Consider the following 144,179-nt stretch of genomic DNA (forward strand, 5'->3'; position numbering starts at 1 on the left):
CAGACTAGAGGCTGGCATGGTGCACAATGAGTAGCTGTGTGGGTAAATAGTTTATTTGTGTAATTGTTCCGAATGAAATCCATCATGGGCACATTTGGGCATTCAAATATGTTTTCTATTATTATTATTAATTTGCTTTTTTTCTTGATGAAACTAGAGCTGCAGATTCTTATCAGCCCCACGATTGTCTCCCTGTGTTCAGTATTTGTCAATAAACACGTGTGTAAAGTTGTGATGTCATACACTGTCAGCCACGGCCCACCTCATTTGTTTTCAACTTCAGTGTGTGTGTGTGGCTCTGAGCTCCCAGCGGCCTCACACAAACAACCTCCCACTAACTTTTTTGTTTCATGTTTATTCCGTTGAAGGGTACCAAATAAACTATCCCTGCAAGTCTACTGTCACGTCCAGTCATCCAGTCTTTGTATAATTTCTTTTCTGTGTTCATGTTGACTGATCTGACGGAGGGGGAATCCCAGGTCCTATTTAAATGCATTTGCATATTTAAATAGGGGAGTGGAAAGGGAGGAGCGTGGTGCATCAAATGTGTGCTCAATTCCACGTTCATTGGGATGTACAAATAGAATGTGCTTGGATCCTTGTGTATGCACACTTTGATACAGCTGGATATTTTTGTGCTTACACCAGTTTCTGGGTTTCGGTGTACACCAGGTTTCAGGAGGAAATCCACGCACATCTTTGTACATGAGGCCTCTGGTCTTTTGATCTCTTTTGTGTAGTCAGAGGCAGCTCAGTTTTCAAAAAGTATCAGTTTCAGCCTCCAAAAACACGGATTTCATTTGGGCAAAACGGCAATACAATATGAAACCTGTCCAAAAAAGTATTCACAGCGCTTCACTTTTCCCACATTTTGTTATGTTACAATTTATTCCAAAATGGATGAAATTAATCTTTTCTCTTCAAAATTCCTCATATAATGACACATGAAAAAAGTTATGTTGAAATTTTTGCAAATATATTAAAAATAAAAACTAATAATAATATAGCCTTTTATTGTTATTGTAAATATACATAGAACGAAATTTGTCCTCTGCATTGAACTAAATGACAGACACGATCCAACCACTATAAGCAGTGAGCAGCCACAGTCTGGCGCACGCGTACCAACTCCAGATGTAGAGTCTGTACCTTGGTCAGGGGTAGAGAAAGGAGCAGACCCTAAATAAACAGATTTTTGTGGAAGGAAACCCACAAGGCACTGCGCTGCGGTGGTTTGAATCATATTTGTCTAATAGATTACAATTTGTTCATGTAAATGGGGAATCTTCTTCACAGACTAAAGTTAATTATGGAGTTCCACAAGGTTCTGTGCTAGGACCAATTTTATTCACTTTATACATGCTTCCCTTAGGCAGTATTATTAGACGGTATTGCTTAAATTTTCATTGTTACGCAGCTGATACCCAGCTTTATCTATCCATGAAGCCAGAGGACACACACCAATTAGCTAAACTGCAGGATTGTCTTACAGACATAAAGACATGGATGACCTCTAATTCCTGCTTTTAAACTCAGATAAACTGAAGTTATTGTACTTGGCCCCCCAAATCTTTAGAAACATGGTGTCTAACCAGATCCTTACTCTGGATGGCATTACCCTGACCTCTAGTAATACTGTGAGAAATCTTGGAGTCATTTTTGATCAGGATATGTCATTCAAAGCGCATATTAAACAAATATGTAGGACTGCTTTTTTGCATTTACGCAATATCTCTAAAATCAGAAAGGTCTTGTCTCAGAGGGATGCTGAAAACTAATTCATGCATTTATTTCCTCTAGGCGGGACTATTGTAATCCATTATTATCAGGTTGTCCTAAAAGTTCCCTAAAAAGCCTTCAGTTAATTCAAAATGCTGCAGCTAGAGTACTGACGGAGACTAGAAGGAGAGAGCATATCTCACCCATATTGGCCTCTCTTCATTGGCTTCCTGTTAATTGTAGAATAGAATTTAAAATTCTTCTTCTTACTTATAAGGTTTTGAATAATCAGGTCCCATCTTATCTTAGGGACCTCGTAGTACCATATCACCCCACTAGAGCGCTTCGCTCTCAGACTGCAGGCTTACTTGTAGTTCCTAGGGTTTGTAAGAGTAGAATGGGAGGCAGAGCCTTCAGCTTTCAGGCTCCTCTCCTGTGGAACCAGCTCCCACTTCAGATCAGGGAGACAGACACCCTCTCTACTTTTAAGATTAGGCTTAAAATTTCCTTTTTGCTAAAGCTATAGTTAGGGCTGGATCAGGTGACCCTGAACCATCCCTTAGTTATGCTGCTATAGACGTAGACTGCTGGGGGTTCCCATGATGCACTGTTTCTTTCTCTTTTTGCTCTGTATGCACCACTCTGCATTTAATCATTAGTGATTGATCTCTGCTCCCCTCCACAGCATGTCTTTTTCCTGGTTCTCTCCCTCAGCCCCAACCAGTCCCAGCAGAAGACTGCCCCTCCCTGAGCCTGGTTCTGCTGGAGGTTTCTTCCTGTTAAAAGGGAGTTTTTCCTTCCCACTGTAGCCAAGTGCTTGCTCACAGGGGGTCGTTTTGACCATTGGGGTTTTACATAATTATTGTATGGCCTTGCCTTACAATATAAAGCGCCTTGGGGCAACTGTTGTGATTTGGCGCTATATAAAAAAACTGATTGATTGATTGATTGACATGTCCATAAGTATTCACAGCCTTTGCTAAGCACTTTGTTGATGCACCTTTGGCAGCAATTCCAACCTCAAGTCTTCTTGAATATGATGCCACAAGCTTCGCACCCTTGTTTCAACAACAAAGACCTACAACATGAGACAAAAGTCCTTGTCGACAAAGCTGTCACCATGCTGATCCTGCTGTATGGATTTAAAACCCTCCAGCAATTCCACCAACGCTGCCTGAGGTGTATCCTCATCATCAGGTGGGAAGACTACCATACCAACATCAGCATCCTGGCTGAAGCCACTCTCCGGAGTGTAGAGTGTGTCATCATGAAGAACCAGCTTCAGTGGGTGGGTCATGTTGGTGGGGTGGATGACAGCCAATTCCAAGCAGATCTTCCAGTCCCAAGCTGAGTGAGCAAAATGTCCAGAGGAGGGCAGAAGAAATGCTACAAGTACCTTCTGAAGCACACACCTCTAGAGCTGCTCCTCAACTGGAAGACCTGGGAAGAACACACGAGAGGGTCTGAACCAGCTGTGGAGCAATGATCCATGCGGGAGTGGAAAGCTTAAAAAAATGCCAACAACACAAAGGAGAAAAAAGGAGAGAGAGAGAGAGAGAGAGAGAGATATGAAGAGAGAGAGAGAGAGAGAGATCCTGACAGGCAGAAGCTTCCCGCAGCAGCTGTGAGCACAGTCTGTCAGAAACAGTCCACCTCAAGACTGGACCTTTTTAGTCATGTCCACATCCGCCATCCTGTCCGGGAACCAGTCATGAGACCGTCTTCCTCACTACGAGGGATTACCACAATGACGAGAAAAGCAGATGGGGAGTGTCCTCATGGGAACATGCTGCAGAGTTCTGCAGAACTGTAGGCTTGAGAGACGTCTCCAGCTGTGAACTCTGACCACAGACTTAAGATAAGATAAACTTCACTGATCCCACAGTGGGAGAAATCACTTGTTGCTGCAGCAACAGTCAAAAAAGAAAAATATTTACATTAAAGAAAGGTGACTAAAGTAAACTGCAATGTTTGCTGGCATAAATAGTGATGTGAACAAATTATGTGAAAAATAGAATATAAGCGACTATACATACGTATAGTAAAGTAAGTCCCTTCGGCTGCTCCCTTGTTTGCACTTGGGGTCGCCACAGCAAATCCAAGGTGGATCTGCATGTTGAATTGGCACAGGTTTTACCTGCCGGATGCCCTTCCTGACGCAACTCCACATTACATGGAGAAATGTGGCAGGGGTGGAATTTGAACCCGGAACCTTCTGAACTGAAACCAAGCGCATTAACCACTTGGCCACCACCCCTGCTTATACGTACGTATAGATATGGTAACGTGACGGTGTAAATAAAATAAGCGCTTACTGACTGTAATTTTATTTTCTCCCTTTAAAAGACAGCCATCAGGCGTCCATCACTGCAGAGTGCACCGTATGTCCACCCCCGCTCGCTCTGCTAGATAAGAGTTTAATTGGCTCATAGAGAGATGGGGCGGGGCTACCAGCTAATCAGAGCAAAAGCCACACAAACAAGAGAATGCTGGAAGTATCGATGGTGATTATTACCCGAAAAAATGAAAACAGGCCTCGGTTTTAGATTTTTTTTTTCCAAAACGTCCACCTGCTGCTTCAGGGCCGATTGATGAAGTTTGCACCCTGAGTGGAGGCGATAAACCTGGCGCTGTCTGCATTTCTGGTAAGTGGGCTAGCCTACGACAGCTAGTTTTTATTTGTTCTCTAAACTAATGGGCCTTTCACACTGAATACGTCAGACACGTCAAAAAACGGTCTAAAAAGCATTATTTTCAATGAGACGCGTTGCTTTTTAGATGCTGACGGGAGCGCGCATTGCCGCTTGTCGGCAGGCTGACGTAGACAAAGTTCAAGCCAATCCAACTTTCTGAGCCATGACGTACCTTTGCGTTGTCCAATACGAACGACGCGTCGGGCCAAAACATGGAAGACTAGTGGCAGAAACAGAAACCACTGATCTGTACAAATGGATCGGTGTAGAAATAAACCACTGATCTGTACAAAACAAACGTGTCACAGGACTGCTCATTTATGGAGCAGTTTTATGAAGAAAAATCCTTGGAAATGTTTTTTTGTTGTTGTTTGTTACCTCAGAATTTCTGATTACTGTTAAAAAAGTTTAAAACACTTGTAATTAAAATAGCTAAATAAATCAATAAATGGTTCTTTAGAAACCTTTCATCTGTAAATTAAAACCACCTGTTATTTCAGATTAGATAATTTCTTGTTTAACATAAGGAACCTCGGACTTTATTTTTAGACAAAATAACATGGAAATTTGTACATTTTTTTAAAGTCTGGTAGATTATTTATATCTCATTTCAACCAGAAAAACAGACACTGTAAATAAATACAAATGTTTATTATAAATGCAACAGGAAATAATTTAACAATGACTGCAGTGATTGTAAAGAAGGATTTCTGTGACATAAACCTCTTGAATTTTTTTTAATGCTCATTTCAACTTGTAATTTTGACAAAATATGTAATTGCCTTTAATGTTGTTATCAGGACAGAGTCATTTCTAAAATATGAATTTGAGCACAATAAGTGGAGAGCTTCTACTTGTGCAAATGTCTTTTGACTTTGATTCGTGGACATTTTTAATGATCCGTTCATTTATTGTTAAAATATAAAATGAAACAGCTTTTTAAAAAATAATAGAGTTTTGCCGGTAATCTACAGATGTCTCTTGAGCTCGAGTCCCATTGGCTGTTGGATAGTGTAGTTTTAAAATGACTGGAATTGGTAAGTGGCATACTCTCCAGTAGTTGCATGGTTGTCTTAGTTAGTTGGTTGTCTTCATACTGTACTTTTGTGCCACTGATTTGGCCTACAATGTTTTTGTCATGGGTTGAAAAGGTTTCTGCAAAGTAAAGCATCTCCCATATTTTCATTGTTGTATGTGAATTTTCTGGGAGCGAGCTTCTGTCCTTCAGCCTAGCTGCTGTTTTAATGGAACTTAACGTATACTAATACTAGCTTGTTTATACTGGGTAGGCTTCCTTACGGACCACAAAGCCTACAGGTTCCAGTCCCCCGTCTGGACCTAATGATGGACTGTCAACTTCAACAGAGATTGTGGTAGGAGGCGTGAGGCTCTGCAGCCGGTGCATGCTCATGTAGACCGGTGTGTTCTGTTTGTTTTTGCGTCTAAACTGTCCACAAACAACGTGGGGCCATGTGGATTATATGAAGGCTGAATCTTGCAGCTGCTGAATTTGACAGTACAGGCTCATATCCGATACTAAATAAAGGGAGGAAAAATGAACTCTTGCAATATACTTAGTTGGGAGGCAATAATCTGCTCCTTATTATTGTTAAGAGAACTTTTCTTAATAACAAGGAGTCACAGTCACTTTTTTTTTGAGTGACTGTGACTTAAAGTTGTCTTATTTACTGTTAAACAATGCACAGTAGCTTCCATATGATACTTTTGGCTGGATTTAAACATTGTTTATTCCTGGTTCATGACCTGATTAAATTTCTTTGTTAAATTAGGTTTTCAGATGCCAAAAAATAAATGTATTTGATCTTTGTATTTTTTAATCACTCTTTTAGATTTACTGTTGTATACTGTATTTTGCAATTGGTGCAAATTACTTACTTACATTCTGACACATTTCTCACATTTATAGTGGCAAATATAGAATATAAATGATCAGATGGAAAGTATAGATCTATTTGTTGTTATGGTGTTAAAAATGTTAATAACCGGGGCGCAATGCACAGGTTTGATGACGGGCAAAAAACAGTCTACCCACTTAAAAAATGTAGACTACACAACTGCCTCAGTCTCCTCAGCAGGTGAAGATGACTTTGGCCCTTCTTGTACAGGACATCTGTGTTGTGTGTCAAGTCTGTTGTTAAGATGAACACCCAGGTATTTGTACTTCTCCAAGCCCTGGATGTTCACAGGCACAATCTGAGGAACCTTCCTTCTGAAGTCAATCACCTCCTCCTTTGCCTTGCTGGTGTTGATGCACAGGCAGTTCCGTTCACACCAGGCCATAAAGTTGGTGATGACCTCCCTGTACTCCAGATCGTTCCCTTCAGACACAAATCCAACGATGGCTGTGTGGTCCGAAAACTTCTGGAGATGACAACTGTCTGTGTTGCATCTGAAGTCTGATGTGTTTTTTTCCCTTCCCACTGTCGCCAAGTGCTTGCTCACAGGGGGTCGTTTTGACCGTTGGGGTTTTTCTGTAGTTGTTGTATGGCTTTTGCCTTACAATATAAAGCGCCTTGGGGCAACTGTTTTGTTGTGATTTGGTGCTATATAAATAAAATTGATTTGATTTGTTCAGTGTGAAGAGGAGAAAGCATTGTACCCTGAGGGGCCCTCATGCTGCAGACTACCACATCAGACACAGTTGCAAAGCCTCGCGTACTGCAGTCTGTTGGTGAGGTAGTCGATGGTCCATGCTGCCAGGTGACTGTCTACTCCAACTTCTTCCAGCTTCCCCTTGAGAAGTAATGGCTGAATTGTGTTGAAGGCACTGGGAAAGTCAAAGAACATGACTTTCACAGTGCTCCCAGTGCCCTCCACATGTGACATTGTCTTCCACAACACGAACTGCAGGGGGTCCATCTCTCTGTTCACCAGGTGTCTGAGGTTGGTCAGAATAATCCTCTCCAAGGTCTTCATCATGTGAGAGGTTAAAGTGGTTAGCCTCATTAGGGTGCGCAGACTTAGGAACTGGACCCACACATGATGTTTTCCACAGGGGTGGAACTTTCTCCAGCCTGAGGCTCAGGTTGTAAATGTACATAAGAACTCCACAGAGTTGATCTGCACAGTTTTGAAATAGTCTGGAGTTGATGCAATCAGGGTCAGGTGCTCTCCTCGTCTTCATCCTCCTCAGCTCCTTCCTCACCTGATCTGTTGTTATGGAGAGGTTGGTGGTGTGGCTGGGGAGGGACTTCAGTTGAGTGACGTATATGGAGTGGGGGCAGCATGGTGTGGGGGAATTACTATTAACATCAGGGGTGCTATTGGGGGGAGTGGTGGGGCTGCGTAGTCAGGTCTAGGCTCTGGTGGACGGGGAGGGAAAAGTGGCACAATCAAATCTGTTTAAAAAAAACACAGATTCAGCACATTTGCCCAGTCCTGGTCTCCAGATACCGAGCCCCCCCCCCCCCCCCCCCCCCCGCGCTATTTTTAAAATGGCCGGATGGTTTCAGACCTCCCCAGCTGTAGCTTTATTAATTCATGTACATCAACACCCTGCTCACTGCTCTCCCGGAGCAGGGTGTTGTTTTCTTTGGTTGGTGTGTGTGTGTGTGGCGGGGGGGGGGGCTTATAACAAAAAGAGCTGCACGAATTTTCCTCTAACTTGAAGAAAATGGCAATATCTTAAGGTGATTTGACTGGAATGATCGGGTCAGAGGTCATCTGTAAACCGTCTGACAAAAATTAAAAAAAATTCTTTCTGCTCCGTTGTCGTATATTGAATCCCACAACTCAAATGGTCTGTGTTGAACAATGAAACTTATTATATATTTCATAGGTTTAGGGACACAACCGTAAGTTGAGTTTTGTCTGTCAGTCCATCTTATTTTTTTTGCCAAAAGTTAACTTCTCAAATGAATAAACAGTCACAAAATTTGAGCAGCTTTTCTTGCCATCTAGTGGGTGATGTAAGCATTTCAGGGCTCCTGGTATATTTCCTATTGGAACACCCAAAATTCAGTTAAAAAAAACATTCATAAAAGTTAGAAATGTAGGATTTTTCTGCCAGGCAGAGATTTGATCTCCCAGTATTAATGTATAAAAATTTAGATTTCGAGAGTTTTACAGTTCTTGAGTTTACAGATTCTGAAGGACTGCTGAGTCTGTTGGAAAGTTTTGTAACTGTTGAAACCTTTGAGTGGACATCAGAAAGAGCATTTTCTGGATGGTTGGATGCTTGTTTTGTCCTGTCCTTGTTCATAGGTTGTCAGTGGACGTCTGGCGCTTTCTCACATCGGTGTCAGAAAAATTGTCACAGCAGAATTCCGTCTGCAGTGGCAGACTGCAGGAGGTGACATTAGGTGTGGTCATTTCATTCAGTGATAACCACATAAAAATGAAGCCCTTTCAGCTGCTCCCTTGTTTCAGAGTCAGGTGGATCTACATGTTGATTTGGCTCATTTGACATCAGATCTCCTTCCTGATGCAACTCCACACGCTACGGAAAATGGGAAGGGTTGGGGTGTGAATCGGGAACCTTCCACACTGGAAACAAGCACGCTTAACTGCTGGACCACCACCCATACAGCCAATGATAATCACATGTACAATAATAATAATTTACTTCATTGAAACATTTTGCACAACATTGTATTAAAACAGGAAACACCTGATTGTAGCTTAAAAAGTTCCTACCCGTTTAAAATCAGGTGACTCTCTGCACTTAAAAGCCTTGTCCACACGTAGCAGGGTATCTCACAAAATGAAGTTATTTTTGTACAATTCGCCCTATCATCCACACGTAAACACAGATGTAGGACCGTAAAAACGATTATTTGTAAAAACTCAGACCAAAGTGAAGATTTGGGAAAACTCCGGTTATGCGTTTGTGTGTGGAAGTGAATTCCGGAGATTTACACTCCCAAACGTCACTGCCATGCGACCCAAACATGTTACGTCAAATGGGCGACCCGTGTTTACATTCAGAAACATGGATGTACTGTATATATTGTATATTGATGTATTGTGTGTGTGTATATATATATATATAGTATTCTAAAACTACGCTTAGAAGTAATTCCGACTTCTTATCGGTCCACACAAACGAGGTTGGCACCATGTTTTTAGTTTTTGCGGAAGTGACGACAAGAGATTGAGGCTCCTGATTGGATAGAATTTTAATCAGTACCGCCACCCAAAGGTTTGGCAGACTAATTACAACACATTTATATGGTTCGATGTGGATGGATTTTTTTTTTTTTAAACGATGTAGTGTGGATGAAGTTTTTTCCCCAAACGGAAAGGGTAAGATATTCGGTTTTACAAATACCCGACAACGTGTGTACATGGCCTTAATCACTTTCTTGCTGTCCATTTTTCCTCCTTCTTAAAGACAATACATCCATTTGCAACTGGAGATATCATTTTCACAGTGGGGGGGTCAGTGGAACTTCTAGTTTGTCCTGCTGTTGACATGTGGCAGGTTTATCAGTGCATTATTTGTTTATCTTCTGTTCGGGTACAAAAGTTCTGCACACCAGCAGTCACTCTCTGTCCACTCATTCCACCAAAGCCTGACCCCCCCTGCCAAAAAAAATGACGCATGAGATGATTTTTGCTCTCGGACAAATTATTAATTAACACCATTCTGGTCAGTTTCGTCTGATCATCACAGATCCATTCCACCGTAGCCACAACTTTAGTACTGCAAATTGACATAATTGCACACTGATGACATCATCACAGGTAGGATGCGGAAGGCATGAGATAAACATTATGAAAATTCATTATTTGTTGCTTTTTATAGGATTTGTGGGGGGGGGGGGGGGGGGGGGTGAAATTTTTTTTTTTTTTTTTTACAGTGGCCATTTAATAAACTTTAATCAAAAATAATTTCAAGCGGGAATTTAACCAACATTCTTGAAAAAAGTGGGTGGGCTGATGTAGAGTCCCTTGATTGAGGAGAGTAATATCAACTTAGAACAGCAGTGGGCAATTATTTTTTTTGCAAAGGGCCAAATAAGAAACAGAAAATATTGTGGAGGGCCGGACCAAAAGGATAAACTCAAGTCTGCACAATAATAATTATATTCCTATACAAAAAACAAAAACAGTAAATAGCATTATTTTGACAAACTGTTAAATGTTCTGATTAGGCAATGAAAAAAAAGAGGTTGCCTGACAAAAATGTAATTTATTCCATCAAATTTTCCAAGACAATAATGAATAAAATGTGAAACATTTCTGTCTCAAAACATTTGTGATCATTTTCAGTCACACAGACCCAAAACACGTTTTGAGTTTACTGTTGAAACTGAAACTTACTGTTGGAACAAGAAGGATCTTATCTTTGTAAAGACGTCACATCAACTGTCAGTGTAAACCAGATATTAAAAACAAGTCACAATGTCATTGTCTATAGTAGAGGAGCTTGAATCTTCGACTGGACTGGGTTGCTTGACGTGAGGACGTTTCGCTTCAAATCGCTGAAGCTTCCTCAGCTAAAATTCTTGCTCTGGTAGTCTGACTTCCGTCTTGACTCTTGTAGAGAAGAATGACTTACTTCTTCGAAACGTCCTCATGTCAAGCAACCCAGTCCAGTCGAAGATTCAAGCTTCTCTACTATGGAAACCACCTGGACAACTGAGAGCCTACACAGAAACAATGTCATTGTCACACAACTGTGCAGAAAAAAAGAGAAGTGTCCCAGTACACGAGTTCGTATCATGTCTTTTCATGACATTTCTATTTTCCATCACTTCCCACATTTCAGTGTTTTTCAGTTATTTTTTCTTATTCAGTGAGAGAAATCTGGTCTCTGTTGATCTTTAACCAGAGTATCAAAGTCAGGCTGAATGTCTGAGGTGGAGATGTGAAGTTGACAGACGATCATCAGTGAGAGACGACCTGGTCCTGAACTTATTAAACTTCATCATAATTCTGCATTCAGCATCCACCTGTCTCCTTTCAGCATGAGTGGACATTTTTGAGGAGCGGTGCACATTGATTGGACTAATCATTCATTTCTGAGAACAAATTAAAGAAAACAAAAACAAAAACACAGGCTTCAAAATAAAAGCAAAGCTGTTTTAGTTCAGTCATAAAGGCCTGGTCACATGACGACAGCAGAACGAAGGAGAAAAAGTCAAAAGTCACAAATCGTCGGGGAAAGGAAAGGTACCAGAGGGCTGACAGCTGTCACCTACGACAGCTGTTACCAATCTTCTGATCTGCAGCGGTATATCAGCAGGACGACGTCTCCACCTCTTTGCCGAGATATCGCTCTACCAAGGAGGTAACGTATCCAGCCTAACGGATTATCTTTTGACCATTAAATACTTTTTGCCTTTACACAGAAAGAGAGAAGAACAGCAGGAGACTGTATTTTGGATAAGTACTCACATTCCTGCACTACAGTGTTTTTCCTGACGAGAGGTGGAGGTGGTGTTTCCACCATACGTGTTGCTGGGTGCAGACGCACCCACATCTGACTGTTTCTGTTCCTCGCCAGCAGTACCGGATCCGACAAGCGGAGGCAGTGGCCACCTGGGAGTTCGGGACTTGGCAGCTCCAGTATTCCCGGGGTTCGGTGGCGGAGGAAATCGTGTGGTTCCGGTTCTGCTTGGACAGACGTCTCCTATCTTCGAGCCTGCCCACATGACACCGTTGTGATTCGGCTTATTGTCTGATATTGTAATTGGTTGTGTTTGTTGTGCGTGTTTCATAACAGTAAAGTGTTGATATTTGACTTCCTCCATTGTCCGTTCATTTGCGCCCCCTGTTGTGGGTCCGTGTTCCTACACTTTCCCAACAGGATATCTCGGCCAACGTCATGGATCCCGAGGGGCGTCAACCGGCTGTTGAACGGCCAATGGAAGAACAGGGCGCACAGGCGTCCGCAGGAGGAATGATCGGTGAGTTGCAGCGAATCCTCACCGCTTTCACGGCTCGGTTGGATTTAATGACCGAGCAGAACGTCCTCCTTAACCGCAGGGTGGAGGCTCTCGCCGCGCAGGTGGAAGCACGCCCTCAGGGCGCCGCTGCGGCTCTCCCTCCTGTCGACCCTGTGCGTAACAGTGACGTTCCACAGGTCGTTCAACGACCCCTCCCACCTTCCCCGGAAGCATACATAAGCCCTCCAGAGCCGTACGGAGGTTGTGTGGAGACATGCGCGGACTTCCTTATGCAGTGTTCGCTCGTCTTCGCACAACGTCCTGTTATGTACGCGACTGATGCCAGCAAGATAGCTTATGTAATAAACCTGCTTCGCGGTGAGGCACGCGCTTGGACTACAGCGCTCTGGGAGCAAAATTCACGGCTCCTTCAGACATATGATGGGTTTGTGAGGGAGTTCAGAACAGTGTTCGATCACCCAAATAGAGGAGAGACCGCTTCAGCCGTGCTGCTGTCAATGAGACAGGGGCGCCGGAGCGCAGCTGCCTATGCAGTCGACTTCTGCATCGCGGCTGCGAGGTCCGGCTGGAATAGCACTGCCCTCCGTGCTGCCTTCGTAAACGGACTGTCGTTGGTCCTAAAGGAGCACCTGGTGGCTAAGGACGAACCGCGGGATTTAGATGGGCTTATCGATCTCGTTATTCAATTAGACAATCGGTTAGAAGAACGCCGTCGGGAACGAGACGAAGGGCGTGGCCGGGCACGCGCCGTCCCTCTCCCTTCCGGTTCCGACCGCGTTCCGCCCTCCCCACGCTCCACGGCCCCTATGCTCCGTGTGGTTACAGCTCCCCCTGCTGATGAAGCTATGGACACGAGCAGGGCCACATTTAGGACACCAGATAGACAGAGGAGGCTGGCTCGCGGAGCGTGTTTTGTTTGTGGCTCAATAGAGCATCAGGTAAGAGACTGCCCCGAGCGGTTAAACACCAACGCCCGCCCCTAGAGACTGGGCTAGGGGTGGGCCCAGACATTCACGTGGGACACACCCATATTGCCACACGACTCCCAGTTACAATCCTTTGAGGATTTAACCCTGAAGGCCCCAGCACTGGTGGACACGGGCTCTGAAGGGAATCTGTTAGACAGCAGATGGGCCAGGGAGATAGGGCTCCCTCTGGTGGCGCTTACCTCACCTGTGCAGGTACGGGCACTAGATGGCTCCCTACTCCCTCCAATCACACATAAGACACCACCAGTAACTCTGGTGGTGTCAGGAAATCACCGGGAGGAGATCGAGTTTTTTGTGACTCCTGCCACCTCCCGTGTGATTCTAGGGTTCCCCTGGATGTTAAAACACAATCCCCGGATCGATTGGCCGTCCGGGGTAGTGGTTCAGTGGAGCGAGACCTACCATCGGGTATGTTTAGGTTCCTTGGTTCCTCCCGGTTCCCAGGCTAAGGAGGAGGTCAGAGTCCCGCCCAATCTAGGGACGGTGCCGGTGGAGTACCATGACCTTGTGGATGTGTTCAGTAAGGATCTGGCGCTCACCCTTCCCCCCCACCGTCCGTACGATTGTGCCATTGATTTGGTTCCAGGCGTTGAGTTCCCGTCCAGCAGGCTGTACAACCTCTCACGACCTGAGCGCGAATCAATGGAGACCTACATCCGGGACTCTTTGGCTGACGGGTTGATCCGGAATTCCACCTCCCCGATGGGTGCAGGTTTCTTTTTTGTGGGAAAAAAGGATGGCGGACTACGTCCATGCATTGATTACAGGGGGCTGAACGAGATCACGGTTCGTAACCGATACCCCTTGCCCTTGTTGGATTCAGTGTTCACGCCCCTGCATGGAGCCCAAATGTTCACCAAGCTCGATCTTAGGAATGCGTATCACCTGGTTCGGATCCGGAAGGGAGACGAGTGGAAGACGGCATTTAACACCCCGTTAGGTCACTTTGAGTACCTGGTCATGCCGTTCGGTCTTACAAACGCCCCCGCGACGTTCCAAGCATTGGTTAATGATGTCTTGCGGGATTTCCTGCACCGATTCGTCTTCGTGTATCTGGACGACATACTCATCTTTTCTCCGGATCCTGAGACCCATGTCCGGCATGTACGTCAGGTCCTGCAGCGGTTGTTGGAGAACCGGCTATTTGTGAAGGGCGAGAAGTGCGAGTTCCACCGCACTTCTTTGTCCTTCCTGGGGTTTATCATCTCCCCTAACTCCGTCGCTCCTGATCCGGCCAAGGTTGCGGCGGTGAGAGACTGGCCCCAACCCACCAGCCGAAGGAAACTGCAACAGTTCCTCGGCTTTGCTAATTTCTACAGGAGGTTCATTAAGGGCTACAGTCAGGTAGTTAGCCCCCTGACAGCCCTGACCTCCCCAAAAGTCCCCTTCACCTGGTCGGATCGTTGCGATGCCGCGTTCAAGGAGTTGAAACGGCGCTTCTCATCTGCACCCGTTCTGCTGCAGCCCGATCCTAGTCGCCAGTTAGTGGTTGAAGTGGACGCCTCGGACTCAGGGATAGGAGCTGTGCTTTCCCAGAGCGGGAAGACCGATAAGGTCCTTCACCCGTGTGCCTATTTTTCCCGCAGGTTGACCCCCGGCCGAACGGAACTATGACGTCGGCATCGAGAACTCCTTGCGGTGAAAGAGGCTCTTGAAGAGTGGAGACATCTGTTGGAGGGAACGTCTGTGCCATTCACGGTTTTCACTGACCACCGGAACCTGGAGTATATCAGGACCGCCAAGCGGCTGAACCCCAGGCAAGCCCGCTGGTCACTGTTCTTCGGCCGTTTTGACTTCCGGATTACCTACCGTACCGGGACCAAAAACCAGAGATCGGATGCCTTGTCCCGGGTACATGAAGAAGAAGTCAAGGCGGAGTTGTCGGATCCACCGGAACCCATCATCCAGGAGTCCACTATCGTGGCCACACTCACCTGGGACGTAGAGAGAACCGTCCGGGAGGCCCTGGCACGAAGCCCGGACCCTGGAACTGGGCCGAAGAACCGACTCTACGTCCCACCAGAAGCTAGGGCTGCAGTCCTGGACTTCTGTCACGGCTCTAAGCTCTCCTGTCATCCAGGGGTGCGAAGAACCGTGGCAGTTGTCCGGCAGCACTTCTGGTGGGCGTCCCTAGAGGCCGACGTCCGGGATTATATCCAGGCCTGCACCACCTGCGCCAGGGGCAAGGCTGATCATCGCAGGGCTTCAGGACTGCTCCAGCCGCTGCCCGTGCCCCATCGCCCCTGGTCCCACATCGGCCTGGATTTTGTCACGGGCCTCCCGCCGTCCCAGGGCAACACCACCATCCTCACGATAGTGGACCGATTCTCCAAGGTGGCCCACTTTGTGGCCCTCCCGAAGCTCCCGACGGCCCAGGAGACAGCGGACCTCCTGGTCCACCACGTCGTCCGGCTGCATGGGATTCCCACAGACATCGTCTCCGATCGCGGTCCCCAGTTCTCCTCGCAAGTCTGGAGGAGCTTCTGCCGGGAACTGGGGGCCACGGTGAGTCTCTCATTCGGGTATCATCCCCAGACCAACGGGCAAGGAGAACGGGCCAATCAGGAGGTGGAGCAGGCCCTGCGTTGCGTGACAGCCGCGCACCCGGCGGCCTGGAGTACCCATCTGGCCTGGATCGAGTATGCCCATAACAGCCAGGTGTCGTCAGCCACCGGCCTCTCCCCTTTCGAGGTGTGTCTGGGGTACCAACCTCCTCTGTTTCCGGTGGTTGAGGGAGAGGTCGGTGTGCCCTCGGTCCAGGCCCACCTACGGAAGTGCCGTCGGGTGTGGCGTGCCGCCCGTTCTGTCTTGCTGAGGGCCCGGATGAGGACGAAGGCCCATGCAGACTGTCGGCGACACAGCTGTCACCTACGACAGCTGTTACCAATCTTCTGATCCACAGCGGTATATCAGCAGGACGACGTCTCCACCTCTTTGCCGAGATATCGCTCTACCAAGGAGGTAACGTATCCAGCCTAACGGATTATCTTTTGACCATTAAATACTTTTTGCCTTTACACAGAAAGAGAGAAGAACAGCAGGAGACTGTATTTTGGATAAGTACTCACATTCCTGCACTACAGTGTTTTTCCTGACGAGAGGTGGAGGTGGTGTTTCCACCATATGTGTTGCTGGGTGCAGACGCACCCACATCTGACTGTTTCTGTTCCTCGCCAGCAGTACCGGATCCGACAAGCGGAGGCAGTGGCCACCTGGGAGTTCGGGACTTGGCGGCTCCAGTATTCCCGGGGTTCGGTGGCGGAGGAAATCATGTGGTTCCGGTTCTGCTTGGACAGACGTCTCCTATCTTCGAGCCTGCCCACATGACACCGTTGTGATTCGGCTTATTGTCTGATATTGTAATTGGTTGTGTTTGTTGTGCGTGTTTAACAACAGTAAAGTGTTGATATTTGACTTCCTCCATTGTCCGTTCATTTGCGCCCCCTGTTGTGGGTCCGTGTTCCTACACTTTCCCAACAGGACTGCTTTTTTGCATTTACGCAATATCTCTAAAATCAGAAAGGTCTTGTCTCAGAGTGATGCTGAAAAACTAATTCATGCATTTATTTCCTCTAGGCTGGACTATTGTAATTCATTATTATCAGGTTGTCCTAAAAGTTCCCTAAAAAGCCTTCAGTTAATTCAAAATGCTGCAGCTAGAGTACTGATGGGGACTAGAAGGAGAGAGCATATCTCACCCATATTGGCCTCTCTTCATTGGCTTCCTGTTAATTCTAGAATAGAATTTAAAATTCTTCTTCTTACTTATAAGGTTTTGAATAATCAGGTCCCATCTTATCTTAGGGACCTCGTAGTACCATATCACCCCAATAGAGCGCTTTGCTCTCAGACTGCAGGCTTACTTGTAGTTCCTAGGGTTTGTAAGAGTAGAATGGGAGGCAGAGCCTTCAGCTTTCAGGCTCCTCTCCGTGGAACCAGCTCCCAATTCAGATCAGGGAGACAGACACCCTCTCTACTTTTAAGATTAGGCTTAAAACTTTCCTTTTTGCTAAAGCTTATAGTTAGGGCTGGATCAGGTGACCCTGAACCATCCCTTAGTTATGCTGCTATAGACGTAGACTGCTGGGGGTTCCCATGATGCACTCTTTCTTTTTCTTTTTGCTCTGTATGCACCACTCTGCATTTAATCATTAGTGATCGATCTCTGCTCCCCTCCACAGCATGTCTTTTTCCTGGTTCTCTCCCTCAGCCCCAACCAGTCCCAGCAGAAGACTGCCCCTCCCTGAGCCTGGTTCTGCTGGAGGTTTCTTCCTGTTAAAAGGGAGTTTTTCCTTCCCACTGTAGCCAAGTGCTTGCTCACAGGGGGTCGTTTTGACCGTTGGGGTTTTACATAATTATTGTATGGCCTTGCCTTACAATATAAAGCGCCTTGGGGCAACTGTTTGTTGTGATTTGGCGCTATATAAAAAAAATTGATTGATTGATTGAAGGTAGATCTCGAGGACCAAACTTGGGCATCCCTGAATTATATCATCTTCGTGGACCAACATGTCCCATAACTGGAAACATTCAGAGACATCTCAGAAACATTACGGATTGTGCAGATTAATGCATTTTATGAAATTTCTCTCTCTAATTAAAAGTAATATTATAGATGTTTAATTGGGGTAGTAAAGTGTAGTTTTAAGAACGATTCAGCAATTTTTGTTTTGTTTCAAACCACAAGGGAACAAATCTGCCAACTACTGTCAGGGAACAGATATGACATGTCATCTTCATCAATGTTGACCATAACTGATTAAAATAAATAAAGAATGTGAGAGATGTGAAAATCAGAGAGAAAAATAATAACACAAATGTAACCACATTGAAGTGGGCGTCACATCAGCATTAGCAGGTTAAATTCAAAACCACCATCTCTCTGAAAGTGACAATCACCTTAATCACACCGCAGGTCAGTGTCCCTGTCCACAGAAGTCAAGCCTTTACACCATTTCATACCCGTCCCGTAGGTGAACAACAGGCCAGGGTTCCTCAGACACAACACGTACCACCACTACCCACTTCTCGGATGGCGTGCCATCACTGAGATCTAACATTCATACTCAGTGTGAAAGGAAAAACTGCTGCTTGCAATACTTTTAGATGTTGAACAGAGGGTCATTTCAAATAAAACTAATCAGGAAAAGTAACATTAACATGAAAATACATTTCCTTCAACTCCAACAGTGCCCAGTCTCACGGTCACTCAGGAGGAGCAGTGGGCCACCGTGCATTGAGGAGCAGGTGCCGGAACCATCAGTGTGCTCTCTGAGCACTGCAGTGCACAAAATCCTCAAATAATGTAGCATCAACAATGTTACCATTTCAAATTCCTGTCTGTCAAAGGTGTCCTTTATAGGTTTTGGATACCAATGAGGCTGCACATCTGTTTCTAACGCAATATAATTACTAAGAGGTGTAATTATTAAAGCTGATTAATGTGAACATCACAGAACCACCAGCTTAATAACTCGTGCATCGTAGGTGACACTAAAAACAATGAGAAAATTGCAGAGAAAAGCAGAGGAACATAAGTAGACATCTTTTTTTATTCAAGAGGAACAATAGCAACATAATCATGAGAATGAAAAAGTAGAGAATGAAGTCAAAGTTTACTTTGTGTAAAAGTTTTAGAGTTGACTGGACAAGACTGGACTACACTGGTCAAACAGACATGAACTCTGTCAGACTACTATCAGAGTGAACGCCACGGAGAGACGACCCCACATTACTGGCTGAGCATGAGACCGGGATCGCCAAGGTCTTTTTCACATTTATACATTGATTTCATCTACACAAGACAATAAAATCTGCCAATGATCAGGCAACAATAGCTGACAGACAGGTCTTCAGCAGATGATGGATAGGATCAATGAAAGTGTGGAAAGGCATGGCGTAAAAATAAACAGCAAAAAGATAAACGTGATTAAGAAAGGTTAGAACCCCACTGATATGTGTATGTATTGCATTAAAGGGAGAAACCCTGGAACAAGTCAACCAGTTCCAGTAATTGGGAAGCAGAATAACAGACGAGGAAAAATGAGAGATGGGAATTCAAACCCAGATAGGTCCAGTATGGCAAAACTGGCTTTCAGCAAACTCTGGCTACTTTCCACCAAAGCGCTCAATCTGCAACTAAATACAAAAATCCTGAAAACAATGGTGTGAAGCTTTCTTCTGCATGGCTCAGAAGCCTGGACCCTGAGATCAGCAGGTGTCAAAAGGCTTGCAAGTTCTGAAATGTTGCTGTGGTGAGGGATGGAAATGCACTGAGCACCAATGAGGTATAAAGAACAAGGGAGGGAATGACGTTAATCAAGACAGGCAACAGTAGTGGATACGACACAGCCTCAGGTACAATGGGTTACCAAAAGAAGCTACTGAGGGAGGAATGGAAAGAAAAATGCAGAGGAACAAATAATAGCCATCCATCTGTTTTCTATACTCGCTTACTCCAATTAAGGGTCACAGGGAGAAAATAATAATAATGAATCAATCAATCAATCAACTTTTTTCTTATATAGCGCCAAATCACAACAAACAGCTGCCCCAAGGTGCTCCACACTGCAAGGCAAGGCCACACAACAACCACGAAAAACCCCAACGGCCAAAACGACCCCCCACGAGCAAGCACCCGGCCCACAGCGGGAAGGAAAAACCCCCCCCCAACAGGAAGAAACCTCCAGCAGAACCAGGCTCAGGGAGGGGCAGTCCTCCGCTGAGACTGGCCGGGGCCGAGGGAAAGAACCAGGAAAAAGAGATCGATCACTAATGATTAAATGCAGAGTGATGCATACGGAGCAAAAAGAGAAAGAAACAGTGCATCATGGGAACCCCCCCACAGTCTACGTCTAAAGCAACATAACCAAGGGATGGTCCAGGGTCACCCGATCCAGCCCTAACTATAAGCCTTAGCGAAAAGGAAAGTTTTAAGCCTAATCTTAAAAGTAGAGAGGGTATCTGTCTCCCTGATCTGAATTGGGAGCTGGTTCCACAGGAGAGGAGCCTGAAAGCTGAAGGCTCTGCCTCCCATTCTACTCTTACAAACCCTAGGAACTACAAGTAAGCCCGCAGTCTGAGCCCGCATATTACCCCTAATGGGGTAATATGGTACTACGAGGTCCCTAAGATAAGATGGGACCTGATTATTCAAAACCTTATAAGTAAGAAGAAGAATTTTAAATTCTATTCTAGCATTAACAGGAAGCCAATGAAGGGAGGCCAACACGGGTGAGATATGCTCTCTCCTGCTAGTCCCCGTCAGTACTCTAGCTGCAGCATTCTGAACCAACTGAAGGCTTTTTAGGGAACTTTTAGGACAACCTGATAATAATGAATTACAATAGTCCAGCCTAGAGGAAATAAATGCCATGAATTAGTTTTTCAGCATCACTCTGAGACAAGACCTTTCTGATTTTAGAGATATTGCGTAAATGCAAAAGGCAGTCCTACATATTTGTTTAATATGCGCTTTGAATGACATATCCTGATCAAAAATAACTCCAAGATTTCTCACAGTATTACTAGAGATCAGGGAAATGCCATCCAGAGTAACGATCTGGTTAGACACCATGCTTCTAAGATTTGTGGGGCCAAGTACAATAACTTCAGTTTTATCTGAGTTTAAAAGCAGGAAATTAGAGGTCATCCATGTCTTTATGTCTGTAAGGACAATCCTGCAGTTTAGCTAATTGGTGTGTATCCTCTGGCTTCATGGATAGATAAAGCTGGGTATCATCTGCGTAACAATGAAAATTTAAGCAATACCGTCTAATAATACTGCCCAAGGGAAGCATGTATAAAGTGAATAAAATTGGTCCTAGCACAGAACCTTGTGGAACTCCATAATTAACTTTAGTCTGTGAAGAAGATTCCCCATTTACATGAACAAACTGTAATCTATTAGACAAATATGATTCAAACCACCGCAGCGCAGTGCCTTTAATACCTATGACATGCTCTAATCTCTGTAATAAAATTTTATGGTCAACAGTATCAAAAGCAGCACTGAGGTCCAACAGAACAAGCACAGAGATAAGTCCACTGTCCGAAGCCATAAGAAGATCATTTGTAACCTTCACTAATGCTGTTTCTGTACTATGATGAATTCTAAAACCTGACTGAAACTCTTCAAATAGACCATTCCTCTGCAGGTGATCAGTTAGCTGTTTACAACTACCCTCTCAAGAATCTTTGAGAGAAAAGGAAGGTTGGAGATTGGCCTATAATTAGCTAAGATAGCTGGGTCAAGTGATGGCTTTTTAAGTAATGGTTTAATTACTGCCACCTTAAAGGCCTGTGGTACATAACCAACTAACAAAGATAGATTGATCATATTTAAGATTGAAGCATTAATAATGGTAGGACTTCCTGAGCAGCCTGGCAGGAATGGGGTCTAATAGGACATGTTGATGGTTTGGATGAAGTAACTAATGAAAATAACTCAGACAGAACAATCGGAGAGAAAGAGTCTAACCAAATACCGGCATCACTGAAAGCAGCCAAAGATAACGATACATCTTTGGGATGGTTATGAGTAATTTTTTCTCTAATAGTCAAAATTTTGTTAGCAAAGAAAGTCATGAAGTCATTACTAGTTAAGTTAATGGAATACTCAGCTCAATAGAGCTCTGACTCTTTGTCAGCCTGGCTACAGTGCTGAAAAGAAACCTGGGGTTGTTCTTATTTTCTTCAATTAGTGAAGAACATTAAACGGAAAGAATTATACCAAAGACTGAAAGGGATCAGGATAGACAAGATTGTAGTGATTACCAGATACAAAAGCTGCTGTGTGCCATTACTCCAAAGAGAATTATTGAGGTGATAACGTATATGGACGAGGCTGCATGCTGTGACGAGAGCAATGCTTTCAATTTGCAGTTTCCCTGTTCTACCTCAAGACTCTGAGCATAAACACTAAGAGCTGTGCGCAAATTATATACATTCTAAAGTATTAGTTGGTACCTTCCACGCTTTGTTTAGAAATGTTATTAAGCACTATTTACATACAGAGTGGATAAATGAGGGTTCTGGATTATCAGAGGTGAGGCAATAACAAATGTTAATGAAATCTCACCCCCGGTTATTGGCCACCTGCTGTAGGTTTAGCGCCAGGTTGTTTCACTCCTGTTTTTTCCCCCACTTGGATTTCTTTCTAATAGAATGCAATGGGCCCCAAAACCCAGGATCTATAGTTGCACCCTAAGCCTTGTTGATATTATATCTGAGGGCTCTCTTCAAGATGGTGACTGTTCCCTTAATTGCTGACAGATACTCACAGATCTTACGGTGTCGGGGATGTATAATGTCCATCTGCCACGAGAGTCTGGCAGGCTGATATTAGATGGTTTACACTCTCAACAGCTGTGTGACAGAATCAGCACTGATCATTTTAGTAGAGAAGCCTGAATCTTCGACTGGACTGGGTTGCTTGACGTGAGGACGTTTCGCTTCAAATCGCAGAAGCTTCAAAGAGCAGATATTGGTCAGTGTGAGTGGGTTTTCTGTAAACCCCTGTCTGGAGCTGCCTGTTCTCTCCAATCTCTTCTCTCCAATCGTAACAGATTGGCCACAATTGTGGCCAATCTGTACATGGAGCGAGTGCAGAAGACAGCCTTGACGTCTTTCATGGGCATCTCTCTGTTGTATGGCTGGGGGGCCTGGCTGCCTTTTTGTTTCTGTCTTTTGTTTTTCCTTCCAGGTGGCTTGCATTTGGGACTGAGTGGCTGTGTTGCTGAGGTTATCAGGACCTCACCCTGATCACCTGCGGCTCGTCAGGACTCACAGCTGTGGTGCATCTATATGGATTGGAACATGGTGGCATTTAAGACTGGAGTATACAGTGTGCATTTGCCAGAGACTCGACCTTGTGACCAGACGGGTGAGATTGTCGTCTCGGGAGCCATCTCATCATCAGTGGATGCAGAGAACGTCCAGGGTTTGATGCACGGTCTGTGAAAGAGGAGGGGGTGAGGTCTCATGCTCGTCAGCACACTTCCTGAGGTACGTTAGATTTTGTGACTAACGTTTATACAGTCAGTAAATGTGGTGTCCCTCACACCTTATTATATTGAGCTGTACGTTAGTCATGTATCGGCTTCCACTGCAGTGGAGTTTTGTGAACTGGATGTTCCATGCCTGCAGGTTGGGAAGCTGATTAGTAATTAAGCCAGGAAGTGTTTGCTGTTATGTACACCTTTGAGTGGTCTCTCTGTGTGTAGAGTGTGGACTCACATAATGGTTCCTTCTTTCACAGACTTGGTTTGTTGCGGCCACCTGGGGGGTGTCGGCGGGGTCCTTGGGTCCGAACGGCTTCTGGCTCCGGACCGTTAGCGCTGCTGGGAGCGCACCGCATCACCACCACGCCAGACCGCACACTCTTTTGTTGTTTTGTATCACATCACTGTTATGTATTAAATTCAGTTAGCCTTTGTACCGTGCACTGCTTATTTCATACTGGGTCCTTCAAACGCTGGTCGGTTCTCCGAGCTGCGTCCGACACATAACACTCTCCCAGTCACTGGTTCAGATATGTCGATGACACATGGGTTAAAATCAAGCAACAGGAGGTCGAGGACTTTACAGAACACATCAACTCGGTGGATTCCAATATCAAGTTCACACGTGAGGATGCCAGAAACAACCATTTAGTGTTATTGGACTGTGATTTTACGATTGGAGAGAACAGGCAGCTCCAGACAGAGGTTTACAGAAAACCCACTCACACTGACCAATATCTGCTCTTTGGCTCAAACCACCCCCTTGAACACAAGCTCGGGGTGATCAGGACTCTTCAACACAGAGCCCTACAGGTGCCCACAACTGCAGAGGGAAGGGCTAAAGAACAACAACTTGTTCGGAAAGCCCTCACAGTATGTGGGTACCCACGATGGTCCCTGAACAAAGTGCAGAAGTCCCAGAAAACAATGAGACCAGATAGACAGGAGACGGAGGCAAGAAGAAGAGTGTCTCTCCCTTATTTAGCAGGAGTAGGGGAAAAACTACAGAGAATCTTCAGACAGCACAAAATCCCAGTTTACTTTAAACCGGTTAACACCTTGAGACAGAAATTAGTTCACCCTAAGGACATGATCCCTAGTTACAAACAGAGCAATGTAGTGTATTCTATCAGATGTCAGGAAAACTGTAATGAACACTACATAGGTGAGACTAAGCAACCTTTACACAAAAGGCTATACCAGCACCGCAGAGAGGGCACCAGTGGACCTCAGTCTGCAGTTCATCTCCACCTGAAAGACACTAACCACACGTTTGAGGACAAGGAAGTTAAAATGTTAGCCAGAGAGAAGAAACGGTTTGAGAGAGGTGTCAAGGAAGCATTCTTTGTAAAACAGTTGAAACCCAGCCTTAACCGGGGAGGGGGTCTCAGACACGCTTTGTCCCGTTTACAATGGGGTACTCAGGTCAAAGCAGTTTCAGTCTTTTGTTCATGGTAATGAGTCATTCATGTCATCAGGAGAGTTGTCAAGGGAGCCATCAGGAGAGTCTTCCGTCGCATCATTAGGAGGGACAGCTGCCCTGTCATTAGGAAGGTGCTAACTAGAGCACAATAGGTGCTAATTAGAGCTATTGTTTAGTCACTAGCCTGTAGCAGTCGGCTTCTTGGTATGAGGGGTCTGGTTAGGTTAAAAACTCCAGCTTTTGTTGGCTTCTGTTTTATTCTTCTCTACAAGAGTCAAGACGGAAGTCAGACTACAGAGCAAGAATTTTAGCTGAGGAAGCTTCTGCAATTTGAAGCGAAACGTCCTCAACGTCAAGCAACCCAGTCCAGTCGAAGATTCAAGCTTCTCTACTATGGAAACCACCTGGACAACTGAGAGCCTACACAGAAACACTGATCATTTTGTGAAATTCCTGCCATTTTATTAAACCATTGTTAGAAGTCCCTGATCTTGTGTGCCAACTACAATTCTTTCTACATCAAAATCAAGTTCTCCATTTTTAAGCCACTGTATTGATCCATCTTTATCTATGTATTCCTTTCGAGTTGTTCTTAGAATTGGTCAGCCCTTTTCTGTTGTTACATCTGTCCCATTCTGAGTTTTTGTTCTCTTTTGCTGTATTTTCCCCTGGTCTATCTTGCTAGTTTTGTTGCAGGTGACAGATTGTTGCCTTCTCTTGCTTCTAAGAGTTCTGCTCCAAAGTTTTCTGCCAGTTGATAACTGCGGCCTGTTGGAATAAGGGAGCATTGTGATGTTGTGCTACCTTTTTCATGACTACTTCTTCAGAACTCTAAGTACTAGCCAATACCTATTATAGATGCTCTGTAGCTCTGGTTGATTTCAGTGAGACCTCCACCACCTTCTCTACAAGGGGGATTTATTCTGTCCATGTACTGATTTCTGTATGCAACTTTGTGAGCATCTTCCTGGTTTTAATATTTAACTTATTATGCTCACCCTGTGGCCAGTCTACTATGCCAAACCCATAGGTCCCCACTTGCACTGCAAACTGGTTTATGGCTGTGAGCTTGTTCTTTGGTGTTAATTTTGACTTGATCTTTTTAAGTGGTTTAGGAAACAAACTGAATTTATTAGACACCCATGCATAACAGAAATTCACTCGTATACAAACAACCAAACTCATAACAGAAAAGTCAAAGGCGAAAAGAAATGTAAGAAAATAAACAAAATACATGGTGCCTAAAGGCGTAGGCAGAAGCACCTACACCCATGTATTCTTTTGTTCTATTGTAGCATTTTCTTCTATTCCCAAGTATTTGTATGTGGAATCCTCAGCCAAATCTTCCATGTAGCTCTCCTCACCCAACGCTTATGTTTTCTGCTGCCTTCCTACCTTTTCTGATTGTTCATTTAGAACATTTATCCAGTTCAAATTCCATATCAATGACGTGGAGAACTTATGGATTGCTTTCACTAGCCAACTGATGTCATGTATGAGTTGTCATGTGTTTGATCAAATGGCTCTTTCGTCCAAATCTTTTACCACACTCCAAACAGACAAATGGTTTTTGTCCCGTATGACTTGTCATGTGTCTGTTGAGGTTGCTCTTTCGTCCAAACCTTGCATCACACTCAGAACACGCAAATAGCTTCTCTCCCGTATGACTTGTCATGTGTCTGATAAGATCCCCCTTGTGTCCAAATCTTGTACCACACTCAGAACAGCGAAATGGTTTCTGTCCCGTATGAATTTTCATGTGTTTGAGCAGATTGCCCTTTCGTCCAAATCTTGTGTCACATTCTGAACAATGAAACGGTTTCTCTCCTGTATGAATTCTTGTGTGTTTGACCAAATCACCCTTCTCTCCAAATCTTTTACCACACTCCGAACAGCCAAACGGTTTGGCACCAATATGAATTCTCCTGTGTGTAATCAAATTGCCCTTTTGTCCAAATCTTTTACCACACTCAGGACAGCAATATGGTTTCTGTCCTGTATGAGTTCTCATGTGTTTAACCAGATTGCCTTTTCGTCCAAATCGTTTACCACACTCAGAACAGCCGAATGGTTTCTCTCCTGTATGAATTCTCCTGTGTGTGATCAGATGACCCTTTTGTCCAAACCTTTTACCACATTCAGAACAACTGAATGGTTTCTGTCCGGTATGCGTTCTCATGTGTTTGATCAGATTGCCCTTTCTTCCAAATTTTTTACCACATCCAGAGCAGCCAAATGGTTTCTCTCCTGTATGAATTCTCCTGTGTGTAATCAAATGGTCCTTTTGCCCAAAATTTTTACCACACTCAGAACAACCAAATAGTTTTCTGTCCTGTATGGATTTTCATGTGTTTGTGCAGATTGCTCTTTTGTCCAAATCTTTTCCCACACTCAGGACAGTGAAATGGTTTTTCACTTGCTTGCCTGCCTGTGTGTAGTTCTCTGATCTGTTTCCAATCATGGCTGTCGTCAGTCTCAGTTTCAGAACCGTCTGAACTCCTACCACAATCTGGTTGTAATCGACTAGCCAGATCTGAGTTGCTGGCTGGCTGTGGTCCTCCATCATCCTCTCCATCACCTTGTGCTCTCAGTGTTTTATGTACAGGTGAGCTAGTGGCTACATGCTCCGCCTCTTTGCTCTCGTCACTTTGGCTTTCATGAACCTGTGATGATTGTGGTTTTTCATCAGATTTTTCACTCTTCACAGGGACAGCAGTGAAAGAGAATTTTGTGATATCAGCCTGCTGTCCCTGGTGACTGATCCAGAGTTCCTCTTGTTCCTCTTTAATGTCCTCTTGATCAACACTCATATTACAGTCTTGTTCCTCTTTAATCAGCAACAACTGCTTCATGTCTGTAAAAAAGTAAAATAAAATACATCAGTTAAACTGTTAACATTTAGAACACTTAAAAATAGAAAAGTCAAGCTGCAGAGTGGTGAGTGTGAAACGACTACAGTAAGTTACTGCACTGATCAAACTGATCAAAGAATTTTTACAAAATTTAAAATTTTTTTATAAAATCTTTGTCATCCTATTGTCTAAATATTCACAATACTACTGGTAGAATCAATCAAAGTTTATTTTTATATTTATATAGCCTTTCCACAGGCCAGAGGGTGACCAAAGTGCTTCATGTCAGATAAAAAAAAAAGAGAGAATAAAAAAAAAAAAAAAAAAAAAAACTAAAAACAGACATCAACAAAAATTTACATCCAAAATGTTTGCAAATAAGAATGAAATAAAATGTCATAGTGCTGCTGGTTATGCAGAAGCCATTCTAAAAAGGAAGGTTTTTAATTTAGATTTAAAAGACCCAGGTCAGTGGTGGTATCTCGACCTCAGAACCTCTAGTGCACACGGGCTAGAAGATATCAAAACTCTGCTTTGGTCCTGATGTGTCAGCAGATCAGCGAAGTATGGTGGAGCCAAACCACTCAGAGCAGGGGTGGCCAAGTTCGGTCCTCGAGAGCCACCTTCCTGACACTTAGTTGTCTCCCTGCTCCAACACACCTGAATCCAATGAAAGGCTCATTAAAAGTCTGCTAACAAGTCCTTCATTGGATTCAGGTGTGTTGGAGCAGGGAGACAACTAAGAGTGTCAGGAAGGTGGCTCTCGAGGACCGAATTTGGCCACCCCTGACTCAGAGCTTTAAAAACAAACATCAGAATTTTAAAATCAATTCTAGCCCAAACTGGAAGCCAATGCAGAGCGTGGAGGACTGAGATGATGTGGTCGTGTCTACATGTTTGTTAACAGATGCGCTGCAGCATTTTGAACCAGCTGGAAACGACTGAGGGAAGACTGGAAGACTCCAACATAGAGCCCATTGCAATAGTCCAGCTGAGAAGTAATAAAAGCAGTAATAAAGCATGAATGGCTTTATCCAGATCTACATGATTTAAAAAAGGCTTCACCCTCATTAAAAGCCATAGTTCATAGAAGCTTGATTTGACCACAGAGTCAATTTGCTTGTCAAAGTTAAAACCACTATCAAATATCACCCCAATATTTCTGACAGTGAGTTGAACTGACTCAGCGTCCATTATCTGTGAGTATTAGAAGATCTGATCAGAATAATATCCGAGTTACAACGGGTTCGAGGGCATATGCAACCCAAGACAACGTTAATGAACAAACCTGCTCTGTGTAAGAGAACTTGAGGAGTAAAAACAGCACGCAGGACTTGCAGTCCTTTGTTCTCTTCTTTTAATCGACAGATGATTCTTCATACTCTGCAATCACTCCTTCAAAACAACTCAATATTTCTTCATCAGATGTTAGCTGTAGTTTCACATCTCCCTCAGCTGCTGGACTTTAGACATGTTTGTAGAAAACCTTTAAAGAACACACACAAAATTTAAATTACTGTTGAAATTTATGATAACGATATAGAAAATGGAGAGAAAAAAATTCAGACATTTTCAAAAAATCATTAGGGCTTCTGTCGTGTGCACTAGAACATGATATTATAAATACTATTAATGGAAACACCCCAGTTCTTTCACGTCCCTCTTAAGATTGTGGCACATGCACCTTGTTGCTTCATCTCTGTGGGAAATCCATGAAGAGCAACTCCAGTTTTTGGCACACTGTGCAGCAAAACACAACACAGTGATTCACCAATCTCCAAATACGAGGTCTGTCAATAAAGTAACGGTCATGTCTATCTCGGCTTTCAATGCTTACCAGTCCAGTAAGTATCAGTGAAATTGTGGAGAGCTGGGCTTGTCCAAACTTGTCCTCTGACACGCCGAAACGGAGGTGTTCCTTGTCCTCGCTTCCAAAGCGAATCGGTCTTTACGCGCCAAGCCTCCGCGCGGCCTTGTCCATGACAAAAATCTCTTGTTAAAAGTGAAATCTGCCGAAAAATGGCTGATGGTCCAGCTCTTGTGATAACCAGAGAAAGAGCACACGATGGTCTTGTATCCACAGAGCCATCAGCTAGAAATGATCCAGGTGGTTTGTGCGCGTCGTCGCAGCTCGGAGCGCGGCGCGCCGAGCGTCCTTAAAGGGGTTCCTTAAAGCTGTAGTAACAGACCTTATTCTCTGTGAAGCCCGTAAAATTTTCACCGAAAGCCAGATCAATTTTTCGAATTGGTTTTCCAGGTGCCAGTCTCTAACAGCTTCTGAAAAATTCTGATGGAAAAAAAAGTCCTTTTCATTCCGCCATTTCCAGACAATGAAAATCTGACGAGGGGGCGGGACCACTCCTTCCCAAGGCGTGCTCACAGGCGAAATATGACGTCACCGACAGGCGTGGAAAAACTCACGCATGTGCACGAGGGAGTTCAAGCATGTTTGACGTAAAAACATATGAATGAAATCCATATAGTTGTGAAAAAAATAAAAAGGGCCATTACTTTATTGACAGCCCTCGTACAGGACTCCACAGACTTAGCAATTCAAAATATCCAAATTATTATTTCCCATATTAGCAGGGGCTGGGCACAATTCTGCTAATCTGCTAACCCTAATTAGCGAAGTTAACTTTTTGCTAGCGGAGTTAGCTTTTCACTACTTTGAAAACCATCAGCGGACCAATCAGCTTCCAATAAATTTAGTTCCGCTAATTTTCAGTCCACTAACATTTTTTTGCTGGCATAGTTCGTAAAGCAGAACGGTCAAAAACATTTGTAAACTTTAAAATCATACATGTTAGTGCCTGTCTTAAGTGTTTTGCAGCAGTCAGCCAAGAACGTTGGTAATACAAATAATAATTGGGGGAATCACAGTTTGATCATAAAATAAAAAAAGAATTAAAAAAGAACGTTGTGTTGAGTATGACAACTCTTGTTCATGCATACTTAGTAGTTCATAATTTCCTACTACACTGAATCTGAATCTCAATTCTGAGGCTGTTCTGTTATTCATTCATACACTTAAGAATATTCATGTGAGTTCATAAAAACTTGTTCTGTAAATAGTTCTTACTTTTGTGATCAAAATCATTGATTTGAATCTCAATTTTGAGGCTGTTCTGTAAATAGTTTTCAAATAAACAAATATAGCAACTTCTGATCAATCCATAAGCCACACCCATTTGCAGTTAAAGCACACACACTTCCAGTTTAGGCCCACTCCGAGTACAGATACGGACACCGATAATTTAGATGTTTGAACAGATACAGATAGTGGTGTACTCGCTCATTTCTATGTAAACATCTGCAAAATAAGTTCAGGGGTGTTATTAGGTTCCAAAACGGGGGTTTTTGGTTTTAGAAGTGTTAATTTCTTGCTAGCTTTTACATAATATATGAGAGACATGCATATAAAACACAAAGCAAAGCAGTTTGAAGACACCAGCCACTGACAGTGCAGCTCTACTCTGATTGGCTGTCATCCCCCCACCAATCAAAAATAAGCAGAACAGATTCAAACAGAATGTGTCTTTTTAACCTCTTAAAATATGTCAAGCCTTAGCCATCTTTGAACTTGTACAAGGTCCTGTGTCCCAGAATGTTCCCTGTGAATTTGAAGACTGTGTCAGTAACAGACTGGAGCACACACAGACGGACACCAGGTCTTCGCAATACTCGATGGCCACATGTTGGCCTCGGATAAAACCAGAAACACACAAGATAAATGAACAATTACAATAATAATTCAAATGAGTTACCAATAAAAGCACATAGCTACAACCCCAATTCCAATGAAGTTGGGACGTTTTGTGAAATGTAAATAAAAACAGAATACAATGATTTTCAAATCCTCTTCAACCTATATTCAATTGAATACACCACAAAGACAAGATATTTAATGTTCAAAATGATAAACTTTATTGTTTTTGTGCAAATATTTGCTCATTTTGGAAATGGATGCCTGCAACAGGTTCAAAAAAGCTGTGACAGTGGTATGTTTACCACTGTGTTACATCACCTTTTCCTTCTAACAACACTCAATAAACGTTTGGGAACTGAGGACACTAACTGTGAGTGTCATGATGGGTATGAAAGGAGCATCCCCCAAAAGGCTCAGCCATTCACAAGCAAAGATGGGCTGAAAACCACATTGAATGCCCGTGACCTTTGATCCCTCAGGCGGCACTGCATTAAAAACCAACGTCATTGTGTAATGGATCTTACTGCGTGGACTCAGGAACACTTCAGAAAACCATTGTCAGTTAACACAGTTCGTCGCTACATCTACAAGTGCAAGTTAAAACTCTACCATGCATGTGGCGCATTATGAAGCGCAAAATACGTCAACAGAGACCCCGGACTGTTGAACAACTGAAGTCGTACATCAAGCAAGAATGGGAAAGAATTCCACCTACAAAGCTTCAACAATTACAGATTGTCTTTCAACCAAGACAATCTGCATTCTTGCATCCCCTCTTGCTTGCCTCTACTGGTGGTTGGCTCTCACTGCGGTATTGTATCACTTCCTGTTCCGGAGCACAGCGGTGTTTTTCTGTATCTGTTAGCTGTTTAATCTGCGCAGTTAGATTGATCTAGTTATCTAGATTACGATTTGTTTCCCAGTGTAATCTTTACGTGCCTTAACTAAAGCACTCCTTCTGCTGAATCACCTCTAAATTATTTACACATTATTCACTTGCGTGTTTTTAGGAATCCGCTAGCTTAGCGTAGCTACTAGCTCTTAGCCGATTTAGCATGGCGGCTTCTCCTGTCTCTCCCGCACTTTTCTGCTCTGGGTGTGAAATGTTTAGTTATTCCTCGGCCTCCTTTAGCAGTAACGGTACTTGTAATAAGTGTAGCTTATTCGTAGCTTTGGAGGCCAGGCTGGGCGAATTGGAGACTCGGCTCCGCACCGTGGAAAATTCTACAGCTAGCCAGGCCCCTGTAGTTGGTGCGGACCAAGGTAGCTTAGCCGCCGTTAGTTACCCCCTGGCAGATCCCGAGCAGCCGGGAAAGCAGGCTGACTGGGTGACTGTGAGGAGGAAGCGTAGCCCTAAACAGAAGCCCCGTGTACACCGCCAACCCGTTCACATCTCTAACCGTTTTTCCCCCACTCGACGACACACCCGCCGAGGATCAAACTCTGGTTATTGGCAACTCTGTTTTGCGAAATGTGAAGTTAGCGACACCAGCAACCATAGTCAATTGTCTTCCGGGGGCCAGAGCAGGCGACATTGAAGGAAATTTGAAACTGCTGGCTAAGGCTAAGCGTAAATTTGGTAAGATTGTAATTCACGTCGGCAGTAATGACACCCGGCTACGCCAATCGGAGGTCACTAAAATTAACATTAAATCGGTGTGTAACTTTGCAAAAACAATGTCGGACTCTGTAGTTTTCTCTGGGCCCCTCCCCAATCAGACCGGGAGTGACATGTTTAGCCGCATGTTCTCCTTGAATTGCTGTCTGTCTGAGTGGTGTCCAAAAAATGAGGTGGGCTTCATAGATAATTGGCAAAGCTTCTGGGGAAAACCTGGTCTTGTTAGGAGAGACGGCATCCATCCCACTTTGGATGGAGCAGCTCTCATTTCTAGAAATCTGGCCAATTTTCTTAAATCCTCCAAACCGTGACTATCCAGGGTTGGGACCAGGAAGCAGAGTTGTAGTCTTACACACCTCTCTGCAGCTTCTCTCCCCCTGCCATCCCCTCATTACCCCATCCCCGTAGAGACGGTGCCTGCTCCCAGACTACCAATAACCAGCAAAATCTATTTAAGCATAAAAATTCAAAAAGAAAAAATAATATAGCACCTTCAACTGCACCACAGACTAAAACAGTTAAATGTGGTCTATTAAACATTAGGTCTCTCTCTTCTAAGTCCCTGTTGGTAAATGATATAATAATTGATCAACATATTGATTTATTCTGCCTTCCAGAAACCTGGTTACAGCAGGATGAATATGTTAGTTTAAATGAGTCAACACCCCCAAGTCACACTAACTGTCAGAATGCTCGTAGCACGGGCCGGGGCGGAGGATTAGCAGCAATCTTCCATTCCAGCTTATTAATTAATCAAAAACCCAGACAGAGCTTTAATTCATTTGAAAGCTTGACTCTTAGTCTTGTCCATCCAAATTGGAAGTCCCAAAAACCAGTTTTATTTGTTATTATCTATCGTCCACCTGGTCGTTACTGTGAGTTTCTCTGTGAATTTTCAGACCTTTTGTCTGACTTAGTGCTTAGCTCAGATAAGATAATTATAGTGGGCGATTTTAACATCCACACAGATGCTGAGAATGACAGCCTCAACACTGCATTTAATCTATTATTAGACTCTATTGGCTTTGCTCAAAAAGTAAATGAGTCCACCCACCACTTTAATCATATCTTATATCTTGTTCTGACTTATGGTATGGAATAGAAGACTTAACAGTATTCCCTGAAAACTCCCTTCTGTCTGATCATTTCTTAATAACATTTACATTTACTCTGATGGGACTACCCAGCAGTGGGGAATAAGTTTCATTACACTAGAAGTCTTTCAGAAAGCGCTGTAACTAGGTTTAAGGATATGATTCCTTCTTTATGTTCTCTAATGCCATATACCAACACAGTGCAGAGTAGCTACCTAAACTCTGTAAGTGAGATAGAGTATCTCGTCAATAGTTTTACATCCTCATTGAAGACAACTTTGGATGCTGTAGCTCCTCTAAAAAAGAGAGCTTTAAATCAGAAGTGCCTGACTCCGTGGTATAACTCACAAACTCGTAGCTTAAAGCAGATAACCCGTAAGTTGGAGAGGAAATGGCGTCTCACTAATTTAGAAGATCTTCACTTAGCCTGGAAAAAGAGTCTGTTGCTCTATAAAAAAGCCCTCCGTAAAGCTAGGACATCTTTCTACTCATCACTAATTGAAGAAAATAAGAACAACCCCAGGTTTCTTTTCAGCACTGTAGCCAGGCTGACAAAGAGTCAGAGCTCTATTGAGCTGAGTATTCCATTAACTTTAACTAGTAATGACTCATAACCATCCCAAAGACGTATCGTTATCTTTGGCTGCTTTCAGTGATGCCTGTATTTGGTTAGACTCTTTCTCTCCGATTGTTCTGTCTGAGTTATTTTCATTAGTTACTTCATCCAAACCATCAAAATGTTTATTAGACCCCATTCCTACCAGGCTGCTCAAGGAAGCCCTACCATTATTTAATGCTTCGATCTTAAATATGATCAATCTATCTTTGTTAGTTGGCTATGTACCACAGGCTTTTAAGGTGGCAGTAATTAAACCATTACTTAAAAAGCCATCACTTGACCCAGCTATCTTAGCTAATTATAGGCCAATCTCCAACCTTCCTTTTCTCTCAAAAATTCTTGAAAGGGTAGTTGTAAAACAGCTAACTGATCATCTGCAGAGGAATGGTCTATTTGAAGAGTTTCAGTCAGGTTTTAGAATTCATCATAGTACAAAAACAGCATTAGTGAAGGTTACAAATGATCTTCTTATGGCCTCGGACAGTGGACTCATCTCTGTGCTTGTTCTGTTAGACCTCAGTGCTGCTTTTGATACTGTTGACCATAAAATTTTATTACAGAGATTAGAGCATGCCATAGGTATTAAAGGCACTGCGCTGCGGTGGTTTGAATCATATTTGTCTAATAGATTACAATTTGTTCATGTAAATGGGGAATCTTCTTCACAGACTAAAGTTAATTATGGAGTTCCACAAGGTTCTGTGCTAGGACCAATTTTATTCACTTTATACATGCTTCCCTTAGGCAGTATTATTAGACGGTATTGCTTAAATTTTCATTGTTACGCAGATGATACCCAGCTTTATCTATCCATGAAGCCAGAGGACACACACCAATTAGCTAAACTGCAGGATTGTCTTACAGACATAAAGACATGGATGACCTCTAATTTCCTGCTTTTAAACTCAGATAAAACTGAAGTTATTGTACTTGGCCCCACAAATCTTAGAAACATGGTGCCTAACCAGATCCTTACTCTGGATGGCATTACCCTGACCTCTAGTAATACTGTGAGAAATCTTGGAGTCATTTTTGATCAGGATATGTCATTCAAAGCGCATATTAAACAAATATGTAGGACTGCTTTTTTGCATTTACGCAATATCTCTAAAATCAGAAAGGTCTTGTCTCAGAGTGATGCTGAAAAACTAATTCATGCATTTATTTCCTCTAGGCTGGACTATTGTAATTCATTATTATCAGGTTGTCCTAAAAGTTCCCTAAAAAGCCTTCAGTTAATTCAAAATGCTGCAGCTAGAGTGCTGACGGGGACTAGAAGGAGAGAGCATATCTCACCCATATTGGCCTCTCTTCATTGGCTTCCTGTTAATGCTAGAATAGAATTTAAAATTCTTCTTCTTACTTATAAGGTTTTGAATAATCAGGTCCCATCTTATCTTAGGGACCTCGTAGTACCATATCACCCCAATAGAGCGCTTCGCTCTCAGACTGCAGGCTTACTTGTAGTTCCTAGGGTTTGTAAGAGTAGAATGGGAGGCAGAGCCTTCAGCTTTCAGGCTCCTCTCCTGTGGAACCAGCTCCCAATTCAGATCAGGGAGACAGACACCCTCTCTACTTTTAAGATTAGGCTTAAAACTTTCCTTTTTGCTAAAGCTTATAGTTAGGGCTGGATCAGGTGACCCTGAACCATCCCTTAGTTATGCTGCTATAGACGTAGACTGCTGGGGGGTTCCCATGATGCACTGTTTCTTTCTCTTTTTGCTCTGTATGCACCACTCTGCATTTAATCATTAGTGATCGATCTCTGCTCCCCTCCACAGCATGTCTTTTTCCTGGTTCTCTCCCTCAGCCCCAACCAGTCCCAGCAGAAGACTGCCCCTCCCTGAGCCTGGTTCTGCTGGAGGTTTCTTCCTGTTAAAAGGGAGTTTTTCCTTCCCACTGTAGCCAAGTGCTTGCTCACAGGGGGTCGTTTTGACCGTTGGGGTTTTACATAATTATTGTATGGCCTTGCCTTACAATATAAAGCGCCTTGGGGCAACTGTTTGTTGTGATTTGGCGCTATATAAAAAAATTGATTGATTGATTGAATTAGGGTCCTCAGTTCCCAAATGCTTATTGAGTGTTGTTAGAAGGAAAGGTGATGTAATACAGTGGTAAACATACCACTGTCACAGCTTTTTTGAAACATGTTGCAGGCATCCATTTCAAAATGAGCAAATATTTGCACAAAAACAATAAAGTTTATCAGTTTGAACATTAAATATCTTGTCTTTGTGGTGTATTCATTTGAATAGAGGTTGAAGAGGATTTGAAAATCATTGTATTCTGTTTTTATTTCCATTTTGCACAACGTCCCAATTTCATTGGAATAGGGGTTGCAATAGAAAATGATAACTTTTGGTGTACACCACCTTAAAATTGGCATTAATGAGGTGTCTATGTAAAAATCAGGCGGGTGGGGGGTGGGGGGGCGTCCACATGACCCCACTCAGATTTTGATCAAATTTTCACCAATTACCCTTCAAATAGATTGATTAGGCATGGTAAAGTTTGTATTTCCATCAGGCAAAATTTTACTTGAGTTTTGGTCAATTCAAAATTTGATGTCATAACAGCCTGAAATACTGTTACATTACAATATATAGTAACTGAGGTTACATTGACCATCTAGAAGTGCATGATTTGAAAAACTGGCTATGGGGCATCATCAACCATCATGTAGATATCAAATATTCATTGTTCATATGGCGAAACGTTTCTGTATATTTCAGTTATTCAAACTTTTCGAAATTCATATGTTGCCTTCCCAGGGTCAAATTCTGGAGTAGGGAAATTGAAAAATGCTCATAAAATGAGTAATGTTTGACATATCTCAGAAAATGAGGTATCATTATGTATGTTTTGGGGTTTGGGGAGTTCATTTATGGGGTCGTTTGTGTGACCCAGTGTCAAGGTCATTGTCTAATTTTTCCATATTTTTACCCATTTTTCATATTAAACTACCCCTCCCAGTCAGGTGAATGTCCAAATACCTGTATTTTGTTAAATAATCAGAGATACATTTTCTAGCCTTTAGAATGATACCATATATGACCTGATTTAAACAGTATCCCTAGTTGAAAAATTCACAAATGTAAACTAACAAGAATTCTGTTCCAGGTGAGCAATTACCAAATTATCACATACACATGCGCATGATTCTGCTAAACCTTTACAAATACAATAAAGGAATCACACCATAAGTATTAAACATTTTATCTAATATTGCAGCAATTAAACAACTTTGAAGGTCAAGGTCACTCAAACACATTAAGGTGAATCATACCTCAACATCTTATTTCATGTGCTTTAATATAACGTAAGATATGATTTGTCCACCGCTGTCAGATACATTCAGTACCATTTAAAAGCTGTGAAATTGTAACTGTATGTCTTTTGTGGGCTGGTATAGTAAATTGGTTTAAGTAAAACTATGCTTGATTCAGAACTTTAAGTAAACCAGTTAGGTTCACCAGTACTGGTGTAAAAGTTTGTATCTGTCTTGATGAGGAATAACGTGGTACAAATGCAACACTTTGAAATAACTGAAACCATTATTTATTTAGTTCAATATTTTACATCATACCAGTCTATTTCTCACTGTGTTGCAATAAGCTTGAGAAAACATTTTACTTTTTGTAAGATGACAGTTTGACCTTGAAATGTCTCTTTACCTCGACTTTCAGAGTTAAGTAATTATGATATAGGATACAAACGGTCTACAACTTGTGTTATGGTTGTATGTTTGAATGATATTAAGATCATGCTATCAACAACGTAGATATATGTCTTTAATGTGATACTTTTGGAATCACTGTTTTTGAAGAGAATTCTTATTAATCTATATTTCACGTGCTTTGGAGCTAGCATACTGCTTAAATTAGGTCATATATTGTTCTGAAGCTAATTATAGTATCTCTTCAAATATTAATCACAGGACAATATTTTGACACTTCACTGACTGTGCGATGTGGCAAAATGTTTGAAACAGATGAAAACGTAGGAAAATTAGACATTGACCTTGACATTTCTCAATTACGTTGACCTTGGATTACACAAACCCCACAAATGAACTTCCCAAACCCAAAAACATACAAAACCATACCTCATTTGCTGAGATATGTCAAATATTACTCATTTTTCAATTTCCCTACTCCTCCATAATTTGACCCTGAGAGGGTAACATGTGAATTTCAAAAAGTTTGAATAACTGAAATATATGGTAAAGTTCTGCCAGATGGACAATGAATCTTTGATATCTGGATGATGATTGATGATGCCCCACAGCTAGTTTTTCAAACCATGCACTTCTAGATGGGCAAAACAAACTGTACCATGCCTAATCAATCTATTTGGAGGCTAATTGGTGAAAATTTGATCAAAATCTGAGTCAGGCCATATGGATGCCCCGCCTGATTTTTACATAGGCAGCTCATTACATTAAAATAAATAAAAACTACCTTGAAAAATAAACTGAAACTTGTTTCTTTATTTCATCATTAGCCACTGAAGCTAAGCTAGTGCTAAGGGGATAGTGTACCCTGATCAGCATGCTGCTCTCATTGGAGCGACATGCTATTTGGCATTGTGGGATAGCTCGCCCACAGGTTGAGCTCACCGGACTACTTTCACCTGACCCAGTGTCCGGTTGTTTGCAAAATGGCGCTGAATTTGCCGACATGAGAAGATGCTGCTGGATGAGTGTGAGTATTGACTTACGACCATTTAGGCAGAAAAACACACGAGATACACAAGTTCTTGTGCCAAATATCACAACTATGTGGGAACTACTTTTGTGCGCAGGAATTCATCAAGCACGTTGGCCACGGACACGTACTAACACACAATATACAAAAACTGTATAGAAATTCGGCCAAAACGAGAGCGTCCACTTTTAGCTGGCCATACAACAAACCTGCTTTAATTGTTTTGTTTTTTTTAATGTCTTCCCTTAAGGACTCTTTAAAAATCTGTAAAAATAAGAAAGCGTTATGGCTTTATGACAACATGGTAGATTTGTCTTTTACACCGGTGGCCCCTTAATGTTGTTGGCTGTTTGTTTTTGCATTATTTCTTTTTGATTTTCCAAATGGCTGATCACATTAATGTGAAAATGTTGTAAGCCTGTAAGCTTTGTTTGCTGTTATAAATGGGGGAAAAAAAAAAACTTAGTTTGCCATCAGCTAAGCCAGTGGTGCTCGTGAGAGTGCGAGGATACTGATCACTTAAGTCCGCTGTAAACTGCTCTAAATTACAGTTCTCGAACAGTCGCCCTGAATACAAACATCGCGCAGATAAAAGAAACCTTGTGTAAGAATTTACTCTGAAAACCACTAACAGACACGCAACGATTAAACGCAATGATTAAAACTAAGCAACTTTTAAAGGCAAATAATTAAAATAAAGAAAACGGACAAAATACCTTTTGTTAAATATTTGAGCGCGTCGCAGGTTGTGACGTCACCGCTCTTCTTCGACACTGACGAGCTCGCCAGTGCTTCTCTGGCTGACTTTCTCTGCCGCCGCCTACAGGGGTGGCGTTTAAAAACACCCACCGAGTTGCACAAATTCTACTTGATTTATTTTTTAATAAAATAAAATACATGCACTTAAAACAAGACAGTGTATAAAAATGTCGAGGACAGCACAATAAAGCATGAAACATATTTCCACAGTGATCTTACGCGGTTTTCCTTCTTGCTAGATTAAATAATATACAAATAATAAACGTTTATGACTGCAATGGTAATATTTGCATGAGTTGACAGATGTAACATTGACCAATTAGTCAGTGAATAAAAATATTCTTTCCACTGCACAAATGGAAAACATTATTTATTTATTCATCCTGTTTAAATTCAGTGACTGTTCGTGAAGCAAAATATCAAACTGCCGGCAATCCCATTAGTATTCTGAGAGTTAGTGTCAGTAAATGGTTGGTTCCGACTGATTGATTCTGCTCCATCTCTTTGTTCGAGGTGCGGTCAACGAGGTCTTCACGGATGGCTACAACGGTGAACACTGTCCATCTTGTGTTCCCCTGTCTGAGCGCCTGGTGTCTGGACTAAACTTTATGAAGATGAACTCTGGGTCATGATACCCAGTGGACTTTACACTATAATGCCCACCCCTCTGAGTCTGGTCTGCTGGAGAGAGTTATTATTCCAGGGATGGATCTAGCTCCAGGTGAAGGGGGGTGACTTGGTTGGTTGTCCCAAAGGCATGCCCTTGGAAAATTTTTAACACCTATAGCCTTTTATCTGATTCCACGTTGTCCTTTGACCTACACATTAAACAAATCACCCGGACTGCTTTCTTCCACCTTCATAACATAGCGAGGATTCGTCCCATCCTGTCTACAGCTGATGCAGGGACTCTGATCCGTGCATTTGTCTCTCCTAGCCTGGACTACTGCAATGTTCTGTTCTCTGATTTATCGCAGTCTAGCATTATACTTTTATGTAAAGCACTTTGACTGTCCCTGAAAAGTGCAGTACAAATAAAATGCTCATTTACAGTAATGCTGACAGTCTCCCACATCACGACGATCAACAATGTCGTTTGAAAGGTTCATTCTTGTGCATCTTACAATGAGGTGGAAAACTCACAGACGTGACATGGACGCACGGCTACTATAGAGTGGAGGTCACGTGTTTCCGGTGGAGGTTAACTGAGGTCACGATAGACCGTTTCAAAAATAAACTTTCAAATTTTAGACCCTCCTGTACTTTTCCCCATGCTTTTGGACATGAAAAAGCTGAAAATAATTATTTTTGTCTAAAATGTTGGAAGCATCACCTCATTGAGCTTGAAGTTTTGTTACAAGCGATAATTCACAAGCATAAAATTTGACATTTCTACCCTGATGTTTTTGCCAATTACTTTCAATATTCTCAAGATAGAGCAACAAACGTAGTACCAAATCAAATTATTTTCAATTGCCTGTTTGTTATATACAACCTTAATAACATTAACACATCGAAAATTGGCACATTATTCACAAATTGGCATGTTTCATTCATTGACATACGTATTGTTAGAGCGAGAAAAGTGAAATTCTGCAAGTCAAAACAGAAATTAAACCACCACCACCTTAATGTTTCTCACATAGTCCAGAACTTTGTTATAGTCATCATTCTCTGGCCATGTTTCAAAAGGCTCCACAAGCCAGTCAGATCCTAGACAGAGTTTCTGCAAGCTGAGATTCCAGATCGATGAGCTCACTCAGTGTAGTCTTGGCTGTGATCTTCTGATACACTGGTTTCACCCTCCTCATGCTGTGTGGCTTGTCAGTAGCATAGAGTTGAGCAGCAATGTCCTGCTTCTCCTCATTACTCAACCTGGTGCTAAACAGGGCGAATGGGACTACTTCATGTGTGAGGTACCACCTGTGATTCTCCAGCTTGTCCAGCAGTGCTTGGGCGATATCTGGATCTGTCTTCTTAAACTTCAACATGTCCTGGAAGAACTGAAAGCTGTTCACAGAAGCTTCAGCTGCAGACGTGCAGGTCATCCACACAGGAGTGTAGAATAGTGCCAGGAAGGTATTCAACCTTTCAAGCTTGGCCACAGTCTCCTCACCCTAATCCAGCTGCTCGCTGAACATCGGCATCTTCATCGAGTAGAGGTTTCTCGCTGTCCATCTGGCTTGGTGAATGGCTCCCGGTCTACTAAGTCAAAATAAAATACATTGTTACTTTATGTAAACTTTGGTAATGATCCACATACAAATATGAAATTATTTGCGTGTGACCATGAAATGTTTTTTGAACATGAAGATACAATTAAGAAAATACACACACACAGTCAACTGCTTAGTCCAATTAAGGGTCGTGGGGGGCTGGAGCCTATCCCAGCAGTCATAGAGCGCAAGGCGGGGTTCACCCAGGACAGGACGCCAGTCTGTCGCAGGAACACAAACAGATAAAAAACACATTCACACCCACTCGAACACCTACGGACAATTTAAAGATTCCAATCCACCTAACCTGCACATCTTTAGATGTGGGAGGAAACCTGACCACCTGGAGGAAACCCACGCAAACAAGGGGAGAGCATGCAAACTCCACACAGAAAGGCCTCAGGTGGGAATTGGAACCCATAACCTTCTCGCTTTGAGGCAACAGTGGTAACCACTAAGCCACTGTGCTGCTCAATTAAGAAAATATTGAAACCAAATTCATCCATCCATCCATCCATTTTCTTCTGCTTTATCTGGAGTCGGGTTGCGGGGGCAGCAGCTCAAGCAAAGCCGCCCAGACCTCCCGATCCACACACACCTCCCCCAGCTACTCCGGGGGAACCCCAAGGCGTTCCCAAGCCAGCCGAGAGATGTAGTCCCTCCAGCGTGTCCTGGGTCTTCCCCGGGGCCTCCTCCCAGTAGGACGTGCCCGGAACACCTCTCCAGCGAGGCGTCCAGGGGGCATCCGGAAAAGATGCCCGAGCCACCTCAACTGACTCATTTCGACGTGGAGGAGCAGCGGCTCGACTCCGAGCTCCTCCCGAGTGACTGAGCTCCTCACCCTATCTCTAAGGGAGCGCCCAGCCACCCTGCGGAGGAAACTCATCTCGGCCGCTTGTACTTGCGATCTCGTTCTTTCGGTCATGAACCAAATCTCATGACCATAGGTGAGGATCGGAACGTAGATCGATTGGTAAATCAAGAGCTTTGCCCCCTACTCAGCTCTCTCTTTACCACGACGGTCCGATACAGTGATCGCATCACTGCAGATGCTGCATCAATCTGTCTATTGATCTCACGCTCCATTCGTCCCTCACTCATGAACAAGACCCCGAGATACTTAAACTCCTCCACTTGAGGCAAGGACACTCCACTGACCTGAAGAGGGTAAAGCACCTTTTTCCAGTCGAGAACCATGGCCTCGAATTTGGAGGTGCTGAGTTTCATCCCGGATGCTTCACACTCGGCTGCAAACTGCCCCAGTGCACGCTGAAGGTCCTGATTTGACGAAGCCAACAGAACCACATCATCCGCAAACAGAAGAGACGAGATTCTGTGGTTCCCAAATTCAATGATTTTATTATAAAACATGCATAAAATAGTCGTATAGCAATATTGTTTCTACTGTTTCATTTCATACTTTTTGTGGCACTTTAATGCCTGAATCCATCCTTGTGTAAGAAAATAGCCAAAAACAAGTCCCAAAAAGCCACGAAATTGGCGCTTCTAGTAGTTTAGAAAGTATAAAACTTCATGCTTCATGAGGCAATGCTTCCCGACATTTCAGACAAAAATAATTGTGATTTTTTTTGGGGGGGGGGGGGGGGGGGGCTTTTTCATGTCCAAAAGCAAGGGGAAAAGTACAGGTTATTTAAAAAAAATAGATTTTTTAAGAGGTCTAAGGTCACGTTTCCAGTGGAGGTGAGCGGCGGTCACGTGTTTCCGGTGGGTGGTTCTGTAGTTTGGTGGATGTGCCGACATTTGTCACACCACATACTCTGAGATGTGTGCAGGATTAATTTCTTCAGGTGGGTGGAGACACTCTTCTCCTGGAATTTGAAGCAATGACCTCTTCTGTTTTTGCAGACGAGTATCATCCCAACAGGCTGGAAGAAATGACTTCTTGACCCCATCTGAAAAAGATTCAATGGATTTGCAACAACTGTGGGGATGTTTTCTTTCTGAGCCAGGAAACATGTCTGCAGTAGAATCCAGTGCCAGCTGCATTATCTCCGTGTCCAGAGTAGTCTAGAGTTGTACCCAATAAGTCAACCTTCAACTGCATCCTCACTCTGTAAGTACCAAGTGAACGTAAACGGGTTTCTTTCATTCAGATGATGAGGCTGCTCTCTGGAATGTGTCGCGAATTTGCGAGATCCCCGAGAACTTGCTGGACATCATTCACACACACTGTGAGAGTGGTGTGGAGCAGCGTCTCGGTCTTCTTCACAGTGAATTCTGGCCTTTGTGAGGGAAGTCTTCTGGCTTCCTGATGAAGGCCACAAATCCACCAGATGATACCTGAGCATCCTTTTGACCTTTTCCCTTCTCAGAGGGTTCTAATGTCTCTGAGACAGGGCTGTGCTGGCTCACCCTCTGAGATGTTCCCTCACAGTGTAACTCGTGCTTCATTTGCATCTCGCTCACTTAAAGTTCATTTACACGGAGTCATTCCAACAGTAAAGGATTCTCCAAACACATGGTCCCAGACACCCAGTCGTCACCTTCAGTCACTGGTTACAACCCGTCCACACCATCAAAGAGACAGGAAGGAGCAGGAGCTCATTCTCCTCCTCAAGCTCTGACTTGCAGCCACCTGTGGGCATGGCGGCGTGATGATGGCGGAGTGAGTGGGTGTTATGTATCTTTTTTCTCCTTACATTGATGCACAAATTAAAAGTATTAGAAAGTAAAACTTTTGATGTTTGTTCAGTTTGACATTATCTTTTTTATTTTTGGTTGGAGAAAACAATGTTATATTCACCACACAAGGGCAGCATTGTGCAGACTTTATTTAAATGTGAGACAATCATGTTAGTGGTCATGAATCTGTTCTGACTGTAAAAAGCAAACCACTGCAATTTCTGTAATATTTAATTCCTGTGCGCACAATACAAGAATGGTCCTCCTCCTACACGTACACCAGGAAGTGATGTCAATGTCAATGTCAAATTTATTTATATAGCACATTTAATACAGAAAAACTGCCCAAAGTGCTGCACACATCCAAATAATAATAATAATAATAATAATAATAATAATAATAATAATAATAAAAAACACAGCAGGAACAAAATGGCTAAAATGATAATCACAACCAAATCAGGAATCGGCTAGCTTGAGTCAAAAGCCAGAGCAAACAAATTAGTTTTTCACCAAGACTTGAAGATGTTTAAAGACGGGGCCATACGGACATTCAAAGGAAGCCTGTTCCAGAGTCTCGGAGCCGCCCCTGAAAACGCACGGTCTCCCCTGGTTTTCAGCCGGGATCTCGGCACTTCCAGAGTCAGTTGATTGGCCGATCTCATATTTTGACCTGGAGCATGAACCAACAGAAGCTTGGAGAGGTAAGAGGGAGCCAATCCATTTAAACATTTAAAAACCAACAGCAACAATTTGAAATTAATCCTGTAACTGACTGGAAGCCAGTGCAGAGAGGCCAGTACAGGAGTTATGTGGTCCCAGTTTCTGGTGCCCGTAAGCAACCGCGATGCGGTGTTTTGGACCAATTGCAGACGGTGAATGGACATTTGATCTAGCCCACAATACAGGGAGTTACAGTAGTCCAAACAACAGGTGACAAAAGGATGAATCACTCTCTCCAAGTCAGCCCGGGGCAAAAAGGGTTTAACTTTACCCAAGAGACAAAGCTGAAAAAAGCTAGACTTGATTAGAGTTAATTTGCTTTTCAAATTTAAAAGAACTGCCAAAGACAACACCAAGATTCCTTACAGATGGGTGGCAGTGGTTACTCAGCGAGCCCAGAGCAGTGGCATCAAATGAGTTCCCAAATACCACAATCTCGGTTTTAGAGTCATTCAGATTAAGACAATTATGGGTCAACCAGTCCTTCACTTCCTTCAAACAATTATTCAAAACTTTAAAATTGTCTCTGCCCCGGTACAGCGGAAGATAAATTTGCAGATCATCTGCAAAGCAGTGAAAAGGAATATTATATTTTCTAAAAACTGACCCAAGTGGCAGCATATACAGAGAAAACAAAGGGCCCAAAATGGAACCCTGTGGTACTCCGCATTTTAGTGGGGCAACATCAGACGAATAAGGGCCAAGGTGCACAGCAAACGACCGATTTTCCAAATAGGATGTAAACCAACGTAAAGCAGTACCTTTAATGCCAACATGGTTTTCAAGGCGCGACAACAGATTTTTATGGTCAACTGTGTCAAACGCTGCCGTTAAATCTAAAAGAATTAAAACAATAGAATGACCAGAATCAACAGTTAAAATTAAATCATTAAAACTCTTAAAAGTGCAGTTTCAGTGCTATGGCGCAATTTAAAACCAGACTGAAATTTTTCAAAAATGCCATTAGCCTCCAAGTAAGTTTGAATGTTTAAAAACCAAATTTTCCAATATTTTACACAGAAAAGGCAACTTAGAAATTGGCCTATAATTTGCAAGGACTTCAGAGTCCAAATTTCGCTTTTTAAGCAAGGGCTGAACAACCGCATGCTTAAAAGAACTAGGGACACAGCCAGAAGTCAGCAATAGATTCATGATCTTCAGTAAATAAGGGCCAACCACATCAAATGCATATTTGAGCAGTTTGGGAGGAAGACAATCAAGTGGACAGTTAGAGGGTCGGAGCTTTTGCACAGCAACAGACAAATCACACACGCTCAAAAGCTGTAGAACAGACTATGTTCATGGAGGGATTTGCCTCAAAAGAGGCAGAGGTTGAAGCCCTGATGGCAGATATTTTATCAATAAAAACATTAGGAAAGCTATCACACAATGCTTGAGAGTAAACAACACTGTTTAACTCCACAGGATTCACTAATTTGTTTAAAACATTAAACAGGACCTGGGGTCTCTTAATATTTGATACAATTAAATTTGACATGTAATCAGCTGTCGCAGATTTGACTGTTCTGATAATTTGACAAACAGTCCCTTAAAATGTCCAATGACACATGAAGCTTATCCTTTTTCCACCTTCTTTCAGCCCTTCTACATTCTTGCCTCAGTGCACGAGTGGTGTCATTTAACCAAGGCTCAGCTGCAGACTTAGCCTTTTGGATTTGGATCAAAGGCGCAAGCAAATCCAAAATAGAGATGCAAGTTGAATTAAACATTTCCATAGTCTCTTCAACTGAGCTAGTTGACAAATCCAAAGTCGGCACCAGGGAAATAAATGCGCTTCAAAATTTCTCTGCCATTGAAGAGTTAATTATGCGCCGCATACGCATCAGAGCACACGGCATAGATGGAGCACAAGGCAATTTTACTGAAAATAAAACAGGAAAGTGGTCTGAAATCTGCATTGTACAGAGGTCCTCAATGTAAACATTCATGCCATAAGACAGAACAAGAGCAAGAGAGTGTCCTTTCTCATGCGTGGGCCCAGTGACCCACTGTGTAAGATTAAAAGAATCAATAGTATTTAAAAAGTCCTGGACCAGAGGCTTAGATTCACAACAGACATGTATGTTAAAATCACCAACTATTAAAAAAACGGTCACACTTAAGAACAATTTCAGCCACAAAGTCTGAGAAATCCATAATAAAATCTTTGTTAAACTTTGGAGGTCTATACACCAGCGCACACAGGACAGGCAAGTTACTCTGTAGCTCAATCAACTGCAATTCAAAACTGGAGAAAGCATTTACTCCAAGTTGACAGCATTTAAGACTGGATTTAAACACCAAGGCTAACCCCCCACCTTTTCCACAGGTACGGGGAGAGCTAATAAAAGAACACTCTGGTGGAAGGAGCTCAGAAAAAGCTGAACACTCACCCGCGCAAATCCAGGTCTCAGTCAAAAACATAGCGTCCAAATGCCGAGAACGGAAAAAGTTGTTTAATATGAAAGTCTTATTTGCCAATGATCTAACATTTACTGATGAACTGACATGACTTCTTCCTTTTGTTTTTTTATGAGTGACTTGATGCGCTCGTATCATGAACACGAGCCGGCTCTGCATGTCCAGCGTGCACTGAACACGCAGAGCCAAGATATGTGTTTTTATTGATTACAGTGTGAGGAGAGCCTGCCGACGCAGGCGACTCGTGGTGGTGTCTTGTGATGTGATATTCTGCATCACATAATGTGTTCTCCAGCTGTGAGTAGTGATGACAAAGTGGTCAAGTGCAGCTTTGACTCCATGGTCATCGCCGTGCACACTGAGACGTGGTTGCGGCGATCCAGTTTGTTTTAATTTCTGCCCAGGTCGTCGTTTGCAGACATTCTGATGGTTCTCAGGCTGTGACATGACGGAGGGCTGGGTTGCCAACTCTCACGCATCACGCTTTCATGCACAAGCAAGAAATGTCTCCCCAAAATAAAAATATCTCCTGTTTATTATCTGTTGATGACTAGATTAGATCAGATCAGACCACAGCGCATTGTTTCTTATTGAAAAGAGAGGACTTTAAGGCGCGCACCCGGTACAGCTGTTAAAATCTGCTGACAGCGTTCTGACTGCAGGATTCTCTGATCGTTGATTCACAGAAAACCTGATGTGATGCCTCATCTGACCGATTGTTTCAGTAATCTAACAGGTTAATGTTTCCAAAACAGTAATCACATTAAAATTACTTTTTCAAGTCACTGTGCATTACTATTATCTTTGTATTGTGGGTCAATCGCAGCATTAAAACATTATTTTTTTATAAAACAAGTATTTATGTTCATTGAAGTCAAGACTGGGTGACAACAACCCCTGGCAAAAATTATGGAATCACCGGCCTCGGAGGATGTTCATTCAGTTGTTTAATTTTGTAGAAAAAAAGCAGATCACAGACATGACACAAAACTAAAGTCATTTCAAATGGCAACTTTCTGGCTTTAAGAAACACTATAAGAAATCAGGAAAAAAATTGTGGCAGTCAGTAATGGTTACTTTTTTAGACCAAGCAGAGGGAAAAAATATGGAATCACTCAATTCTGAGGAAAAAAAATATGGAATCATGAAAAACAAAAGAACGCTCCAACACATCACTAGTATTTTGTTGCACCACCTCTGGCTTTTATAACAGCTTGCAGTCTCTGAGGCATGGACTTAATGAGTGACAAACAGTACTCTTCATCAATCTGGCTCCAACTTTCTCTGATTGCTGTTGCCAGATCAGCTTTGCAGGTTGGAGCCTTGTCATGGACCATTTTCTTCAACTTCCACCAAAGATTTTCAATTGGATTAAGATCTGGACTATTTGCAGGCCATGACATTGACCCTATGTGTCTTTTTGCAAGGAATGTTTTCACAGTTTTTGCTCTATGGCAAGATGCATTATCATCTTGAAAAATGATTTCATCATCCCCAAACATCCTTTCAATTGATGGGATAAGAAAAGTGTCCAAAATATCAACGTAAACTTGTGCATTTATTGATGATGTAATGACAGCCATCTCCCCAGTGCCTTTACCTGACATGCAGCCCCATATCATCAATGACTGTGGAAATTTACATGTTCTCTTCAGGCAGTCATCTTTATAAATCTCATTGGAACGGCACCAAACAAAAGTTCCAGCATCATCACCTTGCCCAATGCAGATTTGAGATTCATCACTGAATATGACTTTCATCCAGTCATCCATAGTCCATGATTGCTTTTCCTTAGCCCATTGTAACCTTGTTTTTTTCTGTTTAGGTGTTAATGATGGCTTTCGTTTAGCTTTTCTGTATGTAAATCCCATTTCCTTTAGGAGGTTTCTTACAGTTCGGTCACAGACGTTGACTCCAGTTTCCTCCCATTCGTTCCTCATTTGTTTTGTTGTGCATTTTAGATTTTTGAGACATATTGCTTTAAGTTTTCTGTCTTGACGCTTTGATGTCTTCCTTGGTCTACCAGTATGTTTGCCTTTAACAACCTTCCCATGTTTCTATTTGGTCCAGAGTTTAGACGCATCTGACTGTGAGCAACCAACATCTTTTGCAACATTGCGTGATGATTTACCCTCTTTTAAGAGTTTGATAATCCTCTCCTTTGTTTCAATTGACATCTCTTGTGTTGGAGCCATGATTCATGTCAGTCCACTTGGTGCAACAGCTCTCCAAGGTGTGATCACTCCTTTTTAGATGCAGACTAACGAGCAGATCTGATTTGATGCAGGTGTTAGTTTTGGGGATGAAAATTTACAGGGTGATTCCATAATTTTTTCCTCAGAATTGAGTGAGTCCATATTTTTTTCCCTCTGCTTGGCCTAAAAAAGTAACTGTTACTGACTGCCACAATTTTTTTCTTGATTTCTTATAGTGTTTCTTAAAGCCAGAAAGTTGCCATTTGAAATGACTTAAGTTTCGTGTCATGTCTGTGATCTGCTTTTTTTCTACAAAATTAAACAACTGAATGAACATCCTCCGAGGCCGGCGATTCCATAATTTTTGCCAGGGGTTGTATAAAGTGAGTAAAACAGGTTATTTTCATGTTGAGATGATGGGTGGAGGGGGGTGTTGTTGGCAGCTGCTGAAAGTAACTAGTAATCTAACTTAGTTACTTTTAAAACTGCATAATCAGTAACTAAGTTACTTTTTTCAAGGAGTCATTAGTAACTGGCCACACTGCTGATATGTCAGCTGCACATGAAGAGTTCAGAGAGAATTTGAGCATAGGTTTGAATCTTGTTTCTGAGTCGGCCACTTTTTGGATAACAAGGTAAGCCAATAAATAGCCTAACAAACTGAATATCTATTGTCTAACAAAATGATGTCACTTGTCACTACAGATGTAGCCTAATCAGACGAACTGCATGATGAGACAGTAGGGTAGAGCATTTAAATAGTTGTGAACTAGGTGATTTAAAGGACATGTCGTAAGTTAATTAGCAAGTATTCATGATTTTAAGTCTGTCTTTGCACATGCACAAAAAAAAATGTGGTCACTGATGTATTTTATTGCAAAATTATTACTGATGGAGGAACCAAAGCATTTTAAACCACTGAATCAATATGAAGGAATTGTATCCGGTTGTTAAGTGTGATGTAACGTAATTTTCAATTTCCGGGTCCATATAAAAAAGCCGTCATTAACATTGAGAACTGCACTGAGACGCTCTGATCAGGCTGCACTTAAACAGTTGCACAGCATTAACATCCCCCCACACACCTACACTGTCTCAAACTGCTCAATCCATCCAGCAGGGTTCTCCTGTACAGCACCTCTCCATCTGCACCCCCTCTCCCTCCCCCTCCTCCTCCCCCTCCAGTGTAGACAACTGTAAACATCCCCAGCTAACGGTGACGACAGGCCAGGTTAAGAGGCAGCTGGAAAGGTTACATCAGAGGAAGGCGGCAGGCCCGGATGGCATTACACCCAGGATCCTGAAGACCTGCGCTGACCAGCTGTCCCCTGTACTGGTACATCTGTACAACCTGAGTCTGAGTCAGGGGAAAGTTCTGTTGCTGTGGAAGACGTCCTACGTGGTTCCAGTTGCCAAGAAGTCAAGGCCATCGGATCTCGAAGACTACAGACCAGTCGCTCTCACATCTCATGTGATGAAGGTCTTGGAGAGACTGGTCCTAGCCCAGCTGAGGCCACGGGTGGTGTCATTTCTGGACCCTTTGCAATTTGCCTACCAGCCCCATTTAGGAGTCGAGGATGCCGTTATCTACCTGTTGCAACGAGCCCATATGCACCTGGATGGTGGAGGAGACAGTTAGAATCACATTCTTTGATTTTTTGAGTGCCTTCAATACCATTCAGCCTTTTGCTATTGGGTGCGAAGCTGCGGGGGATGGGTGTCCATGACTCGGTGGTCTCCTGGGTTACTGATTACTTGACAGGCAGGCCACAGTTTGTCTGATGCGGTGGTCAGTGACGTAGGAGCTCCTCAGGGAACTGTGCTTTCCCCTTTTCTCTTTACCTTATACACCACTGATTTCCAGTACAACTCAGTCATGTCATCTACAGAAATTTTCTGATGACTCAGCTGTTGTTGGGTGTGTGGGGGGGGGGGGGGAGTACAGGACATTGGTGGACAACTTTGTGGAGTGGTCCGAAAGAAATCACCTGAGGCTGAACGTGAGTAAGACCAGAGAGATGGTGATTGATTTCAGGAGTAAGAAGACGACTTTACAGCCACTTAGGATTAGGGGGAAGGTGGTGGAGGAGGTGGAGGACTACAAATACTTGGGAGTGGTGATCGGCGACAGACTAGACTGGGCATGTAATACTGACGCTGTGTGCAAGAAGGGGATGAGTAGACTCTATTTCCTGAGGAAGCTGAGATCCTTCAATGTGTGCAGCAAGATGTTGGAGATGTTCTACAATAGTGTTGTTGCCGGTGCCATTTTCTTTGCTGCTGTGTGTTGGGGCAGCAGCATCAGAGCCAGGGATTCAGATAGACTGAACAAGATCATTAAGAGAGCTGGCTCTGCACTTGGTCTAGGGCTGGAGTCACTGGAGATGGTGGTGGAGAGGACACTGAGGAAGTTGTTGTCCATCATGGATAATGAACAGCACCCTCTCCACCGTACAGTGGTCGGACAGCGGAGCAGCTTCTCACATAGGCTGCTTCAGCTCCGCTGTCGGAGGGATAGATACAGGAAATCTTTCCTGCCACATGATATCACATTGTATAATAAAAGCTGATCCATCCTTTATCAGTATATTGAGACACCTCATGAAATCTGGTGTATACTGCTAATCCATATATTGGCTCTAATATGCTGTTACTGTACATTATTACTGCACACTGTAAATTATTATTGCATACTTGCTGTACATATATTTTTTTATTTTGAATTTTATATATTTTTATTTTATTCCTTTTATTCTATTATTAATAGTGGGAATAAGGGTGCACTGTCAGTGTAAATGCTGATACTGCAAAGAAATTTCCCAGCTTGGGATGAATAAAGTATTTCTATTCTATAAAACTCTGCATATTGTGGCTAAAACTCTCCTGGATATATTAACTGGGTTTTTAGACATTGCTATTGCATTTGTTTTATGTAAAAATGCCAGAAGCTCAGGTTGTTTCTCCGTTCTTTTCCATGGGAGTTGCTGTGAGCTGCGATCACTTCCTATTTATGTCATTCGGGGGGAAAGTGAAGTTTGCTCTTTAATGTCCTGTTTATTGTCCTTTACAACACTGTTTGTCCTCTTTGTTCCAGAGTAATATATATAAGATGTTTGAAATTCGGTTTGCGTTTATTAAATTCCAGGTTAAATGTAGCAGACACGGATCATTGGTAATATTTGTTTTAGCAAAAATATGTTTCCAAACAAAAAATATGGACCAAGTGATGGCTAGTATTTCAAAAAAACTTGTATGTTGAGGTTCCACTACAACTGTCAACATTGTTTTGTTTGGACCCGGAAACAGATTTATCATGTGATGCGTTACGTCAGAGATAACAACAGGAATGAAATGGTTCAGTGTTGAGAAGGGTTTGATACAATTATATACAGTAGTGTTCAGAATAATAGTAGTGCTATGTGACTAAAAAGATTAATCCAGGTTTGGAGTATATTTCTTATTGTTACATGGGAAACAAGGTACCAATAGATTCAGTAGATTCTCACAAATCCAACAAGACCAAGCATTCATGATATGCACACTCTTAAGGCTATGAAATTGGGCTATTAGTAAAAAAAAAAAAAGTAGAAAAGGGGGTGTTCACAATAATAGTAACATCTGCTGTTGACGCTACAAACTCAAAACTATTATGTTCAAACTGCTTTTTTAGCAATCCTGTGAATCACTAAACTAGTATTTAGTTATATAACCACAGTTTTTCATGTTTTCTGGTTTGGAACCAAGCTTTTGCTGGTTTACTAGTGTGCTTGGGGTCATTGTCTTATTGAAACACCCATTTCAAGGGCATGTTCTCTTCAGCATAAGGCAACATGACCTCTTCAAGTATTTTGACATATCCAAACTGATCCATGATACCTGGTATGCGATATACGAGGTCTGTGAGAAAAGTATCGTACCTTTATATTTTTTTCAAAAACTATATGGATTTGATTCATATGTTTTTACGTCAGCCAAGCTTGAATCTTCGTGCGCATGCGTGAGTTTTTCCATGCCTGTTGGTTGCGTCATTCGCCTGTGAGCACACCTTGTGGGAGGAGTGGTCCAGCCCCCTCGTCGGATTTTCATTGTCAGGAAATGGCGGAATGATTTGGGCTTTTTTTCCATCAGAAGTTTTTCAGAAACTGTTAGAGACAAGCAGCTGGAAACCATTCGAAAATTTATCTGGCTTTCGGTGAAAATTTTACAGGCTTCACAGAGAATAAGGACTGTTAATACAGCTTTAAGGACGCCCTACAATGGCGCACGGCGTGCCGCGCTCCGAGCCGCCATCGAGAGGCAGAAAACACCACATCATTTCTAAACGGATGGCTGTGTGGAGCCGGGACCGTCGTGTGCAATTTCTCTGGTTATCAAAAGAGCTGGACATCAGCCATTTTCCGGCACTTTTCACTTTTAACAAGAGATTTTGTCATGGAAAGCCGCACGGAGGCTTCGCGCGTCACGACCGATTTGCTGATTGATTGACAAAGGAACACCTCCGTTTCGGAGTGCCAGGGGACAAGTTGGGACATGCCTACAATTTTTCTTATACTCACTGGGCTGGTAAGCATTGAAAGCCGAGATAGGCAGCCATCCGTTTATAAATGATGTGGTGTTTTCTGCCTCTCGATGGCAGCTCGGAGCGCGGCGCACCAGGCGCCATTGTGGGGCGTCCTTAAAGCTGTAGTAACAATACTTATTCTCTGTGAAGCCCGTAAAATTTTAACCGAAAGCCAGATAAATTTTTCAAATGGTTTCCAGCTGCTTGTCTCTAAGTTTCTGAAAAAATTCTGATGGAAAAAAAAGCCCAAATCATTCCGCCATTTCCTCGCAATGAAACAACGACAAAAGGGGTGGAGCAGTGCTCACTCAAAGCCTGCCTACAGGCGAATGACGCAACCGACAGGCGTGGAAAAACTCACGCATGCGCACAAAGGTTCAAGCTTGGCTGACATAAAAACATATGAATCAAATCCATATAGTTTTTGAAAAAAATAAAAAGATACGATACTTTTCTCACAGACCTCGTATAGGCCCAACACCATAGTAGGAGAAACATGCCCATATCATGATGTTTGCACCACCATGCTTCACTGTCTTCACTGTGAACTGTGGCTTGAATTCAGAGTTTGGGGGTCGTCTCACAAACTGTCTGCGGCCCTTGGACCCAAAAAGAACAATTTTACTCTCATCAGTCCACAAAATATTCCTCCATTTCTCTTTAGGCCAGTTGATGTGATCTTTGGCAAATTGTAACCTCTTCTGCACGTCTTTTATTTAACAGAGGGACTTTGCGGGAGATTCTTGCAAATAAATTAGCTTCACACAGGCATCTTCTAACTGCCACAGCACTTACAGGTAACTCCAGACTGTCTTTGATCATCCTGGAGCTGATCAATGGGTGAGCCTTTGCCATTCTGGTTATTCTTCTATCCATTTTGATGGTTGTTTTCCATTTTCTTCCACGTGTCTGGTTTTTTTTTTTGTCCATTTTAAAGCATTGGAGATCATTGTAGATGAACAGCCTATAATTTTTTGCACCTGCGTATAGGTTTTCTCCTCTCCAATCAACTTTTAAATCAAACTACGCTGTTCTTCTGAACAATGTCTTAAACGTCCCATTTTCCTCAGGCTTTCAAAGAGAAAAGCAGGTTCAACAGGTGCTGGCTTCATCCTTAAATAGGGTACACCTGATTCACACCTGTTTGTTCCACAAAATTGATTAACTCACTGACTGAATGCCACACTACTATTATTGTGAACACCCCCTTTTCTACTTTTTTTACTAATAGCCCAATTTCATAGCCTTAAGAGTGTGCATATCATGAATGCTTGGTCTTGTTGGATTTGTGAGAATCTACTGAATCTACTGGTACCTTGTTTCCCATGTAACAATAAGAAATATACTCAAAACCTGGATTAATCTTTTTAGTCACATAGCATTACTATTATTCTGAACACTACTGTATGGCAACATCTGCTGGCCAGTAACATAGCACTTGCATGGAACAATAATATACTTGTGTTCTAATTTGATTGTGCCATCATAAAATACTGTATGTAATAGAGATATAAATTATGAAATGTTTGTGAAACTATGGACTGTTATGACCATAGTTGTACAAAATGAAGGGGATTTGGGGGCTTTTAATTCAAAACAAGATCATTTCAGTGGTGTTAGGCTCGAGTCTGCTCCTCTTCAGTTTTGGACAAGACTCGCATGGAACAGAAGCTGCTGGCATATGAAGATAGATTTTGTCCAGCTTGTAAAAAGTTGGATAAACAGCTGCCTCCATCCTCCCTATCTCTCCTTGCAAATTCACTGCAGAAAATGGTTCTGGGGAGCATTAGCATGGCTAAAAACCTTCAGCTTCAGACCCCCCCCCCCAGTCATACCCCTCTGCACCTCCATCCATTTTAAACTTTTCTTTCTACATCTTTCTTTCTACATAAAGCCAAGGAGGCTTTATGTAGATGTACTTTTTCGTCAGACTGTGATGTTGAAATGAACAGTAAGACGTTATATTTACTCCATGTCTGAATGGTTTAATACTTGAAACATTCAGTTTGCATGAGGAGGCAGTGGTGTGGGTTTGCCATATGCCATGTTATTCCACAGCTGTCAGCTCTGCCAGCAGACATGACAGCTAGCCGCTGTGAGCGCTTTGCTGACCACAATCACACTGCAGCCAACGTCCGCAACCTCAGCCACACCTCATGGTGTGTGTGTGTCTGTGTGTGTGGGGCACCACACACACACATGCCATTTGTGGATGGGGGGGGGGGGGGGGTCACACTCACAATTCTGTTGCTTGGTAACCCACTCGTGGGGCACTTAGATAATGTGCTGCTGTTTGCACAGCCAGCTTGAACGTGTTCTGCCTGCTCTCTATTTTCGTGCTGGCAGTGTGAATGGCCCCGCCTTCTCTAAATCGAATGGGCACGCACATGGCATTCGCCGACATTCGGCCGCTGGTGTGAAGGCTGCCTCGATCACGGCATTCAGCCATGGTTTGACATGGCTGATGATTTCGTGCAGCTGCTCAGGCACGGCACGATATGTCTGACCTGCGTACGACATGCCGTTCAAATGCTGCAAACACGATCAGATGGCAGTGCGATCTCATCTTGCCCACTGTTCAAATGGGTTGCTGACACGAGTGATACGTGAATATATAGTGCATGTGCAGTACCGAACAAGTGTGGCAATGACTGTATGAGGCGTTCGAGTGCTGCACTGATTTTTTACGAGTGCCATTTGACTCCTCCTTCATCCGCCATTCTGCCTCAGTCACGTTATGTGTGAAGGGACCCTTATGTCAACCACAATTAAAAATATAAAGAGGCTTTAACATATTAGTTCTCTAATAGTTATGATCAAGAGTAGCATTTACTGTCACTGTGTGATGGGTAATCAATATACTAGTTAGATTATGAAACTGGAAGTTTCATGAGTGTAAGCGTGCGCATGTGCCGTTTAACCCCTTGTTCACGCCGTGACACCTGGGTAACGGATCAAGTTGAGGATTGCCTGGTTGATTGAAATACGGTGGGGACTTCGGAAGACAAAACAAGCTAAATATTACATGAATCCTTTTTCCACATTTGTGTACAGTGCACATTCAGTTTGGATTTATCTTGTGTGCAAAATTTTCCCCTCCACTGTTGTGCGCCCGATAGAACCTGCTTAAAAACACCTCTCATGGAATGTTTTAAAATATAAATAAGTACATTAAGTTCATGTGGACTCACCATCACCTTTGTCTTTTCCATGATCTGTATAATCCAGAGTTTTTGTCACAGAGCTCCTTGCAGCAATCAGACGTGGACAAAGTGAGGTCTGTGAACCAAACAAGTCACGTGACTTGTTGGTTGGTTGTTTCGATCACTACAATTTTTTTTTTAATTTCTATTTTTCACAGCTGTCGGTTGTTTTTCAGTCACAGAAAGTCCAGTGAAAGGTGTTAATTATCTAATGCTGTTTGCTCATAGTTTCTGAAGGGGCCCTTAAAGATCTTTTCAACAGATAAATGCTCACTAGGTAGTGACAATGGTGAAATAGTTCCATGCACAAGACACAAAGTGTCTAGCGTAATCAACATCTTCAACAAAAGCAATTACTGTTACTGTGCATGTCCAACGTGCACACGTGTCACAAGCAGATCCCATCAATAAATTATTCCAAATTTATGACAGATTGAAGTCATTATGCATTAAGCATCATCACAGATAAAAGAAATCAAACAAAAAAAATACAGACAGATGAATGTGTTGAATCAAAAAAGTCATGTTACACAAACCTGATGTGGAGAAAGTCTGCAGTGACGTTCAGATGCAGAAATCACATGTAGCAGGTGAGAACACTGAACTTTAATAGACTATTATTTCCTAAATTTTTTTTACGTTCAAACCACATGTAGTTGTGTTTTAAGTTCAACTGCAGCGGTTAATCACCATACGTGTCTGAGGAGGAGGTGAGAGAGAGAAAATTAAGAGTCCAACATCGATCACACTGAAATGAAGTTTAGTACTAATAAAAATACAAACTGGCCAATGTCAGTGGGCGACCTGACTTTATTCATTTTCCAAAAATATACACAGACAAACCGACATTACAGTTCAATTTATTTCAAGATACACCTGCACGTCCCCACCTTTTTATAAGAGGTGAATGCTTTCATTTGTAAACCCCCCCCCAAAAAACACAATTAACTGTTAACACTTCAGAGTTTAGAGCAGTTCAGCAATTTCCCCAAATAAAATACATGCAGTCCCAAATCAGAAAAAGCTGGGTCAGTATTTAAAATGCATTTAAATTTAAGAAACAAGAAAAAAGGCTGCACCATTCCCACTTTTTCCCTAATCGCATCCACAAAAGCAGATTCTCCTTTCAGAGTAGGTTCTTGGTGGCTTCCCTATAGTCTCCTTCCAGCATAGACAGTTTTTGAGGACTGCCTTCTTGACACATGCTGTGTTCAGAACCCTCCGAAGCTCAGAAAAACCAGAGAAAAGAAATCCTACTTGCCAAAAAAAAAAAAAAGCGTTCAGGAAATTACCTGGGAGACGACTATTTAGCCGATCACAGTGGAGGTAGGCTAGCATATCTTTTGAGCTAAATGAAATCGTCACAGTTTTGATGTGTGGTGCTGCTAGCTTAACTAATTGTACACAAAATGTGAATATAAGTAATGTCTTTTTAAGATTTCATTTTAAACAAGCATTTTCAACATTAGTAACGTCTAAACAGTCGCAAACGTGGCTGCCAGAGACGTGACATCAACTCAGAACCCTCGGGTTGTTCCAAATCCTCACAAGTTCACAAGCTGTATTTGCGGCCTGATTCAGCATTCAAAGCATTTTTCAACAACTAGAGGACAGAACGTCTGACCTAACCTAACTGACTAATCTGTTTTGGATGCAACAACAGATTTACCGTACAGTGCCAAAATGTTTGTATTTCTTAATGACTGATGTAAAGCCTAGATGTATTCAGTGATTGAAAATGTTCATGTGTTCATTCCCTAACTTATCTCAAGAAAACTGGCCGTACACATCATTTAATCCAAATATTTAAGACTGGGGGTGGGGGTAGGGGGTGAATCGCCCAATACCACCTTTTGTTTAGAATGTTTTCCAATGACCACAAAATACCAAGACCTTAAAAATAACCTATGAACAATGTGATCTTTCTCCTTTCAGCCCTATTGAGGCCATAGTCATTGGGGACTGCTACTTTTCTTGCTTATTCCAGATGACAAGGTCAGGTTTTATTGCACCTCCTTCGATATGTCTTCCTGCTGGGATCGCCTTGTCTTAAGAGAGAGTTATTTTTCCACTGGTTGAGACTGGTGCTGGCTCATGCTCCCAGACATTTTCCTTTACTTCCACCTCCAGTTCCTTGCATAAAGATGGAGATATTTATAGATCTTATTGTGTCGGGAACTATAGAGTCCATCTGCCATGACATTGTAGCATGCTGAAATTAGATGGTTTACACTCTCAACAGCTGCATGAAAGAATCGGCACTGATCATTTTGTGAAATCCCTGCCATTTTTTTTAACCTTTTTTTAAAGTCCCTGAGGTTGTATGAATTATGTGTGTGTTCCAGTGGATCTTTTATTCAAATCTTTGACCACATTGAGAACACCCAAATGTTTTTTTTTTTTAAATCTTTGTTTTTTCATTTATCTTGTAGTTCTTTTTAATAGAATGCATGGGCCCCAGACCCGGGGCTCTTTTCAAGATGCGGATCGTTCCCTTAATTGCAGACAACTGCACCTTGTGTGCACTTGGGTGACCAGGGATTGTCTCAAGGTATTTCTTCAGGTTCTTCTCCATAAGGCCTCTTGCTCCCATCACAACTGGTTGTTCATAGGTCATTTTTCAGGTCTTGGTATTTCGTGATCTTTCCCCTTTCAGCTCGATTCAGGCCATAGTCATTGGGGACTGTTACACATCAATGATTTTGGCTGTTTTCTCTTGTTTGTTCCAGATGACAATATCAGGTTTTATTGCACCTCCATCCATATAACGTGTGTTTAGATTACGCTTTCAATGGGCCCCAAAACCTGGGGCCTACAGTTGCATCCTTATCATTACTGGTATTGTATCCGAGGGCTCTGTTTAAGATGGTGACTGTTCCCTTAACTGTGGATATCTGCACCTCATGGGCACTTGGGTGACCAGGGATGTCTTTTTTTTTTTTCTCTCTTAGATTTCTTTTTTACAGAATGCAATGGGCCCCAAACCTGGGCTCTACAGTTTCATCTTAATCATTACTGGCATTGTATCCAAGGGCTCTCTTCAAGATGGTGACTGTTCCTTTAACTGCGGATATCTGCACTTCATGGGCACTTGGGTGATCAGGGATTGCCTCAAGATATTTCTTCAGGTTCTTCTTCATAAGCCCTGTTGCTCCCACCACAACTGGTATAATATCAATTTCTTTCAATGACCACATTATTTGTAGGTCATTTTTAAGGTCTTGGTTTTTCGTGATTTTCTCCCTTTCAGCTCTATTCAGGCCAGTCATTGGGGACTGTCACAATGATTTTGGCTGTTTTCTCTTTCTTGTTCCAGATGACAATATCAGGTTTGATTGCACCTCCTTAGATATGTCTTCCTGCTGGGATCTCTTTGTTGTAGAAGATGGTCACTTTTCCATTGGATGAGACTGGTGCTGGCTCATGCTCCCAAACGTTTCCCTCTACTTCCACCTCCAGTTCCTTGCATATTTTCCAATGTAGATATTCACAGATCTTGTGTCGGCATGTGTAATGTCCGTCTGCCATGAGGATCTGACATGCTGATACTAAGTGGTTCACACTCAACAGCTGCATGACAGAATCGGCATTGATCATTTTGTGAAATTCCTGCCATTTTCTTGAAGCCATTTGTTAGTAGTCCCTGATCTTGTTCTCCAACTATAATTCTTTCTCCATCGAAACCAAGTTCTCCATTTGTAAGCCACCGTATAGATCCTTTTTTTTCTATATATTCTTTTTCGAGTTCTTCTTGGAATCAGCCAGCCCTTTTGTGCTATTTCCATCTATTTATTCGATGTTTTTGTTCTCTTTTGCTGTATTTTTCCCTGGCCTGTCTTGCTAGTGTCCTTGCAAGTGTCAGATCATTGCTTTCTCTCTCTTGCAAGAGATCTCCGCCAAAGTTTTCTGCCAGTTTAATAATGGAGGTCTGTTGTGACAAGGTCTTAATATGAGGTTGCGTTACGTTTTTCATGACTTCTTCTTGAGAACTCTAAGTACTGCCCGATACTTATTATAGATGCTCTATAAGCCTGGTTGATCTCCGTAAGACCTAAGCTGCCTTCTAGACGGGGGAGATATATTCTATCCATGCATTGGTTTCTGTATGTAATTTTATGTAGGGTGAGCATCTTCCTGATTTTAGTATCTAACTTATTAAGCTCACCCTGTGGCCAGTCTACTATACCAAACCCATAGCTCACCACAGGCAATACAAACAGGTTTATGGCTGTGATCTTGTTCTTTGGTGTCAATTCTGATTTGCAGATCATCTTTAAGCGGTTTAGGTATTCTTGTGTTATTTTCTCTCTCATTTTTTTTGTGCTCTATTGTAGTATTTTCTTCAATTCCCAAGTATTTGTACATGGAATCCTCAGCCAAACCTTCAATAGTGCTCCCTTCATCCAACTGTATATTTTCTGTGACCTGCTTCTTACCACCTCTGATTGTACATTTAGAGCATTTATCCAGCCCAAATTCCATACCGATTTCTTTAGAAAACGTATGAACTGCCTCCACTAGCCTCCTGAATCCACTCTCTGAATCTGCAAATATCTTCAAGACATCCAAGAATAGAAGATGGCTCACCACCTGTCTGTTTTCTTCCTCTACCTCCATCTAAATCATACCCGATGTCAAATTCCTTGAGGATCTTGCTTAGTGGGTCAATGCTAAGACAAAAAAGGAGTGGAGAGAGACTATCTCCCTGGAATATCCCTCTCTTCACTTTTATGTCTGGGATTATTATCTGTCCCTCTGTATAGTTTAGGGTGATGGTGGTGTTCCACTTATTCATTTGTGTTCTCAGGAGAGATCTTACTTCCTTACTGATGTTGTAAAGTTCTAAGCATCTCATGATCCATGAGTGTGGGATGTTAGCAAATGCCTTTTTGTAGTCAATCCAAGCCATGCTGAGGTTTCTCCTCCTTTTTCTGCAGTCCTCCAGGATAGCTTTGTTTATTAGTAACTGGTCTTTAGTGCCTAATCTATTTCTGAAACAACCTTTCTGTTCCTTTTCCAGGTAGCCACCAGTGTCCAGATGTTCATAAACAGCATCAGCTATAACTCCTGTCAGCCATTTGTAAGTTGTTGTTAAGCAGCAGATGGGTCTATACTTGTTGGGAGGTTTTGTTTCCTTGGTCTTTGGGAGTAGGGTTGTGTTCCCAGTCGTTAGCCAGTCTGGTGTGTCCTCTTCTCCGTTCAATATTTTTGTGAAAGCGGCGGCATAGTGGTGGTGCAATGCTGTCAGTCTTTTCAACCAAAATTATGGGGCTTTATCAATGCCATGTACCTTAAAGTTACTATAGTCATGAATTTTATTTCTTTTTTATATATACTCAACAAAAATATAAACGCAACACTTTTGGTTTTGCTCCCATTTTGTATGAGATGAACTCAAAGATCTAAAACTTTTCCACATACACAATATCACCATTTCCCTCAAATATTGTTCACAAACCAGTCTAAATCTGTGATAGTGAGCACTTCTCCTTTGCTGAGATAATCCATCCCACCTCACAGGTGTGCCATATCAAGATGCTTATTAGACACCATGATTAGTGCACAGGTGTGCCTTAGACTGCCCACAATAAAAGGTCACTCTGAAAGGTGCAGTTTTATCACACAGCACAATGCCACAGATGTCGCAAGATTTGAGGGAGCGTGCAATTGGCATGCTGACAGCAGGAATGTCAACCAGAGCTGTTGCTCGTGTATTGAATGTTCATTTCTCTACCATAAGCCGTCTCCAAAGGCGTTTCAGAGAATTTGGCAGTACATCCAACCAGCCTCACAACCGCAGACCACGTGTAACCACACCAGCCCAGGACCTCCACATCCAGCATGTTCACCTCCAAGATCGTCTGAGACCAGCCACTCGGACAGCTGCTGAAACAATTGGTTTGCATAACCAAAGAATGTCTGCACAAACTGTCAGAAGCCGTCTCAGGGAAGCTCATCTGCATGCTCGTCATCCTCATCGGTGTCTCGACCTGACTCGAGTGGGCAAATGCTCACATTCGCTGGCATTTGGCATGTTGGAGAGGTGTTCTCTTCACGGATGAATCCTGGTTCACACTGTCCAGGGCAGATGGCAGACAGCGTGTGTGGCATCGTGTGGGTGAGCGGTTTTCTGATGTCAATGTTGTGGATCGAGTGGCCTATGGTGGCGGTGGGGTTATGGTATGGGCAGGCGTCTGTTATGGACGAAGAACACAGGTGCATTTTATTGATGGCATTTTGAATGCACAGAGATACCGTGACAAGATCCTGAGGCCCATTGTTGTGCCATACATCCAAGAACATCACCTCATGTTGCAGCAGGATAATGCACGGCCCCATGTTGCAAGGATCTGTATGCAATTCTTGGAAGATGAAAATGTCCCAGTTCTTGCATGGCCGGCATACTCACCGGACATGTCACCCATTGAGCATGTTTGGGATGCTCTGGAATGGCGTATACGACAGCGTGTACCAGTTCCTGCCAATATCCAGCAACTTTGCACAGCCATTGAAGAGGAGTGGACCAACATTCCACAGGCCACAATTGACAACCTGATCAACTCTATGCGAAGGAGATGTGTTGCACTGCATGAGGCAAATGGTGGTAACACCAGATACTGACTGGTATCCCCCCCACCCCAATAAAACAAAACTGCACCTTTCAGAGTGGCCTTTTATTGTGGACAGTCTAAGGCACACCTGTGCACTAATCATGGTGTCTAATCAGCATCTTGGTATGGCACACCTGTGAGGTGGGATGGATTATCTCAGCAAAGGAGAAGTGCTCACTATCACAGATTTAGACTGGTTTGTGAACAATATTTGAGGGAAATGGTGATATTGTGTATGTGGAAAAAGTTTTAGATCTTTGAGTTCATCTCATACAAAATGGGAGCAAAACCAAAAGTGTTGCGTTTATATTTTTGTTGAGTGTATATATACTTTATTATAGTTTATCTTTTTATACAAACAAAACATAAGTTGGGAACGTTCAGGGTACTATAAGCAAAACAATAATATAATTTTGAGGATAACAACAGTTATTCCTGTTGATGTGACGTTGAAATAAAGTGTCCACTTTTCCAGTTTCTCTCTGCAAAGGTCTTCTTGGATTCTCAGTCTGTGGGTCAGAATCTCCGTATCAGCAATACCTTTTACAATTTGTATCCATTCTTCTATGTTAGGAGATTCTACTCTACACCACTTTCTAGTAATAGCCTTTTTACAGGCTATTAGCAGTATTTTCAATAAGTATTTATCATGTCCTACATCTCTACCGATATAACCAAAATACAAAAACATGACGGTTTTAGGGATCACATAGCCTAAAATCTTTGTAATTAGTGAATGGATATTTTTCCAAAATAATACAAGTTTAGGGCATAACCAAAAAACATGAGCATGGTTCACATTGATATCTCCACAGTCCCTCCAACAGGGCTGTACTCTGGATACACATCTGGCTGTTATTTTGGGGGTTATAAAAAATCTAATTAGATTTTTCCAACCATGCTCCCTCCAAGTCCTGGAGGAAGTGGTTCAATGCTGAGTTCTCCAAACACCCAACCACTCCTCTTCAGAAACTTTTATTCCTAATTCTTTTTCCCCATTTTGCTTTCACTTCTTTAGTATTGTGAGTTCTATTAGCCATAAAATATTTATATAATAAAGTTATTATGAATTTTATTTATCAGTTCTTCAGTTATGATCATTGCTGGCATTTGCTGTTTGTCTTTGTTTTTCTGTTGTATTATTTCAATGCACTCGGCCTCTTGGTGCTGTTTAGGGTCTTCAAACAGTGGTCTCCAAAATCTCAACTTCTTTTCTTTCAGGTGGCTGTTATACTTCTATTGTATCCTTTGCCATATTTCTGTAGACTAGCCTAAGATTATGTACAAACTGCTTGTTTATCTGTTTGGCCTTTATTTTCTTACCGTTGTTTCTAATTTGAGCGGCGAACGCTTTCACTATGGCTTGGTGCTCAGCCAGCCTCGCAGCCAGTTGCTTATCTTCAATATTGTATTTTCTTTTAATGCGACAGACTTTTCGAAGGCTGTTCCTTTTGTGACTTTGGCCTCCCAGAAGTATCAACATCTGGAAGATCTCTGCTCTGAGGCGACTGATTTTCTGTTGTCTTTTTCCATCACGGCACGGTATTCCTTTTCCTGATTTTGGTTCTTCTGTCCGAATAATGAGGGACTAGATGTACCATGCTGCTCCATAATTTACACAATTTATTTCTGATAATGTGGTTCCTTGTGGAACCAGTTTATTCAATCCCAGGTTGACTTTTGAACATTTTATTCTTTAATTTTTATCAATTTCGGGCGCTCATCCATTTCAGTTCTCCTTGTTTCCTCAATTTTATTTGCCAATTCTTCTTCCAACCCTGACCATTTGGGCAGCCTGCAGCCATGCTGCATCCCTTGTAATTCAGCATCCGAGAAGTGTCTTTGTGTAATAAAGTCATGTCTCTGGGTGGTAAGTCGGCCCCTTGGTATGTCTTTTTTTCTTGGGCAGTGGTGGTGGAATATCTTTGCCATTCTTTACATCTTTCTCTCTGGTTGGTGTATTTATTTTTGCATATTCCGTTGCCCACAGCAGTACCCACTCTTCCTCCCTCTTCCACTGACTCCTTTCAAAGGATCATCGACTGATGATCCTTTATTGCTTCTTTTTGGGCTTCTTCCTTTATTTTTTTGTATTTCCTCTGCTGTCAGATGTTTTGTGGTTTGAGGGGCAATCGACTGTAATTTTGCAGTTGTGGTGGCTTCTTTCTTTTCCGTTTGTAAATCCACTTCTTTTATCCGCTCCTCAAATACTGCCTTTTTCCTCCTGCCCCACTTCTCATGCCTTGAGTAAGCGAAGCAGTAGAAGATCATTTTCTTCTCCGCAATGGTCCAGTTTACAATGGCGTAGTTTCATAAGTTTCTTTTGGCCCTTTGAGGCTGTTGCTGCTGGAGTCCAGGATCAGAACTGTGCTGATCTGGTGGATTATCCAGCTGAGTGCTCCCACAGGACAGATCATTCCTTGCAGCACTGGAAGTTGCACCATTGCTTTCCTCACACACCCTGGTGCCGAGGCATGATTTGGGGACCTTTTTATCCTGGGAGACATCTGGCCAGTACAATTATCATTTTTTAACTTTTTCATATTTGCTTTGTGGGGTTTTTAGCTGGGGTTCGTTTTCATTGAAACGTCCTCATACAGAGATCTCTCCCATCAAACTCTCTTCACACTGGGACTCGAGGCAAGTGTCCAGTAGGAACTCCGAACCCACCATGTCCGGTATGAACTCTCGTGTGTGTGTTCAGATTGCTCTTTTCTCCAAATCTTTTACCACACTCAGAACATCCAAACAGTTTGTCCTGAATTCTCTCATGTTAATCAGACAGTTTTCTCCAAATCTTTTACCATATTCAGAACAGCCAAATGGTTACTGTCCTGCATGAATTTTCTTGTGTTTGCTCAAACTGCTCTGATGCCCAAATCTTTACCACACTCACAACAGCCAAATGGTTTCTGTCCTGTATGAATTCTCTCGTGTTTAATCAGACAGTTCTTTTCTCCAAATCTTTTACCACACTCAGAACAGATAAATGGTTTCTGTCGTGCATGAATTTTCTTGTGTTTGATCAAACTGCTCTGATGTCCACATCTTTTACACACACTGAACAGCCAATGGTTTCTGTCCTGTATGACTTATCACATGTGCGCTCAGACTGCTCTTGTATCCGAATGTTTTACCACACTCAGAACAGCTAAATGGTTTCTGTCCTGTATGACTTCTTTTGTGATTTATCAGATTGCCCTTTTGTTGAAATATTTTACCACACTCAGAACAGCTAATTGGATTTTCACTTCCTTGCTTTCTCTTTTCTTTCTTTACATAGTTGTGATCAAATTTTCCATTTTCAGAGCCATTATATTTTTTCTTATTCATGTTGCACAAAGTGTACTTTGTGATATCGGCCTCCTCCAGCTGGTGAAGCTGTTGTACCTGTGGACCTATCCAGAGTTTCTCTTGTTCCTCTTTAATGTCCTCCTGGTCAACACTCAGGTTTCTTTCGTGCTGTTCAGAAAGAATTTCTTGTTTGATCAGCAACAATGTCGGTGTGTCTGCAAAGGAACAATTAAATTGATAGCATTTAGAATAACATTCATTAAAATAAAACAGAATAGTGAGTGTGAAATGACTCCATTAAGTTGTTGCACTGATAGAAGTGATAATTTGGAAATAGTTTTGTTGTATATTTTACGCATTCTTGAAACTGTAAACAGGCATTACATTTAAATTACACAAAAGCATGTGATAACCACTGTGACGTTTGCATGTGAATTTCTGAGGTTCACACTCAAAATAACTTAATCTTACCACTGACCTTTCCTCATTGAATCATCACAACCATGTTGTGGTCTCATTCATCACCCTCACAGTGACTGCTGGTAACTGCTGATGTATTGCTTTAAAAGCCGCAGTTGTGACAATTTTCTGATGTTACAATTTAGTTAGACAGGATGCTGCAACATACTGAATTTTATCAGGAAGTTGAGGTTGAGCTTTTCCACTGGGTATGCTGACGAAACTGAAGGACCTGTTCCTTACTGCATCTAGCACTGATGCATCAAATATGCAGGGACGGGATATCAGTACATTTACCAAAGACTGGTGCTCAACAATACCATGACTTGGGATGAACCCCTAGCAGAACCCCTAACACTGCAGAGAGGACTTATGGGGCTTTCACACCAGAGGCGGCAGAGGTGTTGCAAGTCAGTCCATAATGCATTATTTTCAATGAGACGCATCAAAAACAGAGCTAAAAGCGATACGTCGCTGGGAGCGTGCATTGCCACTTGTCATCAAAAAGTGAAGTTACATGATTTAAGTGAAATGTTTGTAAATAAAAACAAAGCTAATGATATTGGAAATGGTTACAGTCAAAAAGTAAGGAACAGCTCATGAATTAAACATGACTTCAAAGTCATCATAATAGAATAGAATTTATTATCATTGTACATGACACCAGAAAAACTACTGTGCATGACAATGAAATTAAAAACAATCTCTTAAAAGCACGTTTAAAATAAATAAATAACCCTAAAATTCTACATAAAACCTAGTTAAAACAATTATAATCATAAAATGCAGGACCAGCAGCATTCAGTGCAGAAATAGCTCTTCCACAAAGCTATTTTTTAAGTCTGTTTGTTCTGGCATTAAGTGCCCTGTATCGTCTGTCTGTAATAAAACTACAACCCCTGGCAAAATTATGGAATCACTGGCCTCGGAGGATGTTCATTCAGTTGTTTAATTTTGTAGAAAAAAAGCAGATCACAGACATGACACAAAACTAAAGTCATTTCAAATGGCAACTTTCTGGCTTTAAGAAACACTATAAGAAATCAGGAAAAAAAAATTGTGGCAGTCAGTAACGGTTACTTTTTAGACCAAACAGAGGGAAAAAAATATGGAATCACTCAATTCTGAGGAAAAAAATTTTGGAATCATGAAAAACAAAAGAACGCTCCAACACATCACTAGTATTTTGTTGCACCACCTCTGGCTTTATAACAGCTTGCAGTCTCCGAGGCATGGACTTAATGAGTGACAAACAGTACTCTTCATCAATCTGGCTCCAACTTTCTCCGATTGCTGTTGCCAGATCAGCTTTGCAGGTTGGAGCCTTGTCATGGACCATTTTCTTCAACTTCCACCAAAGATTTTCAATTGGATTAAGATCCGGACTATTTGCAGGCCATGACATTGACCCTATGTGTCTTTTTGCAAGGAATGTTTTCAGTTTTTGCTCTATGGCAAGATGCATTATCATCTTGAAAAATGATTTCATCATCCCAACATCCTTTCAATTGATGGGATAAGAAAAGTGTCCAAAATATCAACGAAAACTTGTGCATTTATTGACTGATGATTTGATGATTATTAACTGTTAATACTTGAATCTTGCTATTTGCACATTATTTCATTTCACTTCATACTGTAACTGCACCTTTATTGTTACTTTACTTTTTATGCTTAATGCTTTTAATGCTTTTTTTTTAATGCCTATTTGACTATTATTATAGACACCCGGTGAAAGCAGCAAAGAAGAGAATTTCATTGCACAGGGAAATACGTTTTCTTACTGTACATATGACAATAAACCTTTTGAACCTTGAACCTTGATGTAATGACAGCCATCTCCCCATGTGCTTTACCTGACATGCAGCCCCATATCATCAATGACTGTGGAAATTTACATGTTCTCTTCAGGTAGTCATCTTTATAAATCTCATTGGAACGGCACCAAACAAAAGTTCCAGCATCATCACCTTGCCAAATGCAGATTCAAGATTCATCACTGAATGACTTTCATCCAGTCATCCACAGTCCACAGATGCTTTTCCTTAGCCCATTGTAACCTTGTTTTTTTTCTGTTTAGGTGTTAATGATGGCTTTCGTTTAGCTTTTCTGTATGTAATCCCATTTCCTTTAGGCGGTTTCTTACAGTTTCGGTCACAGATGTTGACTCCAGTTTCCTCCCATTCGTTCATTTGTTTTGTTGTGCATTTTCGATTTTTGAGACATATGCTTTAAGTTTTCTGTCTTAACGCTTTGATGTCTTCCTTGGTCTACCAGTATGTTTGCCTTTAACAACCTTCCCATGTTGTATTTGGTCCAGAGTTTAGACGCATCTGACTGTGAGCAACCAACATCTTTTGCAACATTGCGTGATGATTACCCTCTTTTAGAGTTTGATAATCTCTCCTTTGTTTCAATTGACATCTCTTGTGTTGGAGCCATGATTCATGTCAGTCCACTTGGTGCAACAGCTCTCCAAGGTGTGATCACTCATTTTAGATGCAGACTAACAAGCAGATCTGATTTGATGCAGGTGTTAGTTTTGGGGATGAAAATTTACAGGGTGATTCCATAATTTATTCCTCAGAATTGAGTGAGTCCGTATTTTTTTCCCTCTGCTTGGTCTAAAAAAGTAACCATTACTGACTGCCACAATTTTTTTTCCTGATTTCTTATAGTGTTTCTTAAAGTCAGAAAGTTGCCATTTGAAATGACTTTAGTTTTGTGTCATGTCTGTGATCTGCTTTTTTTTCTACAAAATTAAACAACTGAAGGAACATCCTCCGAGGCCAGTGATTCCATAATTTTTTGCCAGGGGTTGTATAATGGTATCATTAAGTATTCGTATCGGTACTCGGTAGCGATGAGTACCAAAAGGTATGAACTCATACTTCTACTCGGTCTGGAAAAAAGTGGTATCAGTGCACCCCTAGTTTGAAACCAAAGAAATTATTCTTAAGAACACTTGGGAGAAGAAAATACAAGTGTCAGACAAGCCGATTCAATTCGACCATGATAACACCATGGAAATAGTACAGAAACGGATGTCCTACTTTGGCATAAATAAAGTGCTGAAAGAACGAGGTATTTGCATCCAAACCACCTACACCAAAATGTGGATCTTCTAGAATTATGGCACCCAAAGCTACAACAACGCAATGGACGTTGCTCTTGATCTGAAAGCCAGGGTCTACAACGTGAATTTGCCAGGAGTGCGATGGAGGGACTGGCTGCACCAAAACAGCAACAGGGTGGAGTCAGCAGAGGAGGACCCACACTGAAGCAGTGCACACAGGAGAAGTTACAGGGATCTCAGAGACCCCAGCAAGACCACAGACTGAACTCCTGAGTAACGGGCCTCCACTAGGAGACCCATTAAAGCTAAGTCAGTTGGACTGATATTTAAATTTGATTATAATTTTATTTGGCACTATAACTGAGGGTTTTGCTAATTAACAGGCCTACATAAACATAAATGCAGACAAGGGGGGACTGGAAGAGATGGTGTTGGACGTTGTTAAACCAGTGAATCCATTCATAGGATGCTCTGTGTCTAGAGGCAGGCCCTCACCTGCAGTGGTGATTTCCTGCCCACCCACCAAAGGGGAATGGGAGTGGTTTTGAGACATCGCCATCAGCTTGCTCAGACTTGAGCAAGCTCTTGCTGTAACTTTATTTTGGAGAGATTTATGTTGCTATGGCCTCGCTCTCACTGTCTCTGAAGTGCTTTCCTGAGTTTGCATGGTCGGTAAGCACGGCAACGGCCAACTCTGGCAACAGGTCCAGATACTACGCTCGCGAGAGCTGAAGTTCACATGGGTTCACGTTGCTTCTCGTGATAACAAAGCCAATAATAAAGCCATTTTGTCTTTCAGCTAGCAGAAGAAAGGTGCTTACTGCCAGCATTCTTCTAGCACTGCAGGAAGAAGATGAGCAGAGAGCTAGAAGTACACAAAAACATTTTTGGGTCCATCCAATAAATCAACAAAGATGGGGGCAAGGAGATTTTCATAATCTTGTTGCAGAACTCAGGCTTGATAGCCAGTGGCACCACCGATACGTCCGGATGAGTGGAGAGCAGATGGATCATATACTTTCCATCACAGGACCTGAACTGACAAGGCAGTCTACAAACTACAGAGCTGCTATAGAGCCCAAACAATGACTGGCTGTTGCTTTGAGATAAATATACAAAAAAACCGATAAGAACATGTTAGAACTGCATTTATTCACACACAAACACAGTAAAACTTTATTTAAAAAAAAGCTATATGTATATAAAATCAATAAAATAAAAATATTCACACACAAACAAAAATTTACAGGTGCTGATAGTCCTCCAATTCACGTGGGTCTTGAAACACTTGAGAAGTGTCATGCAGCATCTCTGAATGTGCTGAATGGCCTTGGTTCCTGCAGGGGTTGGGTGTGTGGCCGTACTCTGTGTCAAGGTACTTGGCATTGGCGGTGGAATACTACAGGTGATGGCCTACTGCTGGCTTGAGCTGCTGTCCTGGTCCTCTATTTGATAGTGTTTTCAGGATGTCCAGTGAAGCCATTTGTGCTCAGCCTGAGCATCACTGGCACCAAATTTAGGGCGAAGTGATCAGCCTCGTCCTTTATGTCGTCTGACACTGGTGGTTTCGGCGGTGGTTCTCACAGAACATTCAAGAATCTGTCTTGAAAATCTGCACGTGCAGCTGGACTCCTCTTCCTCCTCCTGGTGTCCTATGTGGGCTGTGTAGTTTCCCTGGGGCTTCGGGACCGCTCAGGCCTTTCCACTTCCCTTGAAGTGGAAGTTCCTGGAATAGGGGCAACCGGAGAAGTGGCAGAGCTGATTGATGAGGGGGTCCGGGTTTCAGCTTCTGAATGCATATCTGTCGAGGCAGTTGCTGTGGCAGGAGATGTAATAACGCTAGCAGGTGTGCTGGATGGTTTGGACGTCCGCACATTGGATCTGCCACTATACAAAGCCGGAAGAGGATACAAAAAACAAGATTGGTTATTGGATTAGTTATTTTGTATAATGATTTCATATATGAAAAAAAAAAAATCAACTGAAATACAATATTGGTGTCAATGGTTTTACATGCATTAATATTTTATATTACAAACCCTCTGTGCTGAACGTGAGGCCGTAGGAGGGACATATCAGCGTATTTATATGGGGGAGGGACAGAGTCAGCACCAGTCCTGTTTGCTATTTTTTTTTTTCATTCTTCACGAAGCTGTCCCTCAGTAGCCTCCATCTGTTCATGCACGTAGTCACTAAAGGGGGGAAAAACAAACAAACAAATATTAATATAAAAACATTAACCAATGTTTATGTGTCCAACAGATATTTGGCTTCTGGTGACTCCCTAAAAAGCCTCGCGTTCAGCTATTGGCTAGGCCACTCCACAGTGGTCAATACAGTCCACATGGTCTACGAAGCGACAGAAACACATGATGGAGGAGTTCCTGACCAACCCGACTGATGAGATCGGGACTGATGTGGCACGTCGCTTCTGGGAAAAATGGAACTTTCCCAACTGCCTGGGTGCAATTGTTGGCAAACACGTTACCATACAGACACCGGCTCATTCTGAATCATAGTACTTTAACTTAAAAAACAAAAACCTTTTTCTATTGTACTTTTAGGTGTGGTGGACCATGGGCACAGGTTTATGGCCATTCATGTTGGAGACTTTGGGAGGATGAGTGACAGGGGTGTGTTTTCGGCATCAGATCTGGGGAGAGGACTAGAGAGCGGAGAACTTCAAATGCCCCCCAAGTGCACCTTTGCCTGGTGCACCAGAACTCGGTCCACTGCCACATGTCTTGGTGGGAGATTCTGCCTTCCCACTAAAGACCTACATGCTGAGGCCCTACCCTGCTGCAGTTTTGGACCACGACAAGAGGATTTTTAATTACAGACTGTCACATGCTCGCTTGGTTGTGGAGTGTGCATTTGGAATCCTCACTGCAAGGTGGAGCGTTATTCTCACAGACATTAATTTAGACCCAAACCATATGGACACACTGGTTGTGGCTGCCATGATTCTCCACAACTACTTGCTAGCCCCATCAGAGAACCAAAGGTTCTTGGATGAGGCTGAAGAGACAGGATGGCAGTTGCCACAGGCCTGGACCATCAGAGGGCACAGGGCTGCAAGGCTGGCATATGAGAACAGGCAGGCATACACTACGTTTTGTAACAGTCCAGCTGGTAGTGTGCCCTGGCAGGAGAAGATGATATAGGGTGTGGGTCATATACTGTAAAAAACAAATATCATTGTATATATTTTGATTTGATTAAAAACATGTTTTTAATAAAAAAGGTTGAAACGTGTTCTGTCTGGTCACTATGATACAAGAGCAACTGCATCGTTTCATACACACTGACTTGTGAATTCAGACTATAATAAATATATTTTATCATTATTTTACAGTTACAATATTCTAAATATTTAGAATATATTACAATATAACAATTACAATATTTTAACAAATACTCACCATCCTCTCCCACAGCAGCTGCTATTTCTTTCGATGCCTTTTCTTTTGTTGTGTTATCTTTGTAGTTAGGATGTGAAGTGTCGTAAAGAATGGTGTGGTTCTCAAACTCATGGATGAGTCTTTCATTGTCCATTGTTGGAAATGAGCCAAATGATGCTCTGCCACTAACCTTTGAAATGACGTAGACTGTACACAAGCAGGCATGGAAACACTTCCTGTTTTGATGCGGAGAGCTCCGGCAGCCCACAAGGATAGACTTCTTGCAGAAAAATCCGCAGCGCCACAGGGTCTCGGTAACCGCAACTCCATAGCCACTGAGAGAGGTTTGTATCTTTTTAATGACTTGGATTCTCTGCAGGGCCCGCATCCGTATCCCGCAATGGTAACACCGGAGGCAGTGTGAGCAAGGGGTAAACCCGATTACCAGTGAAGAGTAGGCAAATTGTTTTGTTGCATTTTAATCTTGTGTAACAAAGGTTTTGATTTTCCAAGAGATGTTTGAATAAAAACTTGGAATATTGAGAAAACATGCCTTTGCTTTTTATTTTGGGTAAATTGATTGTTATTAATCGAGCAAGTAGAAAGAATAGATACAATAATCATTAGATTAACCAAAAAATAAATAAAAAAAATCATCATTAGGTGCAGACCTAGCTGTGAGACACCCAAACACACTTGCAGAGTGCAGACTGGACACAGGAAGAGACACAAAAGCCAAACCGTGACTGCATTTACTTTGCGATGTTTTCATGCTGAAAACTAAACGCGTTTTATCTGAGTAAATATTTTATGTGGAAATTTTCTTAACGTCAACTATGATTAAAATGCAGTTTTCCGCAGATCAAGAGAGATCTTGCACCCCTACAAATAAGACAATTACTAAATGGGTTATATTATAAAAAAAAAAAGCAATGTTTTCCATGTCAAAAATGTTGGAAAAGAAAAAAAAAAAAAAAAAAAACTGTCAACATGACAGAAAAACTCTGCCTGATACAGCTCTCTGCCTCACTGGATTAAAGCTACTGTGTGTCAGTTTTGAAGAAGCAAACAAATGCTATGCCCATCAATTAATGTGTGTTTAACTTTTCAAATGTTATGACTTGCGCATAAAAAAAGCCATAAAATATCACAATTCTGAAATTTACACCATATTTAAGTCAAATTGGCACGTCGTGGCTCTTACAGCAGATTACAAAACTTTACAAATTTTGAATTGCTTTAATTCATTCTGCCCACTGATGCACCTGAAGGGCCCACCATTTGGAGCAAATGGCCCCTTACTTCAGGCACTGAGGGGCTGTTATCCCATACCACTCTTAAAATGACTGGCTGCTATCTGGTTTGGAACAAAATCCCACCCACAGTACAACTTAATTTGTTAGAAAAGTTCAGCCTGTCAGTGTTGAAGGCTGCTGTCCCTAGAGGAAGATAGCAGTGTGCAGGCTGGAGCTGTGATGGCTGTATTTATTTGTTCAACTTCTTAATAATTTGCAGCTTGGTCTTGTTGAAGGGTTCGCTGAATTAAACATGCTGCAAAACATTTTAAAGAAAGCTTTGGGTTAAGAGTGGTCTACTAAATTTTGACACTTTTTACTGCAGGAAAATATCAGCATCGGCCTCCAAACTTTGTTGATAATCAGCCCTGAAAATTCCATATCAGTTGACTCCTAAATGACTACTTAATGCAAGAAATTTGTTCAGCTGTGAAACCCTCATATTCCTGAAATTGTTGCACTTCTCCGTGACAGCAGACACTGACCTCATGCATGTGTAAATAACATTAAGCAAACACTAAAAAATAATATTGTCATGTTGTGGACCCAGATGTTGACGATACAATGCATCCTGGGTCGATTATGTAAACGGGAGAATTCCTTTTCCATATTCAATCAAATTGTTTCCTAGCAGTGGAACACCTGCTCCCATTAACAGATGTTTCACAGCAGGAGCCAGGTCAGCCTGTTTACGGTTTGACATTTAGCAAGCTTCAGCAAAACCACTCACTCTGTACCTAAGATCGGAATGATGCAAAAGTATTTGCACATGACTAATAGCACATATTGTAACCGTGGACTCATGTAGCCCCCACCCTTATCTTTGTTTTTTTACACACAATAAAAGGGCCTCGCAGAGAATGACACATTTGGAGAACTGCACGTAGAAGCTGCCAGCTCTGCTGTGTCTCCCCTTTGCAAAGCTCACAAAAGATATCTCAACTCTGAGTTATTGTCTCAAGTGTCATTTCTTGTATCCAGGCGAGGTCAAACCTGACACCTACCTGAGTTTTGAAGAACCTGTGATGACTGTGGTATTTCATCATCATTTTCAGTCTTTACAGGGACAAAATGTAACTTGGTCTTCTCAGTCTCCAGCCGGTGAAGCTGCTGTTCCTCGTTACTTGTCCAGACTTCCTCTTGTTCCTGTTTAATGTCCTTCTGGTCAACACTCAGATTCAACTCCTGCTGTTCAGGGAGCATTTCTTCTTTAATCACCAACTGCTGCAACATGTCTGCAAGGAAGAAAATAATATGAAGAACAACATGTGTCACAGTGAAGACAAATCAGCAGCACTGTCACCATGAAGTTACTGCATTGATGGAACTGATACAGATAGACTGCTGGTCCAAACCCCCTCATGAAGGTAATCATTTATCAAATCCACCTGATGATGATACCTGACACAAAGTGTAATTTGTTTGATACTTTAATACAGTTGTCAAAAAAAAAAAAAAAAAAAAAAGCAGGATGCATTGGCACAACAAAATGAGGAGCAGTGCAGGGATCAAATTCATGTAAGTGTCAAGGTGCCTTAGGGCCCTGTCCCACTGGCGTTTAGGAGGATTTGCGTATGGATTGCGCACAAAATTGGCTCATATTCGCTTAACATCCGCAATATGCGTGAAACATGTTTGTATGAGTCGGCCGACACCCGCACACGTCCACAATTATCCGCAGAGGCACGTTTTTCTGTTACCAGGATTTTTGAGCTGCACAAAAGTTTGGCTGCATACACAATACATAATCTATGCGCTGTATATTCGCCGTCATCTGCTGATATCCGCACTGACAGGGATTCGCGGCTTGACAGCGGACTGGGACAGTGTGTAAAACTAATATTTTGCGTGCCCATCATGTCCACATCACGGACTAAAATAAGTTGTAGTGACTGCATACAGACTGGCCACGAATAAAGTGTGTTTATTACATCTGCTTTGCATCTGATCTGTGGCGGATGCAACTCAGATGCGTTGTGTTAACAGCTGGACGCCGTTCTTTGTTCTACCGGCTGCCACGCGCTCTGCGCTGGATGCTGCCTATATAAATTATTTCCTGGCGGCTTAATCATTTTATTCTGCAAATTGTCTGTTGAAAACGGCTCTAGTCACCTCCTGAATCACAGAGGAAGCTGCAGCTGCACGCGAATGGCTAACAAGCTGCAGAAAGCATTTTGAGCCGTCGAAAAAGGTAATTATTTGACTTGTTTACATTGTCAAGGCTTGATAAAACAGTTGCGTGTTTTTTCCTTCTTGTCTGCAACTGTTACAGTATTTATTCCTATGTTTATAACAGATTTAACTTCTTGTTATCGTTCAGACGAGCTCTGATGTGATCCGCTGACGTCACCGCTCGCCCTGTTCACTGCTTCTTTACTCCAATCAACTTGTCCAAGTCCAACAAATGCTCCAGACCCTGTATTGTTGGTATGAATAGTGATGCTGACGGCCTGAGTGTGCTTCATTTATGACCGCAATGCAGATGCCGTGCACGTGTAACACGTGCGTGATGCATCATAATACACCCGTAATACTGCCGTGATAATCACAATGCGTTTGATCCGTTTCCTCACTACGTGTTATGTAACCGTGACTGTTCATCATATATTCACTATATGTACATTATTAATATATCCATAATTCATACTGGGACATTTGTCATATTTGGCCATTTTTGTTGCGGATGACAACGCCCATAATTTGTGTACTCCCCAGTGGGACAGGACCCTTAGCTGAAAATAAAGTGAGTCACATAGCAAGTACTACTGGGATTTCCTGGACAGAGTTGATTTGGTTCTGATGGAAGAACTGGGAATCCCAGCACGATAAGTCTCAAGGCCAATGAGAAACACGCGGAGGTTCCAGACGTCCAAGAAGAATCATTGCAGGAAGACAGTATGGGAAGGAGAGGAATAGATGCAGCCAGAAAAGCAGTATATCTGGTATTTATATTTGCCAAGTTTTTTACTTTTACTTTAGATACTCTGTGTGCTTCTTACCCTGTGTGCTGCTATACAATGCTGCTGAAACCTCAATATTCCAAGAGAGTCTTCCCAACAGATTAATAAAGTTCTATCTAATCTGATTGGCTTTTTTCAAAGTGACAAAGTTTTTATTCGGCACACAAAATATTCAAATAGAAAAAATGAACAATTCCACAAACGCATAAACAAAACTAGTGAGTCCGAAAGGGTGTGGGCTGAATCAAAGCTTATTAGCGCCCACCCCTGCTAGTACAAGTACATCAATTCTCATCAGTCATATTTACATAAATACAAATTCACTCCTACATGTCGACACACAGACATACACATCAATATACTATTCACTTGTAATTATATTTATATAGTACCAGATCACAAGAAAGTCAAATCAAGGCACTTTACGCAAGTAAGGACTAACCTTACCAACCAATTTTTAGAGGCAGACACGGATAACTTCATGTGACGATTTGTGACCAAAGACAAGACTTGGGTCTATCACTTCAAAACGTGGGCTATCCAATGCTGAAGTTGTACTTTCTTATTGGTCAGGCTCAAAACTGATTTGGATAGTTCATGCTGTCAAATTCAGCTAAGTATACTCAGCCATAACTATAGGTAGTTATCAGGGTTCTCGCCAGCACAGCTAAGCATAGGGGGCCCCAATGCTGTGATTTAACCAGCAAAGTGACCCTCAAAATGCAAGAAATAGTGTTTGAAAGGGCTATATATATATATAAAAAAAAAAAGCGGGGTGCTCCTAGACCCTCACGATCGTTGCACGGCTATACCCCGCTAAGCCCCCCCCCCCCCCCCCCGTGAAAAACATCCTGGTGAGAACCCTTGTTATGGACCACCATAAGGTGTGCACTAATTTTTGTATGAGTTTTAGAAGGTTTGTGGGCAAACATATTTCCGTCTTCAACTCCGCGGTTGGAGACAGAACTTTGTAACATTTCACAGTGTGAAAAAAGAAAGCTCGTGCAAACATTTCAAAATGTGTTTATATTTGCATTTAAGACAACAGATAAGTTATTTTCATTTACAAGTTTCATTATGGTTAACTTTTGTGAGGTTTCCTTGAACTGATCACATGATGTGAAGCAGAAAAACACCACAAAATATCTGTGGATGAAGAGCATCAGCTGGGAGAAGTTCTCCAATGACTGCAAAAACAGCTGGACCATACAGAGGACCAAGAACTCAGGCAGGAGGAAGCAACCTCATTGCACAGCTGTTGATCAGATGGGAGACCACGGTGCTGTTCATTGGTTCCAAGACCACCCCAGAGTGCAGGTACAGCTGGAGCCGGACCCTGGCAGACTCAAGGAGCCAGTTGTTGGTTTTCATTGACACTACTTATTGCAAGAACTTTTTTCAGCTGTGGGACCATTATTTGTCACACTCCTCCCTGACAGCAGACTGAGCTAACACAGTGAACACACACACACAATATATATATATATATATATATATATATATATATAAATCTCCCTCTCATCCCCTCACCTCCCTCGGGGAGGGTGGTACGTGTGTTCCTCAAGCTCAGGCCCTCTACCAGAGGACTGGGAGTTTGAGGGTTTGGTACAGTATCTTTTCTGTTCTTCAGACTGCACTCTTCTGGACAGAGACCTTCAGAGACAGAGATGTTGTGCCTGGAATCTGATGGAGCTACTCTTCCAGTTTGGGGGTTACAGCTCCTAGTGGTCATAGTACCAATGGGACCACTTTGGACTTTACCTTCCACTGCTGCTCCAGGTGCTCCTTCACCCCTTGATATGTCTCGATTTTCTTGCGCTCCTTCTCTCTGATGTTGCTGCTGGGATTGACACGATCACAACTGCAGTCTTCTTTCCCTTGTCAACCACCACTATCTCTGGTTGCTTGTCTGTCTGGAATTTGAAGTCCCACTGGACCTTAGCCCTGCCACTCTCAACCACCTTTGGTGGCGTCTCCCATCGGGACTTGGGGACTTCTAATCCATATGCGGCACAGATGTTTCTGTCCACAATTCCTGATACTTGGTTGTGCCTCTCACTCTACGCTCTCCCTGCTTACATCCTGCTGCTATGTGTTGGACTGTCCCTGGGGCACATCTGCACAGCTTCTGCCACCTGGGTCCTGTCAGCTGTGGTAGACTCCTGCCTCTATGTATCTGGTGTTTCGGGCTTGTTCTTGTGCTGCCATGATCACAGCCTTTGTACTGTCCTTTAGGTCGGCCTTTTCTAGCCACTGGTAGGTCTTCTTGATGTCAGTCACTTCCTCAATAATGTACTTCCTCTTTATGTTGTAGTAGTAAGAAATGCTGCCTTTGGAACAACAGGTTGTGCGGTCAAATCCCAGTCAGGACACACATTCAGTAAATGTTCTCAGACTAACAGCCACCACGCTACCTCAAAATCATAAGCACAAATAAATGAAGCCATACGAGCTCGGACGTCATCCGTCAAGACATTTTTATTTATTTATATATCTTTGTCAATCTAATGCTACAGGAAGTCTTTGTACTGGTAAAAAAAAATAAAACTGCGGATGTTGACGCAGTGCATCCTGGGTTGATTTTTCCTACATGCGGTTGAGAGCATTTCTTTTCAATATTCAGAATTAAATTGTTTCCTAGCAGTGGAACACCTGCTCCCACTAACAGACGTTTCAGAGTTTTGATCAATTCCTACCTGAGTTTTGAAGAACCTGTGATGACTGTGGTATTTCATCATCATTTTCAGTCTTCACAGGGACAAAATGTAACTTGGTCTTCTCAGTCTCCAGCCGGTGAAGCTGCTGTCCCTCGTTACTTGTCCAGACTTCCTCTTGTTCCTGTTTAATGTCTTTCTGGTCAACACTCAGATTCAACTCCTGCTGTTCAGGGAGCATTTCTTCTTTAATCACCAACTGCTGCGACATGTCTGCAAGGAAGCAAATAATATGAAGAACAACGTGTCACAGTGAAGACAAATCAGCAGCACTGTCACCATGAAGTTACTGCACTGATGGAACTGATACTGTGGAATTATACATCAAGCTGCCTTGGTTTAGATTTTTTTTTTCCACATTCTTGATCTGGACCCAGATGATGTTTTCAGACAACTCAGAGGTTCAGTCCAGTTGAAGAAATGCTTGATACTTGTTAAAGTTTATAACTGCCACTTTGGTTGTACAAAACTGGACAAATGTGCCACGAACAATCACAGCCGAGTGCAGTCTGCTGCACTTTGTCTGGTCAACAGCACCACAGAACACTCAGGTCCTAATTCAATTTTCAATTTATTTTCCATTTATAAAGCACCAAATCACAACAACGTTGCCTCAAGGTACTTCACACAAGTAAGGTCTAACCTTACCAATGAATGAGAACCACCCAGACAGACAGCTGGTCCAAACCCCCTCATGAAAGTTTATCAACTGCACCTGATGATACCTGATACGCAAAGTGTAACATCCCCAATTTGATTGATACCTTCACACAGTTGTCCAAAAAAAACATTAAAAACATACTTTGTAGTGCTTTTGCTCGTAAAAGCTTAGACAACTCAGGAACTAGTTGGGTCCATAAGTATGTGGACAACAACTTGGTGTTTTTGCCTGTGATTGTATTAGATGAATGAATGAATGCATGTGAAACAATAAAGATGTGCTTTGAGTGTCAAGTGACCAAAAATACTGCATCAAACATTTGGGACTTACAATCATTTATAACAAACTTTTCAGTTCATGGCATCTTACCAGATTCTATTTTATTCCTTATTTTAGTGCCTATAAAAAAATAATAATTAACAGCTTAGATAATTACCGGCCTACAGCTCTGGCCAGTATTTTTGTCCGCTGCCATGAAATAAGGGAGACCACTTAAATGGACTCTATCCATCACTCGGGATGGGTATTGAAACCACTTCATATTAAGAATCAATAAGAAATGATTCGATCCACCAACATCAATAGCCTTTTTGCTTAACAATGCCCTTATCGGTTCATCAGTTCACATTACGCCAGAGTGGTCATTGTTTTTGAGGGTGTGTATCGGGAAAATTATTTCTCTACGTTGATTGAAGCAGTGGGTCGTAGCACTGCTTCAATCAACGATTCAAGCAGAGACCCGTTGCTTTTCAGAAGCAGCAGGTGCATAATTTGTTCATTAATTCATTCATTAATTCTGGTTGGAATTAATAACTTCAAAGTGAATCGCTGTTTTAAATCAAATGACAAACGCTGTAATACAGACAAACTATAACCAACCAAAACCATTTTTTTCCTCCCAAAATGAGACGTTCTCCATTGTTTATGAATTCAATTGATCATGATGTGCAGCTATGGAGTTAAATTGGTCTCATTTATATCTCAAAGAAAATGCTTTTGACAAAAACTACAGATTTTATTTATGTCTAGAGATCAAGGATCCACTGACCAGTTTCATATTTATTTACTTTAAGACTCAAAATGTTGTTGACGTTTGTTGCGGATTTTCCTGCTGGCTGATCCCCTCCTGGGAGTTTAATGTGGGGAGCGAACTCGGAAGACGCAAACTGACAGGAAACGGACTTCAAATTCAGATGTTGTATTAAAGATGATGCCTTCACTTAACAGAGTTGCTACAAAAGCTTGCACACTGCCCTCACACTACGTCTTCCGCCTGCTCTTGACCCCACAACCAGATGGGCGGGCCGCTGCTTTGCCCGTGGATCAGTAAAGTTATGTGATTGGTTGAAAAGTGTTGTATTTGACGTGTTTTTGGGTGACCTGCTCGCGTTGTTTATCTCAAACAGTATGTATAAAAGCAAAACTGTGTTCTGTCTGTGTGGCGTGATAAGCCAAAAAGCATCATAAGCATCATGGCGTCCGTCGCCCCAGAGGAGATATGAAGTTATCAAATAGACCGAGGACAGGGTCATGAGACAGACTGTCCAACACACAGAACACCTGACTTTTAGTAGACAGAAAATTCACAGGAGGTATTGATAAGTGGAATTGATAGATAAAATCTTATCGATACCCATCCATATCCATCACGTTTTGAGGGTTCTAGATTTGTCTCTTATCCCTTGGATACGTCGTACACACCCACACTGCACCCTGTTGACGAACATAATCCGGTAAGAATCAGTCTGATAAAAGACTTTTTGTGTAATTCAGTTTAATTCAAAGTTTGCGCCCTCTTGCTTCATCAGCAAAGTGTAGAGCAGCAAGTGGACCAACACACAGTGCCGTGTTTTTAAAAAATACAGATACACTGCTTTGCTTTAAATACACAATAAATCTATTGCAGATGATCTACAGTGTGTGTCTGCCTCGCTGTTTCATAAGAACAGCCTTTAGCCTTTAACCAGCTTTATTTTACTCAGTGTGCTGCTCAGCACACAAAGCTGTGAAGTTCTGCTACGACATTGATTAGCTCCTCAACACCGGGTTTGCGCATGTTCCAGATCTTCTCTGTTTTTTGTGAGAACATTACAGCACCACATACATGTTTGGCATATACACTACAGTGTTTTCACTGGACTTTTCTTGAAACAGTGCCACGTTTATGGAACACTTTTTGAAAACGACAAAAAGATTGTATCTGTTTTCGTGACGAGATGTTTGTAATTTTAGATATGATGTGATAGATGTGGGAGGTGATGGTCTAGTGGTTAAGGTGTTGGGCTTGAGGCCAGAAGATCCTGGGTTCAAATCCCCGCCTGACTGGAAAATCAATAAGGGCCCTTGGGCAAGGTCTTTAATCCCCTATTGCTCCCGGTGTGTAGTGAGCGCCTTGTATGGCAGCACCCTGACATTGGGGTGAATGTGAGGCATAATTGTAAAGCGCTTTGAGCGTCTGATGCAGATGGAAAAGCGCTATATAAATGCAGTCCATTTACCATGATGTAACAGGTGAAGTTGGAGGAAATGGCTTTCTCTGGTATTTCAAACAGTCAAAATGCTAGACTTGTTGACTGGGTGGGTAGCTGGGTAGCTCCCCTCCAGAACTCCCCCCCCAGCACAAACAAGCTCTAAATTTCTGGGGAGCCCTTTGCAATATTTCAGTGTAAAATGGTAAATGGACTGCATTTATATAGCACTTTTCCATCTGCATCAGACGCAAAGTGCTTTACATCAATGCCTCACATTCACCTCGATGTCAGGCAGCTGCCATACAAAGCGCCCACTGCACACCAGGTGCAACTAGGGGATTAAGGACCTTGCCCAAGTGCCCTTGGCAATTTTCCAGTCAGGCAGGGATTCGAACCGAGGAGCCTCTGGTCCAAAGCCCAATGCTTTAACCACGAGACCATCACCTCCCCAGTGTAGAATAGTGTTGTGTCAGATTGTCAAAATGGACAAAGCTGGTGGGATGCAGTGATTCAGTATCTCACAAAAAAGGGGAATGTCTCCGAAGGAGATCCATGAGGGCAAGGTCGTGACATTATGGGAGGATGCCTTGTCTTATGCGACAGGTAAAAGCTGGTCAGCCAAATTCAGTGAGGGCAGAAAAAGCATTGAACATGGAGCAAAGTCAGAAAGACTCAGAACCACCAGCTCCACCAGTACAATAAATAAATAAATAAATAAATAATCCATGATGTGGTCCTCACTAAAGGCACCATGACACTTGTACAAATCTGAGTAAACTCATTATAAACTGTTGTAAACTGTGCGTGACAGCTTGCCAGTGCGCAAAGAAAACTTTTGGCACCCATTAATTCGTAAACTAGGCGTCAACATCGTGCAACCTAATCGAAAACACTGTCACTGTGCACAGGGCATCTGCACGATTATGACAAGTTGTTACACCTATCATAAACATAACTTTACAGATACATTATCAAACTCATAAAAAGGAATGAAAATGCAACTGTTTTACCGATCCATTACTATATATATACGAGTATATATATATATATATATATATATATATATATATATATATATATATATATATATATATATATATATATATATATATATATATAAATTACCTTTGAGACAAGATTCCAAATGAGTTCACCACACGATGAGCACAAGACAACTTGCAGCTGTTGATAATTTCTCTGTGATTTGGGGAGCAATGACAGATCAATCAATCAATCAATTTTTTTTTTTATATAGCGCCAAATCACAACAAACAGTTGCCCCAAGGCGCTTTATATTGTAAGGCAAGGCCATACAATAATTATGTAAAACCCCAACGGTCAAAACGACCCCCTGTGAGCAAGCACTTGGATACAGTGGGAAGGAAAAACTCCCTTTTAACAGGAAGAAACCTCCAGCAGAACCAGGCTCAGGGAGGGGCAGTCTTCTGCTGGGACTGGTTGGGGCTGAGGGAGAGAACCAGGAAAAAGACATGCTGTGGAGGGGAGCAGAGATCGATCACTAATGATTAAATGCAGAGTGGTGCATACAGAGCAAAAAGAGAAAAAAACAGTGCATCATGGGAACCCCCCAGCAGTCTACGTCTATAGCAGCATAACTAAGGGATGGTTCAGGGTCACCTGATCCAGCCCTAACTATAAGCTTTAGCAAAAAGGAAAGTTTTAAGCCTAATCTTAAAAGTAGAGATCGTGTCTGTCTCCCTGATCTGAATTGGGAGCTGGTTCCACAGGAGAGGAGCCTGAAAGCTGAAGGCTCTGCCTCCCATTCTACTCTTGCAAACCCTAGGAACTACAAGTAAGCCTGCAGTCTGAGAGCAAAGCGCTCTATTGGGGTAATATGGTACTACAAGGTCCCTAAGATAAGATGGGACCTGATTATTCAAAACCTTATAAGTAAGAAGAAGAATTTTAAATTCTATTCTAGAATTAACAGGAAGCCAATGAAGAGAGGCCAATATGGGTGAGATATGCTCTCTCCTTCTAGTCCCCTTTAGTACTCTAGCTGCAGCATTTTGAATTAACTGAAGGCTTTTTAGGGAACTTTTAGGACAACCTGATAATAATGAATTACAATAGTCCAGCCTAGAGGAAATAAATGCATGAATTAGTTTTTCAGCATCACTCAGACAAGACCTTTCTAATTTTAGAGATATTGCGTAAATGCAAAAAAGCAGTCCTACATATTTGTTTAATATGCGCTTTGAATGACATATCCTGATCAAAAATGACTCCAAGATTTCTCACAGTATTACTAGAGGTCAGGGTAATGCCATCCAGAGTAAGGATCTGGTTAGACACCATGTTTCTAAGATTTGTGGGGCCAAGTACAATAACTTCAGTTTTATCTGAGTTTAAAAGCAGGAAATTAGAGGTCATCCATGTCTTTATGTCTGTAAGACAATCCTGCAGTTTAGCTAATTGGTGTGTGTCCTCTGGCTTCATGGATAGATAAAGCTGGGTATCATCTGCGTAACAATGAAAATTTAAGCAATACCGTCTAATAATACTGCCTAAGGGAAGCATGTATAAAGTGAATAAAATTGGTCCTAGCACAGAACCTTGTGGAACTCCATAATTAACTTTAGTCTGTGAAGAAGATTCCCCATTTACATGAACAAATTGTAATCTATTAGACAAATATGATTCACTGCAGCGCAGTGCCTTTAATACCTATGGCATGCTCTAATCTCTGTAATAAAAGTTTATGGTCAACAGTATCAAAAGCAGCACTGAGGTCTAACAGAACAAGCACAGAGATGAGTCCACTGTCCGTGGCCATAAGAAGATCATTTGTAACCTTCACTAATGCTGTTTCTGTACTATGATGAATTCTAAAACCTGACTGAAACTCTTCAAATAGACCATTCCTCTGCAGATGATCAGTTAGCTGTTTTACAACTACCCTTTCAAGAATTTTTGAGAGAAAAGGAAGGTTGGAGATTGGCCTATAATTAGCTAAGATAGCTGGGTCAAGTGATGGCTTTTTAAGTAATGGTTTAATTACTGCCACCTTAAAAGCCTGTGGTACATAGCCAACTAACAAAGATAGATTGATCATATTTAAGATCGAAGCATTAAATAATGGTAGGGCTTCCTTGAGCAGCCTGGTAGGAATGGGGTCTAATAGACATGTTGATGGTTTGGATGAAGTAACTAATGAAAATAACTCAGAACAATCGGAGAGAAAGAGTCTAACCAAATACCGGCATCACTGAAAGCAGCCAAAGACAACAATACGTCTTTGGGATGGTTATGAGTAATTTTTTCTCTAATAGTTGAAATTTTGTTAGCAAAGAAAGTCATGAAGTCATTACTAGTTAAAGTTAATGGAATACTCAGCTCAATAGAGCTCTGACAGATGGTTCCACCAGCCAAGTTCTGAGAGCAAATGTGTCATTAGCTACAAAATGATTATTTTATATCACGTGGCATCAAACAGGACAAAGGGGGACGCACTGGCACGATGAATTGTGCAGCAGTGCAAAGATCAAATTCGTGCAAGTATCAAGCTGCCTTAACTGAAAAGTAAGTGTCACATTGAGACTAATGTTGGGCTCTCCCAGGACAGAGTTCATTTGGTTTTGATGGAAGAACTGGGAATGACTCATGATAGGTCTCAAGGCTGATGAGAAACGCATGAGGTTCCAGATGTCCAAGACGAATCATTGCCTTATCAAGGCATACCCAGATAACTGCATGCAATGATTTGTGACCAAAGACAGATCCATCACTTAAAAATGTGGGTTGCCCACTGCCAATGTTGTGGTTTCTTCTTGGCTGGGCTCAAAACTTTTCAATCACCCCTCATATTTTGTGTTGATTTGGATAGTTCATTTTGCCAAATTTGGCAAACTATACTCAGCTATAACTACAAGTAGTTATGTACCACCATAAGGTTGGCACGACTTGTTTTTGTATGAATTTTACAAGGTTTGTGGGCAAATGCATTTCTGCCTCCAACTCCTACGTTGGAGACAGAAATTTGTGACATTTCACAGTGTGAAAAAGAAAGCGCGTGCTAACATTTCAAAACGTGCTGTGTTAGTTTATTTTTGCACTTAAAAGAGAACTCTCTTTTTTGGTATAACTGTCAAAGTGTTAAATAAAACAAATTTGAAATTATTTTCAAAATTTGCATTCATTTGTGAATTGGAAATCTTTTTTGTTTCATAACTCTTCAAAACTGTCAGAACATGCTACTTTTTCATGTGACAGTCACTGTTTTCAATCTTGTTGTCCTTTATTTTTCCACAAAACTGCTCATTCAGCAACTCTTACGGAATCTTGTGACATGATTTTGAATGGCTTCCATCTCGTTTGGCTTGTCCTCCTTGCCGATGGTTTTCCTTGCTTTTCCTGGTACAGGTATGTTACTTCTGCCAAGTTCCAAGCTGCTGTTCTGAAGCTCCAGGTCCAATGGCATGTGTATCTGAAAAACAATAAATTATTTGTGTGAGAAGATTGCATTAACAGAGCCATATGCAATGCGTCTTCTTCAGTTATTTTGTATAAACATGTTGTACATGTTCTCACTGCAAAAAAAAAAAGTATGTGTGTTGGGTGGGGTTAAGAGGACAGAATATTCCTACATCTATGTTGCTTACCACCAACATGTGCATTTGTAATGCGTGTTGATCATTTTTATGGACAGCTGTACCCAGGCCTGTTGTGCACACACACATTTTATTTTGGTGTTGACTATTGTAAAATGTATTTTAGAAACACCACAAATGCACATGCTTGGTTTTCAAGCAAGTGAAACAATACAAAATGACAGGGCAAGATAAACTATATATATATATATATATATATATATATATATATATATATATATATATATATATATATATATACATACACACAACAAAAATATAAACGCAACACTTTAGGTTTTGCTCCCATTTTGTATGAGATGAACTCAAAGCTCTAAAACAGGTGTGCCTTAGACTGCCCACAATAAAAGGCCACTCTGAAAGGTGCAGTTTTATCACACAGCACAATGCCACAGATGTTGCAAGATTTGAGGGAGCGTGCAATTGGCATGCTGACAGCAGGAATGTCAACCAGAGCTGTTGCTCGTGTATTGAATGTTCATTTCTCTACCATAAGCCGTCTCCAAAGGCGTTTCAGAGAATTTGGCAGTACATCCAACCAGCCTCACAACCGCAGACCACGTGTAACCACACCAGCCCAGGACCTCCCCATCCAGCATGTTCACCTCCAAGATCGTCTGAGACGAGCCACTCGGACAGCTGCTGAAACAATCGGTTTGCATAACCAAAGAATTTCTGCACAAACTGCCAGAAACCGTCTCAGAGAAGCTCATCTGCATGCTCGTCGTCCTCATCGGGGTCTCGACCTGACTCCAGTTGGTCGTCGTAACCGACTTGAGTGGGCAAATGCTCACATTCGCTGGCGTTTGGCACATTGGAGAGGTGTTCTCTTCACGGATGATGCGAAGGAGATGTGTTGCACTGCATGAGGCAAATGGTGGTCCCACCAGATACTGACTGGTATCCCCCCCCCAATAAAACAAAACTGCACCTTTCAGAGTGGCCTTTTATTGTGGGCAGTCTAAGGCACACCTGTGCACTAATCATGGTGTCTAATCAGCATCTTGGTATGGCACACCTGTGAGGTGGGATGGATTATCTCAGCAAAGGAGAACTGCTCACTATCACATATTTCGACTGGTTTGTGAACAATATTTGAGGGAAATGGTGATATTGTGTATGTGGAAAAAGTTTTAGATCTTTGAGTTCATCTCATACAAAATGGGAGCAAAACCAAAAGTGTTGCGTTTATATTTTTGTTGAGTATATATATATACATACAGAAAAAGTCAGTATCACTTTTTGCTAACAGGAAATGCTTATTTTAACTACACCCAAAAGAAATATATTGTTTATAACATTTACATTATGTATGAAATAGGCCGTGCATGCTGCCATAGCAACACACACACACACACAACAGTAAACAAACAGCAAATACAGTGATGAACTTTGTTGCACTTCTATAGTTTTGTCCATGATTCTCATTAGTATGACTGTGACTATGCACCACAAACACACACACTGCCAAGAACCCTCATCGAGCAAACCAGCTGAACGTGTTTTATGCAGATTTGAAAGACAGTAGAACAGTCCTATTACCATTTCCAACAACCATCAGCTGCAACCCACCAGCACCTCCTCCCCCTCCATGACTATCTCCATCCATGTCAACAGGCTCATCAAGAGACAGGACCCACGCAAAAAAGACTGACCTGAATCTGTCTCCCCATCCATGTTGAAGAACTGTGCAGACCAACTGTCCCCAGTGTTCACAGACATCTTCCACACATCACTTTTTATATTACACCTCATATTTATTAATTAGCAATGACTTCATGACTTTCTTTGAAAATAAAATTTTAACTATTAGAGAAAAAATTATTTATAACCATCCCAAAGACATATCTTTATGTTCAACTGCTTTCAATAATGCTGGTATTTGGTTTGACTCTTTCTCTCTGATTGTTCTGAGTTATTTTCATTAGTCACTTCCTCCAAACCATCAATATGTCTATTAGACCCCATTAATACCAGGCTGCTCAAGGAAGCCCTACCATTAATTAATGCAAACCATTACTTAAAAAGCCATCACTTGACCCAGCTATCATAGCTAGCTATCTGCAGAGGAATGGTCTATTTGAAGAGTTTTAGTCAGGGTTTAGAATGATCTTCTTATGGCCTCAGACAGTGGACTCATCTCTGTGCTCGTCCTGTTAGACCTCAGTGCAGCTTTTGATACTGTTGACCATAAAAATTTATTACAGAGATGAGAGCATGCCATAGGTATTAAAGGCACTGCACTGCAGTGGTTTGAATCATATTTATCTAATAGATTACAATTTGTTCATGTAAATGGGGAATCTTCTTCACAGACTAAGGTTAATTATGGAGTTCCACAAGGTTCTGTGCTAGGACCAATTTTATTCACTTTATACATGCTTCCCTTAGGCAGTATTATTAGAAAGCATTGCTTAAGTTTTCATTGTTACGCAGATGATACCCAGCTTTATCTATCCATGAAGCCAGAGGACACACACCAATTAGTTAAACTGCAGGAATGTCTTTCAGATATAAAGACATGGATGACCTCTAATTTCCTGCTTTTAAATTCAGATAAAACTGAAGTTATTGTACTTGGCCCCACAAATCTTAGAAACATGGTGTCTAACCAGATCCTTACTCTGGATGGCATTCCATGACTCCATGACTATCCCTGGATAGTCACGGTTTGGAGGATTTAAGAAAATTGGCCAGATTTCTAGAAATGAGAGCTGCTCCATCCAAAGTGGGATGGATGCCGTCTCTCCTAACAAGACCAGGTTTTCCCCAGAAGCTTTGCCAATTATCTATGAAGCCCACCTCATTTTTTGTACACCACTCAGACAGACAGCAATTCAAGGAGAACATGCGGCTAAACATGTCACTCCCGGTCCGATTGGGGAGGGGCCCAGAGAAAACTACAGAGTCCGACATTGTTTTTGCAAAGTTACACACCGATTCAATGTTAATTTTAGTGACCTCCGATTGGCGTAACCGGGTGTCATTACTGCCGACGTGAATTACAATCTTACCAAATTTACGCTTAGCCTTAGCCAGCAGTTTCAAATTTCCTTCAATGTCGCCTGCTCTGGCCCCCGGAAGACAATTGACTATGGTTGCTGGTGTCGCTAACTTCACATTTCTCAAAACAGAGTCACCAATAACCAGAGTGTGATCCTCGGCGGGTGTGTCGTCGAGTGGGGAAAAACGGTTAAAAATGTGAACAGGTTGGCGGTGTACACGGGGCTTCTGTTTAGAACTACGCTTCCTCCTCACAGTCACCCAGTCGGCCTGCCTTCCCGGCTGCTCGGGATCTGCCAGAGGGAAACTAACGGTGGCTAAGCTACCATGGTCCGCACCGACTACAGGGGCCTGGCTAGCTGTAGAATTTTCCACGGTGCGGAGGTCAGATCAGGGAGACAGACACCCTCTCTACTTTTAAGATTAGGCTTAGACTGCTGGGGGGTTCCCATGATGCACTGAGTGTTTCTTTCTCTTTTTGCTCTGTATGCACCACTCTGCATTTAATCATTAGTGATTGATCTCTGCTCCCCTCCACAGCAGGTCTTTTTCCTGGTTCTCTCCCTCAGCCCCAACCAGTCCCAGCAGAAGACTGCCCCTCCCTGAGCCTGGTTCTGCTGGAGGTTTCTTCCTGTTAAAAGGGAGTTTTTTCCTTCCCACTGTCGCCAAGTGCTTGCTCACAGGGGGTCGTTTTGACCGTTGGGGTTTTTACGTAATTATTGTATGGCCTTGCCTTACAATATAAAGCTCCTTGGGGCAACTGTTTGTTGTGATTTGGCGCTATATAAATAAAATTGATTGATTGATTGATTGATTACCCTGACCTCCAGTAATACTGTGAGAAATCTTGGAGTCATTTTTGATCAGGATATGTCCTTCAATGCGCATATTAAGCAAATATGTAGGACTGCTTTTTTGCATTTGCGCAATCTCTCTAAAATTAGAAAGGTCTTGTCTCAGAGTGATGCTGAAAAGCTAATTCATGCATTTATTTCTTCTAGGCTGGACTATTGTAATTCATTATTGTTAGGTTGTCCTAAAAGTTCCCTGAAAAGCCTTCAGTTAATTCAAAATGTTGTAGCTAGAGTGCTGACAGGGACTAGAAGGAGAGAGCATATTTCACCCATATTGGCGTCTCTTCATTGGCTCCCTGTTAATTCCAGAATAGAATTTAAAATTCTTCTTCTTTCTTATAAGGCTTTGAATAATCAGGTCCCATCTTATCTTAGGGACCTCGTAGTACCATATCACCCCAATAGAGCGCTTTGCTCTCAGACTGCAGGCTTACTTGTAGTTCCTAGGGTTTGTAAGAGTAGAATGGGAGGCAGAGCCTTCAGCTTTCAGGCTCCTCTCCTGTGGAACCAGCTCCCAATTCGGATTAGGGAGACAGACACCCTCTCTACTTTTAAGATTAAGCTTAAAACTTTCCTTTTTGAAAAAGCTTATAGTTAGGGCTGGATCAGGTGACCCTGAACCATCCCTTAGTTATGCTGCTATAGACTTAGAATGCTGGGGGGTTCCCATGATGCACTGAGTGTTTCTTTCTCTTTTTGCTCTGTATGCACCACTCTGCTTTTAATCATTAGTGATTGATCTCTGCTCTCTTCCACAGCATGTTTTTTTCCTGATTCTCTCCCTCAGCCCCAACCAGTCCCAGTAGAAGACTGCCCCTCCCTGAGCCTGGTTCTGCTGGAGGTTTCTTCCTGTTAAAAGGGAGTTTTTCCTTCCACTGTCACCAAGTGCTTGCTCATAGGGGGTCGTTTTGACCGTTGGGGTTTTTCTGTAATTATTGTATGGCTTTTGCCTTACATAATGCGCCTTGGGGCGACTGTTTGTTGTGATTTGGCGCTATATAAATAAAATTGATTTGATTTGATATTTTAGTAAGGAGGAGTCGAGGGAAATTTTATCATACATTGTGTAATGACAATAAAGTGATTCTGACTCAGTGGAGACATGCCAGGTCCCAGCATGCTTCAAGGCCTCCACCATCATCCCCATCCCCAAAAAACAAACTTCAGGTCTTAATGACTACAGACCCGTCGCCGTGACCTCTGTGGTGATGAAGACCTTTGAGTGCCTTGTCCTCAGACACCTCAAGGCCATCTCTGGATCCTATATAGTTTGCCTACAGAGCCAACAGGTCTGTAGATGCTGTCAACACTGCCCTCCACCTCATCGTCCAGCATTTGGACTCCACAGGAAACTATGCCAGGTTTGTCGACTTCAGCGCTGCTTTCAACACGATCACCGGCCCTGCTGCAGGACGAGCTCTCTCAGCGTGGCATGCCCGACTCCACTGCAGGTGGAGACTTCCTGTCCAATGAGAGGCAGCATGTGAAGCTGGAAGGACACATCTCAAACACACAGTCCATCAGCACTGGATCTCCCCCCCCCCCCCAAGGCTGAGTTCTTTCTCCTCTACTCTTCTCCCTGTACACCAACAGTTACACCTCCAGTCATCAGTCTATAATAAAGCTCCTGAAGTTCGTGGACGATACAACCGTCATCAGACTCATCTGTGCTGGGAACGAGTCTGCCTACAGTCGTGAGATGGATCACCTGGTGCAAACAGAAAAATCTGGAGCTCAACACCCTCAAGACAGTGGAAATGGTTGGTGACTTCAGAAAGAACCCAGTCCTGGCCAACCCCATCACCATGTGTGACTTCCCATTTGCCATTGTGGAGTCCTTCCATTACCTGGGAATCACCATCACCCAGGACCTCAAGTGGGAGCTGAACATCAGCTCTCTCACCAAGACAGCAAACCGGAAAGTGTACCTTCTGCAGCAGCTAAGGAAGTTCAACCTGCCAAAAAACAATGATGGTGAAGTTCCACAATGCCATCGAGTCCATCATCTCCTCCTCCCACACCATCTGGTACACAGTTGCCACTGTAAAGACAGGAGCAGACTGCAGTGTATCATCCATGCAGCAGAGAAGGTGACTGACTGCAGTGTGGCATCCCGACAGGACCTGTACACCTCCAGAGCCCTGAGGCAAGCGAGAAAGATTGTGGTTGATCCACCCCACCCAGGTCACAAACTTTTTGTCACACTTCCTTCTGGCAGCCAAAACCTCAAGACACACACACAAAAAGCTTCTTTCCATCTGCAGCTAGACTAATAAGAAATAATGCCAGAGAACGTCATTCCCCCACCCCACCCCACCCCACAAAGTGCAGGTTTGCCATCCCTGCGCTGAAAGGTACTGGACAATGGTTTAACAGCTGCATTACATTTATTTCACAGTGAATATAGTTTTGCTTATTTGACTCGTTTACTTCTTACAAAAGTGTTTATTCCTTTTTCTTGTTTAAGCACCAACAACACCAGAACAAGTTCCTTGTATCTGATAACTTACTTGACAATAAAACTGACTATCATGTCCTAAGCTAGACTGATATAGTGTACTTTTGAAACTCACCTCCTGCAAAGTCTTCCTTCGTCGTCTGTTGTCTCTGCGCTCACTGCGACAGTTGGCTTTGGTCTGCTCGACTGTGATCCTGTTTCCGGGTCGCGCATTGACTGTGGCTCGCCCCGAGCTTACACACTTACTGAAGTCAAATATTGTCGGGACGGCAGTGTCTTTCAAGAATTTCTTTTGTTTCGTACCCATGAGCTCCGCTCGAAAATCTCTTTCATAGCAGTCCCGCTCAAAATGGTCGCTACACACTTTTGAGAACCTAGTAACGGGTGGGTCCTTTAGTTTCATTGCGCTTAGCCACTGCCCGAGCCTTTCCTTATTTCTCAGAGGCAGCGCATGATAGCTAATAATCTTTTTTTTGTATCCCTCGTTACTGCAGCCGGGAGCCATGCAAAACAACCCCATTTTCACTAAAACGCTCTCCTACTTTTTCTCACTTAAACAGGATTCAATATAGATACATTAAGGCGAGAGCTTGGTCCCCAGACGCATACGTCATAAAATTTCTGACCAATCAGATTTTTATTTTATCGATTCATTAATTAACAAAAACAAAAACTCATATAAAAGGTGATAAATGCATGTTTTTAATTTGGTTTTATCAGACAAAATAAGAATTACAGGAAAACTAGCCCTTCTTTAAGCCCAAAAGCTAACGTTAGCCTAGCTCTACTCTGTTCTGTGAACGCGCTTCCTTTGGTCCCTTTCTGAAAAATATTTCTTCCGATTAAAGGAGTTTTCATTAAAGCGCATTTTACTGCCGACATTACGGTCATAAGCCACTGCAGTGAATATATTAGAAACAGTTCATACGTTTAGAAAACAGAAATAAAGTTAACTTTGATCTGTTTAGCTGCTATGCTAATCAGCTACAAACTAGCCCCGCTGCTAACGTCCCGCTAAACTCTTCTGTTAATGAGTCCTCAGCATCCATTACCGTCTTTTGGTTCATGTATAAAGTGTGTTACCTACTGAAACGCACCACTCCACGAACTCGGACAAATGAGAAGAATAAAAGATTAATTTTAAATGTTGGAGAAGAACAGTGAACCTCAGCAAGGACGCTGTCACCTCCGTCCAAACAGGACAGTAATTGGCTCAGACACAACAGCCAATCAAAACGCCGCTACTTGGAGAAGTCGAGCGCGATGAAATATATTGATAGCCTATATATGATTTATATATATTTTAATTTTCTCCGATATATTGTATTGTGTAGGGAACGTGAGCTGGGTTTAGACCGTCGTGAGACAAGTTAGTTTTACCCTACTGATGATGTGTTGTTTCAATCACTGATGATGCATCCCAGTGCATCCATGAGGTGTATTTTGAATATTTAGTATCTGGGATAGCCAGTGACTCCTAGGAACAGACTAGGTGACAACCAAGAATAGTTTGGTCGACTACTGGAGAGACAGTTGACAGCACGGAAAGAAGGCACCCGGGGCAGGTTGGGTTAGCAACCCAACCTGTATCTTTCGTGAGAGAGAACCCAATCAAGCTACGGAAAGCCCTACAGTAAGATACCCCCAGGAGATCCCGAGAGGGGGGGAGGATGAGATCTCCAATCAGACGGACCACACGGTGATGACCCAGGCAAACGGACAAACGACGAACGTAACATGCATTTGCGGAAAGCTGTGCAAGAACCATCGTGGCCTGAAAATCCATCAGGCTAGAATGCTTGGAGAAAGACAATGAGGTACAACGCTCAGGTCTTGTACCTGGTGAGACGCAGGAGGAGCCCGGCCAGGAGGCAACCCACAGAGCCCAGTCCCTCCATGTTCCTCAGACTCTCAATCCCAGCAGAGTAAGTCCACAGCAGCAGATTAAGTGGGCCCCAGCCAGCAAGAGGAGCGAGTGGCAGCAGTTTGACAAGGATGTGTCAAACATCATCCAGGCCACAGCCAAAGGAGACGCGGACAGCCGACTCACATCAATGACCACCATCCTCATCAGCTATGCCTCAGAAAGATTTGGGCAGGTGGACAAAGGAAAATCAAAACCCACTTCCTACACAATGAGCCGAAGGGCCACCCGGATACATCATCTGCGCCAGGAGCTTCGTACCCTCAAGAAGCAGTACAAGGCTGCAGCTGAGGAGGAGGAGCAACCCTTAGCGGAACTGAAAAACATCCTGCGCAAGAAGCTGATGACTCTTCGCAGAGCAGAATGGCACCGGAGACGGGGGAGGGAGAGGGCAAGGAAGCGAGCGGCTTTCATCGCCAACCCCTTTGGCCTTACCATACAACTGCTAGGGGACAAGCGCAGTGGCCGGTTTGAGTGCTCTATAGAGCAAGTAAACCGCTTCCTCCAGGACACTGTGAGCGACCCTCTGAGAGACCTGGAACTGGAGCCCAATAAAGCTCTTATCAGCCCAGATCCCACAACAACAGAGTTCAACCTGAAGGAGCCAAGCCTGAAGGAGGTTGAGGAGGTCGTCAAGGCGGCCCGCTCTGCGTCAGCACCAGGCCCCAGTGGAATTCCTTATCTGGTCTACAAGCGCTGCCCGGAGCTTCTACGGCACCTGTGGAGGATCCTGAAGGTGATTTGGAGAAGGGGAAAAGTGGCCGACCAGTGGAGGCATGCTGAGGGAGTTTGGATCCCCAAAGAGGAGAACTCACGAGACATCAGTCAGTTTCGATCCATCTCACTGCTAAGCGTGGAAGGGAAGGTGTTTTTTAGCATCGTCTCACGAAGACTGACCGAGTTCCTCCTCAAGAACAGCTATATTGACCCATCAGTACAGAAGGGAGGGATCTCTGCTCCTGGCTGCTTGGAACACACTGGGGTCATCACGCAACTCATCAGAGAGGCCCATGAGAACAAAGGCGACCTAGCTGTGTTGTGGTTGGACCTGGCCAACGCCTACGGGTCCATACCACACAAGCTGGTTGAGCTCGCTCTCCACCTCCACCATGTTCCCAGTAAGATCAAGGACCTCATCCTGGATTATTATAATAACTTCAGGATGAGAGTTACTTCTGGGTCAGAGACATCGGACTGGCATCGCATTGGGAAAGGGATAATTACAGGCTGCACCATCTCTGTTGTCCTCTTCTCCCTAGCCATGAACATGGTGGTCAAGTCAGCTGAGGTGGAATGCAGAGGGCCCCTGACCAAGTCAGGTGTACGACAGCCCCCCATCAGAGCCTATATGGATGACCTCACCGTAACAACCATGTCGGTCCCGAGGTGCAGGTGGATCCTGCAAGGGCTCAAAAAGGTCATCACCTGGGCAAGGATGAGCTTCAAGCCCTCCAAATCACGATCCATGGTGCTGAAGAAGGGGAAGGTGAGTGACAAGTTCCGCTTTTCCATCTCAGGAACTATCATCCCAACCATCACGGAGCAACCCGTGAAGAGTATGGGGAAACTCTTCGACTCCACCCTGAAGGACTCAGCAGCCATCCAGAAGGCCAGCTTAGAACTTGGAACCTGGCTCACCAAGGTAGACAAGTCTGGCCTGCCTGGTAGGTTTAAAGCCTGGATCTACCAGCATTCAATCCTGCCCCGCATCCTGTGGCCCCTGTTGATTTATGCAGTCCCAGTAACAGCAGTTGAGTCCCTAGAGAGGAAGATCTTCGAAAGTGGCTGGGACTTCCTCGCAGCCTTACCAGTGCTGCCCTGTACGGAACGAGTAACATCCTGCAGCTTCCTCTCCGTGGTCTCACAGAAGAGTTCATGGTGGCATGCACCAGAGAAGTTCTACAGTACAGGGACTCAAAGGACTGCAAAGTGTCAGCAGCCGGCATCGAGGTGAGGACAGGAAGGAAGTGGAAGGCATGGGAAGCAGTGGAGCTGGCAGAGTCACGCCTAAGACAGAAGGCATTGGTGGGCACTGTGGCAACAGGCAGAGCAGGCTTGGGTTACTTCCCAAAGATCCTCATCAGCCAGGCCCATGGGAAGGAAAGGCACCACCTGATCCAGGAGGAAGTCAGAGCGGGTGTGGAGGAAGAGCGGGTGAGCAGGGCAGTAGGACTACGGCAACATGGAGCATGGACAAGGTGGGAGAGCGCACTACAGCGCAGGATCACCTGGACAAACATCTTGCAGCCAGATTTTCAGCGGGTCCGCTTCGTGGTGCAAGCTGTCTACGATGCTCTGCCAAGTCCAGCGAACCTCCATGTGTGGGGGAAAAGTGAGACACCTTCCTGCCCACTGTGCTCTGGTAGAGGCTCTTTAGAACACCTCCTCAGTGGCTGCCCAAAGGCTCTGGCAGATGGTCGCTATCGCTGGCGCCATGACCAGGTGCTCAAGGCAGTCGCTGAGAGCGTAGCCTCAGCCATCAGCTCCATCAAGAACCATCATGCTCCAAAGAAGGCAATCTCCTTTGTTAAAGCTGGAGAAAAACCCAGAGCAAACCAACATGCGACATCAGGACTACTCCACACAGCAGCTGACTGGCAATTGCAGGTTGACCTGGGTAGGCAGCTGAGGTTCCCCCAGCACATCACAACAACATTCCTTCGCCCAGATATGATCATGACCTCTCAGTCTTCGAAACAGCTGATCATACTGGAGTTGACAGTGCCCTGGAAAGAAAACATCGAGGAGGCCAATGAGAGGAAGAGGGCTAAGTACCAGGAACTGGTGGAGGAGTGCAGGGAGGGAGGCTGGAAGACGGTCTACGAGCCCATAGAGGTAGGCTGCAGGGGATTTGCAGGGCGGTCTCTGTGTAAGGTCCTCAGCCGCCTGGGCATCGTAGGAGCGGCAAAGAGGGCCATCAAGTCCGCAAGCGAAGCCGCCGAAAAGGCCACCAGGTGGCTTTGGATGAAGAGGGCAGATCCGTGGGCTGCTACTGGGATGCAAGTCGGGGCTTGATCACCCCCGGCTGGGTCGCCTGAATGAGGGTGTATGATGTTGCAAGACCCGAAACACCTGATGACCCCAGGATACATCACTGATGATGCATCCCAGTGCATCCATGAGGTGTATTTTGAATATTGATTATATTGATACTCCATATATGATAGATATATATATACTTTTACTCTGATTTATATATATTCTCATTTTCTCTCATATATATCTATTGTTGTGTTTCATATAGAAATATCATGTATTCATTAGTCAGTATTTTGTATATATATATATACATATACTTTTACTCTGATTTATATATATTTTCATTTTCTCTCATATGATATCTATTATGTTTCATATAGAAATATAATGTACGTATTCAGTCAGTATTTTGTGTATATACACACACACACACACACACATACATACATATACACGTTGTTCTGACTTTTGCTGAAACCACTTAATTTCTGCGTCAAGCACAGGATGCAAAAAAATTAAACGTTTAATTTTTGGTGTCCGATTGGCTTTGTCCTTTGCGTCATTCTCGCTGTTGTGGCGTTGAGCTATATCGTCTCAGCACTAAGTTGCTTCCACGTGGTGTCGTCATGACGCCGCACGACGCAACTCGAAGTGGACCCAGTGTGAAAGGGGCTTATCCTGAGAATAGTCTTTAATTCTGTGCCATTTTTACGGTAAACTAGTAATAACTGTGGATTAACTGCTGTATTTTGTCTGAGGTAATTGGAGTGTAAATGTAATTTCCTTGTTGTTGCACTTGTGTAATGACAATGACAATAAATCTCATCTTATCTCTCACACACGTGTGTGCGCGCGCGCGCATTTACACAATGCACATTTTAAAATGTTTCACTGCAAAGAAGCCTTAGGAACAATAGCCCTCACCCACAAACAAAAAAAGGTTATCAACATTGACATTGATGAGAGATTTTACTGCCATAATTTTGGTTTATGTATTTTATTTTGCATTATGCATATTTTACATAGCATTAGTGACAAGGACTCGAGGTGACTTGGCACAGAAGGTTGTGGGACCCAAATGCAAAAACTCACAGACAGTGCAGTTGAAATTGAAAGGCTTTATCGGTCAAAACGAGCTGGGATTCGGTACACAGTTAGACAGTCAAGGATGCAGAGGTACAGATAGTCGGCAGGCAAAGGCGTAGTCAAAAAAAGCAGGCTCAGATCTTTTACAAAGGCAGACAAAGTACACGGGCAGTTGCAAGACAAGGCCACAAAACAGAGCTGGGTCAGTACACGGCAAGACTAGGCAGAGCTATGAAAAAGGCTGGTACGAGGACTGTGAAAATCAACAAACTGGCGGGGCTTGAATGAAAAAAGAGGGCATAAATAACCAGGGTGGAAATGAGGAAAGTGAGAACAGGTGTGTCTGAAGAATCAGGAAGGGGGCGTGGCAAACAGAAGAAACAGGAAAGTTCAGGTGCATGTGACTAAGTGCAAAAATACTGAACAGCAAAAACCAAAAGATAATCCTGATGAAGAAGAAAAAAAACAGAAAGGACAAAATACACAGATAAGTGCAGTGAGACAGAGACGAAAGAAAACAACTGAACATCATAACATACTAACGGAAAGACTTGACCCAAAATTAATAAATGTTAAGGTGAACAGACCAGCCAGAAAAATAAAAGACTAAGACAAAACTAGAACGGAACTGACCATGGCTAAAGAATAAAAACTAACCACTACAAAATGGCAAAACAACCTATAGACTAAATAGAAAACAAACCCAGACTACAGAATAAGATAATGCCAAAAATGACTGAACAGAAAATAAGTGATAAACTGAAAACAAAACCAGAGAATCTCAGAGACAAAAGTAAACTTCACAGAAAAAGCCAGACTAAAGCATAACACAAGAAATGAGATAAACAGAGCCAAACTAAGACTGAAGTGACTAAGGTAACAATAAATGAAAACAATATGACAAAACAGCTATTAAGACAAAAGTACACAATACATGAATGATGAACAGAAAACAAAACCAATGAAAACATGAACAAGGTGAGAATACAAATACAGATGTACAGAACAAGAAAGCAGAGATCAATGAAAAACTCATGACAGGAAGCTCATCAAGGGCAGGATCATGACAATTAGGGAGGATTTTTTTTTTTTTTTTGCCACCTAGCACTTAGCTGACAACCAGCCCTGAATTGGCCTAGATACTGGCCTCTCTCTCTCCTAGCCTGTGACTGGTTGGCGGCCGAGACGCTGATGTCAGTCTCATGTTGATGTAGCGCGAGCGCTGATCTCCTATTCGTTGTTTAGGAGAGGGAATTCCAGCGCTACTCTCCTATTGGTCTTTTAGCAGTGGGAAATCTCACGCCAAAATGGAGGCCAATATCTGGCCCAATTGATAGCCGGGCCGGTTGCCGGGCTACCCAGCACTCAGTAAACTTCAGCCATTTTCGGCCACAGCATACTCACCACCAAGCACTGATTCTCCCTTCCTCCAAATGGTTTGTGCCGACACTGCACCCTCAACCCGTGCGTAAAGCCTCAGTCCCACCGAATAATAAGCCATGAATAATGAGCCACGCCCAGGGGTGTCAGCGATTATTTGAAGAATGATCCACGTTTTAAACATACCCACTAATAAGGCGTCTCTCTGTGCCTCATGTGCCACGTATCAGCCTCTAGTGAGCCACGACTGACCTGTAATTTGAGCCCTGTCCTGCCTCAAGTGGCTCGTGTCACATTTGATCCACATAGACGCCATAGAACGTGACATTGGTGTACGTTTAGGTATGGGTTTGGTCCAAACCTCCGGCCCTCCCACACCTGGTCCCTTTAAAGTGTAGATTTTCAGTTGGGCAGTAATTGGCTGAATTTGTTGTTGAATCCAATGTGGGCTTCTTAAATATTGGTACCAAGAGACCATGTTTGAAGTTATCTAGAACCACAATATATCTAAAACAGACTGATAGCATGGTGTGCAGATGCTTCAACACTTTCAGTTGATTGAGTATATCGAATGTTCCGTCATTACCCCATTAATGCCGGGAGCGCTACCAAGATTCAACTTATCGATGTACTTAGCTGCCATAGTTAGAACAACACGATACATACACAGACTAGGTGATCATACCTGGAGGCAACATCTTTCTTGACATGAGTATACACATCGGTGGAGCAATGATGATGGTCCAAAGTTCTCTGAGAAATGTGCATGTAGAATGGACAGATTTAGAGTTACTATCAATAGTTTGCTGTTTCATAGAGCATATCATATTCCAGAACTAGGTTTGGTGCTTAGAATTCAGTTTATTTGTTAAACAATTAATACTAGAAGACACAGCCCACCTACATGTATCTTTAAACATTTTCTTATGGGTTTTTTTTTTAGCAGGAGTATACCTTTCCAGCTATGGACCCATCATAATTTTTTCATAAACTAAACCAAAATCTATCCGTTGGCACCCAGTGATTCTGAGTTCCATGAGTTTGGTTTGAAATTTGGCCATTAAAACAAGAATATTGATCAAATACACAGAGAGAGATGTACTCTCTGAGGTATTTCCTGGAAAACCAAACGACACATTCCTCCAAAGAACAAAATTTTGATCAAACATTTAAGAAACAAAAGTAACAAAAATACAGTTCTCGTCTGGGAACAGTCAGTGAAAAACTGATAGAAAAAATAGACCTCAAACATAGCCAGGTCCATATGTATTCAGACACTGACAGATTGGTGTAGCCTAGTTTTAAACTCTGTGTACCACAAATTGAAAATAAAGATTTGATTTCATAAAAAAAAAACAAAAAAAAAACACCTGCAACAATCTTTTTGGAATTACAACAATTTTCATATACAGCTGCTCCATTTTCAGGAACCACATAAATTTAAGGATTACCTCCGCCAATGAAGTTGGAGGAGATAATGTTATCGCCCGTGTCTGTCTGTGAACACTAACACTTTTGCAGTCAGATTTCAGGTATCAATATTCTTTGAGGGTGTTCAACCTGTGACATCACAGCCAGTGCGCTGCGCTCTCTGGATCAATGGAGCTCTCAGAGACGGTGCACGGGGGCTGTTCAACAAAACCGTGAATGTTTCACAAAAAACACTTTGTGTCGTTTGAATTTTAAAGGATAATTTCACCTTTTTACAACCTTATTCACAATGAAACATCATTAATAACTTCATCAAATGAGAAGAAAAAACTATTCATGAAAACTTGTCATAAAATGTAACCACTAATACCAATAAGGCACTTGCAGAAAAGATATAAACAAAAATCATGTTTTTGGTGAACCTTAATTTTCTGCAGTTACAACTTCGTCTTTTATTTTATGTCTTTTAAAATACATTTCTGTGACAATAATAAATTAATATGAAGAATATTTAATCGACATGTAAAGTTGAACTGTTTTCTGCAATAAGTCTAAGTAATCCTGATTGCACACTTCAAAAAGGCCTTGAATGGTTGGACTGTATTTTTTTTAGAGTTAGCAGGACTCATTGTATCTAAGTATTTGTATCTTCAAGATGGTGATCATTCTCTTAATTGCTGATAACTGCACCTCGAGGGCACTTGGGTGACCAGGGATTACCTCAAGGTATTTCTTCGGGTTCTTCTTCATAAGCCCTTCAATGCCTCCACTTCCTCCGCAAACTAAGAAGAGCTAGGGGTTTAATTTTGGTCTCACTCCAAATGACTTTGTTCTCTGTGCTGTTTGGCATCTTATGAGCAGGACACTTTGTGGCATTTGAATAGTAATGGCTTTCTTCCGGTGACTTGACCATGCAGTCCATTTTTCTTCAAGTCCTTATTGTATATCTTGAAACAGCCACATCACTTTTTTTTTTTCCAGAGTCCTGTATTTCAGCTGAAATTATTCATGGGTGTTTCTTTGCATCCTGAACAATTCTGGCAGTTGTTGCTGAAATTTTTGTTGGTCAACCTGACCGTGGTTTGGTTCCAATAGAACTCCTTATTTTCCATTTGCTAATTAGAGTTTGAATATTGTTGATTGGCATTCTCAGTCCCTTGGATATCTTTTTATATCCCTTTCCTGTTTTTTACATTTCAATTACCTTTTCTTTGACAATTCTTTTGTTTTCCCTGTGACTCGGAAACCAGAAATGTCAGTGCAGCACTGGATGAAAGATGCAAGGGTCTGTCAGGAGCCCAGAAACTCACTGACCATTTATACACACACGATGACAAGCAAACAGATCACAGGTGAGGATGGTTACCTTTAGTAGCCATTCAAACCCATTTGTGTCAACTTGTGTGCATGTGATCAGGACAAAATCCTTTAGTGCTGCTATAACAGACTGATGCAGAAGGTGGCAGCAATGCACCAATACGGATGCCGGCTGCCATTAAATACCATAGAAGAACAATGAGGGCAATGCTACAATGGCAGAGGCAAAAAAAAAAAAAAAAATCAAGAACTTCTCATTTTCATTCAGAGTGGGAGGAGCATTATTGTTTTGTTTATTTGAATGGCAAATCCATCTGTCTTATCTGCAATGCAAATGTGGTGTCACTGAAGAAAGGGAATTTGAAGTGGCATTTGAAGATGTTTCACAAGAGCTACAATGCAAACATCCCAGCTAAATCACCTCTGCGTGCCCGAAAAGTGCAGGAATTGAAGTCAGCTAGCAACACAACAGTCCATTTTACCAGGCGAAACGCCACGAGTAAGGCAATGATAGCTTCTTATCGTGTCAGTCGTGTTCTTGCAAAAGGAAAGAAATCTTTCAAGGATGGTGAGATAATGAAGAAGCATTCATGGAAGCCGCAGATGTGCTCTTTGCTGATTTTAAAAATGGAAAGGAGATTGTGTCTGCTATTCAGGATGTGTGTTTTCTCTCCAATTTCATGCGTCCACTGATGCTGTGGATGTGGCTCAACTATGTGTTTTCATTAGAATGTTTTTTGATGACATGAATGTAAAAGAGCTGCTGACCATTTTCCCTTTGAAAGGGCACACGAGAGGCACCGATATCTACATATCAAGATCTACCAAGCCACATCGAAAGCCATAGCGTAGCCACGATTTGTTGTGCACCAATATAACCACACAATTTTCTGGCACAAAGATAAAATGTTAACAATAATAATACATTATTGAAGCAAATGTGCATGGTGCAAAGAATAAGCCCAGGTAGGCCTAGGACTGGCCCATAACAACACAACAGCAAACAACCCAAGTTATACTATGCCTAATTCAAGGTGGAAAAGTTGTTCTGAACCTTAGTGGGACTTCGAGCAGAGGAGGCAGCTAGACCTGGACCTGTATTTTGACTTGATTTTCATATGTGCAAAGGCAGACACACAAATATGTTGATCCAAAAAGTGCAGTCAAATTCTGTGCAGTTTGTCTGAGGATGGGGTGCTTCTCTTTCTACATTATATTCCAGAATTGGATATTCATGTCTGGATTTGAGCTGAATACCATTTTTCAGTGTTAGGATCTCATTCTCAACAGCACAGATATCCAGGTTGAAGAGTGATGCCACTTTGGAGGTCATACAATCCACATCTATAGATTCCCCAAATGGAAAACAGAGAAAACTGACAACAGGTTCAATGGAAGCACCTGTCAACTTCTGATCAATGTGCACTCTCAAGCTCCGCAAAAGTTCTGTGTCCATGTATGGAAAGTTACGCAGGTCACACTGTTGCATTCTGCTTGATAGCAGGTGTAACTTGCTTTTAAAGTAGACCTGCACTGAAATAAATGCAGTCAGATCTTTGGACCAAAAAAATGACATATTTACACATAAGATCCTTCTGAATGTAGTAAAGTAAATCTGCAAGCCCAGATCTGTCATTCAACGGAGAAATCTTAGTTTAAAAATGACAAATTTACAGCCAAAATTTAGCCCTCCGCATAACTGTCACCACATCCGGGACGCTGCCGAGACGTCAGAGAGAAGACCCTATCCCAGCATGCATTGCGCACGCCAACTGTAATTTGTGGATTTATGTCAGTTTGCATCTCTTACAAAAGCACCTTTTTATTGTCTTATAGAGGGTTTTCATGTTACGTATTGGTCACATCATTTTGTGTCCCGTGGCCATTCTGGATTACGACGTGGTGGCCGCTGTGATTACACTTCGTGCATTTGGCGAACAATTGCAGAAGTATAAATGTCGGCGTGAAGAAGCCGGATGTACAAACTGTTTTCACGGAGGGCTAAATTTTAGCTGCAAATTTGTCGTTTTTAAACAAAGATTTCTCCGCTGAATTACAAATTTGGGCTTACAGATTTACTTTACTGCATTCATAGGGTCTTATAAATACATATCAGCTATTTCTTTCTGAGATCTGACCACATTTATTTCAAAGCAGGTTTACTTTAAACGTTCACTGAGCTGATCATGTTGATGATGGGTTTGTCCTTGAGCTTGTCAAGTCAGATCAGTAAGAAATGCTAAATCCAACAGGCACTGACTGACTTCTAGCTGTGTATATTCAGCATGGTTCGAATATTTCAGAAATTCTTTAATTTCAGGCAATAATTCAGAAAACCGTTCTAGAAATTTACCTCTGTATGCAACAGCAGATATGCACGTCTGCTCCAGCTGTGCACGGAATAAACACCTCTGTACAAACCGGGCCCAAACAGAACACTCAATCTTGTTAGCCACATCCATCACGTCTTCCATATTTATGGACCGTTGTGCTGCGAGCCAACTTTTCAATTCCTGGACTTTTGAGGCGTGCAGAGGTGATTTAGCTGGGAAGCTTGGATCATAGCTCTTTTTCTTGGCTCCTTTTGAAATGCTGCTCCAAATTCCCTTTGTTCAGTAAAGCTACATTTGCATTGCAGATAAGACAGATGGATTTAGCATTCGAATAAATGAAAAAATAATTGTCCTAGCGCTCTGAATGAAAATACATTTTCGATTTTTTTTTAGCCTCCGCCATTGTAAAGCCCTGGTCTCACCGAATAATGAGGAATGAATAATGAGCCGCATAGCATGTTTTTTTTTGTTGTTTTTTTTTTTTTTTTGGTATAAGTCCATTTATTCACACAATTGTGAGAGAATAGGGCCTCAAAGTGCTCTTAGAGGCAGAATATTTGGCTAATGACTCATCTCTGAGCCTGGTGCTAATTTCAAGAAGTTCAAAATTTAGCAACAACGTGGGGCAGTTTATGTACGAGGTACTACGAGGACAAACGAGGATTTTTTTTTTTGTGGTGAGATCAAGGCTGTTAAAAGTCCATTATCTAAGCACCTGCCGGTTACGAGGACAGGACAGGCTATTTTGGTTCTGCCCTCTCACACACTTCATCGCGACTTTATTAATCATTTCCTGCCACTGTTTGGATGTTGAAAACACCTCTAATTGCTTCTGGAATCACAAAGCACTGTTTCATCTGGACCTCTTTTTCCCCTCTCTCATGCGCTGAGGTGTAAAACATATTTGGAACAGTCTAAAAGGTAATTATTTGTAATGTTTATATTGTAATAGCTTGGTAAAACAGTTGCACGTTCATTCCTTCTTTATAAGCAGCTGTAAAAGTATGTTTATGACAGATTTGACATCTTGTTATAATGGATCAGATGAGCTCCTCGCTCCTGTGTGCGCATTGACACAAGACGAGCATTTATGCAGAACACCAGCAGGCAAAAGAGCGATTCTGCAGACAATAACAGACAAGTACAAAGTTAAAAGTTGGATCACGGTGTCAAAATGACTGTAAGTCAGAGAGGAAATAAAGCCAGCAAGCCTGTCCAGGAACCCATGGTTCAGTTGTAGCTGGTCTATGGATGTGTTTTTTTGTTTTATTATTGGTAAATGATCGATCCACACAGTTGTGGGTGTATATAATTAAAGTGGCCACCTTGTTGTGGTGTCTTTTTTGTTGGGGGGGGCACAGAGAGCTGAATGAACACACAGAACTGCTGCATTTAATAACTCTGGAACACATGTGAACAGCAGCCTGATGCACGGCTGTGCACACCAGCTGGACTGTGCAGTGTCTTTTTTTGGTCTGTGTTTACAAAATGTGACATCTTGAATGGATGCTGTGAATTGATAATCCACACTTTAAAAGGACCAAGTGTGGGAGGGCTGGAGGTTTGGACCCAACTCATGCCGAAACGTGCACCAACGTCACGTTACATGGCACTACATGGTTCATACAGTAGTGTTCAGAATAATAGTAGTGCTATGTGACTAAATAGATTAATCCAGGTTTTGAGTATATTTCAAAATAGCACATAGCACTACTATTATTCTGAACACTACTGTACATGGCTTGACGTGGATCATATGTGGCAACACGAGCCATTCGAGGCTGGACGGTGCTCAAATGACAGGTTGGTCGTGGCTCACTGGAGGCTGATACGTGGCACATGTGAGGTACTAGAGGCACATAGTGGCGCCTTAGCAGTTCATATGTGATACCTTAAAATGTGGCTCATTCTTTGAATAATCACAGACACACCCATGCGTGGCTCATTATTCATGGCTTATTATTCAGTGAGGCAGAGGCTTAACATTCCCTCACTTCTTCTACGGTATTTAACGGCAGCCACCTTACATATTGGCGCATTGCTGCCACCTTCTGCATCAGTCCGTTATAGCAGCACTAAATGATTTTGGCCTGATAACAGCACACAAGTTGACACAAATGGGTGTTTTTTTCATGCGATCAACTGGTTGGGCATGCCAGGTCTATTATAATTACTGTGTAGTATTTTGTATAAGATGTTATACATGTTTATTATTTTTGTCGGCCTTTTAAGCATGAAATGTTATTAAAAAAGTAAAAACACTGTTCTTTTGGGGCCAGAAATGAATTAATCCATTTCACATTGTTTCCTGTGGGAAAATTGGTGTAGTAACAACTGAAGCTCTAAGACCACTGCATTTGTATGCTGAACCTCAGTAAGATCTTCAGTATGGCTCCCCTCACCTGTTTTTTGCGGCTGCCTCCCTACCTTCTCTAATTGTGCATTACAAACATTTATCCAGTCCAAATTTCAAACAGATGTCTTTGAAGAACTTAGACTGCCTCCACTAACCGACTGAGTCTGCATAGATTGACCTGTATGAATTTGCATGTGTCTGACTAGACTGCTCCTATGTCTAAATCTTTTACTGCAATCAGAACAGCTAAATGGTTTCTGTCCTGTATGAATCCTCTCGTGTCTGATCAGACTACCCTTTGCTGCAAATTTTTTACCACATTCAGGACAGCCAAATGGTTTCTGTCCCGTGTGAATTCTCGTGTGTGTGGTCACATCACGCATTCTTTCAAATTTTTTACCGCACTCAGAACAGCTAAATTTTTTTTTACTTTGCCTTCTCTTTTGTTGCTTTAAATAGTTCATGTGATCACATGTTTTTCCATTTTCAGAGCCATTATAGTTTTTCTTATTCATGTTGCACCTGCTATGACTAACAGAGACACTGCTGTTTATCAGACGGTTAAAAGCTGAACTAAGTTTTGTAGTCTGCTTCCATTTGCAACTGTCAGTTTCAGAGCAATCTGAACTCCTTCCATTTGTATCTGGTGGTAAACAACTGCATGAAGCTGACTGTGGTCCTCCATCGTCCTCTGCACCTGCTTGTGCCGTTAGTGTTCTGTGAACAGGTGAGCTGCTGGCTACAGGCTCAACCTCTGTGCGCTCATCACTTTGGCTTTGATGAACCTGTGATGACTGTGGTTTTTCATCCTTTTCACTCTTCACAGCACTAAAAGGGAACTTTGTGATATCGGCCTCCTCCAGCTGGTGAAGCTGTTGTACCTGTGGACGTATCCAGAGTTTCTCTTGTCCCTCTTTAATGTCCTCCTGGTCAACACTCAGATTTGTTTCCTGCGGTTCAGCAAGAATTTCTTCTATGATCACCAACAACGTTGACGTGTCTGCAAAGGAGCAATTAAATTTCAATTTAGAATAACAGTCAGTAAAATAAAGCAGAGTAGTGACATGACTCCAATAAGTTGTTGCACTAATAGAAAAGAGTTTAGAAAGTTACAATCAATTCAATTTATTTATATAGCACAAAATCACAACAGAGCTGTCTCAAGATGCTTCACATGGGTAAGGTCTAATCTTACCAAGCCACCTGAACAAGCACACAGCAACAGTGGTAAGCAACTCCCTCTGGTGTTTTTGAGGAATAAACCTCAAACAGACCAGATACAGAGGAGCAATCAGACAGGAAAATCAAACACCCCCCCCCCCCCCCCCCCCCCAAAAAAAAAGAAGTCAGTGAAAGTCCTTTTGGATGCTCCCGTGCTTTCACTTGGGTTCACCACACTAGACTGGAGGTGGATCTGTGTGTTGTATGAAAGTCAATAATTATATTGTTCCAGTGAAGTCCAACTCCTCAACTTGTCCAGTGATGATTATCTGTCTTGTGGTCATAACGTTGTCTACATTGCTCAGAGGTAGCACCCCATCCAATCGTTCAGCATACCGCTCCGTAGAGTCCAAGGCAGGCCCGGTCTCAGCCACAATGCCTCAAACAAAGAGAAAGAGAACACAATTAATCAGGCAGAACTACCAGCACCTAAGGAATTAGTTTCACTAACAGTAAATCACGAGAGAAGCAGAAAGTGGACTAATGTGATCACCCGCACCTATCCCTATGCTTCACTAACGAACCCAGAATTTAGATATAATGAGGATAAGATCTGCTCCACTGTTAACAACACAAAAAATTAATACAAGGGGAAAGATGGTTCAACATTACACACGTTATTCATACAAAAATGAAAACAGGTGAGTCTTAAATAAAAAAAAAATCTCTGGGGAACATCTGCCAGAAACTTGTCAGTAGTAATAATAATAGTAATAACACTGTATTCCAATCCATGGATAGGAATACAGTGTTATTACTATTTCATAAAACTACATATATGTTACTGTTCTATTTCTACACTTATCCAAGCATTTGACTTCAGGATGTTGTGTATTTTTACGATTGATAGTGTCCTAACATGAATAAAAATAAAACTTGACACCAGTAAAGCTGCACATACCATTCATTAATAGTCACCAATATCACTTTCAGCTCTTAACAACACTGATTTGGGTTTAAACTTTATTTCTCACTTACATAAAAGAGAAATGTAGCAACACAGATTTCCCACAAAGTGCTGAAGTCAGCTTTTCTGGGCTACTTACAATTTATGTGTTGTGCAAAATGACGCATAAATGTTTTTCACATCAATATTTACCTTCTACAAGCATGTTAAATGTTTATCATTTTTCAACATAAATATTTCACACAGGTGTAACAGAAGAAGCCATAAAGTGCATATTCAGCAGGCTAGGTCAAAACATAAATAGGTATAGAGCTGCATGTGGACAGTGCAAAGTACAACCCCAATTCCAATGAAGTTGGGACGTTGGGTAAAATGAACATATAAACAGAATACAATGATTTGAAAATCCTCTTCAACCTATTTTCAATTGAATAAACCACAAAGACAAGATATTTAATGTTCAAACTGATAAACCTTATTGTTTTAGTGCAAATATTTGCTCATTATGAAATGGATGCCTGCAACATGTTTCAAAAAAGTTGGGATGGGGCAACAAAACACTGGGAAAGTTGATGAATGCTCAAAGAACACCTCATTAAAAACAGGTGAGTGTCATGATTGGGTATAAAAGGAGCATCTCCAAAAGGTTCAGCCGTTCACAAGCAAAGATGGGGCGAGGATCACCACTTTGTGAACAACTGCATGAAAAAAATAGTCCAACAGTTTAAGAACAATGTTTCTCAGCGTTCAATTGCAAGGAATTTGGGGATTTCATCATCTACAGTCCATAATATAATCGGAAGATTCAGAGAACCTGGAGAACTTTTTACATGTAAGCGGCAAGGCCGAAAACCAACATTGAATGCCCGTGACCTTCGATCCCTCAGGCGGCACTGCATTAAAAACCAACATCATTGTGTAAAGGATCTTACCACGTGGGCTCAGGAACACTTCAGAATACCATTGTCAGCTAACACAGTTCGTCACTACATCTACAAGTGCAAGTTAAAACTCTATCATGCAACGTGAAAGCCAAACATCAACAACATCCAGAAACGCCGCCGCCTTCTCTGGGCCCGAGCTCATTTGAAATGGACAGACACAAAGTGGAAAAGTGTGCTGTGGTCTGATGAGTCCACATTTCAAATTGGTTTTGGAAATCATGGACATCGTGTCCTCTGGACAAAAGAGGAAAAAGACCATCCAGATTGTTAACAGCGCAAAGTTCAAAAGCCAGCATCTGTGATGGTATGGGGGTGTGTTAGTGCCCATGGCATGGGCAACTTACACATCTGTGATGGCACCATCAATGCTGAAAGGTACATCCAGGTTTTGGAGCAACACATGCTGCCATCCAAGCAACGTCTTTTTCAGGGACGTCCCTGCTTATTTCAGCAAGACAATGCCAAGCCACATTCTGCACGTGTTACAACAGCGTGGCTTCGTAGTAAAAGAGTGAGGGTACTAGACTGGCCTGCCTGCAGTCCAGACCTGTCGCCCATTGAAAATGTGTGGCGCATTATGAAGTGCAAAATACGACAACGGAGACCCCGGACTGTTGAAGAACTGAAGTCGTACATCAAGCAAGAATGGGAAAGAATTCCACCTACAAAGCTTCAACAATTAGTGCCCTGAGTTCCCAAATGCTTATTGAGTGTTGTTAGAAGGAAAGGTGATGTAACACAGTGGTAAACATACCACTGTCCCAGCTTTTTTGAAACGTGTTGCAGGGATCCATTTCAAAATGACAAATATTTGCACAAAACAATAAAGTTTCAGTTTGAACATTAAATATCTTGTCTTTGTGGTGTATTCAATTGAATATAGGTTGAAGAGGATTTGAAAATCATTGGATTCTGTTTTTATTTACATTTTACACAACATCCCAACTTCATTGGAATTGGTGTTGTAAATTCATCCCAAAGTTAGACTGATAGATTTGTGTGAAATAACTTGAAACACATCAAGTGACAACAAATTCATGGAGAAAATTGCTACATGTGCCATCAACATTACAATATAATAACATGAAAGACTTACCAGGAGTGTTAGTTTTTCCATATATATGCTGATGATGATATAAAAAAAAGTCCTTGTTTTGGTTCTTCTCTAACCAGGCCCACTTGAATTTATTCCTGAAGGAATAAATTTGCGCTTTAAATCATCTCCCTGTTGCAGAATGTCTGCCTCCATTTGCACTGCAGTTTCAACGTGATGCAGGTTCAAAATGCAGCCGACTTCACGGTAAATCTGTAATGATGTCTCTAACTGGCTGCTGCCAGTATGATTAGCGGTTCTTGATAAATGGGATGACACATTCCATGTATTATTGAGTCCTGGAATGTTTAGGATGACAATGTGAAAACGCGAAATGTTACCAATTGATTTTACAAATATGAACATGAAAACTGAAACAGATTAGGAAAACAAAAATAACTTGGAAATGTTTGCCACATAAGTAAATACCCAGATTTACAGAAATACACCGAAGACTCACATCACCGAGTCTAGACTTGTAAGACTGGTTTATCTCTGCAGGCCGATTGTTCCACAGAACAGGTGCAAGATAAGAAAATGCTCTGTGGCCTGCTGACTTCTTTTTAACCTTAGGGACACATAGTAACCCTGAAACCTGAGAATGCAGAACATGAGCCAGTACATGGGGTTTAATTAGATCAGCAAAGATAGGGAGGCACTAGTCCATGAATGATTTTGTAACTTAGTAACAGAACCTTAAAATAGGACCTCGCAGGGACAGGAAGCCAGTGAAGACAGGCCAAAAATTTGGGTGTTGTAGTCAAACTTTCTGCTTCTAGTCAAAGTTATAGCAGCTTAATTTTTAACCAGTTGGTGACCTCTAATCCTGGACTGCGGTCATCCAGAGAATAGCATGTTGCAATGTCAGCATGTTCCTGACCCAGGACAGCCTGATGCGATCACAGAATGAATGACGTCAGTAAGTGACTGACGCCAACTAACAGACAGCGTGTGTCGTCACATAGAAGCAAGGTCCCAGTTTCCTGGAAAAGTTATGGAATGTTATCAATCTGTGTCTCCGCTTTGTTCATCTGGGGTTGTTCAAAATTCATGATTGAACAAACTGCGAGACCCGCTTGACTGCTCTAATTTCTGCCTCTTGAGATGGAAGAAAGAAGTCCTAGTGATTTCTCTAATATGTAGGCCAAAGGACAGCATGGGATCAAAGATGACCAGAAGGCTCCTCATTTTATCAGTGTAATGTATAACAGGTTTAATGTTAGCTGTTCAAACTGATGTTGCAGGACCAATGACCATTTATCAGCATGTACAACTCAGTGTCATCAGCGTAACAGTGAATAGTAACCCCACAGCGAAGTCAGTATTGCCCAAGGGGGGCTATGTACACAGAGGGGGAATAGCAGGGGGCCTAAGACGGACCCTTGTGGAACTCAGCATTTCATAGGCACAAGATTTGAAGTGGAGTTATGATATTCAACACAATCAAAGTGGCTGGTTAAATAAGAAGTCAGCCACGTGACGGGATTTCCAGTGATTCCAATGTGGCTTTCAAGCTTATCCAGTAGTATACAATGACCCAAGGTGTCAAACACAGCACTAAGATCTAGTGGTGTCCGAGTCCATAGTGTGCAGAAGGCAGTTTACCACTTTAGTGCATTCTAAATGCAGACATCAGGAGTATTTGTTGTATATTTCACACATTCTTGAACTGTAACTAGACATTACATTTACAGTTGTGTTCAAAATAATAGCAGTGTGTTTAAAAAAGTGAGTAAAATGGAGAGAGGAGACCGTTGGTTGTTCGCGGTTTCACACAGTGTTATTTGAATGATGTTTGATGCGCTCTAGCAGTCGTTTTCCAAACTTTACACAAGGGCTTTAGCATCTAATGCATCTGTTGTTGTTTGGATTAATCCTATCTGCTGCTGCTGTCAAGTTGACCAACACTGTCATCGGTGTTGATCAGTCATTGGACTCTGACTGATACCACCGGAGAGTTTCTTTTTTTTTTTTTTGCAAATGGCATCTGAGATTTTCTGTGGGCCACCTTTCAGTGCTATCCTGGAGCAATGCCTCTGTAGTCGGTTGCTGACTGCATGCATTCACTCTGCCAGTGTTTGTCTAGGACAAGCGGTAGCCGCTACAAGCTAGCATTTGCCTCAGTCAGCATCTGCAAGCTCTCCCATAATATTTCCAGGATGTTACTGGGACTGTTTGTGGTGGTCTTGTTGCTGTGGTGCTCTATAATCTGCACTACAGCCGTCCAACTGTGTGCACAGGAGCTACGGCTAACTGTTGACGCTGGGACAACATCTCATCCACTCTGCGCCATGCTCCAGTATTCACCATCGCAGCTGCTGGAGTTCAACAACTACAGCCATTCATCGGATATTGTAGTCATTAAACAAAAGACAAATGATTACACTAAGCCCATCGAAGGCCAGACCTTCGATGGGCTTAGCCTACTTAGCCATGGACAAGGCGAGACAGAAAACTTTGACTTCAACATTCTTCCGCCTCTGTCCAAAAGTAACACTAAACACTAAAGTTGAACTTTTTAATGTCCAGTCCCTAACAAATCAATCCTGTTTAATACATAACCACATTTTAGACCGAGGGATTGAAATTATTTGCTTGACTGAGACCTGGCATAAACCTGAGGTTTACTCAGTTTTAAATGTGTCCTCAGCTACACATGAGATGGTACCTGACCTTCCCCAAACTTCCATCAGCTCTCACCTCCTCCCTCATTAACTGTATTTCTTTTTTCTGGCCAAACCATCACCCTTTTCTCTTTTGTTACAAATTTGGGGGTCATGTTTGACTTCCACTGTCATTTTATACATGTCCACTATCTCTCTAAAATTGCCTTCCTCCATCTCAGGAACATAGACCCCACCCCTCCTTCTCCCTCCGTGATGCTGAAAGGCTGGTCCACACCTTTGACTCCTCAGGGGTCGCATTGTCGTCAGCGTACTGTAGCTAGGGTTGTGAGTTGGCGGGCACGAAAGCGCCCAGTGTTGAAGAGACCTCCATCCATTCTGCAATGGAGTCGGATGCCAGGGGCCGTGTCGGGAAGTTCGTGGATCATGGCCCCAAGGTAGAGAGAGAAGAGGGTAGGAGCCAGAACGCAGTCCTGCTTCAAACCAGTGGTGATAGGGAAGGAATCAGAGATGCTGTTCTTGTCCACGACGCGGCCAGTCATCCCATCGTGAAGGGCCTGTACAAGGTCCGTGAAGTGGTCAGAGCAGCCGAAATGTCTCAAGGTTGCCCACATAGCTGGTCTTGGGAGACTATCGAAAGCCTTCTCCAAGTCCCAGAAGAGGAAAAGGAGAGGTCTTCGCTGTTCACGGGACTTCTCCTGTAGCAAGCAGGCACAGAAGATCATGTCAGTGGTGCCACGAGATGGCCGGAAGCCGCACTGTGACTCTGGAAGGACCTCTTCAGCAACAGTCAGGAGCCTGTCAAGCAGAACCCGTGCAAAGATCTTTCCGGCACTACTGAGGAGGGAGATGCCACGGTAATTTCCACAGATGGAGCGATCCCCCTTCTTGAAGATGGTAATGATGGTGGCATCCTTCAGGTCTGTGGGTACAGCTTTTGTCTCCCATATGCACAGGATCAACATGAAAAGCCTGGTCTTCACGGCTATGCCCCCATGAGAAATGAGTTCCAAGGGGATGTTGTCGGGCCCGGGGGACTTCCAGCAGGCGATGCTACAAGTTTACAAAGCCACATGCTGAGTAAAATAAAGCCTTTTAACAGAAAGGGTCTGTGCTGATCATCTGAAACGGACTTATTATGCATTTAAAGTGAAGCAGTGTGTTTATATATATATATATATTTTTTTTTTTTAAGTGGTTTGCTCCACTGGCTGCTCTCCACCTCCACAGATGAAGCGAAGAAAGCGCACTTTAAATTAATCATGTTTAACTATTCAAAAAAATGCCTATATTCAGATTTGATAAGAGGTTTATCAACAGGCTGTAGAGTTTAATTTATCAGTGCAGCTGCTGTGGAAATGTGCACTACACAACTACATGACACATGGTGCAAACTATTCCTTTCCAAACCCTATTAACTCAACCAATAATTTGCATCACTTTTTAATCAAAATCATAGCAACTTTTACTTTTGACCCCTGTACAAACTGAAACTGACCTTGTTACCATTCTTGCTGTTTTTAATTCCATAACATTCAGTCACAAATTGTAGACAAATAGAATCTTTGTGATCAGACAAATAATGTGTATCGTTTTCATATGATTGGAGTATTTTAAAATTTTGACCCCTTTTTCATTCTTCAGTTGACCCCTACCTGGCTGCCTATTGAAAATTTAGGTGGGTTAGCCTCCACCTAATCAAACTCACCTGCTCCTCCTCACACTGATTGCCTCCACCTCAAGCTGCAGATTTAAACACCAGCCCTGCCCAGTCTAGCGTTTGTCCTTCCCTGCTCGGCCGTGTGGAACCCCTTTGCAATAACCTCTTTTTGAGCTTTTATGTTTTGGAGTCTGTTGTTCTGGGTTCAAGTTCTGTTTGAAGCCCGTGCTTAACAATTTAACCAGATTTCAGAGAGAAATACACAACAACCAGCAGGTACAAGATTTTGCTGCCTTCATCCTTAAATAAGGGTCAAAGAAAGACAAATGGAGACACTGCTATTTTTTATGAACAGCCCTACATCCCCTTTTCTCCACTTCTGTAAAGTAATAACAATCTGATCAATTTTTCTTTGTGTATTGATTTGGAATGGAATGTGCAGTGTTCACAATGCATTTGCATGTGGGAAATAAAAACTATTATCAGGATTTTGAGCTTTACTCACTTTTTTTAAACACACTGCTATTATTCTGAACACACCTGTACATTACACAAAAGCACATGGTACCAACCCCCCCCCCCCCACGACCCTAGCAAGAAAAGGTCTGTGGTTCACACAAAATGCTGGTGGCACGTACCGGGCCTCTGCTGCTGCGGTGAGGTGCCAGGCTGGTGGCTGGTACCAGGCTGCTGACCATATCCTCCATGCTGCTGCTGCGGGTACAGGCCCCCGTAACTCTGGTAACGAGATAAGAGAAAAACACATTATTACGATAAATATTAATATGACCACAAATCAGCTGTCATATTACCAATGTTCCTATCATGCTGAATAAAGCATCTGTTGTAGGTATTACAAACTGTTATGTGTGTGACTGCACCTGCTGCAGTGGTTGCTGCAGGGACATGGACTGGGGACCCTGCAGCTCAGCATTTCTGCAGCCCCGGACCAACTGTATAACAGAGGCACTGCAGTGGTCCCATGCTCTCTCAGGTATGAGAGCATCTCTGACTCCAGTACCTGCAGAAGTCCCTCACCCTCCTCTCATGCAGCGTCTTTGTTGGAGTCATGATGCTACCCAGGAGGTTCCTGGCCTGGTGCAATATCTGTTTCACACAATTATATGGAAGAGGACGAGGATGTCTAGAAAGTTTTTGTAGGATAAATGCACACATTTCATAATGTGGGTTACCTCAATCTCAGACACATCCTGCGTGTCTTCTGGAGTGGCTGCTGGCAGTGGAGCCAACCTCCTGTTCGTGCCCTTCCCCTTGGACTTGGTGTGGGAGGTGGATGGCTGCTGACTCTCCTGCTGTGTCCCCTGCAGAATCTGCTCTTCATCATCATCTTCATCCTCTTCTCCTCCTCCATCTCATCCTCATCATCATCATCATCATCATCCGTAGGATCAAGTGCAGTCCGGACACCAGGAACTGCAAGCGCAGGACAAAAGTAGGACCCATTAATAAATACAACAATTTTGCGAGGGAAGAAGGAAGTACACTGGGTTTATATGTTTATAGCAGATGCACTGAAGCAAGGGACTAAGTGTTCTTTCATACTCACAGTGTGTGTTGCTATGGTCCTGTTCCTCTGTATGTGTGCTGTCAGGAACTGTAGCGCTTGAGGATCTTCTGATCCGTGTACGACAGGGACACATTACGCGAGCCAAATTTGCGCTTATATAATTTCACAATCTGGTTCGCATGTTGCGGAGATGTGCTTCCACTTGGGCGACTGTGAACACACAGATTCCATGCAAAAGTCAAGGTCTTAAAATATAGTATATTGTAATATACATAGATAAACACCAAGCACGCTGTTTTTGCAAAACATGGCCTCTGCTGCACAGATTGAATGATATAAAGAAGCCAGTAAAAATCGGACAAAAAGTGTGGTAATCTTTCAGTTTTGGGGATTACTTGGCTACAAATTTGTGGTCTTGCCAAATGTTACTTATAACTCATAATTTGTTACAGTTCTGCGACCCGGACCCAGATAATCAGCAAAAAATGAATAAATGAAGAATCTGCTACGATGATGCACAATTTCTACTCACCAGTTGGTACGGGTCTGTGGATCTCCTCCCACTCCATACGGTTCCGCTCTATCAACTCCTGCATCAGTTGTCTCTTCTTGGCTGTGTTCTTGTAGTGTTGTTGTCCCTTGTCATAAAACAGTGGATTGTTGCGCCAAAAAGCTGCCATGGTTTCCTGGTGTCCTTCTCTCCAGGGGTACAGTCTTTCCCCCTCACCTGCAGTTGGACTTTTTCTCTTCGTCTGCTCCTGGAGTGGGGCAGCCTGAGAGTCTGACGAAGGCCCCGCGTCCTCTTCATCAGGCACAGCAGGTCCTGGGACAGTCTCCAATTCTTCTGTAAGGGTACGTGGGGCAGGGGAAGATGCAGGCATAGGTCTCAACTTGCTTTTTCTGATCTTGAATGGCATGTTGTGGTCGCTGTGGTCTGTCGTTATGTTGTCTAAAAATGGCCAGAACATTTTGAAGAGAAGTTTTATATAGCTAGGTCACATAGGTCATATACAGACTTAATTGCCATTGTACCTGCACGCATGGTTTGGGTACATTGGAATTCTTGTGCAGAACTCTCAATAAATAAATACAAAAGTTTAAAAGGTATAACGGTATAAAAAGGATACCCGGTGCAACACATGCCAGGTTAATGGCAATTGTGAACAGCAGTTGTGATTGCACACTTGTATTCCAAACACAGTGGATATTGCACAGATAGTAAAGTTTATATTGCACATGTGGATCAAACAGAAAAGGAATAAAAAGTTGCACATTAGGTTTTTTGTTGGGCGATAAATGTTGCCCAGTGTGTTTGGGTTGTGAACAGTCCGTTACTCTGACTTCAGGGATGCCATTCGTCTGACTGTGGCCAGAAAGAAACTTTTCTTGAATGTAGTCCTGTGTGTGATGATGCTGTCTGCTCTACTGTTCCTCAAGCTGTGAGCTGTGTGTTTGGGCCTGAGGAGAAAGTGGGTGGAGTGGTGGGGGTCCCTGATAATGTGATCTGCCCTCTTTTTGCATCCTTGTCTGTAAGTTGAGTCAATAGATGGAAGTTCAGTCCTGTTAATTTTTCTCAGATATTTTTTGCAGCTCTCTGGAGAGCCTTCCTCTCTGCCTGAGTGGTGTTGCCGCACCACACTGAGATGCCTCCGGCGAGGAGACTCTGTGTGAGAGGACAGCAACTCAACCCAGCCTTCCTGAGCCATCTGATGAAGTGCAGCCGCGTCTGAGCTTTTTTCACAGTGGCTGCAGTGTTTGCAGACCAGTTAAGATCAGATGACACATGAAGGCAGAGGAACTGGTGGATGTCCACTCTCACCACTTCAGTGCCCCCTGGTGGTGAGGGGGTGCAGTTGAGGGGTTTTCTTAGTGAAGTCAATGAAGATTTCTGCTGTCTTTCCTACATTGATGATGAGTTCATTTTCCTCTCTGTAGGCAAGTGTGCTGTCATCCACCAGCCTGTACCCGGTCTCATCCCCACCCTTGATGAGGCCCAGGACGGTTGTGTCGTCAGCGTATTTGATGATGACTGTGTCATCCATGTTGGATACACATTCACGGGTGTACAGGGTGAAGAGTTTGGGGCTGAAACAGCAGCCCGATGGTGATCCAGTGCTGATAGTGAGCTCAGTGGAGACCGTTCCTCCCAACCGTACCATCTGCGGTCTGTCTGTGAGGAAATCCAGAACTCAGTTGCAGGTGGTGGACAGGACCCCCAGATCGGACAGTTTTCCAATCAGCTTTTTTGGGCAGATGGTGTTGAAGGCAGAGGTCTAGTCGAGGAAGAGCATCCTGACATACGTGGCGCTGTGGTCCAAGTGTTGGAGGGCTGTGGCTACCGCATCGTCCACTAATCTGTTTGGATGATAGGAAACTTGAAGAGGCTCAACAGTTTCCGACACTATGGAGTTGAGATGATTGAGCACCATCTTCTCCAGATATTTCACAGTGACTGATGTGAGTGCCACTGGTGTGACGTCGTTCAGGGCGGTTGCATCTGGTTTCTTAGGTACAGGAATGACGGTGGAGGATTTGAAGATATTAGGCATGTGAATCTCATCACAGACAACGATTCAATACGCACCTCGATACATTACCAGCGCTACGATACATGACAATGCTAGCGATATGATTCACCCCTGTTCCTGATTCGATGTGATTTGATATGTATTTGATGGCGATTCAATTCCTCACAATGCGATATGATTCAACATGATGCAAAGAAATGATACCAAAAATTTAAATAGAAAATAAGAAGCTGCAATTCAGTATGGTACTATGGCATACTACTTCTTCTGATTCTAGAGGCAGAGGATTTGTTTTACTCCTTATAAGCAGCAAATTTACCAGAATCAACATTAAGGAACAGGAATTGGTTCTCTCGTATTTGGAACCTTTTTCATCACTGTCAGAACTTAAACAGTAAGACAACATCACTCTCAGTGAGTGACTCACTTTAAGTCACTCACTGACAGAGTACCGCATTGGTAAAACTAATTGAGATACTTTCTTACCAGTTTTGCCGGAGCTTTGTTTACAATCTGCAGCTGTGTTGATATCGTTTAGCTGCATGGCATTTTTTACAATTGACCTGAGTCTTGTCAGGTTTCCCATCTTTTTTAAAAAGCCAAAGTATTTCCAAACACCTGATTTAAATGTTTTAAGTGTGTCAAAAATCCCTTCCAACTGCTTGCTGCAGTTCTCACGGACCTGCATGTTTGTTGCAGTAAAAATGCGCTTTCTGGCTTCCATCCGTGGTGCATTCAATGTGCCTTGGGGAGAAGAAAAAAAATTTTAAAAATCGATGCAAGCAGGCAATGAGCGATGCATCACGATTTCACCCGTCAATTGAATTGATACACACAGAATGAATCCATGCACTCGCATCGCACACGTTTGTATCTAGATACCGATTTGTATCGATTAATCTCCACGTCTAGAAGATATGTGGGACTGCTGCCTGTGCAAGAGAGGCTTTGAAGATGTCTGTGTACACACCTGCCAGTTGTTCTGCACAGGCCTTCAGGACTCTGGGTGAGACACCACCTGGACCTTTTGCTTTCCAGGGGTTCACCTCTTTCAAAGCCCTCAGAACCTGAGTGTGTGACACCTGAATGACAGAAACATCTGGATTACAGGGGAGTTTTGTGGGAGTCTGTGTTAAGTCTGTCAAATCTGGCATATAACGCCAATGCAGAGACATCGCAAGATCTTTGCAACACCCAGACTTCTTTGTGGCACTCGTAAGATAGCTGCATTCGGTATTTTAACTTCCCAGAATGCACTGCAGTGCCAGTTTCAAAGCCATGTAAACAATGGTTAGCAAGGATGTGGATGGTGCTGATTCAGCAAGTTCATGAGCAATTATGATGCTAACACGTTCTCTCAAGTTGAGAGGGTTATCTAGAGGAGATGCAGCACCTGTGATGGACTTCTGCCGTGCCCAACGTTGTCTTGTTGTTCATACTTCAGGAGGTGTGTTTACATTGTGCCCTAAAACGGAAATCTGCTGAAATCGACCTCTCTTGCGAGTCACGGACCACAAGATGGCATGAGATTCACAACTGCGAAACAGCAAATGCTAATTTCTTTGTTGCATTTTAGTCGCATAATGTCTTAATTACATCAGCATTAGTTCACTATGATTTCAATATTTATTTGCTCAGTTTGCAATTTTTGTCTCCAATCAGTCACAAACTTATCTCACATTTCTCACATGTTCTGAGTCACTGAGGCCAAATTCAGGACGGTATGTGACACCCACGACAACTCTGTGACTATTTAGTGAGAAAAATTGTTGCAAAAATTTTTTTGGGACAGTTCAAAAATAACCAGACACAAAGCCACTGCTCCCCAGAAAATAAAACAAACAAGCACACACGCCACTTCCCCAAATAAATAGAATAACCTGACACCAAAGAAATACAATAAACACAGCCGCCACTGCCCCAAAAATACAACAAAACACAGCTACCACTGCCCCCCCCCCCCAAAAAAATACAATGAATAACCACAGCCGCCCAAAAACACAATAAATAACCACAGCCACCACTGTCCCAAAAAAATACAATGAATAACCACAGCCGCCCAAAAACACAATAAATAACCACAGCCACCACTGCCCAAAAAATACAACAAATAAACACAGCTACCACTGCCCCCCCCCAAAAAATACAATGAATAACCACAGCCGCCCAAAAACATAATAAATAACCACAGCCACCACTGTCCCAAAAAAAATACAATGAATAACCATAGCCGCCCAAAAAACACAATAAATAACCACAGCCACCACTGCCCAAAAAATACAACAAATAAACACAGCTACCACTGCCCCCCCAAAAAATACAATGAATAACCACAGCCGCCCAAAAACACAATAAATAACCACAGCCACCACTGTCCCAAAAAATACAATGAATAACCACAGCCGCCCAAAAACACAATAAGTAACCACAGCCACCACTGTCCCAAAAAAATACAATGAATAACCACAGCCGCCCATAAACACAATAAATAACCACAGCTACCACTGTCCCCAAAAAAATACAATGAATAATCACAGCCGCCCAAAAACACAATAAATAACCACAGCCACCACTGTCCCAAAAAAAATACAACGAATAAACACAGCTACCACTGTCCCAAAAAAATACAATGAATAACCACAGCCGCCCAAAAACACAATAAATAACCACAGCCACCACTGTCCCAAAAAAAATACAATGAATAACCACAGCCGCCCAAAAACACAACAAATAACCACAGCCACCACTGCCCAAAAAATACAATGAATAACCACAGCCACCACTGCCCAAAAAATACAACAAATAAACACAGCCACCACTGCCCAAAAAATACAACAAATAAACACAGCCACCACTGCCCAAAAAATACAACAAATAAACACAGCTACCACTGTCCCAAAAAAATACAATGAATAACCACAGCCGCCCAAAAACACAATAAATAACCACAGCCACCACTGCCCAAAAAATACAACAAATAACCACAGACGCACTGCCACCACTGCCCAAAAATACAATAACCAGATGCACAGCTGCCACTGTCCAAGACTAACCAGATGCACAGCCACCCAAAAATACAATAAAACACAGACGCACAGCTGAAACTGACCAAAAAATACAATAAATAACCAGATGCAAAGCTGCCACTGTCTAAAATTACACAGATGCACAGCTTCCCAAAAATACAATAACCAGACGCACAGCTGCCACTGTCCAAGACTAACCAGATGCACAGCCGCCCAAAAATACAATAAAACACAGACGCACAGCTGAAACTGACCAAAAAATACAATAAATAACCAGATGCAAAGCTGCCACTGTCTAAAATTACACAGATGCACAGCTTCCCAAAAATACAATAACCAGACGCACAGCTGCCACTGTCCAAGACTAACCAGATGCACAGCCGCCCAAAAATACAATAAAACACAGACGCACAGCTGAAACTGACCAAAAAATACAATAAATAACCAGATGCACAGCTGCCACTGTCCAAAAAATAAAATAAGCAGACACACAGATGCCCAAAAATACAATAAATAACCACAGCGACCACTGCCCAAAAAATACAATAAAAAAACCACAGACACACAGCTGCCACTGCCACAAAAAATTACAATAAATAACCACAGACGCCCAGCTGCCACCGTCCAAAACTAATCAGATGCACAGCTGCCCAAAAAAATACAATAAATAACCATAGTAGCCACGGTCCAAAAAATACAATAAATAGCGACAGACGCACAGCCACCGATGCCCAAAAAAAATACCCTCTTCTAGTCCTGAATGATGGAGCTAGAGCTGAAACAACTAATCAAGTTAATCGATTAAATTTGATTATTAAAATAGTTGTCAACTAATTTAGTCATTGATTAGTTGCTAAATAACTTTGTTTTACCACAAATGTTTCGTTTCTTCCATATAATCAACCGAGCTTTGCTTTGAATCTTGAACCAATGAAGGAGTGCTTCGAGCTGCTGCTTCGTTGGTTTCTTTTATTTCGCTTTATCTTAATTTTTCTCCACTAAAACCCTAAAGAGCATACGTCTGTGAGGAATATTTACCTTTTTTATGTTAAACTGACCTGTTATGGTCTTCTGAAAGGGTTGATAGATGTATTTTATGCTAATGCCAATGCTAATGTGTTAGCATGTCTATGGCATTTTCAATGTTAAAGTTAGCATTAAGCTGCTGGCATTTCAGCATGTTTGTGCATTTTTTTCTGTAAATTAATGGCTCAGCATTTGTTGTCGTAAAAGACAAATTATACTTTTTAATTTATTTTTATTTATATATTAATAATAATAGCAACAATAAGAGTAATAATAACTAATAATGCTACAATACAATTTTAGAAAAAGAGACGTGTCATTGTGAAATTACCACATAGTTTACAAGTTATACAGAGAATGTTGCACATATAATGAGTCAGGCTACAGTTTTATGGTTAAATGGTTATGCTAATTGCTCATTTGCAGCAACAAAAATACCTCTTTTTTCACCATATATTTTATAACTTTTTTTTATTATAAACCGTTTTATTCTTTATTTTATATTTCAACAGCCAAGGGACATTTGACGATTTGTTGATTTTCAAGTATTTTAAATAATGTTCTCTTGTTAAATAAAGTGATGGAAGAAGAGAAAAATTGTTTCCCTGGCACATTTTTTAAAAATTCCCCGCTAATCCAATTAATCATGTTGAAAACCCATCAGATTCATTAATGATCCAAATAATCGTTTGTTGCAGCCCTAGAGCTTAATGATATTTTGGTCTTTAATAATTTAACCCTGACTTGTTTATTTCCAGCACCATCCCATCCATACTTTAGGTAATTGATTGAGGGGAGATTTTTTTCCCACTTCAGCTCTCCGGTCTGTGGAGTTCTTCCTCCAAGTGTGCAGGCACATTACTCCCCCTCTTGCATCACACGGAAGAGGAAATCTATGTATTTATGTAATCAATTATGTCAATGACTCAACCCCAGCCCAACATGCATGTGTGTTTACATCAGTGGTAGGCACAGCTAACCAAAATGTTAGCTTCGATAACAGCTAATCAGCTAACTGAAAAGTTATCTTTTATAAAGCTAAACCAATAAACCACCCAAAAATTTATTGGAAGCTACAGCTAACCGATAACTTTCAGTATTGCTTCCAATACACTTACAACTACTAACAAGCTGATTTTGAGTTTTAACACCACAATCGCTTCTGGTAGCATCAAAGGCGACCACAGACCGAACAATGAGTCAGCACTTTTGCCTTTGTGCACCCTGCCCCCTGCTGGAAGCTCCTGTTTACTACATAGCTTGCAGTACTGAACAGTTGAGAGGAGCAGCGAAGCTCAACTCTACACACACAAAACAAGCCATTATTCCTTAACCGAATATAGCCGTGCCGCAGTGAGGCAGAGGTCTTGGAAAATAAAGCAATTCTGAGTTATGGTTTTGATTTAAAAATCATCAAATTATTCAGGATAGAATAACTCCATTAATGTCAATGTAATTTGTACAAAGTTAAAATATAACACATATCTTTTAATTTTAAATAATGCACTAATTCTGAAGTTTTGTAACAAACACAGACCGATGCCAAAGGGGTTATGGGTAAATGAGCCTCCACTAACACTGATTGGTGGACTCATTCATTCTATGTTTCTGTGTAGGCTCTCAGTTGTCCAGGTGGTTTCCATAGCAGAGAAGCTTGAATCTTCAACTGGACTGGGTTGCTTGGCGCGAGGACGTTTCGCTTCAAATCGCAGAAGCTTCCTCAGCTAAAATTCTTGCTCTGGAAGTCTGACTTCTGTCTGACTCTTGTAGAGAAGAATAAAACAGAAGCCAACAAAAGCTGGAGTTGTAAACCTAACCAGACCCCTCCTACTGAGAGGCAGACTGCTATAGGCTAGTGACTAAACAATAGCTCTAATTAGCAGCTATTGTGCTCTAGTTAGCAGACCTAATGACAGGACAGCTGTCCCTCTAATGATGGGATGGATGCCTTTCTGATGGCTCCCTTGATGACGTGAATGACTCATTACCATGAACAAAAGACTGAAACTCCTTTGACCTGAGTACCCCATTGTAAACAGGGGATAAAGTGTGTCTCAGACCCCCTCCCCGGTTAAGGCTGGGTTTCAAACGTTTCACAAAGAATGCCTCCTTGACCCCTCTCTCAAACCATTTCTTCTCTCTGGCTAATATTTTAACTTCCTTGTCCTCAAACGTGTGGTTAGTGTCTTTAAGGTGGAGATGAACTGCAGACTGAGGTCCACTGGCGCCCTCTCTGCGGTGCTGGTATAGCTTTTTGTGTAAAGGTTGCTTTGTTTCACCTATGTAGTGTTCGTTACAGTTTTCCTGACATCTGATATAATACACTACATTGCTCCGTTTGTAACTAGGGATCATGTCCTTAGGGTGAACTAATTTCTGTCTCAAGGTGTTAACCGGTTTAAAGTAAACTGGGATTTTGTGCTGTCTGAAGATCCTCTGTAGTTTTTCCCCTACTCCTGCTAAATAAGGGAGAGACACTCTTCTTATTGTCTCCGTCTCCTGTCTATCTGGTCTCTTTGTTCTCTGGGACTTCTGCACTTTGTCCAGGGACCATCGTGGGTACCCACATACTGTGAGGGCTTTCCGGACACGTTGTGGTTCTTTAGCCCTTCCCTCTGCAGTTGTGGGCACCTGTAGGGCTCTGTGTTGAAGCGTCCTGATCACTCCGAGCTTGTGTTCAAGGGGGTGGTTTGAGCCAAAGAGCAGATATTGGTCAGTGTGAGTTGGTTTTCTGTAAACCCCTGTCTGGAGCTGCCTGTTCTCTCCAATCATAACATCACAGTCCAAGAAGGCTAAATGGTTGTTTCTGGCATCCTCACGTGTGAACTTGATACTGGCGTCCACCGAGTTGATGTGTTCTGTAAAGTCCTCGACCTCCTGTTGCTTGATTTTAACCCATGTGTCATTGACATATCTGAACCAGTGACTGGGAGAGATGCCCATGAAAGACATCAAGGCTGTCTTCTCCACTTGCTCCATGTACAGATTGGCCACAATGGGGGATACCGGAGACCCCATCGCACAACCATGAATCTGCCTGTAGCAATTATTTAAAGTAACAGGAAATACGTGGTGTTGAGACAGATCTCCAAGAGTTGGCAGATGTGGTCTGGTGTGAGTTTGGTCCTTTCAAGTAGAGACACATCCTCCAGCAGTCTCTGTAGGTCCTTGATCTTGTTCACAAAATCTTGTGTGTTCTCCACATGGTGGTCTGAGTTACCCACTAGAGGAGCCAAAATCCACTTGAGGTACTTGGCCAAATTGTAAATTGATAACCGTCTGATATAACAGGGGTCAAAATAAATACAACAATGCCATCCTGCCATGAACACTACTGGCCAGTACATGGCAGCAGAGGTCGCAAAAACTTGCCAAAACAAAATTCCAGATAATCTGTGTCTGCTACATTTAAGATGCGTGGAATTTAATAAACGCAAACTGAATTTCAGATATCTTATATGTATTACTCTGGAACAAAGATGACAGACAGTGTGTGACATAAGCAGGACTCTAAACAGCAAACAGGAATCGATTGCAATGATTCCAACTGAAAATAATGGAGAAGCAACCTGGGCTTCATCTGGCATTTTTACTAGCGCTGAAACGATTACTCGAATAACTCGAATAATTCAATTATAAAAAATGACTGAGGCAAATTTTGTGCCTCAAAGCGTCATTTAAATGTTGTAGTACATATGCCAGGCCTGTGTGTGGCGCTGTAATGTCCCCAGAAAAACATCAGAAGAAGACTAGCACATGCGGTCAGGCTGTGTAACAGCTAATTTAGCCCTTAAAGCTATCGCTTTCCAATGCGACACAGAGTAAAATAAAGCCTTTTAAGAGAAATAGGCTCCACACTGATCATCTGAAATAGACTGACTGCGCATATAAAGTGAAGCAGTGTGTTTGTCTATTATTAAAAAATACACGGTCTGCTCGACATGGTGAGTGACTATTGACCCGACGGCCGGGTACCCACAGTCGAAGCCAGCTGCTGTTCAGACTCGCACTAAGTGTTTCTCTTTTTCTGGGCAACACAATGCTTTACAAACACTGTAACTTAAAAAACAAACAAGAAAAAAACAGTAACTGCGAGGCTACATGTTCAACCTCCTGCTTAAAACACATTTGCTAAGTTGCAGAAAAACGGATAAAAAATTTCAGTCCACCAACCTAAAAAAAAAAAAAAAAACAACTCAAAATGGTTACATTTTACAAGTTGGGGGGAAAAAAAAAAAACAGAACAGAAAGCCACATCCCATCACCATTTCAACAAATGTCAAGACTTTGGCACAGGGACATTGTGCCATTGCTTAGGGAGAGCCCTGGACTATTGACGTTGTTTAAAAATGCAAAAGTACTTTTTATCCGATTACTCGATTAATCGCCAGAATAATCAATAGAATACTCGATTACAAAAATAATCGATAGCTGCAGCCCTAATTTTTACATAAAACAAACACAATAACAATGTCTATAAACCCAGAGAATATATTCACGAGAGTTTTAGGCACAATATACAAAGGGTTTAATGCTGTTGTCCGTGTGGAGCCTGATCAGAGCGTCACAAATGCATTTCTTCTGTCGTGAATGTATTGACAGTACCCATAATGCACCTGGGCACAGCCTCTCCACACTAAAACCTTCAAAATTAGTGCATTACTTTAAAACTAAAACATCTGATATTTTCACTTTATAAAACTTCAGATGTGATGTTAATTTAAATAACTTGCCCGAAGACAGTTAGTTTGGTTAAAATTTTAACCATAAGTTAAAACTGCATGTCTCTGGATGACTTGGGTGATATTACCAGTGTATCAGTATGGGGTCAAAAGAAATGACTTTTTTTTTTCTTTTCTGTGACAGTTCTCCTTTGCCTGCAGAGGATAGAGAGGTTTCTTCTGGAACCAGCTCGCTTCTGTTTGCAGAGGACAGAACTGCACACCTAGTATAAAACATTTAACAGGTAGGTACTCAACTGATTTTAGACTTCACACATGGCGACAGGTTGTCATGTAATCCCTATGGAAGGACGCGTTGTGGCGCCACAAAAGTTCAAGCCACACAATGTGATGCAAAAGAAGCAACGCGAATGAAGCGATTCTGAGCGACTGGTGCGTTTGTGGTGCGATATTGCGTCACCCTCCTCCCCAAGTTGAAAAATCTGAACTTTTTCGTCTTGTCACGTGACGATGACCAATCAGGGACTGGATATGTAGTGACGTGGAGATGTTTGGAGTTTATACTTGATGTGGACATGTCCTGTCTCTGGCATCCAGCCTGTGAGCAGGACTGATGCCCCTTTTGTCCTTTATTTCACAATTATGACAGAGTTTGAGGGGAGAGCGAGCAGTAGCACCACAGCAGCCCGTTTTTTTTTTTTTTTCACATGCGCGCGTAAACGAATCGTCCATGAAGATTATTTTATTTATTAACTACGCAGATGTATAAAATGGCTTAATCTGGTGACAGCCGATTAAGCCATTTTATCACATTTTTTGCACTTTTTTGGATCGTGGGCGATCATAATACAACAGCACCCTCTGGAATAGCCCTGTAACAGGCTTCTAAAACCTTAATCTGAACTCAAATACAAAAAATAAAAAATACAGTGCCACCTGGTGGACAAGGTAAGTGTGCATAAAATAACGTAATTCATTGTTGTTTTACAACAATCACACAAGCGTACAAAAAAATAGCATTAGCCACATGCCATTTTCTGGTCTGTCGTGCACATCTGTTCCCTGTGTCCACAAAATAATATTTTCACTGAAAAACGGCTAAAATCTCTGCAACGCTACATGGGTCACGTGACGAAGAGCGGCCTGCAGTTCACATTTTGCGCCAACTTCAAAAGATGAAACAGCCAAAACGCCGTAAAACTGAGATATAACATGTCAATATTAACGGCAAACAATATGAACTACAGATTTCGTGCAAAGTAAGCATAATAGAACATTCACACCACCATCTTTTCTCCCAACAACTTACCGTGAAGCGCACAAAACAGAAAGCGGCGCACGGACGCACAGGAAGTGCAAAACAGACAACGTGTGGCAATACCATTTCCACCGGAAGTAGAGGAATAAAGTACCTCAATGAGATAAAATACACGTTTTTCTCCAAATACAAATAATTCTTAAATAAATAAAACTGACAAATACTAACTGAAAACAAAGTAAGTGAAAGTGCATGTTTAGGGAAGGGTTTACTACTCCGAAGGTGGACTACCGGGATGTTCCTACGAGCAGCACCGTTACACCGGGAGCTGCAACGTGAACGACGCGACCAACGTAGTTGTAGTTGTGTTTTTCAATAAATCTGCTGTCGGTCACTGTCGATTTCAGTGGTCTTAGTTTGCGCTGTTTCCGCCTGTTAGCGTTAGCACGCTAATGCTGCGCAGGACTAATTCATTTCACTATTTCATTTAATTTTTGGTTCTTAAAGTTTGCGTGTTGTTGGTGAAGCGTGTTGTATTTCTTTGTAACATTTCGCATCGGAAAGCCAACAGGAAATCACGGGCAGTGATGTGCAACTAGGGTTGCCAACCGTCCCTTGAAAAACGGAATCGTCCCTTATTTGGAAATAAAAGTGTACGTTCCGTATTGACCTGAAATGGGACGCAGTTTGTCCCGTATTTCTGTGAGAATCAAAAAGTCTGTAAAATGTCAATGGAATTGACTGGCGCTTTATATGGAAACTTACGGTAAATTTGATCCCAGCCTCTCTCCTGCTTTTCACCAATGAGCTGACAGACACGAGTTGACAATACAGAATCACTCTTATCTCATTGGTCGAGGGACATCTGCTCGCAAGAAGATACCGACGTCATGAGCCGACGACGGTCGCTGGATGACAATAACAACGCAGCATGGCTGATATCGATACACACACCGACACTGGCACTGCAGATATGCCTACAGACAGCAATGTCTGTAACGTCGTTACTCCTCCTCCTAAAAAAAAAAAAAAAAAAAAAAAAAAAAGAATGCAAAAATACAGGGGAGAATGAGAAAAGGAAAATGTCTGGGTGGAAAAGGTGCGCGACAACAGTATTGTTTACTTTTCAGACTTTATTTTTTGCACTTTTTATTACACTAAATGTGTAAATGTGCACTGTTACATTCTTTTGGATGATGCAAATTTTCTATTGTTTTTTTTTGTTGTTAATTTATACAATTTTAAGTTAAGCAATAGCACTACAGAGATTTATTTTTAAAGAAGACAGAATGCTCATATTTAAATTGAGTGAAAATTTATTTTGCACTAAAAATAAATTGCTAAATAATTTGTTTTCCACGTGTTCAGATCAGAACAAATGCATGTATGCATCTACCTAAATTCAGGGTCAGTCAAATGGTTAAAAATCGTTTCACACAGACGCTGGGAAGGGTGAAGGCAATGGTCAGTAGGCCGGTCGGCCCTGGCGGTGAGGTGTCCCTTATTATTTTTCAGAGAGTTGGCAACCCTATGTGCAAGTAATATCGCTCAAACGTTGTCATGAAGTGTGCAGGTTTGGGTCAGATTAATTTGAAATGTGTTCAGTTAGTGAGTAAACCTTACAACCATTAATCGTTTATTAATCAAGTATTAAATTAATCGTCTGTGGTGTCTGCGGTGGGCTTCCGTAGGTGGATGGATCCTCCCACATTAAAAAGATATTAAAAACAGTTGCTCATTGGCCAATATTTTTGAAGCACACCGACCGCCATATTACCACTCCGAGAACGCTATTTTTCTATAGAAGGTTTTTCAATCACGTGACCGATTTGCTGCAGGACAGGTGCCGTCTCCATTCTGGATTATAAGGAGGCTGGCGCGTGATAGAAAAATGGAGAGAATGTACGGTTATTACGAGGCTTTAAATCCTCGGGATAAAGCTGTTTGTCATGATCGATGTGTAGCAGTTGGTTCAGTGGATCCGTATCTTATACCAGATAATGAATTTAGTGGTGATGTAACGAACTGGCCGACAGTGTCACACTGCGATATTGTGAACTAGGAAGCTGCCGACCAGGTCAGCCTCGCCGGCCTCCTGCAGAGCATCACAGCGGAGCTCTTAAAGCGGAGGTCTTGAAGTCCTGAGCGATTTCTCTCACCAGGCGCTAGAAGGGCAGCTTGTGGATCAGCAGCTCGGTGCTTGAGGACCACAATGTAAATAAGCATCCGTCTTGGGAGCGTTCTCGTGTTATCCTCGGCAGTATTATTATGTATTCTTATATAAATTTATTGCCAAATAAAATAAAATTCTGGGAGCAGTGGATTTCTGGTAGCGGCGGATCTCTCTCAGCACCACGGTGCCGTGAGGCTTCTTCACGCCGACGTTGAAGCTTCTGCAATTGTTCGCCAAATGCACGTAGTGTATCACAGCGGCCACCGCGTCGTAATCCAGAATGGCCGCAGGACACAAAATGACGTGACCAATACGTCACATGAAAAACTTCTATTGTTCTTTAATGAGGCGCACGCAACTGTAGTCTTTGTGATTTCGTAAAAAAAATACCTTCATGTGCAGCTATAAACTAGGCAAATCGCCGCTTCAAAGGTTGTGGATGAACATTTCAACTGTGAAAAAAAGTCATGGCAGAAATGAGTCCAGCTTTTCTTTCTCCCTGCTAACAGCCTCCAGACAGCACAGTGGATTTGTCTTGTGTGTGCACATGTGGGCACGCATATGCACATACACGTGCGTGTGCATGCGCATTCACGTGCGCGCGCATGTACATGCGCAATCACTTGTGCGCGCATGCACGAGGATGTGTGCATGCATGCAGAAGGACATGCATGTGTGCAGAGTGCAATGGTACCAAATGTATGGAACCAAATTTGCACTCTAAATGGAACCAAGCCACACTCTAAATGCAATACAACACAAATGAATGGGATGAATTAATCCATGTCATAGGACATACAAAGCACCAATCAAATGACAAGGATCCACTCAGCCGTTATATAAAAAGTAATGAACAATAATTTGAAGAGTTCGCTCCCTTATTTCACCATATAGGCAAAGATAATAATAATAATAATAATATAATAGGTGGCTTGGCTTGTGTGTAGCCACATGTTGTGTTTTGTGTAGGACAAACTATTTTAAGACATTTGTTAGGTCTACTTGTGCGTAGTTTTGGACCTTTAGGCGTGTTGAGCTTTATTACTAATATTAGGCTGAATCTCATAGCGCTATGTGTAATAAATATTAATATTGCAAGGGAAAACCAACTATTCTTTCAGAGCAACTATAAAAAAATCCACTATTGCTATATTATGCATCATGACTTTTATTATCCATCCACTTCTGTTTGTGATATGGTATACACACACACACACATACGAGGGCTGTCCATAAAGTATAGGTCCTTTTTATTTTTTTCAAAAACTATATGGATTTCATTAATATGTTTTTACGTCAGACATGCTTGAACCCTCGTGCGCATGCGTGAGTTTTTCCACGCCTGTCGGTGACGTCATTCGCCTGTGAGCACTCCTTGTGGGAGGAGTCGTCCAGCCCCTCGTCGGAATTCCTTTGTCTGAGAAGTTGCTGAGAGACTGGCGCTTTGTTTGATCAAAATTTTTCTAAACCTGTGAGACACATCGAAGTGGACACGGTTCGAAAAAATTAAGCTGGTTTTCAGTGAAAATTTTAACGGCTGATGAGAGATTTTGTGGACGGATTGCAGCGTCGGCTCGCAGCCGCTGCGACGCTCCGCCACAGGAAAAACACCTCCGTTGGAAGCCTTAAGGACAAGTTGGAACATGTCCAGCTGTTAAACAATTTCTCATATACTCACTCCACTGAAAGCCATCAAAAGCTGCCTGGATTTTACAAATGGATATCAACACGGAGGTGTTTTTCCTGTGCCGCCGCACCGCGTCGGCTGCGTCCCGACACGCGGACCCGTCCGCACGTCTTTCATTATTAAAATCTCCTTTAACAGTGGAATATCCGGATAAAATGCTGAAACCGACTTCTTCTGAAATGTCTCTGTTCTCTCACGACGTCCTGGATCAATAGAGCCTGAAATGTGGAGGTTTTCAGCTTGAAACAGGCTGACGACGGTGCCTGAGAGCGCTGCGCGACGTCTCGCACCGTGGGAAGTCCTTAAAGCGACAGTATCACCTCAAAATCTCTCATCAGCCGTTAAAATTTTCACTGAAAACCAGCTTAATTTTTCGAACCGTGTCCACTTCGATGTGTCTCACAGGTTTAGAAAAAATTTTGATCAAACAAAGCGCCAGTCTCTCAGCAACTTCTCAGACAAAGGAATTCCAACGAGGGGCTGGACGACTCCTCCCACAAGGAGTGCTCACAGGCGAATGACGTCACCGACAGGCGTGGAAAAACTCACGCATGCGCACGAGGGTTCAAGCATGTCTGACGTAAAAACATATGAATGAAATCCATATAGTTTTTGAAAAAAATAAAAAGGACCTATACTTTATGGACAGACCTCGTATACATATATATATATATATATATATATATATATATATATATATATATAATATATATATATATATATATATATATATATATATATATATATATATATATATATATATATATGTATATATGTATATATATATAGCTTGCTGATGATTACAGAAAACTTGTACAAACTTTGATTAAAGAATCATAATTTTTAGAAAGGAGTATTTGTGTGAGATATGAGCAATTGAGAATAGAAGGGGAGAAAGCGTCAAAGCACTAAAAGAAAGAAAGGAAATAAATGAAACAGCTACTCATGGAAGACATATATTAGGAGGGATGAAGGCTATATTAACTGGAGAACACAAATAAGAAAATGAGAGAACAGCTTAGTTATTACTCCAAATTGTTGATGTTAATAAGCTGTCTGTGTGCGGTCCACATAACTTGAGAGTGGTAAGACGGCCACCAGTTTGCTTCAGTGTTTTGTACGGAGCATGTGAGCCAATGAGCGATCCAGTATCCTTCAGATCAGTGGGACAGGTGCTTACAAAAAAATTTTTTATATTTTTTAAACAAATGTAAAAATATTTCACATTCTTCTTTCTCCAGATGTTTCAATGAATGTTTAGTTTTACAAACTAAAGGGCTTAAAAAAAAAAAACCTCCACAAAATATGAGGTTCACCATCACATATTTACCATTGTCTCTGTAGAATTTGCAGAGGACAACAGATTAAACAGAAAGTCATATTTGCTATTGTCTGTAATTACTCCATAAACAGCATCCTTTTGAGAAAAGTTTTATTATTGAATGTCTTTGGGAAAAGTCGATCATGTTCACGGATCGACATACACATGCCTGAAAATAGGAGATGGGAAATATCACAAAATATACACTTACTCATTTCAGTTCCAAAATGTTGTCGCACCAACACACTCGATCTCTGCACCCCGTTGAAGAGTCTGAAACATGTTTCTTTGGCTGCAGGAGAACTTGAGAGATTTTGTTCACAACTTCTGTGTGGGTCCTTTTGTAAGGCTGGTCCCATATTAAGTAAGTAAATTTGTAGTTTTCTGCACATAAGGCATTGTGGGTAGGGGTTACACGTTATAAACAAACCGATTTGCAGTATGAGTGCGCCATTCTCAGATTCAGCTTTGGTTATTGCAGATTTCTGGGCTGTATGTTGATATTATGAGTTGTAGCTCATATTTTAGAAGGAGCTTGTAGATATGACAGTAGATTTGACAACAAATTAGCCATGAGACGTACTGCTCCAACCCAGTGCCGTATGTTGCCTTATGACCATTTTTTCCATGAAAGTGCTCCCTCGCCCCCTCTCAGCCCTGCTCCCACTCAGTCTCACCCCCTCTCAGACTCGTCCCCTCTCAGTCTTGAGATGTTCAGTCAGATTCAGGTCTGGGCTCTGGCTGGGCCACTCAAGGAAAATCTCACACACAAAAGCTTGAGGTGATACAACCTCAGGCCCTCCATGTATGTTCTGGAGCTTTCAAGACATCATCAATCCCAGCTCTGTAGGTAGAGGCTGGAGAATTACCTTTGACCTTGAGGCGTCGCCAAGTATCTATGAGGTATTGGATGAATTTACAGGGTCACACACAGAATCATCGTAACAAATCTGTTTTAAACTCCTATTGGGGGCACAGTAAGATTAAGTCTAATAGTTTTGGTTGGGTAGGAAATAGGCTCGAAAACTAGGCTTGTCTAACTTAACGCATAGTTGCATGGTACCATTGTCTGTTATTCCCCTTTGTTTTTTTTCTGTGACCCAAGTAGACTTTGAGATGGAGAAACTGTCAGAGGACTGTAATAAGTATGGTGGGATGGACGGTCTAGTTCAGCGTTACCTTGTTATGAAATATACAGATATGATTCATGTATTTACAGATGGATCCAAAGATCCAGTCACAGGAAAGACAGGAACAGCGGTTTGTGTTCCCCAGTTTAATATGTCAATCATTAAAAGACTGTCATATCGTTTTGCTGTCTTTTCTGTGGACCTGCTAGTGATTTTGCACTGTGTTGTTTAGAGGAGATGAAGTTCAGTCACCAGGTCGTCTGTTCAGATTCACTGGCAGCGTTAATCAGCATCTCAAATGGAAAATCTGTTTGCAGTCGTGATCAATGAGATACTTCAAAGCTTATTTCAACTACAACTTGTACACTTGTCACTGCCTCAGGAGTGCAAAAAGCATAATTAGAGACCCGTCCGACCCTGGACATCATCTGTTTGAACTGCTGCCTTCAGGCAGACGGTACAAGGCACTGAAAACAAACAGACTGAAAAATAACTTTGTTCCAACTTTGTTCCATTTGTGCAATAAATACTGCTGTACAATAATTTTTTATGCAATTGCCACACTGTGTGAGGAAGAATGTATAAGTGTTTTTAGTTATAGATGTTGTGTGGGCCGCTGAAGAGGAGGTACTGCTGGCCCACCACCACCAGAGGGCGCCCTGCTTGGAGTGCGGGCTCCAAGCACGAGAGGGCGCCAGACCTAGAAGAAGTGACAGCTGTCATTCATCCCCTGCACCAGCTGTCACTCGTTCATCATCATCACCACCATAAAAGCCGGACTGCAACTCCACCTCCTCCCCGAGAAATCGACTACCAGTACCAAGGTAATTTCTCTGCTGACTAACACTGTGTGTGTAATAACTTGAACTTCTATTGCAGCCGTTTTCCTGGAGTGTTGCCTTATCTGGAGGATTGGCGTTTGGTGTGACAGCGACACCTTTGCCTCACACCCCATCTCAGATAAGTGGTTGACCAGGAGCTGCACGAGTGTGTGTGATTGGAGGTGGAGGTGCTCCCTCCTAACTGTGTTTGGACTGTGAATTACTGAGTGTGCGGACTCACACTCACACATCATATCTCTGCTTTCTGCCAGCAGTACCAGGGTCGACAGCCGAAGACAGAGGCCACCTGGGGACTCGGGACTTGGCGGCTCCGGTGTTCTTCAGACCGTTGGTGGTGGAAGCCGTGTGGGACGCGGCTTCTCTCTCGTCAGGGGTCTTCTATCTTCGAGCCTGCCCACACGTCACCTGGTGTTTATTGACTGTGAAGATTACTGCACGTTTCGTTGTGTATTATCACAACATTAAATTGTTACCTTTTGGCTTACTCATTGTCCGTTCATTTGCGCCCCCTGTTGTGGGTCCGTGCTACGACACCTTCCCAACAATAGAATTATTATAGTTATTTTAGTATCATTTTAGTGTTTATTTATTATGTGTACATGCATCCTGAGGTGAGATTGCACTTTTATTTTCTATTCTAACAGAACATTTCAGTGTGTCTCATGTGGGTTCCATCTCATTCTGGAATTGAGTGTCATGAAGCAGTAGATTAGCTGGTAAAAGCAGCTCTGAAATCAGAAACACAGATCAACATTCCACTTAGTAAATCTGAAGTAAAAACAATCATCATGACAGAAATGAACAAAGCACAACAAAAGCTATGGGACACGGAATCTAAGGGTCCGTTTCTACATAAACTTCAGGGAGACAGGGGAGAAGAAGTCATCACACGCCTACATACGTACAGGTCACACAGGTGTTGTGTGGGCCGCCAGAAGAGGAGGTACTGCTGGCCCACCACCAGAGGGCGCCCTGCCTGAAGTGCGGGCTTCAGGCACGAGAGGGCGCTGCCGCCACGGACACAGCCGGGAGTGACAGCTGTCACTCATTATTTCCTGACAGCTGTCACTCATTCTTCATCATCTCACTCCATAAAACCCAGACGTCATCTCCACCTCATCGCTGAGATATCGTACTTCTATGGAGGTAACTGTCTCTGCCTGTATTATTTGATTCTAAGAGCTATTGTTTTGCAGCTGTCAACCAGAGGACCGGCGTGGGTCGCGACTGTTTCGTCCTACGTCCGTCAGATAAGTGGTTAAACAGACGCTGCACAAGTGTGTGTTAGAGGTGGAGGTGGCATTCCCACCGTTGTTGTTACGGGGTGTACACACACCCACACTTGACTGTCTTTGTTCTTCGCCAGCAGTACCAGATCCGACAGTCGGGGACGGTGATCACCTGGGAATTCGGGACTTGGCGGCTCCAGTATTCACCAGGTTGGTGGTGGAGGAAATCGTGTGGTTCCGGCTCTTCTCAGGACAGACGTCTTCTATCCTCGAGCCTGCCCACACGTCACCTTTGTGGATTGACTGTTATCAGATTCTGAGATTGTCTGTGTATTCGTTGTGCACCTTCACAACATTAAATTGTTACTTTTTGGCTCATCTATTGACCTTTCATTTGCGCCCCCTGTTGTGGGTCCGTGTCACTACACGTTCACAACAACAGGTTTGAATCAGAGTCTCAACATCAGTGGAAAAACATGAAACCAGTCAATGTTTGAGACGGTGGAGCTCGTGTTACTGAAGACACAAACTTAGACAAAGAAGATGATGTCAGAACACTAGGAGAGAACAGTTTGACACTTCAGGGAGTACTTTCTTTTTCTACACTTACAACACCAGCTTGGAGGCATCTATTGACATAATTAAAGGGAATCAAGAGACAGCACAGTGTAATTTGTTGACAGTCATTAAATGCAGCAGTTCTGCGTGTGCACCCAGTGCAAGGTTGAGAAAACGATGGCGGAAAAACAAATCATGTGGAGCCAAAGGCTTCATTTGTGACCAAAAACCCTACAGTGAGGTGGCCGTGTTTAATTATATACACCTGTCTGGATCACATGACATTCCCAACATAAAAAACTGGAACACAACACAAGATCCACAAACACAAAATTATCCCATCATAACAATTTGACAACACATCTTCTTTTTCTCTTTTTTTCCATACAGTTCAACACCTCACTTGCTCTCATATGGTAATAAACAAATATTACCAATAACAAAAATGACAGCTTTTCTGCTTTGTGTAATGCTCTTACATTAGATTTACGAGGTCTATTAGAAAAGTATCCGAACTTATTATTTTTTTCAAAAACCATATGGATTTGAATAACGTGTGATTACATCAGACATGCTTGAACCCTCGTGGGCATGCGAGAGTTTTTTCACGCCTGTCGGTTACGTCATTCGCCTGTGGGCAGTGTTTGAGTGAGGAGTCGCCCACCCTCTCGTTGTTTTTTCATTGTTTAGGAATGGCTCAGACTGCTGCTTTGTTTAATAAAATTTTTTCAAAAACTGTAAGGCACAACTGAGTGGACACCATTTGATAAATTCAGCTGGTTTTCGGTAAAAATTTTTATGGCTGATGAGAGATTTTGGTGTGTAAGTGTCGCTTTAAGGACGGCCCACGGTGCCTGACGGTGATCTGCACTCTGAGGCGGCGTCATCTCGCTGTTTCAAGTTGAAAACTTCCACATTTCAGGCTCTGTTGACCCAGTAAGTCGTCAGAGAACTTTCAGAAGAAGTCGACATGAGTTTATTCGGACATTCCACTGTTAAAGGTCATTTTGTAATGAAAGAACGTGTGGGCAGAGTCGCATGTCGGGCTGGACCCGACTGCGGGGGGTCGCGACAGGAAAAACACCTCCGTTGGAAAACTTAACGGGCAAGTTGGAACATGCCCAAGCTGTTAAACAATTTCTCAGTTACTCACTTGTTGAAAGCCATCAAAAGCCGCCTGAATTTTACAAATGGTTTTCAACACGGAGGTGTTTTTCCTGTCGCGGCGCAGACAGATTTGCGGCGGTGTCACGGAAACAACTCGGCAAATTTGCACACACGTTCTTTCATTACAAAATGACCTTTAACAGTGGAATGTCCGCATAAAGTCCTCATGCCGGCCTCTTCTGAATCTTCTCTGTTCTCTCACGACGTCCTGGGTGAATTAAGCCTTAAATTAGGATGTTTTCAGGTCAAAACAGGCCGACGACGGCGCCTGGAAGCGCTGCACAATGTCCGCTCCGTGGGAAGTCCTTAAAGCGACAGAAACACCCCATAATCTCTCATCAGCCGTTAAACTTTTCACCGAAAACCATCTGAATTTCTCGAATAGTGTCCACTCAGATATCCCTCACAGGTCCTGAAAAAAGTTTGATAAAGCAACGCGCGCCGTCTCGAGCAGCGTCTCAAACAAAGGAATTCAGCCGAGAGGGCAGGACCACATCTCACTCAAAGCCTGCCCACAGGGAAATGATGTCACCGACACGCGTGAAAAAACTCACGCATGCGCACGAGGGTTCAAGCATGATTGGTGTAATCGCACGTCATTCAAATCCATATAGTTTTTTTTTTTATATATATAAAACTGCCAGTTAGTTTTATAAGATACCTCGTACATATTTCAACTGGCAAACAAGAACTTTCAGAACTTGAACAGTTTAAACTTTGTTGCAGGTTTTGTCATGACATCTGCTGCCATTATGTCAGTAGGACAGAACTCCAAACTCACTTTGCTGTTATTCACGGTTGACCTCACAAAATGGTACTTTATGTCGATATGTTTACATCTGTGTCTATTTACGGGATTTTTA

At 42.4% G+C, this 144,179-nt stretch overlaps 3 protein-coding genes and 1 pseudogene across 4 annotated transcripts; 1 reads left to right on the plus strand and 3 right to left on the minus strand.

Annotated features, from left to right (window-relative positions):
* Nucleotides 1-25,981: 25,981 nt before the first annotated feature.
* Nucleotides 25,982-28,988, minus strand: LOC117522187 (annotated as a pseudogene).
* Nucleotides 28,989-41,762: 12,774 nt separating this feature from the next.
* LOC117521320 (THAP domain-containing protein 5-like) lies at nucleotides 41,763-96,961 on the minus strand. Its single transcript, XM_034182634.1, has 8 exons — nucleotides 96,022-96,961; nucleotides 89,257-89,407; nucleotides 81,811-82,041; nucleotides 77,159-77,389; nucleotides 67,970-68,138; nucleotides 65,586-65,590; nucleotides 47,950-47,979; nucleotides 41,763-42,085 (listed from the first exon to the last, which is right to left on the minus strand). Exons 1-8 carry the CDS (start codon nucleotides 96,424-96,426, stop codon nucleotides 41,763-41,765), a joined length of 1,545 nt encoding a protein of 514 aa, XP_034038525.1. The 5' UTR covers nucleotides 96,427-96,961.
* Nucleotides 96,962-97,608: 647 nt separating this feature from the next.
* On the plus strand, nucleotides 97,609-100,845 carry LOC117521321. The gene is given in 3 exon segments (XM_034182635.1): nucleotides 97,609-97,695; nucleotides 97,760-99,599; nucleotides 99,602-100,845. Coding segments are annotated over 3 exon segments (3,171 nt in total).
* Nucleotides 100,846-112,074: 11,229 nt separating this feature from the next.
* LOC117522192 lies at nucleotides 112,075-121,628 on the minus strand. 2 transcript variants are annotated; one of them, XM_034183596.1, is made up of 5 exons: nucleotides 121,222-121,628; nucleotides 120,355-120,595; nucleotides 120,043-120,268; nucleotides 119,800-119,899; nucleotides 112,075-112,312 (listed from the first exon to the last, which is right to left on the minus strand). In XM_034183596.1, the coding sequence occupies exons 1-3, from the start codon at nucleotides 121,604-121,606 to the stop codon at nucleotides 120,229-120,231; spliced, it is 666 nt and encodes a 221-aa protein (XP_034039487.1). In that variant the 5' UTR covers nucleotides 121,607-121,628; the 3' UTR covers nucleotides 112,075-112,312; nucleotides 119,800-119,899; nucleotides 120,043-120,228. The 2 variants fall into 2 exon arrangements, with proteins under 2 accessions (XP_034039487.1, XP_034039485.1); XM_034183594.1 differs by having other exon boundaries at nucleotides 112,076-112,312; nucleotides 119,800-119,875.
* Between the last annotated feature and the right edge of the window lie 22,551 nt (nucleotides 121,629-144,179).

Source organism: Thalassophryne amazonica, chromosome 12 (assembly GCF_902500255.1).
Source record: "Thalassophryne amazonica chromosome 12, fThaAma1.1, whole genome shotgun sequence".
NCBI classification, from domain to species: Eukaryota; Metazoa; Chordata; class Actinopteri; order Batrachoidiformes; family Batrachoididae; genus Thalassophryne; species Thalassophryne amazonica.

What these genes read in the sequence shown, in the direction of transcription:
- LOC117521320 (XM_034182634.1), bottom strand. Translation starts at nt 96,426, where the DNA reads ATGGGGTTGTTTTGCATGGCTCCCGGCTGCAGTAACGAGGGATACAAA. An exon ending in ACAGGTTCTTCAAAACTCAG is followed by an intron (nt 77,390 to 81,810) that starts GTAGGAATTGAT and finishes TCTTCCTTGCAG; the next exon opens with ACATGTTGCAGCAGTTGGTG. An exon ending in ACCTGTGGAAAAGGTGGGGG is followed by an intron (nt 42,086 to 47,949) that starts GTTAGCCTTGGT and finishes GCACGTCTGCAG; the next exon opens with CTGAAGCTTCTGTGAACAGC.
- LOC117522192 (XM_034183596.1), bottom strand. Translation starts at nt 121,606, where the DNA reads ATGCCATTCAAGATCAGAAAAAGCAAGTTGAGACCTATGCCTGCATCT. An exon ending in CCACAGACCCGTACCAACTG is followed by an intron (nt 120,596 to 121,221) that starts GTGAGTAGAAAT and finishes CTGCGCTTGCAG; the next exon opens with TTCCTGGTGTCCGGACTGCA. An exon ending in AGGATGTGTCTGAGATTGAG is followed by an intron (nt 120,269 to 120,354) that starts GTAACCCACATT and finishes TGTGTGAAACAG; the next exon opens with ATATTGCACCAGGCCAGGAA.